The sequence below is a fragment of the Cupressus sempervirens genome, chromosome 11 (assembly GCF_028749045.1).
Source record: "Cupressus sempervirens isolate cs-2001-9-10 chromosome 11, ASM2874904v1, whole genome shotgun sequence".
NCBI classification, from domain to species: domain Eukaryota; kingdom Viridiplantae; phylum Streptophyta; class Pinopsida; order Cupressales; family Cupressaceae; genus Cupressus; species Cupressus sempervirens.
Window position 1 is genome coordinate 678,377,188 of NC_143128.1, and position 144,179 is coordinate 678,521,366.

At 35.8% G+C, this 144,179-nt stretch overlaps 1 protein-coding gene across 15 annotated transcripts; it reads left to right on the top strand.

Annotated features, from left to right (window-relative positions):
• Window positions 1-4,221: 4,221 nt before the first annotated feature.
• LOC149531540 (uncharacterized) lies at window positions 4,222-66,756 on the top strand. Of its 15 annotated transcripts, XR_016358963.1 has the most exons (7): window positions 4,222-4,374; window positions 34,660-34,889; window positions 35,045-35,195; window positions 35,842-35,910; window positions 36,017-36,123; window positions 38,482-38,526; window positions 66,272-66,662. XR_016358963.1 is itself a non-coding variant. In XM_089810818.1 (5 exons), the coding sequence occupies exons 2-5, from the start codon at window positions 35,855-35,857 to the stop codon at window positions 66,328-66,330; spliced, it is 243 nt and encodes an 80-aa protein (XP_089666944.1). In that variant the 5' UTR covers window positions 4,222-4,374; window positions 35,842-35,854; the 3' UTR covers window positions 66,331-66,756. The 15 variants fall into 15 exon arrangements, 7 of the variants coding, with proteins under 7 accessions (XP_089666944.1, XP_089666941.1, XP_089666943.1 ...); XR_016358965.1 differs by lacking the exons at window positions 35,842-35,910; window positions 36,017-36,123; XR_016358966.1 differs by lacking the exons at window positions 35,842-35,910; window positions 36,017-36,123 and having other exon boundaries at window positions 66,300-66,662.
• The last annotated feature ends 77,423 nt before the right edge of the window (window positions 66,757-144,179 follow it).

Below are 144,179 nucleotides of genomic sequence, written 5' to 3' on the forward strand. Positions count from 1 at the left end.
TAAGCTGATAATCCCGCCTTGACCTAAATCAATTCTCTAGAGGCAAGCTTCTTATTAACCCAAGTATGTACTTCCATCAATTACAAAAACTCACAATTTCCGCCCAATTCCATATTCAGCTTCAATTAAACTTGTCTAAAGGTTCAAATAGAATACTCAATTATTCCTCAAATTAATTTACAATTAATTATATGACAACTCAAAGAATGTCTCTCAATATCATTATTTAATATTTGCTTTAACTTATCATCTCATACCCTCTGAGATTGTCTAAATCAATTGTTATAACTTATTGCTATACTTCAATTATTACAAATCTCAATTTGAGTTGAATTACTTAATACTTGTACTAGCTTTACTTATCATTCATTAATAATTGCTAACCTTAACAATTATTAATAAATAATAATCCCATTAATAATCTCAATACTTAAATCAGATTCATCGTTTATTCAATGGATATCAAATAAATGTTAATATCTCTAGAAGAATAATATATAGTTTTCTCAAATTTCCATTCAATTCTCCTATATTTCTCATTTAAATTCTATTAAACCATTAAATTCATATCATGAAACTTAAAATATTATAAGATGATTAATTTGTTAATATTAAAATTTCATTTAAAATAAATATAATACATATATAATAATTGTTGAATATCATAACACATAAATTAAGGAATGTTTAAATTTAAAAACATCCATATTAAATTTGATTGTTTCAAACCCCTTTTAAACAAAGCGATGGCAATATTAATAAACTGTCGGCACATTCTCGTGCGAGACCTGCGGATCGCAGGTACATTGCGATCGCGCAGGTACTCTGCGATCTTCGCAGTCCTGCCATGTACTGCAGTCGGGGTTAATGGGGATGGGGGGTGCGGTCGGGGTAAAGCCCAGCCACCCCAATAAATATATATATTTAAAAAAAAAAAACTTTTCCAAACAACGTTTGCATTATATGCGAAATTCAGATTTTGTAAATAAAGTTTACTCATTTCGACTTACACGAATATATATACATATATATATATATATATATATATGTATATATATATATATATATATGTGTGTATATACGTACATGTATGTATATATGTGTGTGTGTGTGTGTGTGTGTGTGTGTGTGTGTGTATACATATATACGCAATTTGCTATCAATAATTACTGCATATATACATATAATTATTTATATGCAGATGTATAAAGGAAAAATATATACTCAAATCTAGAGGCTGAAACAAGAATTCTTCCCTTTAAATAATTGTTTTCTAAATATATCCATTAATCCATCCAATAGGTTTAACTATAGATTTGATATCATCTTTCTCAGTTTGATTCTAATTCGAACCCAAACCCGATTTAGATCTAGTTTTCTCTTTAATTGGATCTAGGGTTTTCTAATATTTTCTAATCAACCAACATAATATCTAGATACCAATTCAATTGTAGATTCTAACACAAGAGTATTCAGACACATAAAATAGACATGATAAGGACAGGAAGAGAAATAGTGCAAATAGAGTGTGAGATTATCACGAGTGCACTTGGACACTGATGCTAATCCACCATGCCTCAGAAGTCCATATAAAATCCTTTCCTTCTCCATCATTCACATTCCTTCCAAGATCCAAGCTAACCGAGAATTCCCCAAGTCACTAGAAGTGCTAGAAGAAGCATATAGAAAATATATGAGTATGAAGAAGAATATGAGCTTGTAGCTTGTAACTTCCATTCAGCTTCTCCTTCAGCTTTTCTTTAAGCTTGTGGCTTGTAGCTTCCATTCAACTTCCATTTAAGCTTTCATTTTTGCTTGTCCAAACACACTAGGAGAGCCTCAATTTAAAGGCCTCTAAGAAGCATCTAGAGTGTCTCTAGAAACAACTAGAAGATAAGCATGACAACCAAGCATGGGCCTTCTCCAACCTTCTAGATAAGTCTTAAGGTTGTAGACATCATGTGCTCAAATAAAATGCTAACTTCTAAGTGTAGACAACTTGTGCAAACTTAGAGTGCAAACTTCCGTGTTGTCTACATAACAACTCCCGAGAATTCACAAACTCCTATATGAGCAAATATTAAAATAATACACAATAATTAATATAATATTTAATTTACTCTTTCCAATTTAATTTATTTATTTATTAAATCTCATGCACTAACTCTAATAATTCCATTTTGCAATCTTAATATATTTATATTTTAATCACATGAGATTTAGAATCTTTTAATAATTTTAAATATATTTTCCACTTTTAAATTTCATTTTCCAAAACTTAATTGCTAAAATATTAATTAGCTTTAATAATAATATTATTTAGTCATTTATTAAAAATGAACTCCAAATATATTATTATTAAAATAAATATTGTCACATTCCAAATTTAAACTTTTAACTTCAAATTTAATTATTTTATTTAATTAATTTCTCAATTAATTAAATAAAATAAATATTAAAATACTATTAATTTTCCATTTAATTAAATTTTTTAATTAGGCTTAATTAATAGAAAATACATCAAAGACTCATAAGGTAGAAATACGAAAACTCATCATAGCCAAAATACATACAAAATCAAACCAAAGGTTAATATCACGAATTACGTTATACAACGTATTCAGAAGGTACTCAACTCAGATACTTGTCCTAATTTTCCAATTAGAACAAATGGCTTAAAGGGTTGGGATTTGGACTTGAGAATTTATCTCCCCTCTCTTATCATTGAGATAATGTGATAGGGTACGCTCATCTTGGCAATTCAGGGAAGTCGATACCCGGTACCTGCAACCTGCATAAAAACCATGCATGTACAAGCACAATATATACTTAACTAAACAGGCAATGGTAGGAAGTGGTGCATCGTGTAGATCCTGACTAGCAGGTGACTACGACTCCCTTCCTTACCACATCAGACACACCATACAAAAGAAAACACGCAAAGCAAACACGCACACCATACACATGCAAGTATGGGGTAAGTATTCATAATAAAACACATATGATAATAAATCATCTTACTAATCATCATTAATAACTGCAAACACTGAAAATAATCATCATGCATACATGAAATGTAAAGTCTAAGTGATCTCATCACATAATAAACTGAATCCATAGCACAATATCTAGTAATCTCAAAACAATGCTGTTAACCATCAACATAAAACTAGCTCTTAAAAGAGTTCAGCAATGTTAACAAAATGCCAACTAGGGGCAGGCACTACACCTAGCAATTTTGTCCACATCACATTCTTGATTTTTTTTATAACACCCACTTTTTTAATCTCCTACTTATTATTTAACACTCACAAAGATTTATGTTCCATTTTCCCCATCCACTTGCTATTTTGTTTCTTCTATGTTTTATTTCCTCTTCAATAACCATTTTTGGCTAGCAATGCTTACCATAAATGATTGGTGAAGTCTCAATTAAAAAAATATACCAACTTTGGCTAAGAGAATCTCACAAGAGATCGTTAGCTTGACCTTGAGGCTATCAAGAACCAGATGTTTTTAAATCCGTTCTATTTGTTGCCATTTCTTATTTGACATGAAACTCCCCAAAACCTCACACCCGTAAATAATAATTGTACCCTTAACATACCAAAGAGAGTCTTCTTAGTCTTCTAATATCACATCTTAGCCTCTCCACACCTATTTGGAGAAGGTATGGGGTTTTCCATCCCCACCCCCTTAATTTTTTTGATCTACATGTCACATTGAAAATCAAATCTCAGATATTTCTTCTCATCCACAATTTCCAAAGAGCAACTTTAAAAATTAAATGGAATCTATTATTCTCAAAGATGTTCACTTTCATCCCCTCTTATAACTAAAAAATTGGACACTCTCAAATATTGAACAAATTTGTCTACAACACAATGATAACTTGTAAGTCTCTCATATAAAAGGTCGATAAAAAATGAAAAGCAAAAATACATTAACCTTGTTCAATCACTTAAATTTAATTTATGAACGTAGAGACAGAAAGGAAGAAAATAAAAATATATTAACCTTGTTTAACCACTTAAATTTAATTTATGAATGTAGAAACCCAACAAAAAGGAAGAAATGACATGCTTATATAAGGAAGCTACCCAGCCAACAAGATAAATATTAACTTATTATTTAATATTTAATTAAAATTATATATTCACTGTTTTGTAAATTTCAAAGAATTAATAAATTCTAATATTCAGCCATAGTCAATTCGCTTATATAACTCCAACGTCACTCCCAATGCATTCAGACATTAAATATCAATGTTTTCCTGCAAGAGCAGTTTCGAGCTTTTGATTTGGGCCGATCATCACATTGTTTGAATCGAGTCTACAAACAAACCTTGCCGTGGGAAACGTTTGTGGAAGTTTGGTAAGCGTGACATATTTTTTCTTTTTTCTTTGGAAATGTGTTCTGTTTGCAAATTTTTTTGGTTCAAGGCATTGCAGTTTGATTCGCATATTTGTTCTTGCAGTTTATATCAAGAGGAAAGGAATAAATTTTTTCCGTAATAAATTTATATTTCAATTATTCTTGACCATCTTGAGCTATTCGATTTGAACCTGATTGCAAGCTTATTGTTTTGAACCCTATCCACCTAGTGGATAATTATAGACCAAATTCTTTGGTTTGAACCTGAGCATTCTATGTACATAATATTGTTCCATGTTCTCCATTTTTTCTGTTCCAAAACCTAGGCACATTTGGAGAATTATAGACCACGTTCTGTCTTTTCTTTAATTCAAATATCAGCGCTGAGATAATTCTCTGGTTCTTGTGTGTGATCTTTGCGTCTCATAGATCTCGGCTGATCAGTGAATACCATCATGGTTTGGAGAATTGTAGTGGATGCGATAAAACGATTTTTTTATAGGAAATAGATTTATTGCAAATGTCCGAATGAAAATCCTCGAGGATAGAAAAACAGGGTCGTATACAGTACTGGTTTAACAAAATAGAAATATACATTGTTGTCCAGATATTTGAAAACGTGATTGAAAATATGATGTAAACAGATAGAACGTTCTAATGATAGAGAGACTAACAGACTGTAAAAAGCCATCAACTTTCTTTAATGCCCCAAAGCTCCATAAGTATATTAACAGATCTCACATTATTTGAATTTGCAGCTGTATTGTACATCATATCTTATCATTGATTTGGACAAATAAAGTTTTCAGATCTCGTATACACAGCAATATAAATTTGGAAATTGTATTGTTCAGTGTTAAAATTTCAGATTATGTTTAGCAGATTCTGCACGTAGAAAATTAACCCTAAACACTAGGAAACTTAAAATAGATAGCTCGTGTCTTAACTGCTGATTCTAAGTACTAGGATCTACAATACATCACACGAAAAACAGATGTCACATTATTTGAATTCGCAGCTTTATTTACCAACATATCTTATCTTTGAGTTGGTCAAATAAACTTTTTAGATCTCGTATATTGAGTAATATAAATCTAGAAATTGTATTGTTCAATGTTAAATTTTTAGATTACGGTTTGCAGACTCTGCACATAGAAAATTAAACCCTAAACACTAGGAAACTTAATAACTCATGTCATAACTGCTGATTCTTAGTACTAGGATCTACAGACGCATCACATTGAAGAAAAAACTAGTGAATACATTATTGAATTCATAAACCTGCAACCATCTTCTCATTGAATATGAAAAGGAATACAGTGGAAAAGCTCAAATTAATATCACTCAGATCCCTGCCTTTCTTTTATAGAAGAAGCAGATTAAAAAATAGTAAAAATGAAGTTTAAACTTGGATTTGGTAGTCTGAAATAGAAGGGTAGAAAAAACAAAAAAGCAATGTTCTAAGTTTTGAGCTAGCGCTGTAATGTCCCTTGCATGGGATATTCCCTAATTTTAGTCCTGCAAACAAAATTAATCACTAAAAAATGATATTAGTAATATAAAGTTACATGAAATCATGGTAACATTCAAATCCATAAATAAAAGTGTCATAATATTTAGATCAACAAATCATAACACCATTAGCATTTGAATCAATACACCATGACATCATTAGTATTTAGATCATGACATATTCCTCATAGCCAATCACATTGTGAATTCATTGGAAATGGCAACCTCAAGGCTGGTCTCCTCCTTGATTAATCCCAAGAGCATGGAAGATTGGTTGTCCATTCCACCTCCTTGCCCATGAGCATGGAAGGTTGCCCGATCATTCCATCTTTGGGTGGCATATTTGATAAGAGCTTGAAGGCTGGTCACCCTTTCACCTCTTATGAACTTGGAATGCTTGTTGTCCTTCATATTAGCAGTCAGAGTTTTACTAAGTTTAACTGTAATGACCTGTACCAATAGGCCACTAAACAAAACCCTAAATTTAATACACGGCTAAAGTATATTGCTGAAATAAGGAAATAATAGTGCCAATGTATTCATTCAATGAAAACCAAATATTTTTACAAATGATATGTCAATTTTCAGCACTGAAACATTATGACCTGGCACATTACAGACAACCCTAACTGGCTGTATACAATTGAGAACTTATTACAACTACAAACTGAAATGAGAACCTGGATTGATCAGATACTGGAGACTGACTGCTGAAGATGATATGGTGAAAGTGCAGCTCCACTTGAAACTCCAAATCAGCAATTAAGCACAAGTGAAAGGACTGAAATATCCTTCCCACAACAGCAATAATTTAGGTGATCCCTCACACCCTCAAAATTGCGTACCAATTGAGAGTTTTCGTTTTCAATGGCCAATTGTGACTACTTGCAGAAACCCTAGGCTCCACAACGCACATAAGCAAAAAATCAATAATAAATCTCGATGATAGGCAATGAGCCCTCAATGCCTATTTATTCTTTTTTCCTCGATAGGTCGGCCTCTTTTTTAATTTTTTTCTCCGCTTCTTCCAGCGACCTGTAGAAGATTTTTTTATTTAATATATAAAGTTACCTTGTAATATATATTTTTTTAATTGATAACTTTATAATTAACTCCAAAAAAATGTGACATTACATTAACTACCTCTTTTTGAGAGAATCTTCAGCAATAAATTTACCTCGGTGCTGTTCAATACTTCTGTCAGGTGCATGCATGGGATCCATTGCTGATTCCACCATAGGTTTATAAACTGTTTCTGCAAAATTGGAAGGACTTGCTCCTGTCTTGGAATCCTGCCTTCCCACTAGTCTGGATAAGCAAGTAGCCTGTAAATGCGACTATGTTAACTCCTATAGCCAAAATTTGACCTTAAGGATATTTTTATTTCTGTTTTAAGTATATGGAAGGTTATGGCACATTGGCTCATGTTATATCTTATGCATGTGATTGATGGGATTTTGATATTTGGTTTTTATTATTTAATTATAAACGTATTTCTTAAAAACATGACAAAAGGGAAAGATTCCAAATTTAAATAATTAGAAATGCGTCTCTTTGCAACAACATAGAATAATTTCATGTTGTAACATGAATCAAATTAATCATAATTTTCCTATGCTCAAACCAACCCCCAAAAACTATAAACTAAAGAACAGTATAAATAACCGGGGGGAATAATTAGAATTCTACAAACTTAAATTCTAATAAATACCCTGCATAACTATTCAACCAATGGTTTTGTCACCTCAAAGTTTTCAAGTATTGATATTGAGAACTGGATGTTTGTTTTGGTAGATTCAATATTTCACAACTGGAGGGTATTATTGTGGAAGGGCATGTTTAATTTTTGGTGACTAAAACTAATATATCTACATAGTTCAAAAGAGTACCAGAATTGGAGAATTGATTTTAGGGGGGAAGGGGACAAAGGACCCTGACTTAGGGACAGGAACTGGTGGGGGCTTGGGAGTAGAGCCCCCAACCGGATTGAGGGGCAGCGCCCCTCATGGGGGTTTGAGTATAGTAGATGGGCTTTCATGGGGCAGGATACTTTCATAATTTTATCACTATGGTTTCTTCAACATCCAGTCCTTAATATTTCTAATCAATTTGTCATTCTTTAGAGAAATAGCAGTGAAGTTAAGGGCTAACTGGTCTAAATGACGAGGGCTACACAATTTAATAGCTTTCTTTTGAGTGTTTCAGGTGTAATATTAGACTCTTAAGGTCAGGGTCTAGAGGCCCAATTTTCAAAGGATTCTTATTTTCTAAAATTCGTTTTTGTAAAATGCTAGATTTGTCAAAGAGCTGCAGGTTTATGCAGTGTTCAAGGGAAGTGGTTGAGTTTCATGAGGGTCCTAGGGACATCCTAATGTCCCCTCAATTTCCCAATTATGGGTGACACCCTGAAAATGACATTATTCTTCGAAAGACATCTTGGGGATGTTTCTTTCTGGTGGTGGTTGTGGCATGATGGAGCAGTGTTCCCTGGTTCTTTGCCATCTCAGAGACATCCCTATCTTTGGAAGTGACAATTTCAGAGGGGTACATGTTCTTGTGAAACACTGCATATTTCATGCTTCTCCTAACAGTTCTATGTTTCTAGTTCTCTTTTTAAAGCACAGAACTCAGAAGAAACCTTGAACCATTGATGTTAGCCTCGAATCAAAATACCAGAAATCCCCAGGACTGCGATCTCTGATTTGAATTGTTTATTCTTAGTGTTTTCTCCAAGTTTTTGGGAGGGGAATATGTTTTGCAGACATTGGAAATTTCTTTGGTTTTAGTAATAGTAGGGGATGAGTATCAAAAGAATATATACCAGAATTAATATTTTAATATTAAAATATAAGTAATTAAAAATAAGTGAAAAAAGAAGAAGATGAATTTAATACCCAAGCAGATCAAATGAACAGCCAGTGAACTGTTTCTGAGAGTTGCACAATGAAAATACTAAATAGGGAAGAACAACAAAATTGTGGACAGATAGTGCCTATTATATGCAGAAGAATTACATGTCATGGGCCACTACAAAATTTATAGATCCCAACTTGTTATGCTATCCAATCTGTAATATTCAATGGTTTCAACCTATTTGCTAAAGCTCTCTGGGGTCTGCGCAACTTCCCCAAGACTTTAACAATGATTTCAACAATCTTTACGTATATATCTCCTTCACTTCTATGCTAATGCAGTTGTGGAGGCTCTCTTCCACACTTCTTGTCTCTACTTGAAGCTCCATGATCCCATTATGCTTCAGCTCTTCTGTATGTCTGCTAGTGCTCTGACAGCTTCTAGAATGCTTCTGGCAATTTGCACTTTCTGAACTATGTTGTTTGTTGCTATCAATTACTAGCTTCTGATCAGTTTCTTCATATATCCATTTGCAAGGCATGTACTGGATCCTACTTGGCTTACATGGCAGCATACACCACACATGCTCTACTCTGTGGTTTTGTAGGGTTCATAGTCTGTAATAGATTCATAGATTCTTCAAACTCCTAAACACACACACACAAAGCCACAAACCAGAATGCTCAATGTACACTTAACAAAGTAGATAAATTGTGGAATGCATTAAATAAATTACTGTGCATGCGTTCCTCAGTTACAATATATTAATTGTAGATTATTTCATTGAGGATTAGGTTGTTGAGTGAGGATTATGTGACGTCTAAAAAGAAATAATCAACGATCTTCATTTTCTGCTTCAATAAAATTGGCGTGGAATAGATTCTTTCCAGGGTTTTGTTCACTAATTTTGTTTCACTAGGAGGCACATGAAATATATTTACAATGCATGCCTCAATGAAAGCCTCCTTGGAATAAGGAGACTAAGCAACATGAAATGGGATACACTGAAGTTTCTTGGCCTGGTATTGGTTCAGGTTCAGGTTCAAGGATTCGGTTTGTTGTTTTGGCAAAACTGTTTTGGGGTTGGGTTCATTTTGATTTTGTGCATACACAAGCACATAAAAAAGAAAAAGATATATACCTATTTACAGTTGTAATTATGCTCAAAACGCACCATACACCATCTTATACTATATAATAAACAAGTACACAACATCTATTCAAATATTAGTCAAATTCAAATGCCATTTTATATATTAAATTAAAAAATAGTAATAACAATCAGCCATCACTGATGAATAATCACACTGGTCTTAAAAAATAATGCCATCACTATCCATATTAGATGATGTGGCTGCTGGTAAATTGGAAGAACCACAAAATGTGCCATTTGCGGTAGTACTCTCATGCTCACTAGGTTTGTCATTGTCAACATCAAGTACAACCAAGTGGGAAGTGGAAGCATCCAAGTCAATATGCCCTGACTCAATATCTCACTTGTGTCCTCTTCTTTATAGACATTTGTGTGCAAGGAGCCACAAATTTGAATGCATGTACACCATGTCCTTTGGCTTTTGAATTAGTTATTGCACTTTATTGAGTGTATGGAGTATGTTCTACAATTTTGCATAGATGCAGACGAACTAGCAACTTAAAAAGACAAGAGAGTTAGGAACAAAATTAATAATTTAAACTATAAAAATTGAGATATAAAAAGAACTTAAGAAGAACTTATATATAAAACTTGCAATTTTTTTTTTATCACAAGAGGATGTAGGTGTTGTTGTGACCTTTCCAAATATTGCCTGATAAAAAATGGGACCCCACTTTCTTTTTGGTTTGCTTGGCGTTTTGGGCTTTGTTTTCTTGGTTGCTTTGTTATCAATCTCCTATGCCTTCTTGTTAGTGATCTTCGTGAATGTGTAGCACCATAAGTATGAAATTTTAAAAAGAGATCAAATATGCCATATGTGCTTAGGGCCTGTTTGGTTGCTGGAATATGATTTAGGAATTTGAATTTGAAATCCTTGATTTGGGATTCTAGAACTTGAAATCCAGATTATGGTATCCGGAATTTATTGTGGGACTGTTCAGTTCAAACCCAAAAATATTTGATATTCAAAATTTGTTATTCCAAACCTTGTTTAGTTCAAAATACAGATATATGGTTCAAAAAATGAATATAAAAGTTACAGTGAGAGAGGCGGTTTGTATCTCCGATTTGTTCATGGTGATTCCGACTCCACACATGCCGAAAATGCTGACGATCATTGCAAAATAACAATTCAAGAAAAAGTTAACAAACATAGATATGAAATGAAAGAAATTAGATTCGTGCGGTAGTAGTTATTCTATTTAATCCAAACATATGAGCAGGTGCAACAATAGCAGAATTGTTTTCCCCAATTTTAAAAAATTGTATTCATATGAATTTCTTGAAAAGACTCACTCTCTCGGTTACAACTAGAGGTACCCGATGTAGATGCAGGTGTTGCTCTTCCTTGAAAAGCCTCATTCTGCAAGTCAATACAACTGGTGGTTATATCTAAATTAGAGGCCACATAACTGGATGAAAACTAATCAAGACAGCATGAAAACGATGTTGATGGAGAGGGGACGGATGAAGAGGGCACCATTCTTTGAGAAGTTGTTGTAGAAGTAGATGCCATGGGATTACATTTCAATTCAACCTGCACTCTCGTAACCCTCTCATGTTTACAGAAATTAATTTCTTAAATCATTCCTCGGGACCTGCTGAAAACCTTCCATGGAGTCACTGTCGTAACTCATCTACCATTTGGTAACTGACAATTTGGAAGCAAAATCGCAGTCACCAAATTGACAAATTAGAAGCAAAATTGCAGTAACCAAATTGACAAATTAGATGGATTGAATTGAGAGAGGTGGCTGGTATGTCTGTAGCTGGGCAAAAATGGGCATCCAGATGTCAAACCCAATTAAATTTCACTTTATTTGGTCCTCATTTTCAAAAAATGGGATTTAAAACGTGGATTCCAAATAGCAAGTATTTTGAGGGGAGATGGAATTCTCGTTTTGGGGTCAAATGGGGATACCGAATCGACATTTTCCTGAATTCCAATTCCCATTTGCAGACCCAAACAGTGGATTAGGAATTTCTGAGAATTCCAAATTCTAATTCCTACTCAAATCCACACTCCAAACAAACCCTTAAAGAAGAGAATGTTATTTGCCCTAAATTCTAGCATTGAAAAGAAATCACAAGGCATTGGAAAGATTTCAAAATAAATAGAAAATTACCTCCAAGAGCGTCAATGCTTCAAGATGACGGTCTACCCCCATGTGGATTGCGGTAAAGCTCAAAATTTTCTCTTCATGTGCCCTCACTGGTGTTGGTTTAGGTTGCCAAGGAGAATTTGAAAAAAACAAAATTCTCTACTTAGTTACTAGATTCGCATATTAGTCCCCAGATTTGGATTTGCACATGGATCCGTGAGGATTCGGGCAGGGTCCGCGATCCTGCCTGTGGATCTGTTAGGATCTGCGGCCCAAGGATCCTAATGGATCCACAGGTAGAATCAAGGATCGTGCTTGGATCCTCCAGGATCCAAGCATGAATCCTGAGGACCTAGCATGAATTTGTGGCAATACAAGGCACAAAAACATAAAATCATGAATGTGAATGTTCTGATTTTCTTTATAATCATGAAAATAGATCAATTATCAACTATACTAGATTCATAGATACATACTAGAATCATAGATTCATACTATGAAATGATTTCTCTTAGTTTTTAGTGTATATATATATATATACACACACACGAATCCTCCATGGATCATTATCAGAAAAAAGAAAAAATCCCGAATCCACTGGTCCGATCCATGTACACTAATCAGATTTGTTTCACGAATCGGCAACTAAGTTTCTCTACCCATATTACAATACACACATCAATAGGTCAAGACCTCCACTGTCGGATTTTCATGGGATTCCAACTCAAGGAATTCAAATTGGTTTTCAATATTATCAAAGTTATTATGGAAATTCATATAGGCCATAATTCAATCCTTTATTTTCTGGTATGGCTAATGAAGTGGGAAGCACATGAAGTCTGAGATCTGGCCCACAATCTCAAGGCCTTGCAGACCAAGCTAGACGTTCTGAATTGGGGAAAGAATGTGAAGATTGGCCTTTAAGACCTCAAATCACAGAGTCTCTAACTGGTCGGGTAATAAGCTCTTTGGCATGGTTGTTATTCAAAATATTAACTATATTACATTGAAGGAACATGATGAAATATTAGAAAAATCAGAGCCTTCAAGTGATAGTGATCTTGAAATTGTAATTGATCTTTGTGAGACTAAACAAAAGTAAGGAGGATTTTCAAGAAAAAAGGGGTCTCATAATAAATGTTTTCAAAGTAATATTTCTAATTTAAAATATGAACACAGACGATGGAAGACTTCTATATTAAAAAATAGTTTGGTTATGGATTAAAACATCCTTGACTGGTCATTCAATAGTTTGAAATCCAATGGATGTCACTATTTTAATGTGTGGATAATGGGCAACACTTGACAAGCTCATCCAAATGCTAATTGCCTAGATGACAGGAACTTGTTTGAAAATTCTGAAACTTATCACTCATATCTATATGTGTCGATCAATGCAAATTCTACATATGCAAGGAGAGTGCTTTGAATTCGAAAATCCATCAAAGGGGGTCTAAATGTGCCTAGAGCGCAAAGTTCATAAGGGAATGGTTTGAAAGGGCAATACAAAGATGCTGGTCAATATGCACTTTGAGTGCAAATTCATGTACCTGTGAAGAGATTGTAAGGTTCAAAATCCTCCATACACCCTCATAGTTGCTTGACACCATTTCAATAAAGTCAAGGAAATGTTTAAAGAAAGAAAATCTACTATTGAGGCCAAAACATGCTTACAGTGCGAATAAGGAATTGTGGCAGAGAGAGGGAATCTATTGGCAAGCTTCAAATGCACCTTGAGCCATATTACATGTGTAGAAGAGATTTTCTAAAGTTTTATAAACCCTCACACTTGCAGATATACACTCATAGTGCAAGTTATACATGAACATAGAAACATTTTGAAAAATAAAGTCCCTCACACTAGCAAATATGCGCTCACTAGTGCTAATATATGCATGTCTATTTTTTTAATGAAATTTGAAATCTGTCACTAAGGTTAATATGCGTTAGAGGAGCGTGCGGGCCATTGATGATGGAATTCCTAGATGTGCACTTGAGATAATGTGGCAAGGAGATAAAGTTGAAGATGAATGAATGGAAAATTGAAAGTCTTAATTCCAAGAAACATTAAATTCCATGCCCATGGGGAAAATGGAACAAGGTAGATATAAGTTGTTTGAAGGTGCAAACTTCCTACACTAAAAACATTGGAAATGTTAGACTTCGGTTACATCTTATAAAATTCCGTGCCAGTCAAAAATAAATTAAGGGCTTGTTTGGTTGCAAGAATTGCAAAATACTGGATCCTGCCATACTGGGATTAGCTTAATTCTAAAATTTGCAAATCCGAAAAATAGTTTTTGGAATCTGACATGGGCCCGTATGGTTCACCTAGAAGATGAGTGGGAAGATAGATTTTCTCTGTTTGGTTTCTAGAATTGGAATTGGAATAAGATAGTGAATTTGAGAAGTCCATCAATGGTGAATTAGAGTTTCTGGTGGAAAAGATCAGGAAATAGATATATGCAACAAAAATTATCATTTGGGTTTTGTTTGTTGGGGGAAAGATATTGTGCAATGAGGTGTCTGAGGGAAACACGAGCAACAATTATTTCATTGCAATTTCACAAGAATCCATACATATGCTTCTTGCCTTAGTAGACTTTCGTGGCAGGTACTAGCTGGGAGCCGAAATTGTGGGTGCTCGATCTCTACGAAACTCTCTGATCTCATGTTGGTCATCGAGGCCACATTTTGTGTAATAACCCTGTCTGGTTATAACTAAATCATGCATCTGTTTCTTTCACATTTTGATGGTTTCCACCATAACTGAAAATTCTGACATGTAAGGCCATTGTTTCTTGTTCCCATTATTTAAAACTTTTCGTCCCGGTTCCAATGAGCTATGATACTGAGGTGACCAACAAAGAACACCAACAAAAATAACAACCTTAGTGTATTTAGATGAATAATAATAATTCACCCATCTTGCAAAAACAACTAAAGAAGCATTAGAATCGAAATCTGATAACTTTAAAGTGATCCTGATGGGGTGACTGTAAATAGATGCTCCCTCTAAGATTCTTGGAGTCCAAACCGGAAGCCCAAAATAAAAATCGAGAGCATCACTCAACTCCTCTAACTCAACTGAGCTCATTGGAATGAATAGTTTGACTTATTATAAATAATAAGTCCCTCAAATGGAGCCAAAACACGCCATAGGCTGTTGGAAAGCCTATAACCACATAACTGAGACACTCAGACACTCAAATCCTATTGCTAGCTCACGAGGGTCGCAAAGGTGAACTGACCTAGCCAACTACAGGAACCTGCTAAAAAAAGGGACATTACAGTCCTCCCTCCCTAAGATTGCTTGTCCCCAAGCAATCCTAGAGCAAAATGGACATCACAATCTACCTGGATCCCAAAGGTAGAATTGCGTATTGTCCCTAATGTGTACAAGCAACTCCTGTAGCACCAACACCCAAATAACATACATCAACATCGAAATCATCTGAAAACTGACCTGAGGCGCTGATGTAGGCAACAAGTCATCGAAATTCAACCCAGTTGAAATACCAACCCTGTCCACACTTGAGTCCTCATCAAACTGATACTCACACCCAACTATATTGTGGCGATGGTAACAACCATAGGTACCTGAAACACTACCACTAGCTCCAAACTCTACCAAACTGTCCTGGGTGTGGAGATACTGCAAGGGGTCTAATTTGCAACTATCAATCCCATCTGCAAAAGATGGTGCTAACAACCCATCCCATAATGGATGGTATGAGACTGGAGCCAACCCACATTGACATGAAACCAAATCCTCTACTTGTGGGTCAAAATTAAAGTGATGAGCACTCCTCATAGTGTAATGTCGATAAAAACTCCCAATCTTTGTCAAGGGCTCATCAGTATCAGTCTGGGAATCAGAAGATGGCTCCAATCTCTGACTCTGAACTACTAGTCGGGTAGGATCTTGGGCAATCCTCTCAGCAAACCCAACCTCGAAATCCCTGTGGGAAAGCATAGTAGATAGTCTCTACAGTCTTTCCCACCAACCTTTGAATGATACAAGAGCCTCGGATGAGAGTACCCTCAAACACTTTGTATGAATCCTCCTGCACATCCGAACTCTCCAAAAGATACTCCATGAAAGACTATGTGCAGTAGAAATTATATGTGGAAGCATCAACCTGCTCCCCTCCGACCCATAGCTGATCCCACTGATGTGGCACTACCATCTGTCCAATGTTACTAGCTGTATGAAATGAAGATATAGATCAGCTTCCGGTAGAAGGAAGCAAATCACCATGAGAGCTTGTCTCCCCTGATGCTCTCACCTCCTCTGTACCTACTACACCCATACATTGGAGAGATGTGTTGGCCACATCATCACATCCCTCATTCCCAACCGTGGAAGCAAACTCACCACCAACCACAATATGTAACTGAATAGGGTTTGGGGCTGGTGTCGACTGTACCTGCTCCAACTCCACGATAACCTCATCCAACTGTGACTGTGACTCTTGAGCCAACTGTGTATACTGAAGAGAGTCCACAATCACCTCAAGCTCCTGGGTAAGCTCAGCTACCTCCTCCTCTTTCCCTAACAATGTCTCATAACAGGTGCTAGCCCACTCCAGAAGGTAATCCTTGTGAGCAACTAGCTGAGAGTAATTATGCTTCAAGATCCTGATAGCCTCTTGAAGCATATGAACCTTTGCTAGGGAAGGACTACTATCACCGTGCTCATTTAGCATAGGAGCATCTCAACCAAATGTAGCTAGCATCTGACGAATAGCATCATAATGCTCAAGAGTTGAAGAAATGTCACCATCACTCACCTTTAGCTGACAAGTCACATGATGCATCTATAACCCCTGCCTCCTATGCAAGCTCTCTGTCTCACTAATCGCACTATGATAGGAAACCGAATCAAAATTCCCCTCCACAAGATCACTCACTGCATCTGTGCTATTGACCTTGCACAAATTTGCATTCGAGATACAAGTACTATGTACCTCAATTAACTCCTCATTTGAAGAAATGAAAGCCCTTACAATATCAATATCCCTACATGTCTCAGCTTCCACCTCAAAGGATGGATCTTGTAAACATGGATCCTGGGACCCAACCAAAACCTCCTCGGATTTATCAACTGATACTTGGCAAGGGATATCATACCCAGTGCAACTCATCAGATGTATCATCAAATGTATCATCAGATGTCTCCATACTATCTGCATCCACATCTCCTAATAAAGCCTCGACTACTAACACCTGACTCTTCACACATGACTCAACGTCAACCTGTGAATCAATAATGTTAGAGTACGAACCCACATCTACTGACTCCGTTGTCATTTGAGTCACCAACATCAAAGCTGGGTGACTCCATACATGAATTGTCCCATTTGAGGAAGCAGCTGCCTCCTGCACTGGAGCAACACTATGACAACTCACATACAAATCTCCAATAATAATCCCCTCCTCGAAAGAGTGTGAAGTATCAGTAGTAACAACTGCATCAACTGTCTCTACACTAACTGCAACAACAACTCTAGGAGCCTCAACCTATTGAAGCTCAGTGCCGCTATTCTCTGCTACTGACACAACCACGTCCCTATGAAATAAGTCCATCATCAACACTGTGGATAGGACTAGCAGGTGTCGTACTAAATAGAGGTCCATCTGCATCATGGACACCTGTTGGGGAAAACTCACGCCTCCTTCCTGTCGACCTTCTAAAGGCGGAAACCATATATCTCACGGCTTTCTCAACCGTCTCAAGATTTGACAAGCTCTCTGCCAACCTCTGTTGATGAAGCTTAAGTTTCTCCATACGCTCTCTCAAGGCATTTAATTTTCTGCTATCTTCCTCACTACTCCGCCAACTCCTGGAACTAGTAGGCCTCATGTATCTATCCATAGTTGGAAATAACAAGAGTGCTGATCACTCCAATCACAACAACAGTCTGAAATAAATAATATTTTCCTCCCCCACAGGATGACAGGATACCGCTCTGATACCATTGTAATAACCCTGTCTGGTTATAGGTAAATCAAGCATCAGTTTCTTTCACATTTCGATGGTTTGACATTTTGTCAAACACTTGACAAATAGCCCAATTACCACTGAATCTATGATGTATTAAATTTTCAAACACAATATCAAGATGTACAGCAAACTGATCACAAATTTACTTAATTTTGGCCTTATAAGTTTTGCATAAATAAATATCAAACGCCAATAAACAATTCTGAAATGATTTACACCAGCCTCTGAATTCATTCATCAACAAACCATGTAGCAATATAATGAAAAGGGAATTTAATTGTTGGCTGATTGTAAATCAGAATTTGAAACCAGCCTGTTTACTTACAAACTATGTAATATAAATTAAATTTTACAAATTAAGAACTTGGTCTTTGCCATAGAATGTAATTGCAAAGTCAAACTGAAAGCCGCTTAGTCCATTTTCAATCTGGTGTTCACAATCTACCCTTGCAAATGCTGCCCAAAACAAACTCCAATCTGCAGTCTAAACCTTGGTCCGGCAACAGAGAAATTATAATATTCAATTGTATAAATGCTCCTCAGTTGCAGTTAATATAGAAAGAGCTGTGGATTCTTAGAATTAAATCTACAATACTTCAGCTGTAGATCCTAAACCCTTATACTTCAGCAAGGGCACAAACTTCATACTCAGAAATGTCACAAAGAAAACAAGAGCAGAATAAGATAATCAAATAATTGGATGCTTTACTCATCAAATGGGCTCATATTTATAATTTCCAAATGGCACAAAATTTCCCAAATGGCACAAAATTTCCCAAATGAACTTCACTTAAGAAGCGTCCCACACAAAACATTAAGATATAATAAAGTGCCATTATAATCTGATTTATTAATTGCTTTTGGCTTCGAAAATGACCTTTTCCACCATAACTTAAATTTCTGACACGTAAGGGCACTGTTTCTTGTTCCCACGATTTAAAACTTTTCGTCCCGGTTCCAACGAGCTATGATACTGAGGTGACCAACAAACAATACCAACAAAAATAGCAACCTTAGCATATTTAGATGAATAACAATAACAATTCACCCGTCTTGCAAAAACAACTAAAGAAGCATCAAAATCAAAATCGGACAACACCAAAGTGATCCTGGTGATGAAAGAAGAATGAACCTGATTGGGTGACTTACTATAAATAGACGCTCCCTCCAAGATTCTTGGAGCCCATACCGGAAGGCCGAAATAAAAATCGAGAGCATCACCCAACTCCTCTAACTCAACTAAGCTCATCAGAATGAACAATTTGACTTACTATAAATAGTAAGTCCCTCAAATGGAGCCAAAACACACCATAGGCTGTTGGAAAGCCTATAACTACATAATTGAGACCCCCAAATCCTACTGCTAGCTCACGAGGGTCTCAATGGTGAATTGACCTAGCCAACTGCAGGAACCTACTAAAAAAGGGGACATTACATTTTGTGGGGAGATTTGTGAACAAACTGAAAGGATTCTGCCCCAACTCAGTGAGGCGACCCATAAAATGTTGCTTTTTTGAAGATTGTTGTGAAGGACAAATCAAAGGCCCTCATTGCGGGGAACACCGTTTATCCTGTGACCAAATACATGATGAATTATCTAACTTTTTGTGCAATTACAGGGAATCTTTGGTAACATAATGGCAGACGTGCCTGACAAGTTGCCCGTTACTCTGCCAGAATGTGGCTCCAAGACATGGCTAATGTGGGCAATTGATTCCAATCGTGGATCAAATTTGGTTTAGGAAAAGGTGGAATTGGAAGTGGTTTTCCAATTCCATCTTTTGAGAGGGGAGATTGGTATGCCCATTTTGGGCTAACATTAGAATTTGCAAATCCTTGTTCTATTTTACAAACAAACAACAAATTTGGGAATTCAAGTATTTGCATTTCCGAATTCCACCTCAATGATTTCACAACGAGAGATATTCGATTTAAAAAAATTGTGAAAGTGACAAAATGGATTTAACTGGGTGTGTGAAAAGGTTCAAGTCAAGGTGAAGAACAAATTGATATTGGATTTTTACCTTTCGAATGATTTTGGAAAATAATAAAATATTGGAATTTTCGCTAATATTTAATTAAGATGTTGGAAATAATGTAATTGCTTAAATATTTAATTTCCAACCCATTCATAAAACTTGTTAATGAAGATAAATGCTCAGAATAACATTTTTTGAGAATTTTGGGAACATAAAGACAAATGACGATGTTTGTAAGAGAATCTTCTTCAGAATAGAAACTTGGAAGAAAATTAAATGCAACTGCCTAAAATTGACTCACAACTAGTTCAACAACTTCAGGGATTGAATCTCTATATAAGAGAGACATCCTCATTTTATTTTCACAAAGGAAGTTAGAGAGCCAAGAACAAGAAGTGAGGATTCTAAGGAATTTGTGAAGTTCTCAAAGAAACGTGAAAATTCCTAGAGGGAAAGAATCTTGGAGAGAAAATCTTTTTCTAGATAGAGGTGAAGTTGTATTGAACTACAAGTCAAGAAAAGAGGTTGTGAAGTTTAGGGGAAGGTATTTTTTGTACAATAAGTTTGAAAATTGAGGAAGAGGCATGGATTATGTGAGGAATGAGAAAATTTCTTTCTAGAGTAGAGATTCTATGGGAGTTTTTCAAAATTCTCTTTTCTAAAGTAGAATTTGCAAGTAAAGGGATTGAATGTTCTTTTTATTGCTTGCATGTTCTTATGTTTATTTGTTTTGTTTTGTAGGAAGGAGGAATGCCAAACTTAGAGGAGCAAGTTGATCTAGATCAGTCTCGATCAAGAGCGAGCAAAGGGGATTCTATCCGTAGTCAAACATTGTTTCGAAGTGGAAAAATGTTGGCAACACAAATCTTCGAGGTCTTGACATATGTGAATTCAATAGAAAAAAGAACACAATTGAACATACTTAGCTATTCAGATTGTCAAAAGTGGGATCATAGCTATAGCTGGATTCCTTCTAACCTTCCTGTATGTAGATTTGATTGTAGAGTGCTTGAGGCATTACTGTAAAGTTTATTTCCAGGTTTGATTGATTGCAGAATATTGTTGCAGGTACAAACAATAACACCAATGTTTTGAATCGCTTCTAGAATTTGCAAACGTTAGTGCAGTAATAATAGAAATGAAGTATTATCAAACTCAAAATTATCTTCAATCCTTTTGGAGTGCTTGCATTAATAGATTTCAATGCCAAGATTACATTGGGCAGATTGGATATATATCAACGGAAGGGGTGTGGGGATAAATGGCCATGTCTCCAATTGGAGACATGGACATTCGTTCTTACACTCATTCATTGTTAACTAATACTCATGATTAGTTACTACCATAAACATAGTGATTAAATGTATAACCAATCATTACATCTGTGGCCCAATATGATCAATCAAGATCTAAACATCAAAGGAACAAAAAATAATCTCGATCATGCTTTAATGATCTCGGAACATATATATATCTCATTGGTTTCAGACTGTGGAAGATACAACAGCATGTACATATATATACATACGTATGTGCTTATCACAGTAATGCCAAACCGAAGCTACATGCATTAACACTCCCTCTTAGCTAGGGAAGACAAAGTGCATATATATAAGTTATTCTTTATATGAAAAGTAATATCCTCAAGATATATATAAGAAAATCAAGACTCATGATATTCTTTCTAGTTATGGTGTATATACAAATATCAAGTCACATGATATCTACCATAAAAGATCATGGTACATCCATAGATATTAAGTCACATAATATCTACCATGAATTTGAACATATTGATCTTCAACAGACATCAAGTCACATGATATCCATCAACATGCTCTTTTAACTATCATGATTTTTCCTTGAATATTAAGTCACATGATATTCATCATGAGAGTATTGTAATAATTATAAAGTCATCACCTTATATTATTCGAATCAATATTTCATTGTAGAAGATTATTACCTTAAATAATGAACATAGGGTAGGCCCATGAGTCATAGAGTCACACATATGACAAAAGAGTTTACACTTTAAACATCTTTATTTAAATAATACAAATTTACAAAGTTGAGACTTAATCTCATAAACTTACATTTCAATCAAGCCAAGTTTCTTTCTAAAATGATCAACCTTCACTTTAGGGAGAGCCTTGGTGAGGATGTTAGCTGTTTGATCACTTGTATTAATATATTCTAATTGAATAGCTCTTCTTTCCACCATTTCTCTTATGTAGTGGTAAGGAATTTCTATATGCTTAGATCTATCATGAAATACCAAATTCATAGATAACTTGATGCAACTTTGGTTATCACAATGAATAGTGGTAGGTTTCATAGGTTCACCAAACAAGTTAGAAAACAACTTCCCAAGCCACACTGCTTCTCTAGCTTCCATAGCTGCTGCAATATACTCTGCCTCAGTAGAACTTTGAGCAACATAAGTTTTCTTTTTGTAGATCCAAGAAATCATGGCTGATCCTAACTGAAACAACATCTTGATGTGCTTTTCGGGTCTTTTACACTTTCGGCCCAATTGGAATCAATATATCCATGTAACTCCAAGTTGGTATTCTCATATTTAAGTTCATACCCAATAGTACCTTGGAGATACCTCAATATATGCTTCAAATCAACAAGATGAATCTCACGAAGTTCACACATGAATTGACTCAATGCATTCATTGCATAGCAGATATCAGGTCGAGTATTTACAAGATACATCATGGACCCAATTATCTGTTTGTATAAGGTGGGATCAACTAGTTTGGATCCAACACTTGCTTCCTTTAGCTTGTGAAGGTTGGTTTCCATAGGTATAGACATAGGTCGTCATTCCCACATTTCAGATCTTTTCAAAATATCAATAGTATACTTCTTTTGATGTAGAAAGATATTGCCAAACTTTTGACAGACTTCCAAACCAAGAAAGTAATGAAGAATTTCTAAATCCTTCATTTCGAATTCAGAAGCCAAATCTTTCTTACACTGATTAATGAGATCTTCCCCTATATTCAGAAGATCATCAATATAAAGAATTAGAATTAGCATATCACTTTTAGTTACCTTGAAGTAGAGATTTGGATCAGCCACGTTCTTGGTGAATCCAAGACTTAAAAGGTATTTGTCAATCCTTTCATACCAGGCCCGAGGAGCTTGTTTGAGTCCATATAGAGCCCTCTTCAATTAACAGACATAAGAGGCAGCATCATGAGTTACAAACCCTTTTGGTTGTTCCAGATATACTTCTTTCTCTATTTTTCCATTAAGAAAAGTGGTTTTTACATCCATTCGATGGATTTTTCCAACCTATGGTTGCTGCAGTGGTTATTATAGCTCTAACAGAAGTGCACCTGGCAACTAGTGCAAAGGTTTCTTCAAAGTCAATTTCTTCCTTTTGAGAAAAACCTCTAGCCACAAAATGAGCTTTATGTTTTTCAATGCTACCATCTGCAACATTCTTAACTTTGAAGAGCCATTTTGAAGACACCACAAATTCTTCCTTAGGTCTCGAAACTATGTCCCAAGCATCATTTTTTAGTATAGACTGGTATTCTTTCACCATGGCGTCTTTCCAAGATTGATGTTTAAATGCTTCAAAAGTACTAGGAGGTTCAAGATTTGAGCTCTTACACAAGAAAACATTATATGTCAATTTTCTAGGTCTCTTGCTTTCTCGGAAGGTTCTTGAAGGAGCTACGAATCCATCTCCTTCTTGTATTATTTTTCTTGCCCAAAGTGGCCTTTTAGAGTGATCAAGACTCTCTTCTTGAGTCTCTGGAAGGATGTCAGTTTTAGTTGAAGTCTCTTTAGGGAACTCCCTCTGAATCGCAGGAGCAAGAGTCTCTTCTGGAGATACAATTAATGTATCTAGTTCATTGGAGGTTTTGGCTCTTTTGAAAGCAATGTCCTCCTCAAAGATGACATCTCTGCTTGGTTCTATTTGTTTCTGTCCAGGTATGTAGACTCTGTATCCTTATACTATTTCACTAAGACCAATGAGAATACCCTATCTTCCAGAAGGTTCTAACTTAGTCCTCCTCTCCTTAGGTACATGAACATATATAGGACATCCAAATGTCCTTAGGTGATTGATGTCAGGTTTCTTTCTAGAAAATGCTTCTTCAGGAGTCTTATTGTCCAAATGTGAGCGAAGACATCTATTCTGAATATAGACTACTATGTTGGATGCTTCAACCCAGAAGGACATACTCAAATTTTGATCAAAAATCATAGCCCGAGCAACTTCTACAATAGTTTTGTTCTTCCTTTCAGCAACCCCATTTTGTTGAGGATTGTAAGGGATTGTGAACTGCCTCTTAATCCCAGTGAGTTTGTAGAACTCTTTAAATATTTTAGAAGTATACTCCTTCCCATTATCTGTTCTCAAAACTTTAATGTTCTTACTAGAGTTCTTAGTGATAGTTTTGAATTCTTTGCATTTAAGGAAGTATATTCATGTCTTCTTTGAAAAATCATCAACAAATATCAAATAGTACAAGAATCCTCTTATAGAAGGTATAGACATGAGCCCACATAGATCAGAATGTACTAGTTCCAACACTTATTTAGTTTTGCTCAAACTATGAGGAAATGACTTTTTAGTGTTTTTCCCTATGGCACAACCTTCACATGATTCATTGTGAATATGGTTTAACTTGGGCATTCCAGTTACTACCTTCTCCATTGATGTTAGGGCAGGAAAGTTGATATGACCTAGTCTTCTATGCCATATTTCATTTGAACCTGAGGTCTAATGTACAAGTGCAAGGTTTGTTTTAGCACATAGCTCATATAAAAGTCCTTGTCTTACTCCTATTGTTAGAGCCCTTTTAATGGTTGAATTTTTGGGCCATGCTAGTACTTTCCCTCCCATGAATGCAATTCTATAACCATCATCTTCAAGTGCGGATATAGATATTAAATTCCTCTTAATACTCGGTACATAAAGAACTCTAGAAAGTTGAATAGAATTTTCAGATTTCAATTTTATGGTGCAGGTCCCAATTCCCTTTACAGAATGTGCAAAATCATCACCAATTGTTAACTTTTTCATCTGTTTCTATTTGCATGCTTTCTAGGTTATCCTGATATCTAATGATGTGTCTAGAAGACCCATTGTCAATTATCCATGTATTCCTTTGGGTTGATATCTGGCTGGATAATGTTGAATAGAAGGAATATTTCTCATATTCGTTGGCCTCATTTGACTTCTCAGATTTTGCAAAAGATGCTTGAGGTTTAGATCTTTCTGGACAATTAATTGCATGATGTCCATATAGATCATATCTGAATCATTGGATTTTGGACAATTCTTTCTTCTGTTTGGATTGTTCTTTTCCATGAAAATTTCTTTTGCTCTTGTTGTTTTTCTTCTTTTCCTTCTTATGAGCATTTGTATTAAGAACTTGAACATCTTCATCTAGGGTTTTGTTTTCCCTTAATTATTAATCTCGATTCTTCTTGAAGACAATTTGATCTTAAATGATCTAGTTTAGGGATTTTAGACCTAGCACTTATAGCTTGTAAAAAGGATTCCAAGGAGTTTGGAAGTCCTAATGCTATTAAGGATAATTCTTGATTTTCAATCTCATAAACAAGTGCAGATAATTGATCTCTCAAATCTGTGATTCTCATAAAGAAAGCATTTATAGTTTCTCCTTTATTCATGCTTACATTATTCATCTTCCTTTAAAGAGCAAGTTTTCTGCATGTATTATTGATTATAAATGCATTTTCAAGAGCTCGAAACATAAGATATGTTGTGGTATGTTTTGCCACACTAGGTACCTACGTGGTCTTGGACAACATCCACAATTATCTTCATAAGCTTTTCATTTTTCTCGATCCATTCTGATTTCTTAGGATCATCTTTAGGTTCCTCTTTTTGTCCTCTTTTACAAATGATTACAATTTCTTTTCTTTTAACAACATCATTAATCGAAGTTTCCAGGATTCGAAGTTATCAACACTTCCAAGGTGATGTTCGAATCTAATTGGGTTTGTCATCTTTATAGAGAGAGGGAGGACTGTTATTTGAAGTAAAAATCTGATCCTTACAAACTTAGTGTGATCTTTCCTTAGCCAAGCTCTGATACCATGTAAAGTTTATTACCAGATTTGATTGATTGCAGAATTTTGTTGCAGGTACAAACAATAACACCAATGTTTTGAATCGCTTCCAGAATCTGCAAATGTTAGTGTAGTAATAACAGAAATGAAGTATTATCAAACTCAGAATTATCTTCGATCCTTTTGGAGTGCTTGCATTAATAGATTTTGATGCCAAGATTACATCGAGCAGATTGGATAAATATCAACCGAAGGGGTGTGGGGATGAATGGCCATGTCTTCAATTGGAGACATGGACATTCATTCTCACACCCGTTTATTGTTAACTAATACTCATGATTACTTACTGCCATAAATGCAGTGATTAAATGTATAACCAATCATTACATCTGCGGCCCAATTTAAAGGATAGAACGAGCAAGATCTAAACATCAAAGGAACCAAAAATAATCTCAATCATGCCTTAATGATCTCGGAACGTATATATATCTCATCGGTTTCAGATTGTGGAAGATACAACAGCACGTACAAATGCATATATGTATAACAGCGTGTGCATCATGCTGCTGTACATATATACATACATATGTGCTTGTCACAGTAATGTCAGATCGAAGCTACATGCATTAACAATTACAATTTGGAAGACAAAACTATTAGATCCAGATGGTAAAGCGCTGGAAAACCTTTCTCCATAATTGATTATGGAAGCTTTCAAAATTCCAATATAGAGAACAATGGCATTGAAGTCGAAGGAGCAAAGACTTAGAGTTTATATTGTTGGGGTTGACCATTGCAATGGCGTGATCAACCATAAGTGGTTGCGGAAGAGCATAGCTCACCACTCCAAGCTACCTTACAACTAGTTTGGCTTGACCATACCAATTTGATCATGACGTTGAGTAGAATATTTGGGATCCCACAATCCTATGGATTTGAACCATGAACATGGTATTTTGTTGAACAAGTAATTGAAGGATTCAACAATGTGGACTAGGATGGAATGATCAACGACAATATGAATGAACAACTTGGGAATCTTGAGCAGTTATGAGAATTATACATGAGCTCCTATGCCATTCATATGCTGGCTTGAGTGACGAGATATGATGGGTTTAAGATGTAGAGGGGCAATTGAAAGTGGTTTGCTCCACTTGAAAGTTCATTAGTGTTGTGCTTAATTACAACTATCTGCTAAGCATAAATTTGTGGGAGTCAATGGTGCTTTTTCCATGTACATTGTGTTAGGACTCAACAACGAAGATTGCACATAAGGCTTTCAGTCGAGGTTATGAAGTTGATAGAGAAGTTTGGAGCATGGTTCATCCAGTTCTTGACCTTGTCCTACATCAGGCTGGAGGGATTTTCTTTAGAGCCATTTAGACTCCCAAGGTATTCAGTTGACAAGATGGTCTTGCTAAAGGTTACTAGACAACTGACAATGTATGATAAGATTCAAAAGAGAAAGAGGAAGTTGGGACTTGAATTCCCAATCACAATAGGAGATGAAGTTGAAATGTGTCCATGTTTGTAAGTAGCCAAAAGATCAACAAAGGAGCTACACTTCTCCCATTTGACGCTTTTCTCGACAAGATTGGTTTATGATCCCCATAACATAGTCAAAGTAGTGGTGGGTGTGAAATATCAACACAAGGCACACCTCAAAGATTTATGGGCCAAGGCTGTAGATGAGCACAAAATCAAAAGGAGAATGTTTTCCAAACTGCCACTCAACATGATTAGCGCATGCAAAATCATCCAAGTACCTAATCAAGTGGAAGTGGATACAAATGTGATCTAGTCAAGATATGAAGTGGAAAGGGAAAAAACCACCCAGCCATATGATTGGTCCAAGAAAGAAGTATTTGACATTGGTTCAATAGTTCCATTAGTTATGAAATTTTGAAATGGTGGGTTAAACATTAAATCAGCAAATAGACGGTGTCTAAAGTTCTTATATATTTTGATGGGGCATCAACCATTGTGGGTTGATTCACCAAGGTAGTCATCAGGATTGAGAATCAAAGGAGAGGTCCCATAGGAGGGTACTAAATGAGGAAAAGGGAAGAGTATTTCCCGAGAAGTGCAACTAAGGAGGCCTAACCTTTACATTGAAAAAGCCCAACAAAAGAGGCAAAGGTCAACAACAAATTCGTCATCACTCAGTAGGACTCTGAGCTTGAAGACTGACCTTTCACCAATGAAGAAGCTAAATTAGTGGAAGAAGGATCCTATAGGAAGAATTGATGATTAGGCTGAGATGAGATAGAGAGCATTAACGCTTATCAAGAATCTACCCAAGGAAGTGATAGAGATCAAGAAGTTGCCACTGAGGAAAGCCTTAAGTCTATATTAGAACAAGAAATGATGGAGATAGAAGTTCTTATGGTAGAGACAAAAATTCCTAATGCAAAAGTGGAGGTTCTTGATGCAATTGCAGAGAGTCCTATTGTCGAGGAAGAAATTAATCAAAGAGTGGTACAAGGGCAAGACCAATTGTCAGTCTCTGATCAAGGTGCTTCTATTCTAGATTGGTTAAGGCAATGGTTGCTTAGAAGTCATGTGAACGAAACTGACCCGGATTTGAGTTACAAGAAACCTTGAACTGAGTCAACAGACCAAAAGAGAAAGGCAAGTCCAAAAAGTTTGCAATGATTGTTAGAGGATAATTCAGATTTAGGACTTTATAGTTTGAATACCTACAATTGACAAAACAAAGGATCATATTGTTGCAAATAAGTACAATGTGATGAATTGGATATGGGACATGTCTCTCAGAGCATGTTACTAAAGAATTTGAGGATTTTGCACAAGCAATAAAGGAAAAGATGAGGAGGCTGGAACGAAAATACCAAAAAATTGAAAAGTGAGAACAAGGTTTTTTGAGAATATTTAAGCAACTTATCCCATCCAGCGAGGGAAGAAAGTCAGACCTTAGTTGTACAATTCTTCCAGTTGAGTCAGTGGAAGGTATTCAGAGAATTAGACATATTTCTCAAAATGTAGAAGCTTGGATAGAAGACATCTTGAGGGAGGCACACAAATTTACTGAAGACACGAATGTATGAAAGGGTACTAACCATCCTCTTCAGAATGCAATTCATAGATGAGTCATGGGATGAGAGCTATCCAGATGAAGTAATCTCACTCCTGCAAGCTTTAATGGAGACTCCCAAATATATGTTGGTTGACAATAGAGTGGTCAGTGAAGAAGTGTACAACTTTTCTCGTTGGTACATCACAGTAATCATGGGAAAGGAAATGTTTGAGCATTTCAACGAGGAATCCACTCGATTGAGAAAGGTTGTATGAAATAGTCAGCAAGGAATCTCTTTTGTAGTTGCAACGTTGTTATCCTTGAGATTGATTGAGAATGATGTGTAGACAACAAAAAAGTAAACTAGAGGATTTTTTTTTTTTTGGTTGAATTTCTTCATGAAGGATGACTTTGAGAACTTTTCCATATTCTCAAATGTCATGCATATGACCCAAGACTCATTGCAAGATTAGGAGAGCAATTTAAGTAGGTGTGAGCAAGAGGTGATAGTTGTGGAGTTCAAGTGGGAATCAACACCAAGTGTTAGCATAGACGAGTTCAAGACAATGTCATCTAGATTCCATGCAATCAAAGAGCAAACTTAAGCATAGGTTATTTTGGACAAAGGAGCATTAATGCACAATGAGTGTTTTTAACAACCCACTAAGAAGTTGGTTTCCTCTTGATTGGTATGTATGGATCCGTGCATTTATTTTAGATTTTCTTTCTTTGGCCTAACCCTACTTAGGATTGAGTTGGCAAAATTTGGGTCATTGGTTTTGTTTCAAATCAGTTCACTCATTGTAATCTAAGACACATATAAAGGCCTCATTTCTCATTTATAAGGGACAAAATTTGAAGATTGTTGCTATGAGCTACCAAGTTAATAAAGTTGTCGTTGAAGTTTTGGTGATTTCTTGATGTATCTCAGTGCTTGCATGTTTTCTTTGTTCCTTCATTTGGTTTAGAATTTGCTTTCAACTGCTTAGATGAATCTGATTGCTTTCAAGCTCTTAGATGAATTTGATTGCTTTCAAGTACTTAGACGAGTATGACTGACAATCTTGTTGTGGTAAAGGTGCTTTGCTCATACATTTTGGTCTTAAGTGATTCTTAAGTGCAATGTAAGGTTGGTTCTGAGCCTTTTGTGGAAACTTTACTTCTATCTTTGATGCATATTGTTCCTTATGATGTTATTCACCGGGATATGAAAATTCATTGCCCACCCCTTGAAGATGGCACCAACTTTGTGTTGTTGAATTTGGCGAAACAAAGTTTGCTGAATTTTTCCTCACGTGGGATTTCATACTTAGCTTATCAAGAGAGGCATTGTGTTTTAACCTTCTTAGCCATTTGAGAGAGGCATCTTTTCTATATGTGTATGTAATGTGGCCATACATTTGCTAGGACCAATTCCATCCCACCCACTTAAGCTATGTTTATGAGGGGTTGTTGGTGTATATTTAAATTGTTGCATTTAGTTAATTAATTGTCTTAATCGTGTTATATGCACCTAAAGTTTGATAAGTTTGCTTAGGTAAGTACCTCCATGGGTAGGTTGTACTTGTATCATGTGAGTTGTACATGTGAAGATGTTCTACACATGCAACTAACTCCTTTTAAACCATATTGGTTTTATATTCACATCTTTTGGTGATGTATCCCTTATATATCCATCACTTGCTTTCATGATGACATCTCATTGTATTGAACTCTCTATTTTAGAATACTAATATTTTACATTTTTGCAATTTTTAATACTGCTTTTGCTATTGTTGCCTGATTCTGTTATCAGATTTTGGAAGGGTTTTCTTATTATCAACCCTCACATGGTATTAGAGCTCTTGCATATTTGAGAGTAATTTTTGGCGAGATTATAATATTTGGGAATTGTCATATATGTGGGAATAAAGGAAGCTCAACCATCTTTGGCAGTGATTGCACCTGAAAAAATCTTTTCTTGACTATTTAGATGCCTAGTGGTACTTTTATGTATTGAATACTGTGAAGAAAAAGTATTACAAGCTTGCAACCACTTCTTGACCATGTAAAAGACAGGTGAGTAGTAAATAATGTACACTGAAACAAAAAAATATAACTTTTGTGAAATGTTCTCTTTTGGTCTATGCCTTGGAATGAAGCCATTTCCATTTCATTGTAGCTTATGAGGAGAGTTTTCCAACACTTAAAATAGGGGAAAAAGTGATGTGAGGACACAATAGTTATGGCTAGAGTGCAATGGGTTAGCAAGGAGAAGGTACACATCTCAGAGAAAAGTGGAAGTGGGTGAGTTTGATTGGACAGTTTGAGGACGAAAATGGTGATTTCATCTAGAAAGCATGTACATAATAAAGTGATGTATCCAAACATCACTAGGGGAAAAGCCCCAGTAGCCGCCCAGGCTAACTTTGCACACCTAGAACTCCTAAGCCGTAAGTCGGGTTTTGCTGATTTTTTTGGTGTACCTCCGTAGGTGAGTGAAGAGCTTAAAGCTAAGGTTTTGGCTTTTGGGTATTCACAGATCTCTCTGTAAGGATCATGGAGCGTGAAGTGGTCCAAAAGTGTCGTTTCAATCACTGGCCCTATCTTTACCACATTAGTTGACATTGCCTTGAGGCAAATATTTTTGCTACAAAGTGAAGTGTAAGGACAAATGCAAGGTATTTTGATTGGGGTCACTTTTCTTTCCCATTACTGCAATCTTGATTCTACCAATAATCCTTGCAGAACATTCATGAGAATCCAAGTAATCATAAAAGAAGATTGCTATTTAAAACAAAGAATTAGAGATGCCTTTGAAATAGATAAGCATGCAAATAATCTCAATACAGAGGATAGTTTTGAAGATTGTTGTGTAAAAAAAAGAATCAGAGATGCCTTTTAAATAGATAATCTCAATGCAGAGGATGGTTTTGTATGCAGTAACTCATGGAGGCCTACAAAAAAGATGGTTCGCAAAAATTCTTTGTTGAGGTTTGACCTGCTATTGGATTAAAAAATGCATCAGAATAGAATGTTAAACTATTCCAGTTTCCGTAAAGTCTACTGTATATGGAGTATCTTTATTCATAATTGACCAACTTCTTGATCTCTTGAAAAGGGTTTGTGTAGGTCAAGACATCAAGAAATGAAGTTACACAGGAAATGTAGAAACGGGTTAACAAACAAGAACCCTTGACATCTTTAACTCCTTTTGTCTGTTGAGGACATATGATTGTTTATAAAGAGACCCACAATTGTTAACTACCTTCGTCTTACCTTTTTAGGTTCACCCTTGAAATGATTCACATGTACAGGAATAACCTTTCAGCAGAAGAAACTGGAGCTTCACAATATGGACGATATAGTTCTTTTAATCACTTTTTATTTGTTTGACGGAACAATTTGGTTTCTTTGCTTTCGATCCTCCCCTGAATTATCTCATGCATCATTTGAATTATAGTATTTACCATAGTTACACTGCCCTGGGGAACGGGGAGGAAGTTTCCGGGATGTGGGAACAAAGGGGCCTTTTAGGGATGTATGGTGGTGGGGGACATGGTGAGTTGTATATCCTATACATATGTTACTTAAAATTCTAGTTATGAAAAGATATATTGCAATATAAGATTTAAAGATGTAAAAGAGTAAATAACTGAACATTGTGTTGAATTGGAACATTGAACATTGAACATAAATAGTCGAATCAACAAATAGTCAACACCGGGACATCCCCCCCTTGTTGGCAGAGGTGGCGGAATCTAGTGGTGCCACTGGGGACAGGGGGACAGAGCTCCCAAGTCCCCGGTGCATCCTTGTCTCCAAGACGTGGGGCAAAAAAGGGGGGGAAGCATCTCCGTGTTACTATGGTATTTACTAATTTGCCATGTAATTGAGCAAACTCCCAATATATTGGAGAGCTAGTCATTTCTTATTAGAGTATGGGTAGGCACTAGCAATAAAATATTTGGATACATTAGTATTACCTCTGAAGATAGAATCTTGTAGAAGTGAAAATATAAAGCCTTTCTTTTGAAAGGTGTCATTTTCTTCTTTTTGGAAATTGAAAACATGAAGGTGACTGTAATGGCATTGCCTCAGCTTTGTCTGAGGCCACAAGCAGAGTTAATGTGGACCCTGATATGTTACAACCTAAATTACTGCATTGGCAGACATACATTGCATTTCTGGGTATATTTTGTCATGGAATTAGATTCAGAATCAAATTGATTGTGGTATTGAGCAGGGTTAAATGTTTTGAGGTCAGTATCATGTGGAGTTTTCAATGTGTGTACCAAAATGATTCAAGATTGGGCCTGGTGTTTAGAAAACATGTATACAATGATTCTTGTGGCAAGTGAAATTTTAGACATGTTTCATTTGATTTGTTGACCCTAAGAAACCCTAAAAGACTGTCCTGAAAACATTTGCTGTGTTCAATGAGTCACAAACAACAACAAAGGAGCCACAATTGAGTTACTGTTTCTGCTCTTATCTTTCTGTATTGAGTGGGTTCTTGGAAGCTGAAAGACAATTGATGACACCCAATAAAGAATGCCTGCCCAGGCCTCTACAATTTGGTGGGTGTACTTTACTTTTACCAATCCTGTGGGACAATAAATTTAGTTGTGGTTGGAATCGGCATCTGTCTCTCCTCTTGGATGTCAATTGACAAACTAGTAGACCATGCAGTGGATTTACTTTTCTTTCATCAAATTCAGGAGTAAATTGTAATTTTCATCCCTTATGAAAACAAGGAGAGTGAGGAGCAAAGAAAATGTACTCAACAAATGCCACAAGCTAACAAGTGGGATGCAGGCTTTGTTTTGTGTAGTTTTCAATCTTTTATCTTTGTTGGCTATAGGTCAGATTTATTATAAATTCCTAGTCCTATTATTGTACGATCAATTAGATATGGCAGTAATAACCTCTATGGAGTATGTTGTTTTATGATGATTTAATCTCAGTCTTGCTTTTGAGCGCTACTGCGTTACCTTTCTGTGAAATGTAAGCATCATGGATTAATTATTTGGGAGATCAGTGTTTCTCAAATTTTAGGAGATGGGGGTTGGGTTTTTAATGACTTTTGGGATGAGTGGAATAGTGATTAAATAATAGATAAAATTAAAACTTGAATTATGAAATTACAAATAAATAAAAAATAAACAAGCTAAAAGAAACTGAAATTCTAAGGAGTAAGTATCATGGATTAATTATTTGGGAGACCAGTGTTTCTCAAATTTTTGGAGATGGGGGTTGGGTTTTTAATGACTCTTGGGATGAGTGGAATGGTGACTAAATAATAGATAAAAGTAAAATTTGAAATTTGAAATTACAAATAAATAAAAAATAACATAAACAAGCTAAAAGAAACTGAAATTCTAAAAGCGAGTATAATAACAATTCATTCATTCCATTAATCATTTGGTAGGACGATGGTCATTAAACATAATATGAAAATGGTTTAATATTTAGAAACCCAAAAAATAAATATTGAATTATGCATGTGCATTGATTTTTTTTTTTTGGGTTGAGAGGGCATTGGGCACGGATTGCTTTTTTGATATAATAACACATTTATTATATTGCAGGAAACATTAGTCGTATAAGAAGGATTATTTATCATCCGTGCATACCATATTTGCAGTAAATGGGTCGGAAAGCAAAAAGTTTGTTTATAAATTCAAAAAAATTTGGCCAAAATCGCCCTCCTTGTACAGTGGAAATGGTTTCATTTCTGTCATGCTTGGCATCAAATTCAAATGATGATGATAAATGCATGAAAGAAAAGAACCTTTTGATGGCCTGTGTGGATGGACAGGTACTAGTTATATTTTGCTCTTAGTCATTATGTCTTGACTTATGTATTGATGATATGGGCTTCATTCAGAATTTATATGATTGGATGTCTTCATTGCTGGAAAAGTCCCATATTTTTCATTGTTTTCTTACTTTAAGTTCTTCAATGTGGAACAGTGTGGGAAGAAAAAGAAGCCCTGGGGTACCGTTAACTACCATCTACAGAGATTAAGCAAAGGAAGACGATTTGACTAATGCTAATTTTGGACTAGTTTAAGCAACTTATCTAACTTGCCAGGATGATGGTATTTTTGGCTAACATAACAAGGTGAGATATGGATTGAGAGCATTGTTTTCGTATTCAGAATTTAAGCCTAGTTTGGATCCAAGTGTCTAAGACTCTAAACTTTGAAGGTGGTTTACATACATTTTAAAAAATCAATTTATCTTTTCGGTATGCAAAAGTTGCTTGAAATCTGAGATTCCAATTGTGTTTCTATATGGTTATACATAAGTAGTTACAGTTGCATGGTATTTTTTGAGGGTTTCTATTGCTGTTTGCTGAAGCTGCATGCATTCTTTTTTGGTATTGAACTTGAATCTGTATCCTGCCCAGTTCATGCTAGATGAAACTCTTTAGTGTATAATGTTGTACCTTGTTTTGCGTGTTAATCATTTGATATTATTAATACTCGCTCTCTTGTATTCAATAGCAATTTCAGTTTTTGTATATAATCATTATTTACTGATGTTTTGGCAGTTAGAAATTTGCTTTGGAAGAGGTTCATTAATTAGAGAACAAACAAAATGATTTAAGTAAAATAATACACTTATTTATTCTACCTTAGAAATTTGCTTTGGAAGAGGTTCATTAATTAGAGAACAAGCAAAATGATTTAAGTGGAATAATACACTCATTTTATTCTACCTATAAGTGGGAGATGCCCCCAATATGACAATTTTCCCAATTGCAGTTATGGAAGGGATATGCAAGCCTTCATTTTGCAGGTCATTCAAGACTACAATGCACTAATAATTAGTAGGTTGGTAAGCAAAGGGCAATTTTGACTAGAGCTAATTGTGGGCCATTTTAAGAAACTTGTCTATCTTGTTACATCTCAATGATGGCATTTTGGCTTAACATTACAGGGCAAGCCATGGATGAAGTTAATTCAGAATTCAGACATAGTTTGGATCCAATTGGTTTGGACTTTCAAGGTGTTTGGTATGCATTTCAAGAAAATTATAACTTCATGGTATGCAAAAGTTGCCAAAGAGCACCCAAAATCTGAGATTCCACTTGTGTTGTTTTATGGTTATAACTCCTAATTGCAGTTGCATGTTACTTTCTTGAGATTTTCTATTGCTGTTTGCTGAAGCTTGACAGTCTTTTTTTGTTATTGATTTTGAACTTGTGTCCTGCTTACTTCACACTGCACAAGTCTCTGCGATGTACAATTTATCAGAGCACAAGAAAAATGGTTAAAATTCTATATCGCTTATTTATTCTATCTAAAAATGTGATGTCCCTGAGATGGCAATTTCAGCAATTGCAGTTACGGGGTATGCAAGTCTTCATTGTCATCAAGACTACAAAACACTAATAACTAGTAGGTTTGTAGAACTTTAACATATACAACAATATATGAATCTCATTATCTCTATAATTTATAATTATAAACATCCTGTTTTGCTTGCACATATGCATGCATAGTGTGCAAAAGTACTCAATAAACAACTATCAATTGAAGAGCAGACAAATTAAATACAGAAATTAGTTATACCTGAGTTGCAGAATAGTTAGAAAATGTTATCCCTATTGTTTTAGTTTATTTCATGTATGTTTATAAAAAATTTGGAATCATGCAATCATTTTTTAAAGACTAAAGTAGTTTCATATAGGCTCCCTGATGGTTGCTGGCAACAATAAAACCCCCTTTTCATCATTTTAACAAGCTAACAAAACATAAATTACAAACTAACAGAACATAAACATACTCTTTGTGACCACTCAAAATTACATCAAATTATATTAACAATATCACCTCCTCACCCCCTTCAAAAGGAACTTTTAGATGACAAAGTGAGTAACACTATTGGGGGTAGGGGAAGGAGATATATTTGGAGGTGCAACACAAGAAATAGAAGAAGAGGAGTCAAATGGTGACAAGTAGTTGGTTGCAATTCTACAAACTTTTTCTATTTGCCGCTTTAGGTGGTGAATTGCTAGTTCTTATTCCCTAGGTGCCCTAACCATTTGCATGACTTAGCATTAGCCGAGCCTTGGACTTTTATGTGTAGCTTAGATTGAAACTTTTTATAGCTTTTTCAGCAGACATTGTTTTCTAATTTTGTAAGTCTATAAAAACAAAACAAGGAATTTGCACCATCTTGTCTATGTTATAGTCAATAAAACTTAACAATGGATGATTTTTGGAATTCCTTGTGCAACATAATTAACATTTTACAGTAGTATATTTTCCAAATGAGTTTATACAATACTGGTGCCCTTGGTTTGTGATTTCTTTTTCTTCCTCTTTTCCCTTTGTTCGTGATTGTCCATGATTGTCTTTGTATTTTCCATTTGCACTTAGTTCACTATTTGAAGTTATCATTTTTCCTTTTTCAACCGTGATCAATATTGCTTGAGAAAAACTTGAATTGCCTCACAAAATTTGAAACCACTGCCTTTTTTATTTGGGAATTGAGTTTTTTAATAGCAGAAAGCCACTTGTTTTTAATAGCCCATAGCCACTTTATTGAATAAATGCAACACTCTTTATAATAACATGTATTTAAGTTGTTTGAACTTATACTCTTTATATTTGAACTAACTTCAAATTAATTTTTTCTATTTCATACTATTTAAGCTACTTGCAGAAGACATACTGAATTTTTTTGTCATCAGAGTTGTATAACAAGTAGATCTTACAAACCTTTCAATTATATGATGGGCAAGGATCAATTTTCTTTCATCACTTGATGGATGGCAGCATGGTTGTATGATGCAACACAAGTAGTTTGTATGTGGCTATAGAAAGAGATTGTTGTATGGCAAAAAAAAGAAAAGAAAAGAAAAGATTGGAGAATTACTTAGTTGTGAACTCTTATGACAATTTTTTTGGTTCGATAAATTGTTTATATCAATCAAATTTGTTAGCTTTACAAGAATAGAAATAATTCTCAAATGTACATTCTTAGAAAATAAGTTACTAGTACAACAAAACAAAAAACAAGAATAATAAGTAATATGATGATTGCATGTTACTCAAAACAAGTTTGTATGGTGGTAAGGACAAGGTTGAACAAAAACAAGATTAAGAAGTAATATGATGATTGGGTCATTCAAAACAAGTTTGTTTGGTTGAAAGGGCAAGGTTGAAAGGTTGTACAACGAGCTATAACAAGTTTGGTGCATTAATTAAATGTTTGCTATTGCATTTTTCTTTTATTGTCCTATGATGAAACATGTTTTCAAATTTTAATACTTCCCTAATTTGTTCTATAATATTTGATTTTTCTTAAAATGTAAATGTTTATTTTCCTTCTAGAGTGTTCCTTTTCCTTTTTCTATGTTTCCCTTTGTAATTGAGGCTCATCCGTTTTCTTGTCAGGTATCTTATTACCTTAATTCAATTTCATTCAAGCACATGCAACAAGTAAGCTCCTTAATAACATTTGTTAATACAATATTTGTAAATTATAATCCTTTTTCCTTTTTTTTTTTTTTTTCTAATAAATATAATTTACTTGCTTCATACCATTATGATTTATGAGACATTAGATTTTTTTTTTTTTTTTGTTTATAATAGTTTCTTAATTTATAGTTGTTTTTGAACCCTTTATAGTTGTTTTTGAACCCTTATGGATGAACTTATCAAGGAGTTCCTTCATTCAATATGACATTGTTAGCGTTATGTGTTAGAACCTTTTAAGTGATTTTCTTTCTTAGCATCTTGGAAAACTTGATCAAAATTTGAATTTCAGAGCATTTGGAGGCCAAAGAGACCTCATGGTTGGATTCCAAAGATATCAAAACCCCCATTTCATATAAAATTTGCTGATTTTGGACAATATTGTCTAGGGAGGCACTCTTTTTTTTTTTTTTTTGCATAATACTAGTGCTGTACAACCTCTGGCACGCACTCTGAGGCAAAGAAAATAAAAATTGCATTTAAAAAAATTGTGTGGTGGTTTAAATAACACCATATTGGTTACTTAAACTGTGCGATGCTTTTAAAAACACTGCAACGGTTTAAACAAACCACCACCAGTGGTTTACAAAATCGCGATCTTCACTCCCCCAGCATTGTCGCTCAACCTTGCATCGTCGGTCCACCTGGGCTGCCGCTTCACCGTGCTTTGCTCCAATGCTCTGCTCTGCCTAACAATGTCGCTATGCCTCCATCGATGGGTCACTCACATCCCTTTGCTAGCCTCTGATCGTATGGAAAGGCTCGTGGGGCTTAACTTTTAGCCCCTAGGTAATTTTTTGTCTCAAATTTATTTATTTTTGCAATTTTTTGGCTCAAATTTATTTTTTTTGCAATTTTTTGCAAATAAGGATACCAGTTTGTTTGTTCGCTCTAACTTGAGAATCTAGAGGCATTTTTTGGATTTGAAAGAAGTGTCGAAAAACTAATTCAAAGATAGACATGATGGCGAAAGTATTTTTTGGATTTTTTTTTTCTAGTTTAGTACCTATTTTTCGCTCCAAGTCAGATGATACTTTCTGTCTTCTAGGGCCATACCTTGCTCATTTTAGCTTCATTTTTCGATCCGAAATAAGTGTTGGAAAATACTTCTTAAGCACTTTCCAAATTCTTTGTCATTTCACTAGTATTTATTACAAGCTATTTGTGATACTCAATTGAAGTTTTTTTGCTATATTCTTGTATACACATTCCTTTTGCAAGCTGGGGTTAGGTTATTTGCATTGTATGGGGTGTTTTTTCATTATTTTCTGTTACAAAATCAGTGTATCAAAAAACTACAAAACACTTTCTTATAACAATGGCTGAGACCTCTTGTCTAGTATTTCTAAACCCACAAACTATCACACATGGAAATCTGCTATGCAACAACTTCTTCGTTCAAAGGGTTTGTGGTCTTGTTTAAATATAGTGCAAGAAGTATTTTAGAGTCAATATCAAACTTTGCAATACATGAATAAGATGGATGAAGCCATGTGTCTAATTTCTTTGAGTGTTTTAGACAACATATAGTTTCATCTTGATGAGTGTTCCACTCCTCAAGAAATGTGGGACAACTTCAAGGACTTATTTGGTACCATCAACGAGTTCAAAGCACTTCAAATTGAGGCGGAGCTTACTTCTCTTGTACCGGATGCTTTTCCCCCTATATTAGACTTTCTCATGAGGTTCAAACAATAGAACACTTTGTTACAGGAATGTGGGAAAGAGAAGACAGACAAGGAGTTCATCTATCTAATTCTATCAAAGCTTTGAGGAAACTTTCAAATTTTCTCTTCTACCTTCCATTCTGCTATGGATGCTATGCCCACTTTTGAGATTTTTTTTGATTGATTTACTAGAGAGCAGTCAAAGCTTGCATAGTTGGATACTGTCACATGTTCAAAGACACATGCATTGGTTGCTCAGACATCTACGGGGAAGCCAAAGCCCAAGACAAATTCAGTAGGGAGTGAGAGTTCCTCCAAGCATACTTCTAAATCAAATGTTGGGAAACCCACTCTGAAGGGTAAATCTTCTAAGTTTGGTGAGTCTTTCTCCAAGACTAAGAAGCATACATGTGATCCTTGCAGTTTTTGTGGCAAGGAAGGACATCTAGTTTCTAGGTGTTGGAAACATTTTGAGGCTTTAGAGGAGGCCATGCAACAACACAGTATTGCTTCTCTGAAGCCACCATCTCCTCCTTTAGGTAAAGGACATGCTCTTTCTACACGAGTATTGTCCTCTACATCTACTTGGATTCTTGATTTAGGTGCTTCCCATGATATGAACACTCACTTGATTTGGTTATGTCACTGGCTCAGAGTGTTACCACCCAGATTGCAGTTGGTGACTCTACACAACTTTCAGTTTTAGGTTCAGGAATTATCTCTTTAGAGGGTGGTTCACTACAAGATGTTCTTTTGGTTTAGGCCATTTCTACGAACCTGCTGTGTCTTTTAGATTTGTCATTCTGGCTCTGGGAAGACAGTTGAGTTCTCACCACATGATGTGGTTATTCGAGACCTCCATGATTCTGACTTGGTTGTTGTTACTAGTAGTGTTGATCTTCAGTCTCACTTATACTAGTTTGATGACTTTGAGAGCTCCGATTCTCCAGGAGTTTCTCTTATTGCTCATGTAGACATAGCTAGCAAGCTTTGGCATGAGCATTTTGGCCATGTCAACTACATATATCTACAACAGATGAGTACACAGGAGTTAGTGATTGGGCTACCTTAGCTCTCTTGTACTGAGGATGTTTGTGAAGATTGTGCACTTGGAAAACATCATAGAGATCCATTTTCGATAGGTAGATCCACATGTGCTAAGGCACCATTAGATTTGATACACAATGATCTTATGCCATTACCCACTCCATCTTTTTTAGGTGCTCGATATGTGCTTACCTTAATAGATGACTTCTCTAGATGCACATGGGTGTACTTTATGAAGTACAAGTCTGATGTCTTTGATTCATTTCGAATCTTTAAGACATTTGTGGAGAAGCAGTCTAATCTTTCTATCAGGTGTATACACATTGACAATGATGGGTAATATGTGAATAAGTCTTTCAGAAATTTTTGCACCAAGCATGGTTTACAACATTAGTTCATAGTTCTCTATACCCCTCAATAGAATGGAGTTGCAGAGAGAAATAATAGGACATTATTGGAGATGGCCAATTATATGATATAGTCTTGAGCTATGAGTTCTTCATTTTGGGTTGGGGCTATCAATTGTGCCAACTATATTCAAAATCGTTTGCTTCACAAGGTATTGTGACATTTGACTCCTGAGGAGGCTTGGACTTATGTCAAGCCCGATGTTTCCACATTCCACATTTTTTGTAGTGAGGATTGGGCATTTGTTCTAGATGCTCAGTAGAAAGCCACGAAGAGGAAGAGCCGACCACTCATCTTTGTTGGCTACTGTAATGATGTGAAGGCATACATGTTGTTTGATCCTGATTCTTGAGATGTCTTGTTTCAGTGAGATGTTCAGTTTGATGAGCGTTATTGTCAGATGGAGCCTCCATCACCAACTTCTCCCTGACTACCCAGCACTTCCTTTACTCCACAAGATTATGCTTCCTTTGAGGAAGATCTTGATATTGACCCCCCTTCACCACCTCCACTAGTTGTTTAGTGAGTGCCCAAGTGGGCTTATGCTATTGTTGATGCAGTAGGACTTATGGCAGGTGATTTTTTAGATTCTTGTCACACTCATGCTCAAACTTTTGGTATTAGACTATTGAGTCATGCCATTTCAGATGATCCACATATTTTTTCATAGGCGACATGACGCTTAGAGTGGGATATGGCTATAGATGAGGAGTACTCTTCTTTGATGAAGAACCACACATGTGATTTTTTTCCTCTTCCGAAAGGAAGAAAGTTGGTTCGGTGTCGGTGGGTGTATTGTACCAAGTATGCTGCAAATGGTTCTATTGACAAGTAGAGGGCACATCTTTTTGCAAAGGGCTTTTTACAGGGTGAGGGTATTGATTACTTCGAGACCTTTGCTCCTATTGCCAAGATGAACTCTATTTGCTTTTTACTCTTGCAACTTCATAGGGATGGACAATTTATCAAATGGACGTGAATAGAGTTTTTTTTGTATAGAGACCTACATGAGGAGATCTATATGGAGCATGTTAGAAACAAGAGTCCACCAAGATGACTAAGGGGGGGAGGGGGGTGTGAATTAGTTCTTTGATAATTAAAATATTTATCTTCTTTAAACAAATTTAACCATTCAACCAAAGTTAAAAACAACCATAAGAAAATGCACATAGATAATTACACCATATATGTTTACTAAGGAAACCCTTGATCAGAGGGAAAACCCTGGTGGAAATGATGCCTACAAGATGATGCACTAATATAAATATTCCTTGTTAGAGGATGGACCCTATTAGGAGTCTATTACAACATTTAGTACATAGAGTCCCTATTAGGAGACTTTGAATCATTGTTAGGAGATTCTAACCCTGTTAGGAGTTGTAGTACAATGTATGCAAGATGAGTCCACTGCCCAAACATGCAATTTCAACTACAAGAAGAGCTCACTGCTCAAACATGTAATTTATTGTTATGTTCTTCTTTCTTTTGTTCTGTCAACTGAACCAATCATTGTCAGACCTTGTAGACCAGGTCATGAACCTCGGATCCAAATATCAAACCTCGGATCACTTAGCAAAACCTCAACAATGAAGTTTCTTTCACTTTCGCACTGCTCTGCTCAACTTCACATTTTGCTCTCGCGCTCTGCTTACAATCTCTTCGCATCAATACAATTAAAGTCATACTTGATAAAGGAAAATGTCCTTCCTTTATATCGAGTCCTCAAAACAATTCCCTAAGTCGGTTGTTAGACTTTTTAATTAATTAACGTACGACCACATTAAGAACACATTACACTTAGTGATAACATAAATCTTTCTCCTTGCAACTTGAATAACTTTCTGTACACGCAATATTATGACAAGCAAACTTAGCCACGTCATTATCAACATGTCTTCTCCACATCTTTAACCTCGATCCTCAGAATATCAACTCTGCTAAGAGATATAACAAGTTTACCAGAACATGCCTCTGTAAACTCTATCTTAGAACATACATCACCAAAACTTACATAACTTCTTCCGACGTTAACTACATATACCAGATATTCAGAAGTATCTCCTATAACCTTAGATGGTTAGAATACTCGACTAGCTGTTTGTACCAACTTGATCTTTTTGCCGTTCTTCCATTAGATACCACTGAAAACTGTTATGTTGACATTAATGACAAACTCAGTCATGAATGTAACATATCATCATAATTACATATCTACAATACTCCCCCATAGGAATATCATCATCATTCATGCTTCCAACAATCTCCCCCTTTGGCATTGATGGCAACATAGATGAAAAATGTCTATTTCCAAGAATACCAACAAAAGACTGTTAATCTTCAAATCCTCTTCATCAATCATTCTCCCCCATTGATATACCTCAATGTGCTTTCTGACAAACTATCATTCCATGTTGTGCTTATGCCGATCATACTGTACTCATGCCAAACTTCTCCAACTGTCATGCATACTCCTTTACCATGATGTTTTTCATGCCAAACATCTCCCCCATTTGCATCAATGTCAAAGGTCTCAACAACCAACTTTACTGCATCAAACTCTACAACAACTGATTCTTACTTAGCTTGAGTGTCAAAAGAGACTGTTCAAAACAACATCTAACAAGAGTCCTAGATGACTCTGTTTATCAAAGATACTCCTGCATACAGGGAGCATCAAGATTCAGTCTACACAACAATGGTACACTATTACACTGGACTGATGCACTCTTGCATCTTATACTCTGATGTAGGTAGGGACATAATCCCAAGCATACCTCACAAATACTCAAAAGTCTCTTTGGGAAGAGGCTTAGTGAATATATTTGCAATCTTCTATTTAGTGCTCGCATACTCCAATCTTATTTCCTTTTCTACAACTTTCTCTCTCAAAATATGATATTTAATAGAAATGTGCTTGGTCTTAGAATGCATTACTGGATTCTTAGACATATTTACCGTATTTGTGTTGTCACAATGTATGACAACAGGTTCATTGATTTCTATCCTTATATCCTTCAACATCTGCTTCATTCAAATGACTTGATTGCAATTATTTGCTATTGCAACATAATTTGCTTCGGTTGTATTTTGTGATGAACAATCCTACTTCTTGCTTAACCAAGAAACCAATCTTCCTCCAAGAAAGAAGGATCCACCACTGGTTCTTTTTCTGTCATCCATACTGCTTGCCCAATTTGCATCAGTATAAACACTTAGAGTGAAATCATTATATCTATCATACCACAATCCGAACTCAGATGTTCCCTTCAGATATCTAAATATTCTTTTCACTGCTGCAAAATGTGCTTCTTTGGGATCATCTTGGAATCTTGCAACAATTCCAATAGCATTCGCTATATTTGACCTTGTGCGAGTCAGATATTGCAATCCTCCGATCATAGATCTATACTTTTTGTGCTCAATAGTAGGTGTCTCATCCTTAATGGATAACTTGTGTTTAGTTACCATAGGTGTTCCAACGGGTTTACAGGTTTCCAAACGAAACCTTTTCAGTAAATCCTTCAAGTGCTTAGTTTGAGAAATAAAGATTCCTTCTTTACTCTGTACAATTTGCAATCTTAGAAAATATTTCATCTCTCCTATCACACTCATTTCAAATTCTTTCTTCATCTCTTCTGCAAACTTCTCACTTTCTTCATCATTCCTTGAAATATGATGTCATCAAAAAATATTACCAAAATCATCAAACCATCATCAATTTCTTTTTAATACAGATTATTGTCTGTCATACCTTTGTTATATCCAAGTTTTGTCAAATGTTTGTCCAAACTTGCATACCAGGTTCTGGATGCTTGCTTCAATCCATACAATGCTTTCCTTAGTTTGCATACTATGTCCTTGTCATCTGTCAAAGTACATCCTTCAAGGTGCTCAATATATACTTCTTCTTCTTCAAGTTCTCCATTCAAAAATGCTGACTTGACATCCATCTGATATACTTTGAATTTCTTTTGTACTGCATAGGCTAAGAATAATCTTAATGCTTCTATTCTAGCCACTAGAGCATAAGTCTCCTCACAATTTATCCCTTCTTGCTGTGAGTAACCTTTACATACCAATCTTGCTTTGTTTCTTACAACTTTGCCTTGTTCATTCATTTTGTTTTTGAATACCCATTTAGTTCCTATCACATTCTTGTCTACTGGTCTGGGAACCAATATCCATGTCTCACTCTTTACTATCTGATCCAATTCCTCTTTCATGGCTTGTTTCCAATAATCATCTTTACATACTTCATCCCCATTCTTGCGCTCAACTTGAGATATCAAGCATAGTTCTTCATTGACTTTGCTTCTTGTCATCACACCTTTGTCTTTGCTTCCAATGATCTGCTCGGATGGATGATTCTTTATCATATTCTTTTATGAAGTAAGAGTTGCTATCTCAACTCTTAGCTCTATTGAAGGTTATGAGCATTGTTCTTGCCTGGGCTCTCCTTCATTCGGCAAATCATTGTTAGTCTCAAGAAATACCTTATCATTCATTGGCTTAGTAAGAACATCATCATTTGAATTGTAATCAACTATTTTCTCTTGTATTCTAAATTTATCATCAATTCTCACATTTGCACTTTTCATAATAGTCTTAGAGCTTTGATTATAACATCTATAAGCCTTGATTTTCAATGAATAACCAAGAAACATACCTTAATCACATTTAGCATCAAACCTTCCAATATCATCATCTCTTTTGATATAACACTTACTGCCAAAATTTTTGAAATACTTAACTGTAGGTGAGTGACCAAACCATAGTTCATAAGGGGTCTTGTTTGTGTCTTTCCTAACTTGCACTTTGCTCATAGTGTAGACTACTATATTCATAGCTTCTCTCTAAAGAATCTTGGATACATCATTTGAACGAAGTGTCGAAAAACTGATTCAAAGACAAACATAATGGTGAAGGTATTTTTTTGATTTTTTTCTAGTTTGGTACCTATTTTTCCTTCCAAGTCAAATGATGCTTTCTATCTTTTGGGTTAGTAAGTTGCTCGTTTTAGCTCCGTTTTTCGATTTGAAATAAGTGTTATAAAGCTCTTCTTGAGCACTTTCCAGATTCTCTGTCATTTCACCAGTATTTATTACCAAGTATTTGTAATACTCAACTGAATTTTTTTTGCTGTATTCTTGTATACACATTCCTTCTATGAGCTGGGGTTTGTTTATTTGCATTGTGTGGGGTGTTTTTAAATTATTTTCTGTTACAAAATTAGTGTATCAGAAACTTCAAAACACTATCTTATACCAATGACTGAGACCTCTTGTCTAGTACTTCTAAACCCACATAACTATCACACATGGAAATTTTCTATGCAACAACTTCTCCGTTCAAAGAGTTTGTGGTCTTTTAAAAATACTATGTAACAAGTATTTCAGAGTCAATATCAGACTTTGTAGTACATGAATAAGATGGATGAAGCCATGTGTTTGATTTCTTTGAGTGTTTCAGACAACATATAGTTTCATCTTGATGAGTGTTCCACTCCTCAAGAAATGTGAGACAAGTTCAAGGACTTGTTTGGTACCATCAACAAGTTCAAAGCACTTCAGATTGAGGTGGAGCTTACTTTTCTTGTACCATATGCTTTCCCCTCTATTGAGGACTTTCTCATGAGGTTCAAACAACAGAACACTTTGTTATAGTCATGCGGAAAAGAGAAGATAGATAAGGAGTTCATCTATCTAATTCTATCAAAGATTTGAGGAAATTTTTTAGATTTTCTCTTCTACCTTCCATTCTGCTATGGATGCTTTGAGTCTTAGATTTACCATGCCCACTTTTGAGATTTTTTGTGATCAATTGACTAGAGAGCAGTCCAAGCTTACATAGTTGGATACTGTCACAGGTTCAAAGACACATGCATTGGTTGCTCAAACATCTATGGAGAAGCCAAAGCCCAAGACAAATTCAGTAGGGAGTGAGAGTTCCTCCAAGCCTACTTCTAAATCAAATGCTTGGAAACCCACTCTGAAGGGTAAATCTTCTAAGTCTGGTGAGTCTTTCTCCAAGACTAAGAAGTATACAGGTGATCCTTGTAGTTTTTGTGGCAAGGAATGACATCTAGTTTCTAGGTGTTGGAAGCATTTTGAGGCTTTAGAGGAGGCCATGCAACAATATAGTATTGCTTCTCTAAAGCCACCACCTCCTTCAGGGAAAGGACATACTCTTTCTACATGAGTATTGTCTTCTACATCTACTTGGATTCTTCATTTAGGTGCTTCCCACCATATGAAACACTCACCTGATTTGGTTACGTCACTTGCTTAGAGTGTTACTATACAGATTGTAGTTGGTGACTCTACACAACTTCTGGTTTTAGGTTCGGGAACTATCTCTTTAGAGGGTGGTTCACTATATGATGTTCTTTTGGTTTAGGCCATTTCTATGAACCTACTGTGTGTGTTTTAGATTTGCTATATGATGTTCTGGCTCTGGTAAGATACTTGTGTTCTCACCACATGATGTGGTTATTCGAGACCTCCATGATCCTGACTTGGTTGTTGTTACTAGTAGTGTTGATCTTCAGTCTAACTTATACCAGTTTGATGACTTTGAGAGCTTTGATTCTACAGTTGTTTCTTTTATTGTTCATGCAGACATAGTGAGCGAGCTTTGGCATGAGCATTTTGGCCATGTCAACTTCATATATCTACAACAAATGAGTACACAAGAGCGAGTGATTAGGCTACCTCAACTCTCTTGTACTGACGATGTTTGTCAAGGTTGTGCACTTGGAAAATATCACAGAGATCTATTTTTGATAGGTAGATCCACATGTGCTAAGGCACCATTGGAGTTGATACACAATGATCTTATGTCATTACCCACTCCATATTTTTTAGGTGCTCGATATGTGCTTACCTTTATAGATGACTTCTCTAGATGCACATGGGTGTACTTTGTGAAGTACAAATCTGATGTCTTTGATTCATTTTTAATTTTTAAGACATTGGTAGAGAAATAGCATGGTCTTTCTATCAGGTGTATATGCATTGACAATGGTGGGGAATATGTGAATAAGTCTTTCAGAGATTTTTGCACTAAGCATGGTTTACAACTTAGTTCATAGTTCTCTATACCCTCAATAGAATGGGGTTGCAGGGAGAAAGAATGGGACATTATTGGAGATGGCCAATTGTATAATATAGTCTCGAGCTATGAGTTTTTCATTTTGTTTTGGGGCTAGCAATTGTGCCAACTATATTCAGAATCATTTTCTTCATAAGGTATTGCGACATTTGACTCTTGAGGAGGCTTGGACTTATGTCAAGCCCGATGTTTCTACAATCCAAATTTTTGGTAGTGAGGCTTGGGCATTTATTCCATATGCTCAGCAGAAAGCCATGGAGAGGAAGAGCTAACCACTCATCTTTGTTGGGTATTGTAAGGATGTGAAGGCATACATGTTGTTTGATCTTGATTCTAGGGATGTCTTGTTTTAGTGAGATGTTCAGTTTGATGAGCGTTATCCTCAGATGTAGCCTCCATCACCAACTTCTCTGTGACTACTTAGTACTTCCTCTACTCCTCTATAAGATTTTGCATCCTCTGAGGAAGATCTTGATATTGATCCCCCTTCACCACCTCCACTAGTTGTTCAACGAGTGCCCAAGTGGGCTCATGCTATTGTTGATGTAGCAGTACCTATGATAGGTGATTTTTTAGATTCCCGTCCCACTCATGCTCAAACTTTTGGCATTGACCTATTGAGTCATGCCATTTCATATGATCCACATATTCTTTCACTGGCGACATGACACTTAGAGTGGGATAGGGCTATGGATGAGGAGTACTCTTCTTTGATGAAGAATCACACATGTGATTTTTGTCCTCTTTCGAAAGGAAGAAAGTTGGTTAGGTGACAGTGGGTGTATCGTACCAAGTATGCTGCAAATGGTTCTATTGACAAGTAGAAGGCACATCTTGTTGCAAAAGACTTTTTACAGGGTGAGGGTATTAATTACTTTGAGACCTTTGCTCCTATTGCCAAGATGAACTCTATTTGCCTTGTACTCTCTCTTGTAGCTTCACAGGGATGGGTAGTTTATTAGATGGACCTAAAGAGTGCTTTTTTTGCATAGAGACCTACATGAGGAGATGTATATGGATCATTTTAGAAACAATAGTCCACCAAGATAATTGAGGGGTGGCAGGGCGGGGGGGGAGGGGGAGGGGGTGGTTTGAATAAGTTATTTGATAATTAAAACATTTATCTCCTTAAAAAAAAAAAACCATTCAACCAAAGTAAAAAAAAACCATAATAAAATGCACATAGACATTTACACTAGATATATTGACTAGGGAAACCCTTGATCAAAGTGAAAACTCTGTTGGAAATGATGCCCACTATTGGGATTAAAGATAGAGTAACTGAGAGGCGAGGGGGGGGGGGGGGGGGGGGGGGGTTTGAATCGGTTACTCACAAAAATTAATCCACAGATTCCTTATATGTCTTAAAGATCTAGTTACTGCTAATACTCAGTAAACATAACAAAAATGCTGTAACTCAATAATTTCAACTGTTACTTATCTTCAAGCAAACATGCATGCAATTGAAAACAAAATGAACACAAGAGACAATAGATTTAATGTGGAAACCCAATATGGGAAAAACCACCAAGTAACTAGTCACCAATTTTTTCACTCTTCTGAAGTGAGCCCTTTTAGGAGCCAACCTTGTTAAAGGTTACAATACACACTATTAGGTGTGACCCTGTTAGAGGATTTAATCACCCGTTAGGAGTGGCCTTGCTAGAGGTCTTTAGAACAATTCAACTGAACTGTCACCTTGTTAGAGGATTTACAAAATGGTTGTTAAACCAACTATGTTAAGAGATTTGAAATCACTGCTACAATTATTAGAAAGCAACAATGAATTGACTTGAACAAGATGCAACTGAATTTGCTGGCTACAGGTCTCTATTTAGCATCATTAGATCCTCCTTGATCAGATATGGCTTTGTTGCTCCTCAATGATTTCTGATCATCTTTCAAATTCGCTTCCACAATAATTAGTCTTCATATTAATTCCACACACTTCCACACACTTAGAATTCGCAACTTGACCTCTTACTTATACCATTCAGATTATCAAGTTGGCCCATTTATATGTTACATTTACCAATAAATCATACATCAGTCGGCTACATATATTACTCTAAACAAATAAACGTTATTTCATAAAACAATGAAATCCTTTACTGGCCGACCTTGCTCGGTAAATACTGCATCCAAAAATTTCCTAAGTTAACCTTCTTGACTCAGTTAATATTGTAATATCCTTAAAGTCTTTTGGCTGTCGAGTTTACTCGGTAAGAACTAAATTCCTTCATGAGAGCTTGGCAAGAACTACTTTTGCCACCTTCCCTTTGATGATCAAGTGAGCTCGATAAGAACTACTTCTGCCACATTTCCTTTGATGACCGAGTGAGCTCGGTAAGAACTGTTTCTGCTACATTTCCTTTGATAATCGAGTGAGCTTGGTAAGAATTGTTTTTGCCACATTTTCTTTGATGACCGAGTGAGCTCGATAGATTCTATCCTTTTGCCTCGCTGACCATCTGAGCTCGGTAAACACTGTCTTTTGCCGTACTGACCTTTTGAGCTCGGTAGACACTATCCGATGACTGATATGACATTTGTGTGACATCAAAGACAACACACAATTAAATAATTGTATCCAACAATCTCCCTCTTTGACATTGATGGCAACACAACATGTCATAGCAAAATAAAATTTGAAAACAAGTCTTTTACTGACAGAATACTTCACTTTTTTTTTCAAATACAACAAACTCCCTCTTTCATAATAATCTCTTCCTCTTGTACAAACTCTTATTATTTTGCAAATTTCAGAAAGATATGACAATATATTCTCCCCCTTTGACGACATATGCCAAAGAGAACTCAAAACAACCGAATAGCATTGTACCTGATGTACTGATTCATATGCAATGTCTTTATTGGTTTGCTGCATCAACTGATAGATCTTCAATTCTGTTCCTATTGATGCATTACTAAAACTGTATTATAGTGAGCTTCTGATAAGGGAATGACCCCTAACTTATCTCTTAGATACAATAATGAATCTTTAGGTAAAGGCTTTGTGAATATGTCAGTAATTTGTTCCTTTGTATGCACATATTCCAATCTTATTTCTTTTTCTTGTACCAATTCTCTAACAAAGTGATACTTTATGGCAATATGCTTGGTTTTTGAATGCATCACTGGATTCTTGGAGATGTTAATTGCACTTGTGTTATCACAAAACATAACAACAGGTTCTTTGATTTCTTGCTTCATACCTTTCGATAATTGTTTAAACCACACAATGTTTGAGCAATTTACTGCTGCTACAACATATTCAACCTTTGCTGTGGATTGAGATGTACAATTCTGCTTTTTGCTTGTCCAAGAGACCAACTTTTATCCAAGAAAGAAAACTCTTCCACTTGTGCTCTTTCTGTCATCAATATTTTCTGCCCAATCTGCATCAGCGAACACCTTTAAATCTAGTTTTCCTCCAAGTTTATACCATAATTCATATTCTTCAGTTCCTTTTAACTATCTCATGATCATTTTGATTGCCATCATGTGATTTTCTTTTGGTTTTGCTGAGAATCTTGCTACAATTCCTATAGCAAGGCAATGTCTGGTCTTGTGTGCACTACATATTGCAACTTTCCTATCATAGATCTATACAATGTCTAATCCACTTCCTTTGATTCATCATCCTTGGTGAGTTTTAATCCAGTATACATAGGAGTCCCAACTGGTTTGCAATTTTCCATACCAAACTTTTTCAGTATCTCCTTGATGTATTTAGATTGAGTGATGTAGATGCCATTCTTATTCTGTTGAATTTGAAGACCAACAAAAAATTTTATTTCACCAAACATTGACATTTCAAATTCCTTGTTCATTTGTTTTGAAAATTCTTTGCAAAGATCATCATTTCCTGTGAACAAGGTATCATCTACAAATATTTCTGCAAAAACAATCTTATTATCTGGTCCTTCTTTTATGTACAAATTGCTATTGTCATTAGTTCTTTGAAAACCAATCTGAATAAGATAGTTATGCAATCTTTCATACCATGCTCTAGGGGCTTGTTTCAGACCATATAATGCTTTATGCAATTTGCAGACCATGTCCTTCTTATCTGGATCAACAAAACCTTCAGGCTGTTCAATGTAAACCTCTTCATCCAATATGCTATTGAGAAATGTTGACTTGACATCCATTTGATAAATTTTGAATCCTTTGAATGCAACATATGCAAGTAAGGTTATGACACCTTCCAATCTTGCAACAGGAGCAAAAGTTTCTCCATAGTCTACACCTTCTTCTTGAGAGTATCCTTTGCATACTAGTCTAGCTTTGTTTCTTGATACCTTACCATCTTCATTTAGTTTGTTTCTGAATACCCACTTTGTTCCAATCACATTTTTGTCTTTGGGTCTTGGTACAAGAGTCCATGTTTTGTTTTTCTCTATTTGTTCTATCTATTCATTCATAGCTTCAATCCAACTTTCATTGTCTAGTGCATTTTTGACATTTCTAAGTTCAAAACCAGCAAGTAAACAAGTGCCTTTCAACTTACTTCTTGTCATTGTTCCTTCTGATTTATCTCCAATGATTTGATCTGGTGCATGATGCTTTCTGACATACTTGGCTAACATGGGCTCGTTGCCTTGTGAATGACTTGCACTATTATCCTTGTGTTTCAACTTCTGGTTCTGATTCTGGTTGCTCGGGCTCGGTAGATGCTAACTCGGTAGCTTCTGTTTGCAACTTGGGTTCTTGCAGCTCGGTAGGTATTGACTCGATTTGAACTTCTTGTAAGTCGGTTAATGAAGACTCTGGAGTTGAGAATTTCTGATTAATATGTATACTTGGCATTGTATTAGGTTCAATGTAAACAAATCTTCTGTAGTCTTCAAGTTCCTTTCTGCTTTCTTCTTCTGTTCTTTCTGCAAACTCATCAACTTTCACATGTGCACTTTCTATGACTTTGTGAGTAGATAAGTTCAAACATCTATATGCTTTGCTTTTGCAAGAGTATCCCAAAAATATTCCTTCATCACTTTTTACATCAAATTTACCTTTTCTAGATTATTTCAAAATGTAACATTTGCTTCCAAATACTTTTAGATAACTTACATTGGGTTTGTAGCCATACCACAACTCATAGGGTGTTTTGAATGAGTCCTTTTTCAACTGTACTCAGTTCAAGGTATGAACTGCAGTGTTGATAGCTTCTTTCCAGTATTTGATAGCAATGCCTTTCTCAATGATTAAAGTTCTTGCACAATCCATGATAAATCTATTCCTTCTTTCTACTATTCCATTTTGTTTTGGAGTTTCAGGTGCTGAAACCTTACTTTTGATTTCCCTTTCAATGCAAAAGTTATTGAACTCATGTGAAATGAATTCACCACCTCTGTCAGATCTTAAGCATCTCAGTCTTTTGCTTGTCTCCTTTTCTACTCTGACCAAATAGCATTTGAACTTTTCAAATGCTTCTGATTTCTTTCTTAAGTACATGACAATCATCATTCTTGAATAATCATCAACAAATTGAATGAAGATTTTTTCACCCGTATAACTTTCAATGCCAATAGGTCCACACAAATCAGTATGCACAATTTCTAGAACTTCTTCAGTCTAATAGTTCTTGCTTTTAAAATTGGTCTTTCCCATTTTACCAATTTGACAATTCTTGCATAGAACAACCTCAGGTTTCTTTATGTTAGGAATACCTCTTACTTTCTTGAATTTACTTTTATTTGAGTGCCTGATCCAATCAACTTTCCTTTGCCATCCAACAATCTTTCTTTTTCATGCATAAATTCTACTTTGAATCCATTATTGAGTAGCTATGCCACACTCAACAAATAATGCTTCAATCCTTCTACTCAGTATGCATTATCACATACAAGTTCCTTTGTTAGTGAGATTCTCCCTTTTCCTCTTATACAACAAGGTTCATTGTTACCAAATCTTACACTACCACCATCATAGTCTTCAAAGTATTCAAACTTAGTTTTATCACCAGTCATGTGATGAGAACAACCACTGGCTATGATTCATGTATCATTTTTGCTCATATGAGAAATGAGTGCCATTTCCTCATCGTTATTAGACTCATCTTTCACAGCAATGTAGACAATTTCATCTTCTTCTTCATCATCAAAATTATTAGAATCTTTAGCCATAAAACATGTTTTCTTACCTTTATCCTTGAATGATTTGAAGTCTTTCTTGCCATTGTACTTGTGACCTTTCTTCTCATCTTTGTTTTGCTTATTTTGGCACTTAGCAGCAATATGTCCAATTTCTTCATAAGAAAAGCAGATTAGAGGAACCTTACCTTTGTGTTTCCCATTGCCTCTTGAATATTTTCTTGCTAGTAGAGCTCCAACCACTTCAAGATCACTGTCTGAACTTTGTTCAGATTCTTCATCACTGTCTGATTGTGGATCCTTCATCTTTTTCCCTTTTTCTTTGAGTGAAAACTTGGCTTCAAATGCTGATTCAACATTCTTGGCAGCTAGAACATAATTGTCATAGTTGTCTAGCTCAAATGCAGTCAATCTTCCAACTATGGCCTCTAAATTTATTTTATGATTTGCCTCACATCTCCTTTCTTGAATTGCAGAGACTCTAATTGCATAAATGGGAAGTAGAGTTCTAAGAACTTTACTTATAACTATCTCCTCACTGATATCCCCTCCAGATGCTTTGATTGCAGTAACACATGCTTTAACTCTTTCAACATACTTTGCAATGTTTTCATCCTCGCTCATCCTCATTTGATCAAATTGTCCTCTCAAACTTTCTGCTTTGTCTCTTCTCACATTATCATCTCCTCCATAGATTTCTTTTAGCTTGTTCCACATTTCAAAGACAGTTTTGCAATCTTTGATGTCATCAAATTCTTCATAACTCAGAGTAGATGCTATATCTATCATTATGTTATTGTAAGTCTTCTTTTTAGCAATATCATTGACAAATAATGTACCAGAAGTTTTTTCATATTTTTCATCAAGGTACTTTAGCCCTGTATCACCAATAGAAGCCAGATGAAGCCTCGTCAATCCTTGCCATGCTGAGAAGTTGTCCCTTTTGAGTCTTGGAATTTCCTTTTTGTAAGACATCCTGATCTTTAGCTTAGATCTTTGACTTTTTTTTTGTAAGCACCAAAAGCTCTGATACCAATTGTTGGGATTAAATATAGAGTAACTGAGAGGAGAGGGAGGGGGGCGGGGGGGTGGCGGAGGGTGAATCAGTTACTCACAAAAATTAATCCACAGATCCCTTAGATGTCTTAAAGATCTAGTTATTACTGATACTCGGTAAACATAACAAAAATGCTGTAACTCAGTAATTTAAACTGTTACTTATCTTCAAGCAAACATGCATGCAATTGAAAACAAAATGAACACAAGAGACACTAGATTTAACGTGGAAACCCAATATGGAAAAAACCACTAAGTAACTAGTCACCAATTTTTCACTATTCTAAAGTGAGCCTTGTTAGGAGCTAACCCTGTTAAAGCTTACAATACACACTATTAGGTGTGACCTTGTTAGAAGATTTAATCACCCTGTTAGGAGTGGCCTTGCTAGAGGTTTCTAGAACAATTCAACTGAAATGTCACCTTGTGACAGGATTTACAAAATGGCTGTTAAACCAACTTTGTTAAGAGATTTGAAATCACTGCTACAATGATTAGAAAGCAACAACGAATTGACCTGAACAAGATGCAACTGAATTTGCTGGCTACAAGTCTCTATTCAGCATCATTAGATCCTTCTTGATCAAATATGGCTCTGCTGCTCCTGAACGATCTCTGATCATCCTTCAAATTTGCTTCCACAATAATTAGTCTTCATATTAATTCCACACACTTCCACACACTTAGAATTCACAACTTGACCTCTTACTTATACCATTCAGATTGTCAAGTCGGCCCATTTACATGTTACATTTACCAATAAACCATACATCAGTCGGCTACAGATATTACTCTAAACAGATAAACGTTATTTCATAAAATAGTGAAATCCTTTACTGGCCAACCCTACTCAATAAATACTGCATCTAGAAATTTTCTAAGTTAACCTTCTTGACTTGGTTAATATTGCAATATCCTTAAAGTCATTTGGCTGCCGAGTTTACTCAGTAAGAACTGAATTCCTTCATGAGAGCTTGGCAAGAACTGCTTCTGCCACTTTCCCTTTGATGACCGAGTGAACTCAGTAATAATTGTTTCTACCACATTTCCTTCGATGACCGAGTGAGCTCGATAAGAACTGTTTTTGCCACATTTCCTTTGATAACCGAGTGAGCTCGGTAAGAACTGTTTCTGCCACATTTCTTTTAATGACCGAGTGAGCTCGGTAGATTCTGTCCTTTTGCCTCGCTGACCATTTGAGCTCGGTAAACACTGTCTTTTGCCTTGCTGACCTTCTGAGCTTGGTAAACACTATCTGATGATTGATATGACATTTGTGTGACATCAAAGACAACACACAATTAAACAATTGTATCCAACAACCCACAAGATGATGCACTGATATACATATTCCTTGTTAGACGATGGACCCTGTTAGGAGTCTATTACAACATTTAGTACATAGAGTCCCTATTAGGATACTTTGAATACTCGTTAGGAGATTCTAACCATGTTAGGAGTTGTAATACAATGTATACAAGATGAGTTCACTGCCCAAACATGCAATTTCAACTACAAAAAGAGCTCACTACTCAAACATGTAATTTATTGTTATGTTCTTCTTTTTTTTTTTTAGACAACCAAACCAATCACTATTAGACCTTGTAGACTAGGTCACGAACCTTAGATGATAATATTAAACCTTAGATTACTCAACAAAACCTCAACAATGAAGTTTCCTTCACTTTCACACTGCTTTGCTCAACTTCACATTTTGCTCTCTCTCTCTCTCTCTCTCTCTCTCTCTCTCTCTCTCTCTCTCTCTCTCTCTCTCTCTCTCTCTCTCCTGTTACAATCTCTTCACATTAATACAATTCATGTCATATTTGATGAAGGAAAATGTCCTTCCTTTATACCGAGTCGTCAAAACAATTCCCTGTGTTGGCTGTTAGACCTTCTTAATTAATTATTGTAGGACCACATTAAGAACACGTTACACTTAGCGATAACATAAATGTTTCACGTTGCAACTTAAATAACTTTGTGTACATGCAATATTATAACGAGAAAACTGAGCCACATCATCATCATGTCTTGTCCACATCTTTAACCTCAATCCTCAGAATATGAACTCTATTGAGAGATATAACAAGTTTACTAGAACATGCCTCTGTAAACTCTATCTCAGAATAGACATCATCAAAACTTACATAACTTTTTCTAGACTTATCATTTCTTTTTTCAACGTTAACTACATATACTAGATACTCATAATTATCTCCCATAACCTTAGATGGTTAGAATATTGAACTAGCTGTTCGTAGCAACTTGATCTTTCCGCTGTTCTTCTGTCGGATACCATAGAAAATTGCTATGTTGACATCAATGAAAAACTCAATCATAAATGTAACATATCATCGTAGTAACATATCTACAACTCTCTCCCATAGGAATATCATCAACATTCATGCTTCCAACAATGTCACCCTTTGGAGTTGATGACAACATAGATGAAAAACATCTAGTTCCAAGAATACTAACAAAAGACTGTTAATCTTCACATCCTCTTCATCAATCATTCTCCCCCATTGATATACCTCAATGTGCTTTCCGAAAAACTGTCATTCCATGCTGTGCTTATGCTGATCATACTATACTCATGCCGAACTTCTCCAACTATCATGCATACTACTTTACCATGATGTTTTCAATGCCAAACTTCTCCCCCATTGGCATCAATGTCAAAGGTTTCAACAACCAACTTTACTGCATCAAACTCTGCAACAATTGATTCTTACTTAGCTTGAGTGTCAAAAGACATTGTTCAAAACAACATCTAACAATAGTCCTAGATGACTCTGGTTGTCACAAATACTCCTCCATACAAGTAGCATCAACATTTAGTCCACACAACAATGGTACTCCATTACATTGACTGATGCACTCTTGCATCTTCTACTTCGATGTAGGTAGGGTCATAATCCCAAGCATACCTCGCAAATACTCAAAAGTCTCTTTGGGAAGAGGCTTAGTGAATATATTTGCAATCTACTCTTTAGTGCTCACATACTTGAATCTTATTTCCTTTTCTGCAACTTTTTCTCTCAAAATATGATACTTAATAGAAATGTACTTGGTCTTAGAATGCAACACTGGATTCTTAGACATATTTACCATGCTTGTGTTGTCACAATGAATGACAATAGGTTCATTGATTTCTATCCTTATATCCTTCAACATCTGCGTCCTCCAAATGACTTGATTGCAATTATTTGCTGCTACAACATACTTTTCTTACACTGTACTTTGTGATGCACAATCCTACTTCTTGCTTAACCAAGAAACCAATCTTCCTCCAAGAAAGAAGGCTCCAACACTAGATCTTTTTCTGTCATCCATATTGCCTTCCCAATTCGCATTAGTATAAGCACTTAGAGTGAATTCATTATAGCTGTCATACCACAATCCGAACTCAGATGTTCCCTTTAGATATCTAAATATTCTTTTGATTGCTGCAAAATGTGCTTCTCTAGGATCAACTTGGAATCTTGCAACAATTCCAACTGCATTTGCTATATCTGACCTTGTGTGAGTCAGATATTTGCAATCCTCCGATCATAGATCTATACTTTTTGTGCTCAACAATAGGTGTGTCATCTTTAGTGGATAACTTGTGTCAAGTTGACATTGGTGTTCTAACGAGTTTGCATGTTTCCAAAACAAACCTTTTTAATAAATCCTTCAAGTACTTACACTGAGAAATAAAGATTCCTTCTTTATTCTATACAATCTGCAATCCTAAGAAATATTTCATCTCTCCTATCACACTCATTTAAAATTCTTTCTTCATCTCTTCTACAAACTTCTCACTTTCTTCATCATTTCCTCCAAATATGATGTCATCAAAAAATATTACCAAAATCATCAAACCATCATCAATTTCTTTCCAATACAGATTACTGTCTACCATACTTTTACTATATCCATGTTTTGTCAAATGTTTGTCCAACCTTGCATACTAGGTTCTGGGTGCTTGCTTCAGTCCATTAAATGCTTTCCTTAGTTTGCATACTATGTCCTTTTCATTTGTCAAAGAACATCCTTTAGGCTACTCAATATATACTTCTTCAAGTTCTCCATTCAGAAATGCTAACTTGACATCCATCTGATATACTTTAAATTTCTTTTGTGCTACATAGGCTAAGAATAGTCTTATTGCTTCTATTCTAGCCATTGGAGCATAAGTCTCTTTATAATTTATCCCTTCTTGCTGCAAGTAACCTTTATGCACCAATCCCGCTTTGTTTCTTACAACTTCGCCTTGTTCATTCATTTGGTTTCTGAATACCCATTTAGTTCCTATCACATTCTTGTCTACTGGTCTGGAAACCAATTCCCATGTCTCATTGTTTACTATCTGATCTAGTTTGTATTTCATGGCTTGTTTCCATTAATCATCTTTACATGCTTCATCTGCATTCTTGGGCTCAACTTGAGATATCAAGCATTGTTCTTCATTGACTCTGCTTCTTGTCATCAAACCTTTGTCTTTGCTTCCAATGATCTGCTCAGATGGATGATTCTTTATCATATTCTTTTCTAAAGTAAGAGTTGCTATCTCAACTCTTGGCTCGACTGAAGGTTCTGAGTTTTGTTCTTGCCTTGGCTCTCCTTCATTCTAAAAATCATTTTTAGTCTCAAGAAATACATTATCATTCATTGGCTTAGTAAGAACATCATCATTTGAATTGTAATCAACTATTTTCTCTTGTATTCTAAATTTTTCATCAATTCTCACATTTGCACTTTCCATAATAGTCTTAGAGCTCTGATTATAACATCTATAAGCCTTGATTTTCAATGAATAATCAAGAAACATACCTTAATCACATTTAGCATCAAACCTTCCAATATCATCATCTCTTTTGATATAACACTTACTGCCAAAATTTCTAAAATACTTAACTGTAGGTGAGTGACCAAACCATAGTTCATAAGGGGTCTTGTTGTGTCTTTCCTGACTTGCACTCTAGTCATAGTGTACACTGCTATATTCATAGCTTCTCTCCAAAACATCTTGGATACATAATCTTTCGTAAACATAGCTCTTGTAGCTTCTGTAACTGACTTGTTCATTCTCTCTACAATGACATTCTGTTTAGGGGTTCTCAGAGTTGATAATTGTCTTTTAATTCCATTTTCTTCACAAAACATGTTAAATTCATTTGAAGTAAATTCTTGTCCTGTATTTAATCTTAAACATTTAATGTTCATACCAAATTCATTCTCAAACCTATTCTTGAATATCTTGAACTTATCAAATGCCTCAGATTTCTTTTTAAGAAATGCAACCCACATCATTCTAGAAAAATCATTAACTAGAATCATAAAATACCTTTCACCATAGAATCCTTTAGTCTTTGTCGGACCGCTGAAATTTGTGTACAATCTCCAACTTTGCTATAGTGGTAAATTGCTTGCTGGGAAAAGAAGTTCTGTTATGGTTTTCCAAAACACACTCCTTATAAATTGTTTTAGTAGGCTTTACAATCTTCGACAAATATCTAATTGCAAACATTCTATTAATCTTCACAACAATGCCAAAGCTTATATGACAAAATATCTTATGCTATAACCAACTGTCATCTACCTTTGCAACCAAACATGTCATTTCAGTAGGATTTAATTGAAATACATTACCCCTAGATCTAGTTCCTGTTCCAATTACCTTTCCATATTTGTCTTTGATCATGCATGTCTTTTTTATGAACTGCAACTGATAACATTTATCTACTAATTGTCCAACACTCAAAAGATTATGCTTTAAACCATCGAAAAAGTATACATCCTCAGTGTTAGTTTTACCATCAAGAGTTATTGATCTAATACCTATAACTTGGCATGCTGCATTGTTTCCAACTTTGACAATTCCTCCATCCTGACTTTTGAAGTCAACAAACTTGTTCATGTCACCAGTCATATAATGTGGACAACCACTGTCAATTATCCAATTAGATTTCTTCTCAACCTATGACACTAAAGCTACCTTTTCTGGACTTTCTTCTTTAGTTGCCACAAATGCAATTTCATTATCACTAACACTTAATGTTTGTTCATCAGAATCATTATCTTCATTTGCATACAAACTCTCTCTATCTTTTCCAGGCTTGCAATTTCCCTTATACTTTTTCTCTTTTAGGACACTTAGATGTATAATGACCATATTCATCACAAGTCCAAGATTTAGTGATTTTCTTACCTCCTTTTTCTCTTTTTACCAGAAGGGCTACTTCTTCAATCTTTCTGTCCTCCTTAGATCTACTACTGCTAGCAAAATCTCCTCTAGCACTTGTTCTCCTTGATAGACTGGATCAACTATTTAGGTCACTGAAAGCTGTCTCTGTTCTGGTCAATTCTCTAGACTATCTAAGCTCATTCTCAACTACTTCAAGTCTTCCAAGCAATGACTCCTTTGTTAAATCTTTGGTACAAGATATCAACAACTATATCATCTGGACTATTGACTTAAATGGTGGTGCCAGAGTCTTCAATATCTTCCCTATAACCTCGTCATGTTCTTTGGTTCCTCCTTGAGCTTTGATACCTGCAATAATTTTTGATATCCTGCATATATATGTTCTTAAGATTCATCTTCCATCATTTTATCATCTTGAAATGCACAAATCCAACTTTGTAGTCTCAACTTCTTGAAGTGTGCATCTCTTTCAAAACTATTTTCCAAATCTTTTCAAATCAAATGCGAAGTGGCAAGTGATTTCACTTGATTGTACTCAATTTCAGGAAGTGCAGTCAATAGTGCTTCTCTAGTTCTCATTTCACACATAAAAAGATCTCTTTCTGCCTTGGTGCAAATTTCCAAGTCCTTTTCAACAATTATTGTTTTTGCTGATTTTGTGAAGATCCAATATCTCAGACCCATACACAATAGATGTGTCTTCATCTTTTCTTTCTAGCTATCATAATTTGTTTCATTGTACTTCAAACTATCTTTTCTGAACATGTTTTCCATGGATCTCCCAAAGTTGTTAAACTTTATCTTCAAGGACCTAATGCTCCGATACCAATTGTTAGAAACAATAGTCCACCAAGATAACTAGGTGGGGGGGGGGGGTGGTGTGAATCAGTTATTTGATAATTAAAAAATTTATCTTCTTTTAAACAAACTTAACCATTCAACCAAATAACAAAACAACCATAATAAAATGCACATAGACAATTAAACCAGAAATGTTGACTAGGGAAACCCTTGATCAGAGGGAAAACCTCGGTGGGAATGATGCCCACAAGATGATGAACTAAAATAAATATTCCTTGTTAGAGGATGGACCTTGTTAGGATTTTATTACAACATTTAGTACATAGAGTCCTTGTTAGGAGATTTTGAATCCCTGTTAGGAGTTTAATACAATGTATGCAAAATGAGCCCACTACCCAAACATGCAATTTCAACTACAAGAAGAGCTTAGTGCTCAAACATGTAATTTACTATTATGTTTTTGTTTCTTTTGTTATGTCAACCGAACCAATTACTGTGAAAACTTGTAGATCAGGTCATGAACCTCAGATTCAAATATCAAACTTTGGATCACTCAACAAAACCTTGGCAATGAAGTTTCCTTCACTTCTGCACTACTCTTCTCAACTTTGCATTATGCTCTCTCTCTCTCTCTCTATTACAATCTCTTTGCATCAATAAAATTCATGTCATACTTGATAAAAGAAAATGTCCTTCCTCTATACCTAGTCCTCAAAACAATTCCCTGAGTCGCTTGTTAGACCTTCTCAATTAATTATTATAGGACCACATTGAGAACATGTTACACTTAGCGATAACATAAATATTTTGCCTTGCAAAATGAATAACTTTATGTACGCACAATATTATGACAAGTGTACTTAGCCATGTCATCATGAACATGTCTTCTCCATATTTTTAACCTCGATCCTTAGAATATCAACTCTGCTAAGAGATATAAAAAGTTTATTAGAACACGCCTCTGTAAACTCTATCTCAGAACAAATGACACCAAAAATTACATAACTTCTTCTAGACTTATCATTTCTTTTTTTGACGTTAACTACATATACTAGATACTCAGAAGTATCTCCCATAACCTCAGATGGTTAGAATACTCAACTAGCTGTCTGTACCAACTTGATCTTTCCATTGTTCTTCTGTCAGATACCATAGAAAATTGCTATGTGGACATCATTGAAAAACTTAGTCATAAATGTAACATATCTACAATACTCCCCCATAGGAATATCATCAATATTCATGCTTCCAACAAAGCAACCTCATGGTTTTGTACAGGACTCTTCTTTGGTATGTAGGCTTCACAAGTCTTTATATGGTCTCAAATAAGCCCCTTGAGCCTTGTATGAGAAGATGGATTCCTTTTTGCTTGCTTCATAGTTTACTCGATGTCTTTAGGATCCTACACTTTACATTCAACGTCATGGGTCTGACTTATTGATACTTGTGCTTTATGTAGATGATCTCCACATTACAAGTAGCTTATCGTCCATGATACAAAGTGTTCAACGAGCTTTGAGAGAACATTTTGAGATGGCATACCTTGGACTTTTGCACTATTTTTTGGGCATATAGGTTGTTCAATCTTCAGATGGGATTGCCATACTCAAACATAAGTACACTCTTATATGCTTTAGAGATTCAACATGCTTGATTACAAGCTCGCTCCCACACCTTTTTAATCTAGTGTAGTTTTATCTACCACTTGCACTACTACTATAGTGGATTCCACTTTATACAAAAAACTTGTGGGTAGTTTTTTCTACCTGACACACATGTCCTGATATTTCCTTTGTGGTTGGCTTTGTCTCTAGATTCTCACATGAACCAGATGAGAGTCACTGAAAAGCTTCCAAATGTATCTTGAGGTACATTCGACATATTGCATGTTATGGCATTCACTATACATCAGGGGATCCTCACATTGTTGGTCACATATACTTAGATTGGGCTAGTGATATTGATGATCACAAGCCTATTTCTGGATTTGTTTTCTGGTCTTGGTTTTGGTCCTATCACATGGTCTTGCAAGAAGCAACATGCTCACACATTATCAGGAGGTTTTGTGGCTTTGATAGTTGATGATAGAGTTTGGATTTTCTCTTGATAGTCCCACATTTCTTTGGTGTGACAATCAGAGTTCTATACACATTTCTCACAACCTAATTGAGCATCAATGAACCAAGCACGTTGAGATTCATATTGACTTCATTAGGCATCTAATTCAGGATAACTCTCTGAGTTTGTAGTCCATTCCTATTGTTGAGCAGGTTGCAGACATCTTCACTAAACCTTTTGTATCCTTGTAGTATCTTTAGCTGTGTTCTATGCTTGGGGTGAAGGAAGTTGTCCTTGGGGTGTCTCATGATGAGTCCTTCATTCTTATCTTGCTATCTCTTTTTGGAGTAGGGTTTTCCCACATGGTTTTCCCTATTTCTTAGTTTCATAAAGATTTGGTTGTGATTGGGTACCTCATTAGGCCTTGTTGCCGGTACCTAAGTTTTCTTTCAACATTATAGTTTCCTTGCTTTTTCATGCATTGTCTATGGCTACATTGTTGCTCATCTTAAGGGGGGTGTTAGTGTAAAGTGTTAATTTAATTTAATTTATTAAGTTACCTTTTCTCCCTTCCTAAGATTTCCCTTTATGCACTTGCATTTCCATTTAATAATTAATTAGTAATTATTAAATATCATTTACCTCTTAGAGTTTCCCTTATAGTTTTTCGATTTCCTCCTATAAGGATTGTTTATTTGTAAATATCTCTCATTCTTTTTCAATATGATAATATAATTTGCATATTCTCAAAGCCAAACCCTTGCCTCTTCCTTGTCTTTTCTTCTCTACGATATGTTCTTTTCTTCGAGTTTTGTGGATTTGTATTGCTCAAATCCTTCAGTTTATACTATCATGCTATTGACATCATTCATTGCTTGGTGTGACATTAATGTTTAAATGGAAGATTGGGATGATGATTGATAAAGAAGATTTGAAATTGTTCAACTGTGTAGGTTGTCGACCTGATACAACTACCTTTTAGTATTTGTAGAATATTTTTTGGTTTATTTCTACTATTTGGGGTAACACCTGTATTGCACTTGTGAACAAGTTTAATACTTTGGTATTGGTAATGTTGTTTGGCAAGAAATTTGATCTGTTTGACTAATTTAAAGTATCATTAGTGCCCTAGTATGATTGATAATAATATTGATGAACGATGATCATACTTGGTCATAAATTTTGTAGTGATATTGGTGGTTACAAGTGAGTAGTATTCTATACCCAAGATGTTAAACTATGTTATGTTTCCATGTATTTGAATGTGCTAGGTGATCTTGGATCATTCTTTTGGTTCAGGTATACTTCACAATTAAGGCTAGAATGTTAATTTGGGCATCACTTTGGAGCACAAAAATCCACACTCTTCAAAAGTGGTTTGGAAGATGTTTCTTGGTCGATTGATTCTATAAGATTTAATTTCCTATTCACACATTACATTTCAAAGATGTCCTTGGATTTTGTGTGAACCATTGGATTTATCGAAGAGTTGTTGAGTTATATTTGAGTCCTCTCTTTCTCTTAGGGTGGACTTCTTCATGTATCTTGGATATTAATGACTTATTTTATGTAATATTGTTTATCTTGGTTGAGGCTGACTTGTAGTAACACATTTAATGGTATCTTTTATATCTAAGGAATGCAATTCTAGGGTTGAAGGCATCAGTGGCGTTGCAAAATGAATGTGTCAGAGAACATTCTATGTTGATCAGTATTCAAAGCTTGAAAGAAATATATTAAGAGAGTGAGTTGCTTATTGGAAGTCAGAGCCCAAAGAAATAAATTCAAAAACATTTTGTTGCTAATTAGAAGTTTGAGTTTGAAAAATATATTCATAATACTTATGTTGCTGATTCGTGTTCATGAGTTTTCTTTTCTATATCCATTTTGAGATTCATGATGCTAGATGATAGTGAGTTTTAGGTAAATCTTTTTGTATCTTGTTCAAAGACAATGATAAAAGTCTCTTGTATCTTGCGTTAAGGCATTGAACCCTCGTACAATTAGAAGCAATGTGTCTAATTATTGTAATACAAATTAGTCATATAGTGAGTTAGATTCTTATAGTGGTTTTTTCGAACCTTGGGTTTCTACATAAATATGGTGATCTTGCTTTGTTCTACTTTTCTGCTTTATTGACATATGTGATAATTACTTAGGTGATTTAAAGTTTATCAAGATTTGAAGTGAAGTTATTTTTGTAGGTTGAATTGATTCACCCTCCATCATAGTCTTGACTTATGTTCCTTAGTCTTGTTGGAGCATGTGCTCAACTCTAGAGATGCATCTAGGGGTTGGTTGGTAGATCAAATTGGTATTGTGCTTACTTCTAATCCATGAGTATACATTTCAATTCTTCATTCTCAGTATATTAGTTTAATATGTTTATTACTTATGTTTTTTTGTTTGATAATTTTTTAATTTGGAAGCATTCTCTCTCTCTCTCTCTCTCTCTCTCTCTCTCTCTCTCTCTCTCTCTCTCTCTCTCTCCCCCTAATATTAAATGTTCTTAATTACATTATTGAATTTATTGAGTTTTACTTATGTACAATTATTATACTAAGTACAATTATTATACTAAGTACTAGTGGGCCAAGCTTGAACTTTATCCATTTTTATTGTTGGGCATTCTATTTTTTTGGTCAGTAATAATATATATTTTATTGATATTAGATAAACAAGGATTACATACAAAAAAGCCCCAGTTACATCTATTATAGGCCTATCATTCAAACTTAAATACTAATTAAACTAACATAAAAGCCTTATAAACGGACTATACAAAGAAACACTTAAATTTACATTATATAAAGACATTTCCTTTTACTGTCCTTTGCCTTTGATCATGCTAACATCAACTTGTCAAACCTCCCACTTTGCCATTTGCAGAAACACAAAAAATCATGTCTGATCCTCTCCTTGAAGAGCCACCTTCCACTAGGTTGTTTCCTAGATTTTTCATTTGTGACACTCTAAGTCCATCCATCCTATTGAGTGAAAAACTACCCATCAACTGCTTTGGTCTATCAACTTCATCCATATTACCATTTTTCAATCATTAAAATAGGTTCCAAAAACCCCAAAAACACTCATGTTCGCCAACTTCCTGGACACCTTACCATATTCAAAATTCACAAAAAATTAGCATAAACCTCACATCATAGTGGGGAAATTTACTCTTACAATCATTCTTTGTTGATGAAGTCTTGCAGACCGATGAGGAGGAGGATGTGCTACCACAAACCCCCACACTCTTTTCCCTTGCCTTTCTTGGAAAGATCGAATCCCATCAACCAACTTTTTCCATTCCACCATTATCTTTTCTTTGTAAGCTTCCCTATCCAAACCCAATGGCCACTAGAGAAAACCAAACTTTCTGACCTCTTCTCCTTTTGCCTCATCTTCATAACATTCACTATAATCAAAACAATGCCTTAGCCATGCCCATTGCAAAATTGAGTCCACACCTATTATCAAATCCTTAGGAAATAGAGATTCTATCACCCACTTCACCTCTTCTTTTGTTGATTACAACTCTAACCTCAGCCCCATGCCATTATCATCGCTGCAATTACCACATTAATCTTCCAGTGGTGAGGAATTTTTTCGAACAATTCCCCCATAGTTCCCTTTACAACATTAATCACTTCCTATGATGGACAAAGAAGAAACATTTTGAGGCATTGATCCTGCACCAGGCCAAATAGGGCTTTTTGTTGTTTCTTCGTTTTGAAAGTGAAGGTAGCCTCCATCCTCGCCCTTTTATTTTTGCTTTTCTTTATAATATTCATAGCTTACTACTTACATAAATTTGCATTTCTAAGAAAAAATTTCCTCTATAAAACATTAGTTTCCACCTCATTCCATCAAATCTGCATGCTTGAGCAATTAAGACACATTAAATTTCCCTTACAAAAGCATGCCACCCTGTAATCGAGACAAATCTTCACTCAACCTAAAATTTTCCTTTATTACCAAGCTGCTCCAAACAATGATTACCACTGTCATCCTTTCCTCATCATAAAGTGCCACCAAAACTCAAACACCTCTAAGAAGCATTTATTTCGAAATCGTTGAAAAAATCTTCTTGCTAATGGCTACATAATTCAAACTAAGAATCACCTTCCTCTTTAAAGTTTGTAGCCCATTTACATAACATGTCTGCCTCACCATTTACTTCTTTAAAAACATGGCTTACTTTAAAGTCAGTCAACCTATCTAACTCCTTTCTAATGGTAACCATATAATTTCAATATGCCATGATGAAATCTTATTCCTTCTAATTGCCTCGATCACTACTAATGAATCACCCTCTAGATGCACCTTTTATCCTCCAACCTTCTTTGCACATTGAACTGCCAAAAAATTTGCTTGAAACTCAACACAATTATTTGTTCTTTCTAATAATCTTTTACCCCTAAAGGCCAAAGTTTCCCCTGTTGGAAATATAGATGGAGTAACTGAGAGGGAGGGGGAGGGGGGAAAGGGACGGGGAGGGGGGGTGAATCAGTTACCACAAAAACAAATCCATAGATCCCTTAGATGTCTTATAAAACTGGTCACTGCTATCACTCGATAGCCACACAAAAAATGCTGTAACTCGTTAGATGTACAGTAACTTATTATTGATCTTTAAGCATTCACAAAGATTTAACATGCATGCATAAAAAAAAAAAAAAACATAAACACAAGAGACACTAGATTTAACGTGGAAACTCAATATGGGAAAAACCACCAAGTAACTAACTACTGATTTTCACTCTTCTGAAGTGAGCCCTGTTAGGAGCCAACCCTATTAAAGGGTACAAAACACACTATTAGGTGTGACCTTGTTAAAGGATTTAATCACCTTGCTAGGAGTGGCTTTGCTAGAGGACTTAAGAACAATTCAATAGAACTGTCCACCTTGTTAAAGAATTTACAAAAATGATTGTTAAACCAACTCTGTTAAGAGATTTAGGAATCACTACTACAATGATGAAAAAGTTACAATGAAGTGACCTGAATGAGATGCAACTAAACTTTGTTGTTACAAATCTCTATTCTGCTTCACTAGATCCTCTCTGATCAAATACACTTTTGCTGCTCCTCAAGGATATCTGGTCCTTCTTCAAAATTCACTCACACTTTCCTCTTCACACAATTAACTCACTTGCATGCTCACTCATTCATTCATCCATTCATACTTTTGAATCCACATCTTGACCTTTTATTTATACCTTACAAATTGTCAAGTTGGCTCATTTACAAGTTAGAATTACCAATAATTATTACATCAGTTAGCTACAGTTATTGCATGAAACAATTAAACTTTAGTTCCCAAAATAATGAAATCCTTCATTTGCTGACCCTGCTCAGTAAACACTGCTCCAGAAATGATTTTCAATGTTAACCAACTGAATCTCGGTGAACACTGCAAATTCTACAAAATCCTTTGGAGACCGAGTGAACTCGGTAAACACTGACTTTCCTTCATTGACTTTGTGAGCTCGGTATAAGCTAACTTCTATCATAGAAACCTTCAACGCCCAAGTAAGCTCGGTAAAAACTATTTCCACAGAGCATTTTTCAGGAATGCTCGGTAGACTCTGTAATTTGCTTTGCTAACCAACTAAGCTTGGTAGACTCTATAGTTTGCTTTGCTGACCAAACGAGCTCGGTAGACTTTGTCTAATAATTGATATGACATTTCAATTATTACCAATAATTATTACATTAGTTAGCTATAGTTATTGCATGAAACAATTAAACTTTATTTTCCAAAACAATGAAATCCTTCATTTGCTGACCCTGCTCGGTAAACACTGCTCCAGAAATGATTTCCAATGTTAACCAACTGAATCTCGGTGAACACTGCAAATTCTACAAAATCCTTTGGAGACCGAGTGAACTCAGCAAACACTAACTTTCCTTCACTGACTTTGTGAGCTCGGTAGAAACTAACTTCTGTCACAGAAACCTTCGACGCCCAAGTAAGCTCCTTCAGTTGTCTCATTTACAAGTTACAATTACCAATAATTATTACATCAATTAGCTATAGTTATTGCATGAAACAATTAAACTTTATTTCCCAAAACAATGAAATCCTTCATTTTCTGACCCTGCTCGGTAAACATTGCTCCAGAAATGATTTCCAATGTTAACCAATTGAACCTCGGTGAACACTGCAAATTCTACAAAATCCTTTGGAGACCTAGTGAACTCGGTAAACACTGACTTTCCTTCATTGACTTTGTGAGTTGGTAGAAACTAACTTCTGTCACAGAAACCTTCGACGCCCAAGTAAGCTTCATAGAAATTGTTTCCACAAAGTATTTTTCAGGAATGCTTGGTAGACTCTGTAATCTGCTTTGCTGACCAACTAAGCTTGGTAGACTTTGTAGTTTGCTTTGCTGACCAACTGAACTCGGTAGACTTTGTCTAATAATTGATATGACATTTGTGTAACATCAAAGAAAACACACAATTAAACAATTGTATCCAACATCCCCATCCCCATTTCTTACAATGAAGCCTGCCCCAGACAACCCTGGATTTCCTTTTTTCGCCCCACCAAAATTTTTCCCTCACCCAAACGTCCCCTTGGGCTTGCCATTGGGTTCGCCTGCTTGCTTGTGCCTTTGCTTTATCTTTATCCCCACATCATAGCTTTCTGATTTTAATCCTTGACCACAACCTCTAAATAACAATGTATTTTTTCAAAAAACCACACCGCTTTAACTCCTTCCTGAAGACCACAACATTCATAACTTCCTCTATAACATGATCAATGTGCCACATTAACCTTTCTAAAGATTCCCCTTTTTCTTGGAGAAATTTCCTTTTCCTCTCCTTCCAAATCCCCCAAATTACAATTGAAGGGAAAATCATCCACACATTGGCCAACATACAATCTTGTCTCACCAGAGGCTAAGAAATAAAGAAATCCAATAAAGTGGGCATCCACAACCCCTATCATCACAACTTATTTTGCACCATTTTCTAGTAGGCTAAAGCCATTTCATAATTCAACAACAAATGATCCATAGATTCTTCCTTCTTATTACACATATCACACATGGATGATCCATGAAAGCATAACCTTTTTCATCTTTCCCCTGTTAGTATTTGGCCTTGCACTACCAACCACACAAAGGACCTAACCATTGCTAAACAATCATTATGCCAACACAAATCTCCTGCCTTAAATGGAATCATCACTCTTCGAGCTAATAAATCACAACCCAACTTTACCATGTACTCTCCTGAAGTAGAAGCACAAAAATTCACTTTATCCTCTTACTCAACTAAACACACCTTCCTTGAAGGAAAAAAAGTCTTTAAAGAAGCTTGCTACTGATTAGCCAGTCCCTCCAACCTCTAGTCCTTCCATTTCCATTCCTTCCCTAGGAGACCTTGTGATTCTTGCATATAATGTCTAACCTTCTTTCCCCTTTTATCACACAAAAACCCTTTCAACTCGACATCCTGTCATTCTTCATTTTGGCACCCTATAACCATTCCATGAATCATCCCAAAAGTTTTCTTTCCTTCCATCACCAATCTTCCAAGACACATGATAAAAACTTACATTCCTATATGAGACAATAAAATTCCAAATAATTGACCCATTTATTGGACTTTGAATTGTAAGGATCCTTTCCTCATAATTTGTGCCTAAATATTTATCCCTTAAAATATTTATCCACAATTGCTCTGGATTCCTATAGATTTTCCAAACTAATTTTGCACCCAAAGCAAGATTCATGAGATTCCAATCTCGCAAACCAACACCCTAAATTTTTTTAGGCTAAGAGATTTTATCCCAACTAAGCAAAGGAATCTTGTCATTTCCCCAGCCCATTCCAAAGGAACTTTATCATCTACGACTCAATAACTTTAACAACCTTCTTTGGGATATTCAAATAGATCATCAAAAAGATAGGGATCGTAGACACAGCATATTTTAACATCAAAATTCATCCTACTGATGTTAACCATCTTCCTTTCCACCCTTCCATCATTTTCACACATTTCTCCACCAAAGCTTTCCAAAATTCATACTTGTACCTACCTTGAAACAATGAGATCCCAAGAAAATGACTTGAAAAAAACCATGTTTAATATTTAAGATCCTACATATAGCTCTTTATTTACTAAGAGGGGTGTTAAAAAAGAAAACTTTAGATTTATTCTAATTTTTCCGTGATGCTTTTCCATATAAATCTAGGATTTATTTCATTACTCTAGCTTCCCTATCCGTTCCTTCCCTAACCAGAAAGATGTCATCTACAAATTGTAAATGAGAAAAAACCTCAACCCCCTCAGCAACCTTCTCACCTTTCCATTGTCCATCCCTTCTTTTCCTAGCAACTAGTCTTTCCAACACCTCTACAAGAATAATAAAGAGAAAAAGAGAGAGGGGGTCCCCTTGTCTTAAACCCTTTCCTAATTCAAAAAAACCTAAGGACTTCCATTGACTAACACTTAAAAACATGTAGAAGATATGCAACTATTCACCGACTTAATCCATTTATGTTCGAAACCAAATTTGTCCAAAACATTCAACAAAAAATCTCTATCAACTTTATCATAGGCTCAGTTAATATCAAGTTTCACCATCATTTTACCTAACTTCTGTAGCCTAATGGAGGGAATCATTTCATGATTTATGATTACTCCTTCATAAATAGATCTTCCTGGAGAAAAACCACTCTGCTCCATGGAGATCACCACAGTTAGAACAAGTTTTAAATTATTTTCCATAAGAAATAATCTTATACACTATGTTACATAACATAATAGGCCTAAAATCTTCAAATTCTTTACAAGCATCCTTTTTAGGCACTAAGGAAATAAATGTGTTATTGAAGTCTTTTAACACAAAACTGCATTTCCTTGATTCCTCTACCACCTCCCAAATATATTTTGCAAAAAAGTCCTAAAAAGTTCTAAATAACCTAGTGGGAAACCCATCTGGACTTGGGATTTTGTCCCTACCAAGCCCCTTAACTTCTTGAATCACTTCCTCCTTAGAAACTTATGCAAACGCCCTCTGATTGTGTTCAACATTGATACTCTTTGGGATGTGAACTAAAAAAATGTCCGAGTCCACAACATCACCTTGCTCTTTCAATCATTTCCTTTGAAAAAAGGAAACCACCTCTGCATTTACTTGCCTCACCTCCCTCAATAAAACTCTCTCACTATTCTCAATAGAGAGGATCTTATTATTAGCCCATCTCACTTTGACAGTGTTATGAAAGAATTTTTTATTTCTATCCCCCTCATTGAGCCAGGTTCCCCTAGATTTTTGGCAACAAAAATCCTTCTCCCTTGCCAAAACCTCTTCATATTCTTTACTCAAACATTTCTCTTCCTAAAATTTCCCATCCATTATACCTTGTCTAATGGCTTCATCATTTAAATTCTTTAACAAATCTTCCAATTCCAATTTCTTCTTAAAGATATTCAGAAAGGATTCCCTATTCCATATTTTCATCTACTCTTTCAATAATTGAAACATTATAAAGAAGAGAAAGGATTTATTTCCTTCATAGGGTAGTGTGTTATCCCACTAGTGCTCCACCAACTCCTTGAAACCTTTTGCCTTTAGCCACATTGCCTCAAATTGTAAAGGACATCTATTAGAGTAGGAGTTCTCCTAAAACCAGAGACCTATAGGGAAGTGACCAGAACCATGAATTGGAAGGGTCTCAACTTCTACCATCTAGTTAACACTACTCAAATCACCAACAACTAGGAATCTATCTAGTTTTTTCATAATATTGACAAACCCTAATCTCTTGTTTGTCTAGGTGAACTCACCTTTTTTGAATGGAATATCCACTAGCCCATTCCTAGTGAAAAATGTGAAAAAATCCTCTTGACTTGTAGACCTGCATCCCTTCACCCATTTTTCTCTTCTAGATAAAGAATAGCATTTAAAATATCCTTCAAGCACAACCATTTCATCTTGAAAAATCTCTAAAACTCCCATCATAGTTTGCCATAACAATTTCTTTTCCCTATTTTGTGTTAGTCCATAAAGATTGATCACATTGAACTCTGTGCCTAATTGGTTTTAATTTACATTGATCCATTGCCAATTAAAATATTGTTGCATTACCAATATTGAAACCAACTTAGCCTTCCATAGCACCCCTAATCCCCTAGAAGCACCCAGAGCCCCTACCTACTCACTATTCCATGTACAAAACTTTCTTCTAACCCCATCAAAATATTCCACTTTAATCTTTGTTTCTTGAAACAACACCACATTTGATCTCACTTGATCAAGGCCCCTCTTGCTCAAAAAATTTTTTTAGGAGCATTGTAGCACTTGGCATTCCACAAAAGGTGTCATCTCCTCTCGAAAGAGGCAAACCCTTTTCCCTATTTTAACTTACTTTGACCTTTCAAACTACGTATGATATGAATTTGAGCATTTATAGTCCTCCACCCCCTCTTTTGACTCTCCCCAACCTTAACTTTTTTATTTTCCCCGTTAGTCTAAGATAGAGTTCTCTTCTCACACATTACAATATTATCAAAGAGCTCCAAAAAATCATCCTCTTGCCCCAACAACCCTTTCCCATCTCTTTCATCATCATTAGAACCACCCCCACCCCCGCCCCCCCAAAAAAAAAGAAAAAAAAAAGAAAAATAATTTTTTTTCTTCATTAAAGGAGCCTTCCAAATTGCTAATGGGAGAGATCTCAATATCCTTTATCCAAGCTTCTTCCATCCCATTATCATTCTCTTCTTGCAGTAGATTAAGGATCGGTTCTTTAAAAAAATTCCATGCCTCCTTATTTGATTTCTCCATCTTTTTCTTCAAACTTGCCTCCCATTCCTATGAGGATTCATTCTCTTGTTCTACATGAAGAGAGATAGAAACCAAAGAAATCCCACTCCCTTTCTCTCCATCAAAACTAGTATTAACTCTCTAGGTATCCACATCCCTTTCCATCCCATGACTAAGAAGGGTGAGTCCCCAAACCACCCTACTCCCTAAACTTCTCATTTAAAGAAACACTATCAACAGATCCCTTAGGCACACCCCTATCTCTTTCTAAATCCAAAGCATCAAATTCCAGTCCCCCATTTTGCATATTGTTCATCCTTACGCCCAAGATCATTTCTCTTTCCCTTTCAATTGATATTTCTAGTTTCTCCAAGCCTGTGTTCTCTTGTTCATTTGAAGAGAGGCCAAATAATAATATTGCCCTATTTAGAAGCATATCTATTATTCGTGCATCCATTGAACAATCCCTTGAATCATGGTCCTCATTGAGACAAAACTCACACACCTGCAACTCCTCTTCTATGGATAGAGCCCATCTCTATACTCCTTCATCAAAGTGCAACCCCACCATCTCTAGTAAAGGGTGAAAATCATTTTATACTATGCATATACGAGGAAACATCAAAAAAGTTATCTTATTCACCATTTCCACCACCTTTACAAAAGTCCCTAACTTATCACCTATAAGTTGGTAACATTCATCAGTCTAATATTCATGGGGAAGATTTCTTAGTCTGATCCATATTGGAAAGGATTTGATAAATTCCTTTGTAGAGTCAAAATTAGGAACCCATGGTTTCATATAGAAGCCAACCCCATCCAAAAAATATGGCCCTCCATTCAAAATCCAATCCCTATCATGAGCACTATCCAGTATCATCATACACAACCCATTCTCTAACATTTTATAGTCTTTCACCCAACCCCATTTCTTATCACACCAATCTTTAAGCTTGCCGATGGATGGCCATTTTTCATCCCATTTAAAAAAGAACACATTACTCTTCAAAAAAATTACCAACTCCTGCCAAGAACAAAGATCCACCTTCACATTGTCCACTATGTATCTCTCTTTTGCTAGGTCCATAATGCTCTACTGTTGTTGATTTTGCACCACTTGAGGTCTCCACATATTTTGAGCAATTGAACTAAAACTCACTATGCCACTCGATTTGTAGAAATGAAGCATTGCACTGGATGAGGAGACCTAGTCCTCCCATTCCCAAATTGGACTCTATATCTCTCCATTGGTTTTGAACCACTACCACAACCCCTGAGATCTTTTTATTGAGCATTACGCTACCCATTCCTACTTGAAATAGCCCATCAGTTTCTCCATTGATAGGTGTAGGAGAAACCATCATGTCTTTGAAAAGGCTCATTCCTGCCCTACTGCAAACCCCTACACCCAAAGCCAACAACATGATTTCCATTTCTTCTTTAAAACCCTTAACCCTTGCACTCCGCTACCAATTCTATGGAGTTTTGTATTTCATTATTTTTTAACCTTATTTTAGTTGGCTATTATGTTATGATTACTTTGCTTATCCAAATTATACAAAATGGGCTTTTCTTTAAGGCTCTAATATAGATATTTCTTTATTGCTTCCACAATTAAATAAAATTATTGTTTATAAAAATATCACTTCTCAACATCATTCAATTTTTTTGAGTCTGATCATATATTCTTCTTGACCTTAAGAAAGTATAATTAGAATTCCACTTACATCTTTGTCAACTTGAAATAACTTGTAAAAAACTAGGTGAGACTAATAGAAGTTATCCGATAACTTTATTTGTTCAATTATTCAAGACCCTTATTAGTTATTTGGTAAGATTTCTCATTCATTCTTAGCTTTCCCTATTATATCTATAATTGGTGAACATACTACATTAACTTTTTAAATAACATTTCTATAAAAAACTCTCATGACTATGAAAAACTTAACTTTTAAATACTTAGGCTATTTAACTTTTTTCTTCTTCTTAAGGTCCATCTTTTACCCATAAAAAAAGATAACAAATCTCAATCATTCAAGTTCTCCCTTCATGGTAATCATCCACTTTTTGAATCTATTTTTCCAATGTACTCCACACTATTGAAATAGTGCCATTGCTAATGAGAATTTATACTTGAATATAATCTTTCATTTTTCACTAGAATTTTGACACGTTCTACTTTCTCTATTATTATGTCCCAATATTGTAGTATTGTACATGTAAAGTTTTCCCCTATCAATAGTTTTATTTGTAATCTACTACTTGTCCATTCTAATTTTACACTTTTAGTTGGTGTTAATCTATGAGTTAATTTATTAGATACAATTTTGCTAGGAATCAAATCCATATGATGACTAATGTTTCTCATTGGTGATAATCCTTTAGGTAACTTATTGGAAATGATATTGGTAGGGTTTTCCATAAACGTAATAATATCAAGTTGTGGTTCCTCATCTACTTTTGTGGTGCTTTATACTTGCATGCAAGTATGAAAACAACAAAACAAACTTTCTCTTTTTTGAGAGATTTCAAAAATACATACCATATTTTTGAAAAATATCATTGCAAGATCATGTGTCACCTTCTTTTAAAAGAACACTTATATGTTCAATCCCAACGTTCATTAATTAATGTTTTCTCTATATCATTATTTATACCCTTTCTACCAAATTATCATGATCTAGCTAACAAAGTATGGCAAACATCAGTAGCATTGTTGATACATGAAACTTTGTCATAATCTCTAATCATACAATTTATATGACATTATTCTCTACTCAAAATTCTATGATTATTTACATCCAAGATATTCTACAACAATTAATATATTTCAAAATTTTAAATTTATTTCTTAATCATTTCTATTGAAGTTAAATAATGGGTATTACTACTATAAATGATTACCTTGCAATATTTACTTGTATCCTTGCCTATGGGTTTAAGAAAAAATAATATATTTATGTTCTTTCTCTAAATATCTTGACATTTTAGTGAATTCATTATCATCAATGATAACTCACAATTATTTGATACATTTACTCTTGTAGGTGGTACATTTTTGCATCAACTATTTATGTTTTCTAGTGCTTCCTCTTGAATCTTGAGTATATGCACAAGCTATGTGACTTTTTGCTCCACATTTAGAACATGTTATTCTTTAGAGAAGTTTTTTTTATTTGAACAATCAAGATAATTTGAATCTCTTTGAAGATGATAATATCTTACTTCAAAGTAAATACCCTATCTGTTTTTCTTCTAATTTTGCAACTTTACTTTTTCCTTGATATCTTCTTTTTAAGAATCCACCACTCTTCCTTACTTTCATTGATAACTCTAGATTTAGTATTCAATTTTTACTTAGCTATTAGAAATAATTATATGTTTCCTAAAATATATTGTGTACCCAATATATCAAACCATTCTTAAATAGGTCTCGATATTTGATAAAATGTTTGGTTAGACATAGTCCAAGAGAATCTACTATGTCTTGCCACATCAAACTCACAAAGCATGAGATGAAGAAGAACTATAAATAGGTCATTCCTTTCCCTTATAGATAAGGATATTTTAAGATGCAATTGTTGTAGATACAAGTGATAAAGGAGAGATAGAGAGAGACATAATTAGATAAAAGATATAGATGAATGTATAAAAGGATATGAGCCAATATAAGGATGTATATGTTGTACTAAATTAAAAATTAAAAATATTATGCTTTTTTGTTTCACGTATGATATGTCAGTGTATGTTCTTTATAAACATAGAGTAGCTAATATCCTATTTGGATTCAATTTCCTATTCCTTTAATAGGATTGAGTTTGAGTATAAACCAGAATAATAATAAGTCATTGGGGCTTAAAATTTTGGTCCATGTCCTCTAGGTTTCTTGTTGACATTTGTAATACCTACTCCTTTTTCCATCACTATAGATTACGTTGTAAAAGTACCAAACCCTTCTTGTGAGCATGTTCTAGTTCTTTCGTTATATTTTCAATGATGCATTTGTTTTGATTAATAATGGGTCAAAGCCTTGATTATATATTATTATTATTATGTATTGAGATTAATTATTATTATGTGTTATGCTTGAGTAGATTCAAACCCAAGACGTCCTAAATAAGAGACTCAAAATTTATCGTTATATTGTAGGCTTTAGCCTCAATGATGCAGTATTTTGACACATAAAATATTTGATTTTATTATGTTAATAGATAGTGATATTACATTCTCATGATGATGGTGCCAAAATATGTTCTTTTAGTTGATGATATCTACGATTACAATTATCTTCATGATGATAAAACTTACATGTTAGAATATGATGCTATTTATATTCATAGTTTATTAGTTGTACTCACCCCATACTTGCATGTGTATGATGCACATGTCTATTTTATCAATTTGATGTGCCTGATGTAGTTGAAGGAGAGTCATAGTCATGTGTGCATTAGGATCTACATGATGTACCATTCCCTACCATTGTTTGTTTATATATTTGTACGTATTTGTCTTTTATGAAGGATTGCAGGTACTAGAAATCAACTAAGTTAGATTTTTACAATCAGCGTGCCCTATCACAATATCTCAATGGTACAAGAGGGGAGATAACGTTCAAGCTTGAATCCCAAACCAGGCCTACTATTGTCATAAGGAGGACAAGTATCTATTTGACTACCCATACTAAGCTCGTCAAGGTGATGTGAATTTATGAACTTAGCCCTTGAGTATGTTTTGGCTTTTTAGAATTTTATTAGTTTTTTCTTGTTGGTTGTGTCATGTCTTTTGGTGTGGAATGTGGCATTAAATCAAATTAGAAAATTAAATAAGATAAATTAATTGGTAAGATTTTTATACTTATGGAAATATATGATATGTATATAATTAATTTAGTATAATTAAATATATTTATTCAATTTGGAGACTTAATCGAAAAGTCAAATTAGGAAAATGTGAAATTAATTAAATAATAAAAATAAGTTGTTACTTTATGCATAGTTAATTTATATAATAATTAATTATGACTTACAAATAACTAACATGCTATAAATATTAATTATGAATTAAAATGATAAGTGTGCATATTGCAAATGTATAGATAAATAAATTGAAAAATAAGAAAATTAAATAAAAGGTAAATTATGTGCATGAGGGAGTAATTAGTTAAAAAAATATATTTATTTTATAATTTTAAGTTGAATTTCTTTATTTTAGAACTAAAAAATTAGAAAATGCTAGGAGAGATAGGTTCTTCTAGTCATTTGGGGGATATACAGGTCTTGGAGAGAAAATTATAAGTTTTTGGTAAATTAAAAATTGTATCAAAGAGTATTTCAAAGTTCAAGAGTATTTTCAATCATGTGAGTTAGCCTGTTTGATTTAGATTTTCTTGGTTCAACATTCTTCCATAGAATTGTAGGGCCTATCAAGAGTCATATACGTTGCAATCAAAGCTAGAGTCCTACTATTCTAATGGGGCAATGCTCAAAGAATTACAATCAAGCTAGCTATAATTAGAATCTTGAGTTCGTATTGAAAGCCCAAAAGGAAGTATAATAGTTAAATTCTTTTCCGCTCCTCCTGGTGCACCAAAAGGATTGTACCCATCACATCTATTGTTTTATATGCTGTCCTGCCTCCCGTCCCATTGATTGTGCCCTCACCTCCCAATAGTTTAGTTAACCAATCTATCTCTAGTGCACCATAAGGATTTTTTAGAGGGAAGGAAGGACCACCCATGTGATGTAGTAAACACCTAATTATATACAACCAACCATGATAGCCTAACTATAGATGGACCCTAACATATAATAATACAAAATAATATACTTATTTTGTATACAAGAGTAATATACAAAATAAGTATATTATTCTTGTATTTATTGCATGTTTTAGATGTACATAGGTACGTGAACACACACACACACACACACACACACACACACACAATTAGTATAAGTGCAATTTCTAAATAAAGATAGACATTTTCCCCTATATTTCGAATATATTTAGTTGTAAAAATTTATTAGAAAATAAATTAAAAAATGTGTCTGTTGAAATTAAGTTTTCAATGTCTCTGTGTTGGAAGAAATATAAAATACATATATAAATACATTCATTTAGAAAATAAGTATATTATTCTTGTATGTCTTGCATGTTTTAAAAGTATGTAGGTATGTGAATTATATACATACATTCATGCTAGAAAATAAGTATATTATTCTTGTATGTTTTAAAAGTATTTAGGTATGTGATATATATATATATATATATATATATATATATATATATATATATATATATATATATATATATATATATATATATATATATATATATATATATATATATATTGTTGAATAATGTTGTCCTTGATGTCACACAAATGTCATATCAGTCATTAGTCTCAAGTTCACCGAGCTCAAACAGTCTACAATACAATTTACAGTGCCAACTGAGCTCACTCGGTCATCGAAGGAAATGTGGAAGACAGTGTTAACTGAGCTAACTCGATCATCGAAGGAAATGTGGAAAATAGTGTTAACCGAGCTAACTCGATCAACGAAGGAAATGTGAAAAGTTAGCGTTAACCGAACTTCACTCGGTCTCCAAAGGTTAGTTTTCATCGAGCTCACTCGGTCATCAAATGAATCATGGAAAAGTCAGTGTTAACCGAGCTTCACTTAGTCTCCAAAGGTTAGTTTCCAACCGAGCTCACTCGATTATCTGAGGAAACTCAGTACTTATTGAGTTCTCTCGACGATTGAAGGATTGTCACGAAGTTCGCTGTATCAACCGAGCTTAGTCGGTTAACACAAGAATTATTTTTTGAACAAAGTTCACCGTGCAGGGTCAGCCAGTATAGGGATTTGCTAATTAATTACTTTTAGCCGACTGTTGTAATTGTTTGTTTTAGTCAGTGATTTGAGCCGACTAAGATAATCTGAAAGGTATATATGATCATTCAAGTTATGAATTAAAGTGTGTGATTATAAAAAAAAAAAAGGAAGTTATGAATGTGAATTATAGTATGAAGAGGCGAATGTTGAGAAAAGTCTGATGAAGGATCATATGTGTTGAAGGAGCTGCAAAGTTGTATTTGATCAGTAAGGATTCAGTCAAGCATAACAGAGATCTGCAATCAACAAAGATAAGTTGTACCTTATGTCAGGTCACTTCATTGTTTCTTTCTAACCATTGTAACAGTGTATTCAAAATCTCTTAACTGAGTTGGTTTAACAGTCATTCAATAAATCCTCTAACAAGGTGACAATTCAGTTGAATTGTTCTAAAGACCTCTAGTAAGGCCACTCCTAATAGGGTGATTAAATCTTTTAACAGGGTCACACCTAACAGTGTGTTTTTTGTAACCTTTAACAGGGTTGGCTCCTAACAGGGCTCACTTCAGAAGAGTGAAAAACAATACCTAGTTACATTGGTGGTTTTTCTCATATTGGGTTTCCAAGTTAAATCTGGTGTCTCCTGCGTTCTTAATTGCTAAATTGCTTTATGCATGATAACATACCAGTTCTTAATATTTGTCATTTTCTGCATTATCAAGTTTCAGCATTTTATTAATCAGATCAAGGGTATATTCAGACATCTTAGGGACTGTGGAAAGTTTTTGGAATAACTGATTCACCCCCTCCCCCTCTCAGTTACTCTATTATCATTTCCAACAATTGGTATCAGAGCTTTTGGTGCTTGCAAGAAAAGATTTCAAGGATCTAAGTCAAAGATCAAGATGTCTTACAAAAGAGAAATTCCAAAACTCAACAGAGATAACTTCTCCGCATGGCAAGGATTGATGAGACTTCATCTGGATACTGTTGGTGATACTGGACTAAAATACCTTGAAGAAAAATATGAAGAACCTCCTGGCACATTGTTTGTCAATGACATTGCTGAAAAGAAGACTCACAACAATATGATGATAGACATAGCATCTGCTCTCAGTTATGAAGAATTTGATGACATTAAGGACTGCACAACTGCCTTTGAGATGTGGAACAAGCTAAAAGAGATCTATGGAGGAGATGATAATGTAAGAAGAGAAAAAGTAGAAAGTCTAAGCGGACAATTTGATCAAATGAGGATGAAAGAGGATGAAAACATTGCAAAGTATAGTTGGAAGACTAACTGCATTTGAACTAGATAACTTTGATAACTATCTTCCAGCCTCCAAAAACATTGAATCAGCATTTCAAGCCAAGCTCTCACTCAAAGTGAAAAACAAAAAGGAGAAGGAATCTCAGTCAGAAAGTGAAGATGAATCAAGCCAAAGTTCAGACAGTGACCTTGAAGTGATTGAAGCTCTACTAGCAAGGAAATACTCTAGAGGTAGAGGAAAATACAAAGGTAAAGTTCCTCTAATCTGTTTTTCTTGTGAAGAAATTGGTCATATTGTAGCAAGGTGTCCAAACAAGAAAAACAATGATGAAAAGAAAGATTAAAAATGGAATGGCAAGAAAGACTTCAAATCATCCAAGAACAAAGGTAAGAAATCATGCTTCATGGCTGAAAATTCTAAAGATTCTGATAATAGTGAGGATGAAATTATTTATATTGCTGTTAAAGATGATTCTGACAGTGATGAGGAAGATAAAATGGCACTTGTCTCTCATATAAGTAAGAATGATACATGGATTATAGACAGTGGTTGCTCTCATCATATGACTGGTGATAAAACTAAGTTTGATCAATTTGAAGACTATGATGGTGGCAGTGTAAGGTTTGGTAATAATGAACTTTGTTTCATAAAAGGAAGAGGAAGAATCTGTATAACCAAAGAACTTGTATGTAATAATGCCTATTGGGTTGTGAGGCCTCGCCCCGACCCATCGTAGCATAGTGATACATTACTACTATTTTTTTTTTGTTATCCGTGACTCGAGATGTCAAGACATTATCTGATGCTTAGAACATATTTTATTATTTCATGTTGTGTGATGTTATTTCCAGATATATTTGATGATTGTCATTTAATGATCATGTATATGTATGTTGACAAAATCAGTAAAATTGAGATTTGATTCAAGATATTTCAATGGTTAAGAATTATGTAGGATGAAGAAACTCTTATTTGATGCATGTTTTAATTTATGAAATTTTTTGATACATATACGTTTATATACATGTGATTTTCAGGACTACTGATGTGTGCAATGAGTGTGCAGATATTTAGCCGAGAAACCCTACGGAGGAACAAAACTGATCTCCATATGCTAAAATTTGGAAACCCTATTGTTCGTAATTATGTTCTTTCAGTGTCGCTTGACACTTGTAAAATGTTATGTGCTTCGGTATACTGGTTAGGGTTAATTGTTTAACCTTTGGTTTTAAGTTAGTGTCAATTTTTTTTCTATTAGATTCTTATTGAGGGTTAGTCATCCCTAATTCGATTTAGGGCTAGATTGCAAGTTAGAGTTGTTAGATAGACCTATTTTATCTCTTGATTTTTATTTGACTCTAACCTCTTCCCTAAGGCTTTAAAACATGTTTTTATTCTAACCTAAGGGTATGGGTATGGGTTAGGGGTCTTTTCCAACCCCTAAGACCCTAGCTTTGACTTTTGAGGGCACTCAAAAAGTCCATTTTTTGCCTTTGTGCGAAAATTGCAATGGTTGTCATGAGTTGTCTTACCCCACCTCCTTTTTGAGTTTAACCAAGGTGTAGGTTGAGTTAGGAGTTTCTAGTGTGGCTAGTGGGTGGAAATAGTTATTTCTCCTTTTGGGTGGTTGAGTTGGAGTTTTATTTAGAGGCCTTCCTTGGTCTAGTGGGGGGGACCCAATCTCTACATTTAGAGAAGATTTCTTGAAGCTTGAAGGAAGGAGGGATACTCTACTCAAATTTGTTCATTGCCATCACCTCTTTGAGAAGGTAGGAAACTCCCATCTTCATTATTCAGTTTTTGGTGTTTTGTTTCATGTTTTTGTTACCTTGTTGTTTTTATACTGTTGTATGGTTGTGGGTATGTTGGGAAGATTTGCAAACTTTGTTTCTTTTGGTTGTTTTCCTTTCTTATTTATGTTTGCAATTTTGAGTTTCCTTGCACGGGTGTTTTGGTATTACTCACCCTAGGAGAGGGCAGAAGTGACCAATTTTGGGAGAGGTCTGCTTAGTTGGACTCCAACCTGTGTAGAGTCTCTTCTCAGGATGAGAAGAGGGATAAAGCGTAGGGTGTTATGGGCCCCTACCCGTTAGCACAAACCTGGTATGAGTATGGCAAGTTTAAATGGAAGAACGGAAGTTCTTGGTTATTGGCCCCGATTGGGCATCTGAATTGGTGTTGTGCCTGACTTTTCCAGTTGGAAGAATCCACCTCTCCCTAGCCTTGATTCACTGTGAATCTTATTGTGTAAACCATGTATGACTATGCATGCTTGATGTTCTTTTGGTTCTGCTTGGTTGTCACCCGATCAGTTATTAGTTTCCTCCACGGTTCTTGAAATGAGTTTTAGAAGACATTACAAACTCCTTGATTTGGATCATGAAGAAAATTTGATAAAATTATTGGAAATTTGGATTGAGATCCTTTTGTAAATTGTATTTTTTTTTAACCTTATTATTTATGGCAACGAAGCTGGGTTTTCTTCCTGATTCTTTCCCGGCTGAGCCTTGAATCAGGTTGATAATAAGATAAGTGATTGAGTAAATTTACTTCTCTTAAAATTTTCGTATTCTATGTTGTCATATGAATGTGTATCAAAGATAGGATGCAACAATGATGTTCAAATTATGTATGATTAAATTTGTGATGTGTGGTGATGCCTCTATTCATATGGACAGTAGTGAGAGATATTACTAATCCATGTAAATGTATGATGTCTTTATCAAGTGTGAAATGATTTAGTTCATGGTTGATCGTGTTGAAAATAAATTTGCAAGAGCATGTAGGAAGAATTATGTCCAGATATCCAAGCTACAATTGAAAACATGATAGAGAAATAACTTTGTGTATTTGGATACTCCTTTCAAAAGGAATGGAGCATTATCATTTTGATCTCTCTTATTGTCTCAAATGCCTTAAGACTAGTTTAGTCATTATGTTGATCCATCAGCTTATTAGATAGTTAAATGAATACGTAGATGGTTATTTCATGTAATATGGTATTATTGAAATGCTTGGCCATTTGAGGTTCATGGAAATAATGAATTAGAAATTCATAGGAGAATGCATACACCTATTGTGGTAATATAATTGCAAAAGAAAAATATACATTGAGTTTCAAGAGAGAGTAGAGAAGTTATCAAATAACCCACCTACAAGATTCTGGAATTTGTATGGCAAACACATATTTAGTTGATTCTATTACAGGCTAATAAAATAATAGATTCCTCAATGAAATAATAATTTAAAAAAAAAAAAAAAAATGCTTAAAAATATATATATATATATATATATATATATATATTTATATCTAAGCTACTAAAGTCTTTTCTCACCATATAATCTTTATGCATTAAGTCCTCCACCCGCTTGAAGCCAGCTCGTAGGAGGGTCATGATGACCCTTTTTTATTGGTGAGGACGTCAATCTCAGGTGATGTCACCCTGTACTTGTGCAGGGGTCGACTTCCTTTTTGGAAAGCGCAGGGATTTTAAAACAACCATAGCATTTATGCTGAAGATATCCTTAGGGTCGATTGGTGGGAGTACCTATGTTCTAGGTGTTGTTGGAGTAGTGTCATCCTATGTGATGACATCACCTACCATGCTTTCCTTTTATGGGTGTCAGTTTTGGGTTGCGTGAAGGTGTGTTTAAAGATTAGACTATGTGTTTCATCCACCTTCCTCACCAATCACTTTCTTAGGGAGCTTTTGGTTGGTGGACTTGCTGTCCCATGTACTTGGGTCAGGTCCACTTGGGTCTGCGTGTTGCAGACCCTCGGGTTGCATGGGTACACTTGGGATTCGCCCAAGCCCTTCTTGGGTGAGAGGTGTGTAGGGTGGAGAGTAGGGTTTAGGGAAAAATAAAAGGGTAGTATAGAAAGTTAGCAATAAGTGTTAGGGGTTAGTAGGTTAGGGTTAACTTGTTAGGTGTAGGTTAGTAGGTTTTTATTTATTTATTTATTTTAGTTTGAGTTTTATTCAATGTTGTAAACTTTTGTTAGAATGTTAAGGGGTTAGGATAGTTCTAATTAGATTAGGTTAGATTTGTGTTAGTTTATGAGATGTTAATCTAATTTGCTAAAGTTCTAAGTTAGTCATAAATTGATAGAAGGATTAGATAGTTTTTTCATTATGTTAAGTTAGTTGTATTGCTTAAAGTTGTAATTTTTAGATGTATATATTTCAGTTTAGCTTTTAAATTAGTTTAGTTAGTTGTTATATAATTAAATATAGATTAAATTGGATTTAGTTAATATTATCTAGTAGTTCTAGTTAGTAAGTAGTTATTTCCAATGAGTAAGGTTTCACTACCTAATTATAAGTAATCATGTTAGTTTAATCGAGACTTGGTTAGCAATTGTTAAAATTTGTTTTTTAATTAAAACATTTTAAATTAAGTAAAATGGATATTTATTTTGGAAAGTTTCCAATTTCGTAATGTAATTAGTAAACTTAATTTCGGTTAGAAAGTTTTAAATAGTGGAAGATAGTGTCATTTTAAATAATTGTTTCTTATTATTAAAAGTTAATGTAATAACATAAGTTTATTGATATAAATCTGATAACTAAAGTTTCAAATCTTAAATTTTAATAACCATCCCTTTGTTTATAATCTTCAGACGTAATGTAGAGAACCTGTACTAAAACTTCTACCTCAATCATATCAAACTTAGAGCATGTTTAATTATTAGTTATTATTAATTCAAAAAAATTTTTGTGTGTGTTTTTGCCCTCTTAGTTGGGCATGACATTTTGGTATCAGAGCTAGGTTGTTTCAACACTAGGAACCTTAAACCATTATGCTTCCTAAACTTAACTCAAACTTTTATTTGTGTAGATGCCACCTGTTACTCGCAACCGGCGAGGCAGAGGTCATAAGACTGAGGGTGGTAGAGCGGGACAGGGGGGTGGACCACCACCACCTCCACCACCACCTCCACCACCACCGAACCCAAACCAGGACATAATTGATGCACTCCAGACTTTGATCGGTGTAGTTCAACAGAGAATGGTACCTATAGTTCAGCCAGTCTAACAGATTCCAGTAGTGGAAGCAGAGGGACCCGGAGGAGGTGGGCCCAGAGTTAGAGAGAGGACTAGGAGTCCCCCACCGAGGCAGATAGAGGGTCAGGGTGATCACGAGGAAGAGTCCATACACCAGAGGGAACCCCCTTTTGACAGACCTCCTAGGCATGTTGGGGATGACATCAGGGAATTGATTCGACTCGGGCCACCCTTGTTTACCGGTACCACTGAGGGTTCAGTAGCAGAGGCATGGTTGCAGAGCTTACAGCGGTGCTTTGGGTTACGCCCTTATGGGAGTAATCTAAAAGCACGACTTGCAGTTCATCAGTTGAGAGGGGATGCCTCCAACTGGTGGCATCAGGAGGAGATCATTGGAGGAGTGAGGATGGACACCCTCACATGGGAATCTTTCCTAGAAAGATTTTGAGAGAGATACTTGTCAGAGCATTTCTGACAGAAGCAGATAGAGGAGTTCCATTCTCTTTATCAGAGAGGCCTTACAGTGGCTCAGTACGAGAGTAGGTTTCTCAAGCTCCTTCCGTATGTGGAATACATGAAGGACGAGAAACTACGGGTGCATCGCTTTATCATGGGTCTGAATTTCTCTCTTGAGGGCCCAGTTAGGATGGCCTTCCCTACCACTTTCAGACAGGCAGTGGAGATAGCACTAGTTGCTAAGGATACTCGAGGGAGGCAGGAGTCACGGGATCAGCCTCAGAACCGAAACTCCTTCCAGCAGAAACCCCCTTGGAAAGGGAATCAGAACTATATAGCAGGGTCCTCTAGGGGCCAACAGTCTTAGCAGCCAAAACCCCAGCAGCAGTAGTAGAAACCTTCTTATGGTTATCAGGGCTCTAAGCCCAAGCAGTGGCAGTCACAGGGTCCTAGGCAGGAGCAGAAAGTACAGGTTCCACAGTCTCAGTCAGTGAAGACTCAGCAGTCTTCTAGGGGAGGGTTCAATGGCTCTAACAGATCAGGAGGCCCACAACAGCCTGGGTCACAGGGCGCACGATCTTATTCTCGTGGACCATGCTACACTTGTGGTGGCATGGGTCACATAGCTAGGGAGTGTCCGCAGGGACAGGCATCCAGTGGTTAGAGCAGGGTTTTTTCAGAGCTGACAGTTGGTGACATGGGTAGATCCCATAGAGTTTTTGCAGCGGTTGACAACCGCTAGGCTGAGCATTAGGCCATAGTTATCGAGGTTACAGGTATTATACAGGGCCATATGGTTGCCATTTTATTTGATTCCAGAGCTACTAAATCTTTTATATCTCCATTTGTGGTGGAGCGTTGCGGGCTAGTGGCAGTTAGACAGGATGTTAGTTGAGAGGTAGAGTTAGCCTCAGGAGCTAGAGTGTCAGTTAGTTCCATGGTGTGGAGTTGTCAGATGCAGATTGGAGACATGTCCACTAGGACTGACCTACGCATTACCGCTCTAGATTCTTATGATGTTGTCCTTGGCATGGATTGGCTTTGTGCCCACAGCGCCAAGGTGGATTGTCAACAGAAGAGGGTGGAATGTGTGGATAATGATGGTATCTCTAGGGAGATCCTCGGAGTGAAGAGGCCAGTGTCCCTTCGTATGATTTCCGCTATGCAGCTTAGACGGTGCATACAAAAGGGTTGTCAGTTATTTGCTATCAATATCAGTGACCAAGAGGAAGAATAAAAAAGGGAGCCATCCCTTGATGATTTTCCAATCCTTCAGGAGTTTGCAGATGTGTTTCCCTCAGAGCTTCCTAGTATGCCTCCACCACGGGCAGTGGATTTCCACATAGACCTAGTACTAGGAGCTGAGCCAGTTTCGAGAGCACCCTATAGGATGACTACTCATGAGCTTAGTGAGCTAAAGGCTCAGTTGGAAGAACTATTGGAGAAGGGGCATATACGACCTAGCATGTCACCTTGGGGTGCACCGGTGATTTTCGTCAAGAAGAAGGATGGATCACTAAGGTTATGTATCGATTATCGACAATTGAACAAGGTGACCATCAAGAACCGATATCCCCTTCCCAAAATCGATGATCTCTTTGACCAGTTGCAGGGTGCCCAAGTATTTTTAAAGATTGACCTAAAGTCGAGTTACCATCAATTGAGAATTGTGGATAGTGATATCCCCAAGACAGCTTTTCGTACTAGGTATGGCCACTACGAGTTCACCGTGGTACCCTTCGGCCTTACGAATGCTCCAGCTGTATTCATGAGCCTCATGAATGGAGTATTTCGTACCTTTTAGGATAAGTTTATGGTTTTGTTTCTTGATGACATTCTGATTTATTCTCATGATGAGAGAGAGCATGAAGAGCACCTGAGACAGGTATTGCAGAGGCTGAGAGAGAATCAGTTGTTTGGCAGCTTGTCGAAGTGTGCATTCTTCAGACCCGAGATATACTATTTGGGTCATGTCATATCGGATGATGGTGTCTCAGTAGACCCACCAAAGATTAGGGCTATCATGGATTGGCCAGCACCCACCAGTGTTACCAAAGTGAGGAGCTTTATGGGGCTAGCAGGTTACTACCGACACTTCATTTCAGGATTCTCTAGGTTGGCACACCCCATCACTTCTCTTCAGAGGAAGGGGAAGAAGTACGAGTGGACGGAGAAGTGTGGTAGAGCTTTTGAAGAGCTCAAGAGAGCCCTCACAAGTGCACCAATTCTTGCAGTACTAGATCCTGTTGCAGATTTTGTGGTGTGCACCGATGCATCTTTAGATGGTTTAGGAGCAGTCCTTATGCAGGAAGGATGGCCTATTTCCTTTGAGTCTAGGAAGTTGAAGACTCATGAACTCAATTATCCTACTCATGACCTAGAACTAGCGGCAGTGGTTCATGCCTTGGTGAGATGGTGACATTTCCTTCTGGGTCATAAGTTCGAGCTTCATTCCAATCACCAGAGCTTGCAATACATATTTTCTCAGCCGAACCTTAATGCTAGAAAAAGAAGGTGGATGGAGTTCCTCTGTGAGTATGATTTTGATGTTCATTACATCAAGGGAAAGGAGAATGTGGTTGCAGATGCCCTAAGTAGAAGGCACCATGAATTTTCATCTGTGACTACTTGCACTGACTTGAGAGAGCGAATTTTGCAGCACTTATCAGCTGATGAGCTTTATGCAGAAGTAAGTCAGTTAGTACATTCTCAGAGACCCTTGGAAGGGAAGTTTGCAGAGTTTTCCTTGGATTTTGATGGACTTTTGCGGCATAGGGGACGTATGTATGTACCTTACATTGGAGGTTTGCGCGAGCTCATTGTACTTGAGGCTCACAGAGCACCTTATGCAGCACACCCTGGTGTTAAGAAGTTACATGCAGATTTGAGGCAGTTGTATCATTGGCCAGGCATGAGAGTGCATATTGCTAGCATAATTGCAAGATGCCTCGAGTGCCAGAGGGTGAAGGCAGAGCACCGTCATCCTGGCGAGCTTCTCCAGCCGCATGAGATTCCAGTGTGGAAATGGGACACTATATCTATGGATTTTATTGTTGGTCTTCCTATGTCATCTTGTCGCCATGATGCCATTTTGGTGATAGTTGACACATTGACCAAGGTTGCCCATTTCTCAGCCGTGCGTACTACATTTATAGCACGAGACATAGCTCAGGTGTTCTTGCGGGACATTTTTAGACTTTGTGGTGTTCCCCGTAAGATCATATCTGACAGAGACTCTTTGTTCATGTCTTCATTTTGGAGAGAGTTGCAGTCGGCTTTGGGCACCAGGCTCAATTTTATTACAGCGTACCATCCTCAGACCGATGGCCAGACCGAGCGAGTGAATAGTGTTTTGGAGGACATGCTACGTATGTACGTGATGGACCATCAGGTCAAATGGGAGGAATACCTTCATCTTGTCGAGTTTGGCTATAACAATGGGCATCATTCTTCCATAGGTATGCCGCCGTATGAGGCTTTGTATGGGAGACCGTGCAGGACACCCTTGAGTTGGGATAGGATCGAGGATCGAGTATCCATTGGTCCCCAGTTAGTAAAGGAGATGGAGCAGCAGGTGACCCTGATTAGACAGCGCCTGAAAGAGGCACAGGATAGGCAGAAGAAGTATGCAGATGCGAAGAGGACAGATCAAGAGTATCAGGTTGGTGATCAAGTGTTCTTGAGGGTACGACCACACAAGAGTCCGATTCGTTTCGAAAAGGGCTCTAAGTTGGCACCCCGGTTTGTTGGGCCGTTTGAGATCCTTGAGAGGATAGGACCTATTGCATACCGTTTAGCTTTGCCACCTAGCCTGTCACGCATCCACGATGTGTTTCATATTTCAGTACTTAGAGGATACATTTATGATGAGTCTCATATTATTGATTGGGATGCTTTACAGGTGGAGTCAAACGAGCAGCTAGCACTGGAGCCTATCCGCATTATTGCCCGACGGACCTTAGCACTTCGAGGCCGAGAGCTGGACCAAGTTAGGGTCCAATGGGATTGTTACGATGAGGTCACAGCTTCATGGGAGGATGCAGTGCAGATGAAATCTCAGTACCCGTACCTTTTTGATGAACTCCAGGAGGAAGTTCATGCCTAGTGGGGGAGGATGTGAGGCCTCACCCCGACCCATCGTAGCATAGTGATACATTACTACTATTTTTTTTTGTTATCCGTGACTCGAGATGTCGAGACATTATCTGATGCTTAGAACATATTTTATTATTTCATGTTGTGTGATGTTATTTCCAGATATATTTGATGATTGTCATTTAATGATCATGTATATGTATGTTGACGAAATCAGTAAAATTGAGATTTGATTCAAGATATTTCAATGGTTAAGAATTATGTAGGATGAAGAAACTCTTATTTGATGCATGTTTTAATTTATGAAAATTTTTGATACATATACGTTTATATACATGTGATTTTTAGGACTACTGATGTGTGCAATGAGTGTGCATATATTTAGCCGAAAAACCCTACAGAGGAACAAAACTGATCTCCATGTGCTAAAATTTGGAAACCCTATTGTTCGTAATTATGTTCTTTCAGTGTCGCTTGACACTCGTAAAATGTTATGTGCTTCGGTATGCTGGTTAGGGTTAATTGTTTAACCTTTGGTTTCAAGTTAGTGTCAATTTTTTTTCTATTAGATTCTTATTGAGGGTTAGTCATCCCTAATTCGATTTAGGGCTAGATTGCAAGTTAGAGTTGTTAGATAGACCTATTTTATCTCTTGATTTTTATTTGACTCTAACCTCTTCCCTAAGGCTTTAAAACATGTTTTTATTCTAACCTAAGGGTATGGGTATGGGTTAGGGGTCTTTTCCAACCCCTAAGACCCTAGCTTTGACTTTTGAGGGCACTCAAAAAGTCCCTTTTTTTCCTTTGTGCGAAAATTGCAATGGTTGTCATGAGTTTTCTTACCTCACCTCCTTTTTGAGTTTAACCAAGGTGTAGGTTGAGTTAGGAGTTTCTAGTGTGGCTAGTGGGTGGAAATAGTTATTGCTCCTTTTGGGTGGTTGAGTTGGAGTTTTATTTAGAGGCCCTCCTTGGTCTAGTGGGGGGGATCCAATCTCTACATTTAGAGAAGATTTCTTGAAGCTTGAAGGAAGGAGGGATACTCTACTCAAATTTGTTCATTGGCATCACCTCTTTGAGAAGGTAGGAAACTCCCATCTTCATTATTCAGTTTTTGGTGTTTTGTTTCATGTTCTTGTTACCTTGTTGTTGTTTTACTGTTGTATGGTTGTGGGTATGTTGGGAAGATTTGCAAACTTTGTTTCTTTTGGTTGTTTTCCTTTCTTGTTTATGTTTGCAATTTTGAGTTTCCTTGCATGGGTGTTTTGGTATTACTCACCCTAGGAGAGGGCAAAAGTGACCAATTTTGGGAGAGGTCTACTTAGTTGGACTCCAACCTATGTAGAGTCTCTTCTCAGGATGAGAAGAGGGATAAAGGGTAGGGTGTTATGGGCCCCTACCCGTCAGTACAAACCTGGTATGAGTATGGAAAGTTTAAATGGAAGAATGGAAGTTCTTGGTTATTGGCCCCGATTGGGCATCTGAATTGGTGTTGTGCCTGACTTCTCCAGTTGGAAGAATCCACCTCTCCCTAGCCTTGATTCACTGTGAATCTTATTGTGTAAACCATGTATGACTATGCATGCTTGATGTTCTTTTGGTTCTGCTTGGTTGTCACCCGATCAGTTATTGGTTTCCTCCACGGTTCTTGAAATGAGTTTTAGAAGACATTACAAACTCCTTGATTTGGATCATGAAGAAAATTTGATAAAATTATTGGAAATTTGGATTGAGATCCTTTTGTAAATTGTATTTTTTTTAAACCTTATTATTTATGGCAACGAAGCCGAGTTTTCTTCCTGATTCTTTCCCGGCTGAGCCTTGAATCAGGTTGATAATAAGATAAGTGATTGAGTAAATTTACTTCTCTTAAAATTTTCGTATTCTATGTTGTCATATGAATGTGTATCAAAGATAGGATGCAACAATGATGTTCAAATTATGTATGATTAAATTTGTGATGTATGGTGATGCCTCTATTCATATGGACAGTAGTGAGAGATATTACTAATCCATGTAAATGTATGATGTCTTTATCAAGTGTGAAATGATTTAGTTCATGGTTGATCGTGTTGAAAATAAATTTGCAAGAGCATGTAGGAAGAATTATGTCCAGATATCCAAGCTACAATTGAAAACATGATAGAGAAATAACTTTGTTTATTTGGATACTCCTTTCAAAAGGAATGGAGCATTATCATTTTGATCTCTCTTATTGTCTCAAATGCCTTAAGACTAGTTTAGTCATTATGTTGATCCATCAGCTTATTAGATAGTTAAATGAATACGTAGATGGTTATTTCATGTAATATGGTATTATTGAAATGCTTGGCCATTTGAGGTTCATGGAAATAACGAATTAGAAATTCATAGGAGAATGCATACACCTATTGTGGTAATATAATTGCAAAAGAAAAATATACATTGAGTTTCAAGAGAGAGTAGAGAAATTATCAAATAACCCACCTACAGGATTCTGGAATTTGTATGGCAAACACATATTTAGTTGATTCTATTACAGGCTAATGAAATAATAGATTCCTCAATGAAATAATAATTAAAAAAAAAAATAACAATGCTTAAAAATATATATATATATATATATATATTTATATCTAAGCTACTAAAGTCTTTTCTCACCATATAATCTTTATGCATTAAGTCCTCCACCCGCTTGAAGCCAGCTCGTAGGAGGGTCATGATGACCCTTTTTTATTGGTGAGGATGTCAATCTCAGGTGATGTCACCCTGTACTTGTGCAGGGGTCGACTTCCTTTTTGGAAAGCGCAAGGATTTTAAAACAACCATAGCATTTATGCTGGAGATATCCTTAGGGTTGATTGGTGGGAGTAGCTATGTTCTAGGTATTGTTGGAGTAGTGTCATCCTATGTGATGATGTCACCTGCCATGCTTCCCTTTTATGGGCACCGGTTTTGGGTTGCGTGAAGGTGTGTTTAAAGATTAGACTATGTGTTTCATCCACCTTCCTCACCAATCACTTTCTTAGGGAGCTTTTTGTTGGTGGACTTGCTGTCCCATGTACTTGGGTCAGGTCCACTTGGGTCTGCGTGTTGCAAACCCTCGGGTTGCATGGGTACGCTTGGGATTCGCCCAAGCCCTTCTTGGGTGAGAGGTGTGTAGGGTGGAGAGTAGGGTTTAGGGAAAAATAAAAGGGTACTATAGAAAGTTAGCAATAAGTGTTAGGGGTTAATAGGTTAGGGTTAACTTGTTAGGTGTAGGTTAGTAGGTTTTTATTTATTTATTTATTTTAGTTTGAGTTTTATTCAATGTTGTAAACTTTTGTTAGAATGTTAAGGGGTTAGGATAGTTCTAATTAGATTAGGTTAGATTTGTGTTAGTTTATGAGATGTTAATCTAATTTGCTAAAGTTCTAAGTTAGTCATAAATTGATAGAAGGATTAGATAGTTTTTTCATTATGTTAAGTTAGTTGTATTGCTTAAAGTTGTAATTTTTAGATGTATATATTTCAGTTTAGCTTTTAAATTAGTTTAGTTAGTTGTTATATAATTAAATATAGATTAAATTGGATTTAGTTAATATTATCTAGTAGTTCTAGTTAGTAAGTAGTTATTTCCGATGAGTAAGGTTTCACTACCTAATTATAAGTAATCATGTTAGTTTAATCGAGACTTGGTTAGCAATTGTTAAAATTTGTTTTTTAATTAAAACATTTTAAATTAAGTAAAATGGATATTTATTTTGGAAAGTTTCCAATTTCGTAATGTAATTAGTAAACTTAATTTCGGTTAGAAAGTTTTAAATAGTGGAAGATAGTGTCATTTTAAATAATTGTTTCTTATTATTAAAAGTTAATGTAATAACATACGTTTATTGATATAAATTTGATAACTAAAGTTTCAAATCTTAAATTTTAATAACCATCCCTTTGTTTATAATCTTTAGATGTAATGTAGAGACCCTGTACTAAAACTTCTACCTCAATCATATCAAACTTAGAGCATGTTTAATTATTAGTTATTATTAATTCAAAAAAAAATTTGTGTGTGTTTTTGCCCTCTTAGTTGGGCATGACATTTTGGTATCAGAGCTAGGTTGTTTCAACACTAGGAACCTTAAACCATTATGCTTCCTAAACTTAACTCAAACTTTTATTTGTGTAGATGCCACCTGTTACTCGCAACCGGCGAGGCAGAGGTCATAAGACTGGGGGTGGTAGAGCGGGACAGGGGGGTGGACCACCACCACCTCCACCACCACCGAACCCAAACCAGGACATAATTGATGCACTCCAGACTTTGATCGGTGTAGTTCAACAGAGAATGGTACCTATAGTTCAGCCAGTCTAACAGATTCCAGTAGTGGAAGCAGAGGGACCCGGAGGAGGTGGGCCCAGAGTTAGAGAGAGGACTAGGAGTCCCCCACCGAGGCAGATAGAGGGTCAGGGTGATCACGAGGAAGAGTCCATACACCAGAGGGAACCCCCTTTTGACAGACCTCCTAGGCATGTTGGGGATGACATCAGGGAATTGATTCGACTCGGGCCACCCTTGTTTACCGGTACCACTGAGGGTTCAGTAGCAGAGGCATGGTTGCAGAGCTTACAGCGGTGCTTTGGGTTACGCCCTTATGGGAGTAATCTAAAAGCACGACTTGCAGTTCATCAGTTGAGAGGGGATGCCTCCAACTGGTGGCATCAGGAGGAGATCATTGGAGGAGTGAGGATGGACACCCTCACATGGGAATCTTTTCTAGAAAGATTTTGAGAGAGATACTTGTCAGAGCATTTTCGACAGAAGCAGATAGAGGAGTTCCATTCTCTTTATCAGAGAGGCCTTACAGTGGCTCAGTATGAGAGTAGGTTTCTCGAGCTCCTTCCCTATGTGGAATACATGAAGGATGAGAAACTATGGTGCATCGATTTATCATGGGTCTGAATTTCTCTCTTCAGGGCCCAATTAGGATGGCCTTCCCTACCACTTCAAACAGGCAGTGGAGATAGCACTAGTTGCTGAGGATACTTGAGGGAGGCAAGAGTCACGGGATCGGCCTCAGAACCGAAACTCCTTCCAGCAGAAACCCCCCTGGAAAGGGAATCAAAACTATATAGCAGGGTCCTCTAGGGGCCAACAGTCTCAGCAGCCAAAACCCCAACAGCAGTAGCAGAAACCTTCTCATGGTTATCAAGGCTCTAAGCCCAAGTAGTGGCAGTCATAGGGTCCTAGGCAGGAGCAGAAAGTACAGGTTCCACAGTCTCAGTCAGTGAAGACTCAACAGTCTTCTAGGGGAGGGTTCAGCGGCTCTAGCAGATCAGGAGGCCCACAGCAGCCTGGGTCACAGGGCGCACGATTGTGGTGGCATGGGTTACATAGCTAGGGAGTGTCCGCAGGGACAGGCATCCAGTGGTCAGAGCAGGGTTTTTTCAGAGCCGACAGTTGGTGACATGGGTAGATCCCATAGAGTTTTTGTAGTGGTTGACAACCGCCAGGCTGAGCATCAGGCCACAGTTATCGAGGCTACAGGTATTATACAGGGCCATATGGTTCCAGTTTTACTTGATTCCGGAGCTACTGACTCTTTTATATCTCCATTTGTGGTGGAGCGTTGTGGGCTAGTGGTAGTTATACAGGATGTTAGTTGGGAGGTAGAGTTAGCCTCAGGAGCTAGAGTGTCAGTTAGTTCCATGGTGCGGAGTTGTCAGATGCAGATTGGAGACATGTCCACTAGGACTGACCTACGCATTACCCCTCTAGGTTCTTATGATGTTGTCCTTGGTATGGATTGGCTTTGTGCCCACAGCGCCAAGGTGGATATTTGAGAGAAGAGGGTGGAATGTGTGGATAATGATGGTATCTCTAGGGAGATCCTTGGAGTGAAGAGGCCAGTGTCCCTTCGTATGATTTCCGCTATGCAGCTTAGACGGTGCATGCGAAAGGGTTGTCAGTTATTTGCTATCACTATCAGTGACCAAGAGGAAGAATTAGAAAGGGAGCCATCCCTTGATGATTTTCCAATCCTTCAGGAGTTTGCAGATGTGTTTCCCTCAGAGCTTCCTGGTATGCCTCCACCGCGGGTAGTGGATTTCCACATAGACCTAGTACCAGGAGCTGAGCCAGTTTCGAGAGCACCCTATAGGATGACTACTCATGAGCTTAGTGGGCTAAAGGCTCAGTTGGAAGAACTCCTGGAGAAGGGGCATATATGACCTAGCGTGTCACGTTGGGGTGCACCGGTGATTTTCGTCAAGAAGAAGGATGGATCACTAAGGTTGTGTATCGATTATCGTCAATTGAACAAGATGACCATCAAGAACCGATATCCCCTTCCCAGAATCGATGATCTCTTTGACCAGTTGTAGGGTGCCCGAGTATTTTCAAAGATTGACCTAAAGTCGGGTTACCATCAATTGAGAATTGTGGATAGTGATATCCCCAAGACAGCTTTTCGTACTAGGTATGGCCACTATGAGTTCACCGTGGTACCCTTCGGCCTTACGAATGCTCCAGCTGTATTCATGAGCCTCATGAATGGAGTATTTCGTACCTTTTTGGATAAGTTTGTGGTTGGGTTTCTTGATGACATTCTAATTTAATCTCATGATTAGAGAGAGCATGAAGAGCACCCGAGACAGGTATTGTAGAGGCTGAGAGAGAATTAGTTGTTTGGTAGCTTGTCGAAGTGTGCATTCTTCAGACCCGAGATATACTATTTGGGTCATGTCATATCGGGTGATAGTTGGATTGAGGCAATGAATGAGGAAATAGAACATATAGAGAAGAACAAGACATGGACTCTTGTACCTAAGCCTAAAAATAAGAATGTAATTGGAACCAAGTGGGTATTCAGAAACAAGTTGACTGAAGATGGTAAGGTATCCAGAAACAAAGCCAGATTAGTATGCAAAGGATACTCTCAAGAAGAAGGCATAGATTATGGAGAAACCTTTCCTCCTGTTGCAAGATTGGAAGGAGTCAGAACCTTAATTGCATATGCTGCTCACAAAGGATTCAAAGTTTATCAGATGGATGTCAAGTCAGCATTCCTCAATGGAATACTGGATGTAGAGGTTTACATTGAACAACCCAAAGGCTTTGTTGATCCAGATAAAAGGAACATGGTCTGAAAATTACACAAGGCACTGTATGGTCTGAAATAAGCCCCTAGAGCATGGTATGAAAGATTGCATAACTATCTTATTCAGATTGATTTTCAAAGAACTAATGATAACAGTAGCTTGTATATAAAGGAAGGACCAGATAATAAGATTGTCTTGGCAGAAATATTTGTAGATGATACTGTTTTCACAGGACATGATGATCTTTGCAAAGAATTTTTAGAAAAAATGAACAAGGAATTTGAAATGTCTATGTTTGGTGAAATAAAATTCTTTGTTGGTCTTCAAATTCAACAAAATAAGAATGGCATCTACATCACTGAATCAAAATACATCAAGGAGATATTGAAAAAGTTTGGTATGGAGGACTGTAAACCTATTGGAACTCCAATGTGTACTGGATTGAAACTTACCAAAGATGATGAATCCAAAGAGGTAGATCAAACATTGTATAGATCTATGATTGGAAAATTGCAATACATAGTTCACACCAGGCCAGATATTGCCCTTGCAGTTGGTATTGTTGCAAGATTTTCAGCAAAGCCAAGAGAAACTCACTTGATGGCAATCAAAAGAATAATGAGATATTTGAAAGGAACTGAAGATTATGGCTTATGGTAAAAATTTGGAAGTAATTTGGATTTGAAAGTGTTTACTAATGCTGATTGGGTAGGAAACCTTGATGACAGAAAAAGCACAAGTGGAGGAGCATTCTTTCTTGGAAAAGATTGGTTTCTTGGACAAGCAAAAAGCAAAATTGTACATCCCAATCTACAACAGAGGCAGAGTATGTTGCTGCATCAGTAAACTATTCAAATATTGTTTGGTTTAAGCAGTTATTGCAAGGAATGAAGATGGAAATCAAAGAACCAATCGTCATGTTCTATGACAATACTAGTGCAATCAACATATCTAAGAATCTAGTGATGCATTCCAAGACCAAGCATATTGCAATAAAATATCATTTTGTCAGAGAGTTGGTACAAGACAAGGAGATCAGATTGGAATATGTCCATACAAAAGAACAAATTGCTGACGTATTCACAAAGCCTTTACCTAAGGATGCATTTTTGTATCTTAGAGGTAAGTTAGGGGTCATTCCCCTACCTGAAGTCCACTAGAAATAAGTTCTAGTAATGCATCAATGCATATAGGATTGAAGATCTATCTGTTGATGCAGTTTCATCAGAAATCATTGCATATGAATTAGTACTAAAGGTACATTATGAATCACTTAACTTCTATTGTCTTTGGCATGTGTTGTCAAAGAGGGAGAGATTTTATTGTCATATCCTTCTGAAATTTTGTGAAGTTTTGAAAAGTTTTTCATGAAGTCCCTTAACAGAGGGAGTCTATTGAAAGAGGGAGAAGTCTGTTATCTTGTTGAACATGTTTTCAAAATTTCATTTGTGTTATGACATGTTGTGTTGCTATCAATGCCAAAGAGGGAGATTGTTTAATAATGTTGTCCTTGATGTCACACAAATGCCATATCAGTCATTAGTCTCAAGTTCACTAAGCTCAGACAGTCTGCAATACAATTTATAGTTTCAACCGAGCTCACTCGATCATCGAAGGAAATGTGGAAGACAGTGTTAACTGAACTAACTCGGTCATCGAAGGAAATGTGGAAAAGTGTTAACTGAGCTAACTCGATCAATGAAGGAAATGTGAAAAGTCAGTGTTAACCGAACTTCACTCGATCTCGAAAGGTTAGTTTTCACCGAGCTCACTCGGTCATCAAATGAATCATGGAAAAGTCAGTGTTAACCGAGCTTCACTCGGTCTCCAAAGGTTAGTTTCCAACCGAGCTCACTCGATTATCTCAGGAAACTCAATACTTACCGAGTTCTCCCAGTGATTGAAGGATTGTCATGAAGTTCGCTATATCAACCGAGCTCAGTCGGTTAACACAGGAATTATTTTTTGAACAAAGTTCACCGTGTAGGGTCGGCCAGTATAGGGATTTGCTAATTAATTAGTTTTAGCCGACTGTTGTAATTGTTTGTTTTAGTCAGTGATTTGAGCCGACAAAGATAATCTGAAAGGTATATATGGTCATTCAAGTTATGAATTAAAGTGTGTGATTATTAAAAAAAAAAGGAAAGTTATGAATGCGAATAATAGTATGAAGAGGCGAATGTTGAGAAAAGTCTGATGAAGGATCAGATGTGTTGAAGGAGTTGCAAAGTTGTATTTGACTAGTAAGGATTCAGTCAAGCATAATAGAGATCTGCAATCAACAAAGATAAGTTGTACCTTATGTCAGGTCACTTCATTGTTGCTTTCTAACCATTGTAACAGTCTATTCAAAATCTCTTAACTGAGTTGGTTTAACAACCATTCAGTAAATCCTCTAACAAGGTGAAAATTCAGTTGAATTGTTCTAAAGACCTCTAGGAAGGCCACTCCTAACAAGGTGATTAAACCCTTTAACAGGGTCACACCTAATAGTGTGTTTTTTGTAACCTTTAACAGGGTTGGCTCTTAACAAGGCTCACTTCAGAAGAGTGAAAAATAGTACCTAGTTACATTGGTGGTTTTTCCCATATTGGGTTTCCACGTTAAATCTGGTGTCTCCTGCATTCTTAATTGCTAAATTGCTTTATGCATGATAACATATCAGTTCTTAATAATTGTCATTTGCTGCATTATCAAGTTTCATCATTTTATTAATCAGATCAAGGGTATATTCAGACATCTTAGGGACTGTGCAAAGTTTTTGGAATAACTGATTCACCCCCTCCCCCTCTCAGTTACTCTATTCTCATTTCTAATATATATATATATATATATATATATATATATATATATATATATATATATATATATATATATATATATTTTGAGAATAAAAAGTAATTTTTATTTATTTATTTTAAAAATTAAATAAATAAATATTGCTTATTTTTCTTATAAGCAAGTTTTGATATTAATCCTTTTATTTATACAAGTCTACTTAAATTGTTGGTTGGATCTAATTTTATTATATGTTTATTAGTATAAGTGTAATTTATTGGATCTAATTTTATTATACTAATAAACTTATAATAAAATTAGATCCAACCAACAATTTAACTAGACTTGTATAAATAAAAGGATTAATATCAAAACTCGCTTATAAGAAAAATAAGTGAGTTTTGATATTAATCCTTTTATTTATACAAGTCTAGTTAAATTGTTGGTTGGATCTAATTTTATTATATGTTTATTAGTATAAGTGTAATATATATATATATATATATATATATATATATATATACGTATACATATATATATATATATACGTATACATATATATATATATATATACGTATACATATATATATATATATACGTATACATATATATATATACGTATACGTATACATATATATATATACGTATACATATATATATATATACGTATATATATATATATACGTATACATATTATACGTATATATATATATATGTATATATATATATATACGTATATATATATACATGTATATATATATATATACATGTATATATATATATATACATGTATATATATATATATATATAATTTAGTTATATTTTAGGACTTATTGCGGATTTTAGTATATAATCATCTAGTAATGATTATTTGATATAATGAGCAGAATTATAGGAAATTTATTAAAATTATAATTTAAAAAGAGTTATTTATAAATGCACTATGAATTAAGGAAAATTAAATATTAAATATATAATTTATTATTAAAAAATAAGAGAGTACGTGATTCAAGATAGTGTTATAATCTAAATTATATATTTTATTTTTGAGTGTGATTCAAGACTTGTGATTTTTGTATTAACATTTTACAATCAAACTGAACTTTAGTAAATACTTGTATTATACATCTAAGATTGATCTTGCAATTTGTCTATCAGTTGTATTTAATGCCTTATTGTGGTGTTGTTTATATGGGAATAACCTTGTCCACTTAGGAATGTGAAGCAGAGGCTTGAGGTTTTACTATCTATGTGACATATGTACTTTTGATATTTTATGGTGTTGACTTGGTCATGATTATTCATCCCAACTAGATTTCTTAAGCTGATCTTTTTGTGAACTCTTAGAGAGTGTATTTTATGATGTTGTGGTTTGAGGATCAACATGTACTTGTAATATTTTGGTTTGAGGACCAATTTGAGTTTTAACTATCATTTTATGGAACTAAATTTCATTATTATTCTTTATGTGAACTTTTGAGATCTATTGAGATTTATGAGCATATGAGCATAAGGGAGGTTGTCTTGGTACATTCAAAGGGAGTGGATTACAATAGGGGTCTAGGGTCTAAAGTAGGTAGTTCCAGGATAACGTATCATAAGTTTAGTAATAAGTGATTACATAGTAATTATAATTTGGGATAAATCATCAAAAAAGACAAGTAGTGATTTTCCTAGCCCATGCCTTGAGTACTTTTTTAGTATAAGGATGTTATTGTTGTCGAGTCTGATTAGTCTCCAAGTGGGAGATTGTTGTGATGTGCAACCTAATAAAACTCAAAGATTAAAATTTGCCCACTTTATTCTATATAGTTTCTCCCCAATTTTTACGACGAGGGTTTGGGGGCAACACCCCATGCTCTAGGGGTCAAGGGGCAACACCACTTGTGGGTTCCTAGGGTAGTGCCCTAGATAGGGTCAAGGGGTAGCACTCCTTATAGGGTCCTAGGGTTAGCGACCTTAGGTGCACCACCAAAGCCAAAAATGAATTTACTATTGTAAAAGGCATCCTAAGTTATATATTTCTATTGGTCAGCTTATTTTATCTCTAATTTGTAAGTGAAAAAAAACTTGTATAAAATGGCTCAAGGTTAGGGATTTCATGATGTATGATGAGATTGTAGTTTCTTGTGGCAATATTAAGCTGCAAGAAATCACAAATTTTAATAACGTTGTAATAAGGATATTGGACTCACTATTTGATGGACGTAGCCTAGGGGTTGGTTGAACCACATTAAATCTTTATGTATTTTGTTCTCTTCTGTGTGATTTATTAATTTTTGGTATTGGTTATATTTGCATGTAATTATTATTTATATCTCATTAATTTCAACAATTGGTATCAGAGAAATGTTGTTTTTAGTTATCATCTGCAGTAGAGTCTCATGGTTGAGTGGGAGTGATGATAGAAGAGGATAAGTTGAAGGTTGAGAATTTTAATGGGTAGAACTTTCAACTATAGAAAATAAAAATAGAGGATTGCCTTTATCAAAAGGATTTACGGTGACCATTACAAGGAAAGTCCAAGATACCAACTGCTATGACAAATAAGGAGTAGGATATTTTGGATAAAGAGACACTTGGAAGTATTTGTTTATGCCTAGTGTAATTAGTGGAATTTAATATTATGAAAGCTAAGATGGTGAAAGAGTTGACATAAATCCTAGCAAATTTTTATGAAAAGCACTCCACTTTCAACAAGGTAATTCTCATGAAGCGTTTATTTAATATGAAGATGGAAGAAGGTGGATTTGTTGCAAAGAATTTAAATGAGTTTAATGTAGTTACCAATCAATTATATTATATAAATGTTAACTTTGATGAAGAGATTAAGGCTCTCTTAATTTTGTGTTCTTTGTCTAAAAGATGAAATGGCTTAGTAATTACTGTGAGTAATTCTATTTCTAGATCTAATACCCTAAAATTGGATGATGTGATTGGTGTTATTCTAAGTGAAAAAAATTGTAGGAAAAACTCAAAAGTATCTACATCAGGAAGTGTTTTGAATGCACAAATCCGAGGCAAAACAAATGAGAGAGGAAATAATTCTAGAAATCATGAAAAATCAAGAGGAAAATCAAAGGGAAAGAGGTCTCAATCTAGATGGCCACATGATTGCTAGTACTATGGGAAACCAAGACATGAGAAGGGATTGTAGATTGTAATCATGTTGTAGTCACTAGATAATAAGGATATTGGACTCACTATTTGGTGGACGTAGCCTAGGGATTCGGTGAATGACGTTAAATCTTTGTATCTTGTTTTCTCTTTTGTGTGATTTTATTATTTTTTGATATTATTTATATTTGCATGTAATTATTATTTCTATCTCATTAATTCTAATAAGCACTATCAAATAATTATTGTTTTTAGTTATCCTCTGTAGTAGAGTCTCAAGGTTGAGTGGGAGTGATGAAAAATGGTGATAAGTTGAAGGTTGAGAAGTTTAATAGGTAGAACTTTTGGTTATAGAAAATGCAAATGGAGGACTATCTTTATTAGAAGGATTTATAGCGACCATTACAAGGAAAATCTAAGAAACCAACTACTATGATAGATGAGGATTAAATATTATGGATTGAAAGGCACTTGGAAGTATTCATTTATGCCTAGCAAAATCTATGGCATTTAATATAATGAAAGCTAATATGGTGAAAGAGTTGATGTAAACCCTAAAAGAGTTGTATGAAAAGCACTCCGCTTCAAACAAGGTTTTTCTCATAAGTGTTTATTAAATATGAATATGATAGAAGGTGGATCTATTGTAGATCATTTAAATGAGTTTAATGCAGTTACCACTCAATTATCTTCTGTAAATGTTAATTTTGATGAATAAATTAGGGCTCTCTTGATTTTTGTGGTTTTTGTCCAAAAGATGAAATAGCTTAGTAATTACTGTGAGTAATTATGTTTCTAGATCTAATATCTTAAAATTTGATAATGTGATTGGTGTTATTCTGAGTGAGGAAACTCATAGGAAAAGATCAAGTGGATCTACATTAGGGAGTATTTTGAATGCATAAAAATGAGGAAAAACAAATGAGAGGAAATAATTATGGGAATCATGAAAAATCAAGAGAAAAATCAAAGGGAAAGAGGTCTCAATCTAGATGGCCACGAGATTGCTAGTATTGTGGGAAATCAAGACACAAGAAGAAATATTTTTGGACTTGAAAGAATAATGAAGGAGACAAAAAAGTATGAAATAAGCAGGCACATATGGTAAGTAATAAATCCAAAGAGGATGCTTTGCTTCTTTCCTTATAAAGTGTTCATGATTTATGGGTTTTAGATTCAGGGGCTTCATTTCATGTTACTGCCCATAGAGGTTATTTTCTTGATTATATGAAAGGGGATTTTGGGCTTTCTTATTTGGGGGGATAATGAACCCTATCAGATCATTGGAAAGGAAAAAATTAAGATTAAGTTGTAGAATGTGAATCATTGGCTACTACAAGAGGTAAGACATGTTCCAAGGTTGAGTAGGAATTTAATTTCAATATGGAAACTAGGTGATGAGGGTTGCATAGTTACCTTTAATGATAAAAAATGGAAGGTTTCAAAAAGTTCTATGGTAATAGAAAAAGGTGTTAAAGTAGGAACCTTATATCTTTGTATAGGTCATACTGTTCCTTCCACTTTAATTGTTTAAAAAAACAAATGTTTAGGAATAATTGCAACAGTTGAGCAGGGAGAACACACAATTGATGTAAATTTTGAAACAACACTATGACACAATAGACCTGGGCACATGATTGATAAAGGTATGAAATTAATTTATTCAAATAAAGTTTTACCAAGTCTAAAATGTGTTAAAATTGATCTCTGTGAAAGTTGTGTATGGAAAACAAAGATAGTTTTGTTAACAGTGGGAAGGAAAAAAAAATTGAGAAATTAGAGCTTATGCATATAGATGTATGAGACCAAGTCGAGTATCTTCCCTTGGTGGATCTCATTATTATGTTATATTCATTGATGATGCAACTAGACAAGTACAAATTTATTTTCTTAGATAGAAATATGATGTATTTCAAACTTTTAGGAAATAGAAATGTTTGGTTGAGAATGAGACCAATGAAAGAGAAAAATGTCTAATATTTGATAATGGTGGTGAGTATTGCACCAATTAATTTGAAGATTATTATTTTATTAATGGTATTCATAGGAAAAAAAACTATTCCAAGGACTCCACAAGAAAATTGTGTGGTTGAACACATGGACAAGACAACAATGGAACGTGCAAGGAGAATGAGGTTACATACTAGGCTATCCTTAAACATGTGAGCTGAGACTATCAATACTGCTATATATTTTACCAATATAGGCCGCTCTAATATTTTGGGCTATGGTATTCTAGAGGAAGCATGGACTGGTAAGAAGGCAAACTATTATTTTCTTAGAACCTTTGGCTGTGAAGCTTTTGCACATGTAGAGATTATGAAAATAGAACCAAGTAGGAAGCTAAGTTAAAAAAATGTGTATTTGTTGAATATATGATTGATGATTTTGGTTATAGGCTTTAGAATTTTGAAAATCATAAAATTTTAAAAAGCAAGGATGTCATATCAATGAGAAAGTGTTGTACAAAGATTTGTTACAACAACATGAGAAGAAAGAAAATAATTATGCAGTATTGGATGGTACGTTAAAATATGATGTTCTAGTAGCTCCTTATGCTCCACAACAAAAAATATTACCAAAAACCCCAATGAATGTTAAATGACCAACATGACTAAGTAGATCCCCATAAAGATTTTCTCCTTTGTATTCTATGTTATTAACATACGCTGGTGAAACTGAATGTTATGATGAAGCTATGTATGTGGATACAAAGATTTAGTGGGAGTTTGCAATGATAGAAGAAATTGACTCCTTATTGAAAAACCAAACTGGGGATTTATGTAAGTTACTTTTAGGTAAAAGGGCTTTACAAAATAAATGGGTTTAAAATTTGAAAGAAGAGGATGAAGTTAATAAAAGATTTAAAGCTAGGTTAGTTGCAAAATGAATTGTACAAAAAAAAACTTTGGTTTTGATGAGATATTTTCTCTTGTTGTTAAAATTACTTCTATTCACACTATTTTAAGTATTGTTGCTACTAAAGATTTGCATTTAGAGAAATTTGATGTTCAAACAACTTTTCTTCATGGTGATTTGGATGAGGAGATATATATGACACAACCACAGGGATTTGAGGTCAAAGGTAAAGAGAATTTAGTGTGTATATTGAAGAAAAGTTTACATGGCTTGAAGCAAGTACCTCGACAATGGTATATTAAATTTGATAGTTTTATTCATGAGAATGGATACACTAGGTGTCATTCAAATAATTGTGTTTATTTTAAGAGGTTGGATGATGACATCTACATTATTTTATGTTTATATGTTGATGATATGCTTGTAGTTGGGTCTAACATGGATCACATTAAGGGGTTAAAACAATAGTTAACACATCATATGAAAGATTTGGGGGCAAAAAAAAAAAAATTTAGTATGAACATTTGTAGAGATAAAGGAATGAAGAAGAGAAAAGACAGATTGAGGATACTATTATGAATAAATTGGGCAAATGGAAGTATTCACCAGATGAGCTTGCATAGAAAATTCATGATGAACTTATGAAGGAAATACAACTTAGATGGGAAAATGCAAAGAAGATTGTCAAGGATATCTTTGAACAGATTTTGAGGCAACTCATGCCAAGTCTTAGTGAGAAGGAAGTGAAAGAATCCTTGAAGCAATATGACAAGAAGTTCACTCTCAAGTTAAACACTTGCAAGATATTGCTTAAGATATTGAATATGTGATGAAGACAACTAAAAATACATGGAAGAACATCTATCAGTTGCATCAACCCAGTGACTTTGTTATACATGTTGATGACAAGGAAGATGAAGAGGAGGAAGAAGCTGTAGAAATAAAAGATGATGAGTTAGATGATGTCAATCTAGGTGATGAGGAGGAAGAAGATGTAGAAATAAAAGATGATGAGTTAGATGATGTCAATTTGGATGATGAGGAGGAAGAACATGAAGCTACTAGAGGGAGCCTTCTAGAGATATAAAGCATTGAGGAAATTGATATAGAGAAAATTGCAACAATAGTCATGGCCTTATTTCCTCATTCTCTGAGCAAAGCCTTAGTGCAATCAGGCTCAAAGAAAGCTTCTAAAGGGTTGGTTGTGGATACCACTACTATACAAAGCACCCAACCAAAATTTGGATCTATTCTACTAAGTGGTACATTGACTGAAGTGCTTATCATTTCATCTACCAAGTAACAAGTTCCTCCATCATCAGGCTTGACCAAGTAGCAACAAGGTATTCTTGTTGTTAGTGCCATTTCTACATTTGTTGTTAGTCCATCAATTTTTTTTTTTTTTCTATTCCAAGTATATCCATAGCTAGTACAAGAAAAGTTGAGAACTAGTCTCAATTGAGTACTAAAGTCTTAGAGAAGGGTAAACAAATTGTTTCTACCATTTTAAAGGAAAAGGGTAAAGAAGAAGTAGAAGTAATTAATCTAGATAAGGATATAGTTATTCCAAATTGGGATATCTCTATCCTCACCTCTGATCAAATGGATACCTTTGGTGAACTATCGAGGAAAAGAGCTAAGCAACAAAAAGTTAGAGAAGAAAAGAAGAAAGACAATTAAGTTCCTGAAGACATTGCAATGAAATAACTTGCTTTGCCAATAGTGGCATGTTGTGATGGTTACGTTGTTGAGTTTTTATCCTTTCCATCAAGGTTCAAATCTCATGGGGATGAGGTCCCCCGTTTGTGGTCTCACTGGTTCATAGCTCCAGGTCAAAGCATTTACCCCTCTTTAAAAAAAAATAAAATGAAATAACTTGTACAATAGAAGAAATAATATGAAATATTATATAAATACTTGATAATAATTTAGAGTAATAGGCCACTTTGAGGGGACAACCTCCAAGTATCTCCAATGAAAACACACTTCACAATATGATGTTGAAATAAGACACACAACCTCCTATATATACCTAATTATGCTTAGGTTGAATAGACACAACCCTAAATTACACCTAGGCTAACCTACCTACCTAAATAATAATATAATAATGATAACATGACCTAATTAAGGATTAAGATAGCCATAGGTTGACTATTCATAACCTTATATACACCAATATTAAGGGCATAACATGCCCCCTATCTTGAAAGAAGCATTGTCCTCAATGCTAACCAAGTGTGGATTCTTTTGAATGAAGTTCACATCCTCCCATGTGGCCTCTTCAACTAGTAAGTTCTTCCATTGGATAAGATATTGAGTCAGGGTTTTTTTACTCAGCTTCTTCATGCATGTTTGAAGAATGCACTTTAGTTCCAAAATTATTCTTCCTTCTTCATCAAGTCCTGGTAGTACTATTTGAGTAGGAATATTCTGCCCAATTACCTTCTTCAAACAAGAAACATGAAAAAATGGAAGTATCTTTGTTGTTGCTGGCAACTCAAGCTTGTAGGAAACACGACCAATATTTTGCATGATTTGGTATGGTCTATAATATCTTGGAGACAACTAATTTTTCTTTTTATTGTTTCTTCATTGAGATTTGTTTATAAGGCTACAATCTCAAGAAGACCCAGTCCTCAACTTCAAAATTTCTTTCACTATGATGTTGGTTTGCTTGTTGTTTCATTTAATTTTGTGTCATAGCTAAATTCTCCTTGAGTATTGAAAGTACCTATTGTTGATGAAGCAAGTGGTCCTCCACTTCTCAAACTCTTGGTGACACCTTTAATGATGATGTGATGGAAGGAGGATGATATCCATAAAGTGTAAAAAATGGAGACATTTTTGATGAGCTACAAAAAGAGGTATTGTACCACCATTCTGCAAGAGGTAGCCAATCTATCCATTGAGATTATTTTTTTGAAGTGAGACAATGTAGATATCCTTCCAAAAATTTATTAACAACCTCAATTTTCCCATCTGATTGAGGATAGTATGAAGAACTATGAGCCAACTGAGTACCCAAACATGAGAATAAATATTTTCAAAAGTGACTAGTAAAGATAGGATCACAATCACTAACAATAACCTCAAGTGCACCATGTGGATTTTAGATATTCTCCAAGAAATTTTTTTCCACTATAATTGCTATAAAAGGATGTGATAATGCAATGAAATGTGCATATTTAGTGAGGCAATCAACTACTACCATGATGACATTATGACCTTTAGATTTGTGAAGCCCTATGATGAAGTCCATGGATACCTCTTCCCAATGTTGGCTAGGAATAGATAAAGGCTGCAAGAGACCCAGTGTCTTAATTGTTTCCCCCTTATTTCTTTGATAAACCAAACATTCAACCACAAATTTTTGAATGTCACTTTTTAGCCCTTCCCAAAAAATATCTTTCTTGACCCAATGATATGTCTTCAAAAATCCTGAATGACCACCAATTGGGGACTCATGTAGTTCTTTGAGAATCTTGTATTTAAGAGTGAAATTCTTGTAGAGATACACACACTCTTTATACCAAAGAACATCCCCTTTTAAACAAAACTCATCTGAACTACTAGGGTCAATTTTTATTTGCTGGATTAGATTACTTGTTGCAACATCATTTTGCCACTCTTCTTTGGCTTCTACCACCCAATTTTATTGTAATATTGAAAGGGAACACAATAAGGCTTCACATTTTTCATCCTTCTTAGAAAGTGCATTGACCATAATATTTTCCTTCCCTTTCTTATATACAATTTCAAAGTCATATCCCAACATCTTAGTGACCCATTTTTGCTGCTCTTTTGATGATAGTCTTTGTTACAAAAAATATTTTAGGCTATCATGATCTGTCTTAACCTTGAAGTGTCAACCCATTAAATAAGACCTCCATTTTTTAACTGCATGAAGGATTGCTAGCATTTCCTTTTGTTAAATAGGTTTGAGTTGATTTTTACCTTTTAATTGATGACTCTTAGAAGAAATTGGTAAACCTTCTTGCATGAGAACTACTCCTATCCCATTTTTAGAAGCATCACATTCCATAATGAATTCGTTGGTGAAGTCTAGAGTGGCAAGCACTGGAGTTGTACACATAGCCTTCTTCAATTACTTAAATCATACATTAGTAGATTCATTTGAATAAAAAAATCCTTCTTCAATAGAGTGGTAAGGGGTGCTATTATACAACCATAATTCTTCACAGATCTTCTATAGTATCTTGTCAATCCCAAGAAACCCCTCAACTTCTTAATAGTTTTTGGAATAGGCCATCCCATGATAGCTTTAAATTTGTTAAGGTCCACCTTTACTCCTTCATGTGAAACTATGTGTTCCAAATACTCTACCTCCTTAAGACCAAAAGAACACTTGGATGGCTTAGCATAGAGTTGATGACCTTTGAGTAATTGTAATGCTTGATCTACATGCTGCAAATGTTCTTCCCAAGTCTTTCTATAAATTAATATATCATCAAAAACCACTAACACAAACTTTCTCAAGAACTTCTTAAAAATGGAATTCATCAAGCTTTGGAATGTAGATGGTGTATCGGTAAGACCGAATGGCATCACCAAAAAAGTCATAATGACCCTCATGAGTTCGAAATGCTATCTTACAAATATCTTCCTCCTTAATCAAAATTTGGTGATAACTTGATCTAAGATCTAAATTGGTGACTTGATCTAAGATCTAAATTTGTGAAATACATAGCTTCATTTAATTCATCTAGAAGATCATCGATGAGTGGAATAGGAAACTTATCTTTAATGGCGTACTTGTTGAGCACTCTATAATCTAGACACATGTGCCAAGTTTCATCCTTCTTATGCACCATCACAATAGGTGAGGAGTAAGCACTTTGGCTATGCTTGATAAGTCCTGCCTCTAGCATTTCCTCAAATTTTTTTTGTATCTCACTTTTTTGTATCTATGGGTACCTATAAGGCTTGATTTTTGGTGGTTGGTTCCCTAGAACTAGTTGTATGGCATGGCCATGATCCCTCTTAGGAGGAAGTCCTTTAGGCATATCTCCAAGAATCATTGAGTGATGATCAATTATTACTTGTAAATTTGGATCAGTAAGAAAATTAGATTGAGAGAATTCTAATGAACATACCCGGGCCACAAATCCATTTGCACCTTTCTTAGGAAGCTTTTGCATTTGATGAGATCTTACCATTTGTGGTGATTTTTCCTTCAATCCCCTTAGCTCCACTACCTTTCCTTTTGATTGAAATTACATGAATAGTTCTTGGAAGTTCATCTCAATTGTTCCCAATGTAGTAAGCCATTGCACTCCCAAAACAATATTCGTTGCACCCATGTATATCATATACATTGGAGTATCAAGTTGATAATCACCCATGGATAGTTTGATGCTATGACACTTCTATGAACAACTAACTGTGCCACCATCTGTAATCAAAACCTAAAACTCTAGGGTTAGATATATAAAAAAATTTAGAAGAGTTTCCAACTTTTTTTTGATGAAATTATGAGTACTACCTGAGTCGATCAACACTATTACTTTCTACTTCTTTAAGAAACCCACTACCTTGAGAGTTTGTGGTGCACTAAAACCTGAAAGTGCATGACAAGAAATGATTGGTTAAGAATCATGGGATTTCTCACTTGACTCCTTATCCTCCTCTAAAATGGGTTCATCCTCTTCTTCCTCACTTGGACCTTCAATATAGAACAATTTCTTTTCACTATATTTATGTGCCAATATAAAAGACTCATTTACTGAGCTGGGACAAAATATGCATACCTCATGTTGCATGTGATCCTTGATACCACCCAAGAATAAATCATTCAAGTTCTCCTTTGTAATTGTATCCACTCTTAAGGATAGATTTTGGAATTTTGGAATATAATCCTTAACTTATCCTATTTGTTGAAGCTTAGCAAGTTGGCTAAATAAGTTTTTTGTCACACTATTGCTACATTGTGCTTGGAATTCTTCTGTGAAAATTGACCATGATATAGTGAGTCCCTTTTTCCTCCTATGAGTACAAAGCCGATGGTGCCAAATGAATTCATATGGTTCTAGATACAAGGAAGCCATCGTGACCTTTTGTCCATATGGGATTTGATGTACTTCAAACAAATTCTCCATTTCATTTATCCATGTTAGAGGATCCTTGCCATCAAATTTGTGCATATCCACCTTTGGAAAAAAAAATATAGATCTTGTAGGATTAATAAAATTTGTGTCATTATTAGTCAACTTGAAGGTTTCACCTTGATTGCTTGAGAGATTCTTCCCTTTTTCAATCATATAGGTGCTTAATATGCTTCATATATCTGATATGTCTCCTTGTAGGTCACACATATCCCTCTTAACCTCTTCGTTGAACTTACTAAGTTCATCATTGGGATTACTATCCTCTATTGCTTCCCAATCTTGATCAGTGGATTTCCTTGGTGTGGTAGCATTATTTTTACCTCTTGTTGAAGCCTCATCATGATGGAAACCAATGTTTTTAAAAATAAATCACACAAATGAAATATAAATTCTTTGATTTTTTTTTTTAAAATTTTTTTTTAATTTTTTTACGCTATAACTTACTAGGGCCAAGATACCCTTACTCAGAAAAATCCCAATTTTTATTTAGCAAATTTGTTCCCTTGAGAGAGCATTTTTCTGATTTTTCAATATCTTGCTTATTTTTGTTTTTCAATTTCTCCAAGTTTTGAATTTAGGCTACTCTACTATGTATTCAAAAACCTAATACAAGCTATACTCCAATTTAAAAAGATGTGAGAGATATGAAGATCTTAATAAATTGTGTAGAAATAGTAATTTTGCAATAGCTTTCTCAAATTTTCTTTGATTCCTCTACAATTTGGACTATATCTTCTTTAATATGGTCTTCAAAAACCCTTTTAAAATATTTGAAAAATTCACTAAAACCTAAAAGTTATGCTCTTCCCAAAATCGCCTCTGAGTTGAAAAAAATCTTGCCTCTATGGTGCCAAGATCATGCTTTGATACCACTTGTAATGAAATGACTTGCACAATAGAAGAAATAATATGAAATATTATGTAAACACTTGATAATAACTAAGAGTAATAGGTCAATTCAAGAGAGCAACCTCCAAGTATCTCCAATGAGACCACACTTCAAAATATGATGTTGAAATAAGACTCACAACCTCCAATATATACCTAATTATGCTTAGGTTGAATAGAAACAACCCTACATAACATCTAGGCTGACCTACCTACCTAAATAATAATATAATAGTGATAACATGACTTAATTAAGGATTAAGATAGCCACAAGTTGACTATTCATAACCCTATATACACCAATATTAAGGGCATAACAAACATAAAGAGCATATTTATTGATGCTCTAAGTATTGGGGTTGATGGAAAATGACCTATTCTAGACTAGTTAGCAGAAATTATCCATAAATACAATGAAGACTTGAATGGATAGGATAAATTTCTACAAAGGGCTAAAAGAAAATTTGAGAATATAGTGTTGGAACAAGTTGCATAGAAAATTACAATAGATCAAGTAGAGTTATCTACTATTCTTGGTTCATTGGAAACATCTATTAGTAATGGTTTTTCATTATTTTTCAAACTGAGTGACACTTCTATCTTCACAAAGGAGATCAAGGATAAACTATCCAAGATAGATGAACATATGAAGGCAAGTGCACACCAATTGTCACTTGACCCAAGTCATAGTTTTGCATATTATTCAAAGATTAGATATATGAAAAATTTGTAGGTAGAATTATTGAAGGAAGAAGCCATAATTAGGGCCACACTTGCAAAAATTTAGGGCATGATTCTTCCAAACATGGATGCATTGCAGAAACACACTACAAATGCAAAGAAACTAATCCATGATAACAAATTCTCCATAGTTGATCATATGATGGAATTATTAGCAGAAGTTCAGATTGCATTGCATGCAAGTAAGGTATTACAAGAGATTTTAGATAAGACTATGGTATTAAGATATAGTTGTAGTACCATTTTATTTGGTCAATTTTGAACAATAAATAGTTAAAGATGGAAAAGATACATTTAAATGATAATCCAATAGATATTTTTACAAAGGCAATGATAAGAGAGAAGCTAAACTCATCTTTAGCTTCAGTTGGTCATCTAGACTAAACATAATAAAAGAATAATAGCATATGGGGTGGTTTTACATTTTGGTGTGAGCTACAATTTTAGTGGTGCTATGATCAGTCTTTAAGTGGGAGGTTTATTTTGTGGAGTCTATTCAATCTCTAGGTGAGAGATTGTTTTGATGTCCAACCTAATTAGACTTGGAGGTTAATTTTCCCTACTTTATTTGGCACAATTTCCCCCTATTTTTTACCATGAGGTTTTGGGGGCTAGCGTGCCCATGCTCTAGGGATGAAGGGGAAACACCCCTTGTACGTTCCTAGGACAGTGCCCTAGGCGAAGTCAGGGGCAACACCCCTTACAAGATTGTGGGGTCAATGGTCTCAGGTGTGCCCCCAAAGCCACAAATAAATTTAATATTGTAAAATGCGTTAGAAGTTATATTTCTCTATTGGTTAGATTATTCTAGCCCTAATTTGTAAGTGGCAAAAAGATTGTATGAAATGGCTTAGGGTTAGAAATTTCATGATGTATGATGAGATTGTAGCTTCTTGATGTGGTATTGAACTGTAAGGGATTAGGCATTGTAATTAGGTTGTAATCACTGATAATAAGAATATTGGGATCACTGTTTGGTGGACGTAGCCTAGGGGTTAGGCAACCCATGCTAAATCTTTGTCTTATGTTCTCTTCTGTGTGATTTATTATCTTATGATATTGGTTATATTTGCATGCAATGGTTATTTATGTCTTGTTAATCCTAACAAAGGATGGCAATGGTATGATACCTAGTGAGAGGTATGACCAATACTCTTCATTTTAATGAGATTGTATTCTAGTTTTGCATAGGTGACATTATAGGTTTGAGGTCTAAAGTGACCTGTCCAACAAGGCAAGTCTTCTTCCAAAAATAATAAGGGGAACAACTTCAAGAAAAGGGAGAAGAAAACTTGTTCCTATTGTAAGAAGAATTGTCATGATGAACATGTTGGAAATATTCAGGATAAGATAGGTTACTGAGAGGGGAGGGGTGAATCAATAACTTTTAAACAATTCAACATTTTAACCATTCACCATTCATTCATCTAATCTACTGCATAATTGAAAGAACAAACATTTATTGCACATGTACGTAGAGATTTGGTGACCCAGAAACCTTCCAAATAGAAAGTAAAACTGGGGTGGGGATGATGCCCACAAAACTTCAATATTGCAGTATAAATTTGGCCTATTAAGGCTTACAATGATCACTTCTAGTGATCTGCCCTGTTAGGAGCAAGTAGGAATGCTAGATCCTCCTTGTTAGAGGATTTTCAAACATACAGTGAAGTATGCAATCTGTTAGGAGATTTACAAAAAGACTATTAAGTCTACCTTGTTAAAGGATTTATAAATTGATTCACCTATTAGAATGAAGCAGTGGATCTGCTTACAACAGTTTGCTGATAAGATCCATTTTGCATTGATCACTTGATGTGATAGATATAACTTCTTTGGTCCTATGTCGACCATGCTATATCCCTTTTACTTTGCTGCTGATTTTCAATACCTTCTTTACATGCGAACATCAATCTCTTCAATTTCCATATTCATACCAAATGATATCATACATTACATATATACCATTCCTATATTTACAATTGCAAGGTCGGCCAAAACAAAAATGAACAAAACATTATAGAGTCGACTAGATAGTAGAAAACTTGGGTTCCTCAAGCTGACTTGGTGACCTTCTGATACTCGGCATCCACTATGTTACTCGGCATCATCATGCACTCGATAGAAGTAGAGGCTCGATTCATACTAGCCACACAACATTGCTTGGAACTCAGTAACCATTGGTGACTCGGTAGATATAGTATCACTTGGTAGAAACTAACTTCTTCGTTTACCTTGCTTTGCTCAATGAACATTGAGTCCTTCATTTACCTTTTTCACTCGATAAACACTGAGTCCTTTGTTTACCTTTTTCACTCGATAAACACTGCTGAACTTCTCATTCACTCGGTATCCTCTGGAATTCTCGATGAGAATTTTTTACCTACTCAACTTATAAGGTAACCACTGAATGCTTGGTATACACTGTAGACTAAGTGATGAGCTAGATAAGCATTCATAATTGAATACATATTTGCACTAATGACAAATATACCAAAATTCCAACAGAACATGAGTGTAAGGATAAGAAAATTGATGAGTTGTTAAACATAATGAGGAAATAGAAAATTGATGTGTCAAATTCCTATAAGGATAAGGGATCTTCATCCACTTCAAAAGGTAAGCGACAAGCTTTAGTAGCAAGTACAAACAATTTTGAGGAATGGGTTCTTGATTCAGGAACTACACATCATATGGGTGCTTCAAGGGAGCAGTTTTCCTCTTTGAAACCATCACATGTACCTTACATCTATGTGGGAAATGACACAGAAGTGGAATTTGAAGGAAAAGGGAATGTTGAGTTGGATAATGGAGTTTTAAAGGATGTTCTTCATGTTGCCAATCTTAGCACCAACCTCCTTTCAATCTACCAAATAACTTACTATGGATGTGGCAACAAAGTGGAGTTCCTTCCTGATTTAGTTGTGGTGAAAAATCTAAATGATGATTCTATGGTGGCAATTGGAAAGGCTAATCATGATAAGAGACTTTATTCTTTTTCTCATTTTGTGCCTAAGTCCACTTCCCTTGCCTTTTTAATCCACTCAAATTCAAAAACTAAACTATGGCATGAGAGGTATGGACATCTCAATTACTAATACCTTCAACAACCTAGAAATAAGAATATGGTCATAGGTCTACCTCAAGTTAAGTATTCAGAAGGTGTATCTACAGGTCGTGAAGTAGGCAAGCATCTTGAAGAGAAGTTTGACAAAGGGAAGTCTTGAAGAGCTACTGTTGTTTTGCAATTGGTTCATAGTGATTTAGATGGCCCATTTCTAGTACCATCATTTGGAAGGGCTTGCTATGTTCTCACCTTCATTGATGACTTTTCATACTACACTTGGGTCTTCTTTTTTTGTTCATAAGAGTGAAGTGTTTGATAAGTTTATCACCTTCAAAGCTCAAGTTGAGAAGCAATTAGGGAAAGCCATCAAGATTCTATGAATAGATAATAAAAGGGAATATGTGAACTCAAGGCTTATTGAATTTTGTACTCATGAGAGTATTGATCTTCAACATTCAATTGCATACACTCCACAACAAAATGGTGTTGCTGAAAGGAAGAATAGAACTCATAAGGAGATGACGACTCATATGCTTCAACATAAGTCTTTAGATCAAGTTTTTTAGGCAAAACCCATGTGTTGTGCCAATTACATCTAAAACAAAAGTTCCCATAAGGCCTTAGATGGAATTACACCTTTTGAGGCTTGGTGTGGTAGAAAACCAAGTGTAAAACACCTTAAAGTTTTTGGTTGTCTTGCATGGGCAAGGATACCTCCACAAAAATTGAAGGCATTGGAACCTGAAAGTAAACCTTGTATATTTGTTGGATATCCTGACCAAATTAAGGCATACAAACTCATGGATCCAGAGACACATGAAATCTATTTGAGAGGGGTGTTCACTTTGAAGAGATTTATCCAAGTTTGGCTCTTCAAATCCTTCTTCCTCCTTTATGAAAAGTGATGATAGTGATGATAGTGACTTGGAAGATGATATTCCTTCAACTTTGACTTGTAGGACACCACCTTTATAGGGTCCACAAAAAATTGAGAATATTCCTTCTTCTTCTTCCACTAGACCTCATTGGGCACAAAAAACACTTGATTTAGCAAGTTCATTGGTGGGGAATCCTTTAGATACTAGGAGGACAAGGTCACAACACAAATCATTTCCACATGCATATATTGCCATCGTTTATGATCCACAATCATTTAAGAAAGCATCAGGGGTTCTGTAATGGGACAAGGCCATGGAGGAAGAATATAACTCTTTAATGAAAAATAACACTTGGGACTTAGTTCCTCTTCCTAAGGGAAGGAAGTTGGTTTGCTATAAGTGGTCTATCAGACCAAGTTTTTAGTGGATGGAAGTGTGGATAAGTATAAGGCTATACTTGTTGCCAAAGGTTTCTCACAGGTTCTTGGTATTGATTATACTAAAACTTTTGCACCGATAGCTAAGATGAACTCCATTCGTTTCACACTAGCTATTGTTGTAGCTCATGGTTGGGTTGTACATCAAATGGATGTGAAGGGTGTATTCATACAAGATTGTACTTTGGTTTACAAGTTGAAATAGTCTATCTATGGCCTTAAGCAGGCTGCTAGGGCTTGGTATGCCAAGATGGATTCCTTCCTACTCTAGGAAGGATTCACTAGGTGTCATTTAGATTCTAATGTCTACATTCTTTAGAGGGATGAATAACACTTGATACTCGTCCTTTATGTAGATGACTTGATCATTAGAGAAAGTACTTCGTCCATCATTGTCAGTGTCAAGACTTTTCTACAGGAAAAATTTTCTATGATAGATTGGGTTTACTTCATTATTTCCTTGGTATTGAGATCACATAGTTTTTAGCTGGGATTGCACTTTTTCAACCCAATGATGCTCTTGAATTACTTTCTCACTTTCACATGAGTGATTGTAAGCCTGAACATACTCCCTTTCTTTCAGGTGTTAAGTTAGAGGCCAAGTGTTCCACTCCACTTATTGATGCTATATTGTATAGATAGTTGGTTGGGAGTCTTATTTACTTGACACATACACACCCTGACATAGATTTTGTAGTTGGCATGCAAGAGCCACATGCATTTCATTGGAAGGCTGCCAAACACATCTTACACTACATACAAGGTACACATACACATGGGATAGACTATGCAATAGGTACTAGACTTTAGTTGGTTGGTTATATAGACTCAAACAATGTAGGAGATCTTGATTATAGCAAGTCTACTTTAGGTTACATGTTTCATCTTGGTTTGGGCCCCATTTTTTGGCAGAGTAAGAAGCAAAATACTACTACTATTTCTTTGACTAGGGTTGAGTATTGAGAGATTGTCACTATAGCTATAGAGGCTATATGACTACAACATATCCTGAAGGAGTTTGGGTTTTACTTTCCACAGTCTATAGTCATTTATTGTTATAGTCAGAGTGCTAATGAGATCTCAAAATATCTAGTTCAACATTAGCATACCAAACATATTGAGGTTCATATGCACTAAATCAGAGAGCTAATACATGAGTAGGTCATTGCATTATAGTATTGTCCTATAGCAGAGTAGGTTGTAGATATCTTCACTATACCCTTCACTGAGGTCAAGTATCTTCATTTGCAAGATCTCTTGGGGGTGCATGATGTCTTAGAAAGGGGATTCCCTTGATTTCTCTCTTCTTTCTTATGGGAGGCATCTTTTCCTTACATAGGGTCTTCTTCTTTCTCATCTTCTTTATTGTACTTATCTCTCTTTTGGAGGAGGGTTTTTCCCATGAATTTTTCCTTCTTTCTTCATTTTCAGAGAGATTTCATTGTATTACATCACATTATATGTAGATCATTTCATTTGTACATGGGTACCTAACATGGCCTAGTAGTCGGGACCCATCATGCATTTTCATCATAGCTTTTGTGAGCTTAAGTGCAGTCTCGTAAGTTGCACTTAAGGGGGGGTGTTAGTGTGAATAATTAATTATTATTACACTTTATTTAAATTTACTTAGGTTAAATGTATCATCGTAAAGACACCTAGGAGTATTTGTAGTCATTTGAGTTGTCTTGTTGACAACACATATATCTGATGCAATGGTGAGGTTTGCTTTGGCTCTAGATGCTCCCAATAAGTGCAGATACTCTAGATTTGAATCATAGCCCTCCAAGAGGTGAAGTAAAAATGGTCTCCAATGGCTATGTGAAGAGATCTCCTATCGCTTTGATACCATGTAAGAATTTTCTTTAGGGCAAAATGACACCAAGATCAAGAAGCTCAAGCACTTAGCACAATATGGACCAATAATATATGATCAAATAAAAATAATAAGAATTAGTATCATGTGAATACACACTAGAAGTGCATGTATATAAAAGAATCTAGAATGACTATGAGTCACCAAAGTGATAAGCCTTACAACTAAGCACAAGTCCACCAAGAGTGGATTATCCTCCATTGAGCACAAGAGTTTGTGTGATGATGAAAGGATAAGATTGCATAAGAGTATCTCGTAAAGAGATGTTATAGGCACCATGTGCTTAATTGAAGTGCGAGCAACTATGTTTTCTACATGACAACTCATATGAATATACAAACTCCTGTGTCATCAACAAGACAACTCATATAACTACACATACTCCTAAGTGTCTATATGAGAATGCATTTAACCTAAGTAAACTTAAGTAAAGTGTAATAATAATTAATTATTTATACTAACACCCCCCCTTAAGTGAAAATTAGGGGAATACACTTAAGCTCACAAAAGCTATGATGGGTCCTGACTACTAGGCCATGTTAGGTACCCATGTACAAATGCAATGTTCTACAAACAATGCTATGCAATGCAATCTCTTTGAAAATAGAGAAAGAGGGAAAAACTCATGGAAAAAATTCTCCCCCTAAAAAAGAGATAAGTACAATAAAGAAGATGAGAGAGAAGAAGACTTTATGTAAGGAAAAGATCCCTCTCATAAAAAAGAACAGAGAAGTCAAATGACTCCCCTTTATAAAACATCATGCACCCCTATGAGATCTCACAAATGAAGATACTTGACCTCAGTGGAGGGTTTAGTGAAGATATATACAACCTACTCTACTATAGGACAATATTGCAATGCAATGACCTTCTCATGTATTAGCTCTCCGATGTAGTGCATATGAACCTCAATATGTTTGGTCTGCTGGTGTTGAATTGGATGTTTTGAGATCTCAATAGCACTCTAATTATTACAATGAATAACTATAGATTGTGGAAAGTTGAAACCAAACTCCTTCAGGATATGTCATAGCCATATAGCCTCTGTAGCTACAGTGACAATCCCTCAATACTCAACCTCAGTCGAAGAAAGAGTAGTAGTATTTTTCTTCTTACTCTGCCAACAAATGAGGTTGGAACCAAGATGAAACATGTAACCTGAAGTAGAGTTGTGAGAATCAAGATCTCTTGCATTTTTTGCATCTATATAACCAACCAATTAAAGTCTAATAATTGTTGCATAGTGTATCCCATGTGTATGTGTACCCTGTATGTAGTGCAAGATGTGTTTGGTAGCCTTCCAATGAAGCTCATGTAGCTCTTGCATGAATCGAGAAACCATGCCAACTGAAAAAGCTATGTTAGGCATGTATGTGTTAACTAGATGAGACTGTCAACTAATTATCTATATAATGTAGAATCAAAAAGTGGAGTGGAACACTTGGCCTCTAACTTAACACCTGAAAGAAAGGGAGTAGGTGGAGGCTTGTAGTCACTCATGCAAAATTGAGAAAGTAGATCAAGAGCATACTTGGGTTGACAAAGGGTGATCCCAACTGAAGACTACGTGATCTCAATACCAAGGAAATAATGAAGTAAACTTAAGTTTTTCATAGCAAATATTTCCTACAAAGAAGCCTTGACACTAGCAATGATGGATGAAGTACTTCCTATAATGATCAAGTCATCTACATAAAGAATGAGTATCAAGTGCGAGTCATCCCTCTGAAGAATGTAGACATTCAAATCTGAATGAAACTTGGTAAATCCTACTAAGATTAGGAAGAAATCCATCTTGGCATACCAAGCACTAGGAGCTTTCTTAAGGCCATAGATAGGATTTTTCAACTTGCAAACCAAAGTAGAATCTTGTATGAATCCTTGAGGGTGATCCATATAAATCTCTTTAGGAAGATCACCATTCTAGGATGCACACTTCACATCCATTTGATGAACAACCCAACCATGAGCTACAACAATAGTTGGTGTCAAATGAATGGAGTTCATCTTAGCTACTGGTGCAAAGGTCTTAGTATAGTCAATACTAGGAACCTATGAGAAACCTTTGGCAAGAAGTCTAGCCTTATACTTATCTACACTTCCATCTACTACAAACTTGGTCTAATAGATCCACTTACACTGAACCAATTTTCTTCCCTTAGAAAGAGGAACTAAGTCCCAAGTGTTGTTTTTCATTAAAGATTTATATTATTCCTCCATGGTCTTGTCCCATTTAAGAACCCCTAATGCTTCCTTAGATGATTGTGGATCAAAAACAATGGCAATATATGCATGTGGAAATGATTTGTGTTGTGACCTTGTCCTCCTCGTATTTGAAGGATTCCCCATCAATGAACCTGCTAAATCAAGTATTTGTTGTGTACAACGAGGTCTAGTGGAAGAAGAACGAGTATCCTCAACTATTTGTGGACCCTGTGAAGGTGGTGTCCTGTGAGTCAAGGTTGAAGGAATATCATGTTCCAAGTCTCTATCATCACTATCATCACTTTCCATAAAGGAGGAAGGAGGAGTTGAAGGAGCCAAACTTGGAAAAATCTCTTCAAAGTGAACACTCCTCTCAAAGAAAATTTCACGTGTCTCTGGATCCATGAGTTTGTATGCCTTAAGATGGTCAGAATATCCAACAAATATACAAGGTTTACTTTGAGGTTCCAATACCTTCTATTTTTGGGGAGATATCCTTGCCCATTTAGGACAACCAAAAAATTTAATGTTTTTTACACTTGGGTTTTCTACCACACCAAGCCTCAAAAGGTGTAATTCCATCTAAGGCCTTATGGGGACTTATGTTTTGGATATAATTGGCATAGTACATGGCTTCTCCCAAAAAAAACTTGATCTAAAAACTTATTTTGAAGCATACAAGTGTTCATCTCCTTAAGGATTCTATTATTCCTTTCAACAATGCCATTTTTTGTGTGGAGTGTATGCAACTAAATGTTGAAGATCAATACCCTCATGAGTACAAAAGTCTATATGCCTTGAGTTCACATATTCCCTTCCATTATCTATTCGTAGAATCTTGATGACTTTCCTTGATTTCTTCTCAACTTGATATTTGAAGGTGATAAACTTATCAAACACTTCACTCTTTTGAGAAACAAAGAAGACCCAAGTGTAGCATGAAAAGTCATTAATGAAGGTAAGAACATAGTGATCCTTTCCAAATAATGGTACTATAAATGGGCTAGCTACATCACTATGAACCAATTCAAGAGCAAAAATAGCTCTCCAAGACTTCCTCTTGTCAAACTTCTCTTTGGGATGCTTGCCTACTTCACAACCTATACATACACCCTTTGAATACTTGACTTGAGGTAGACCAATGACCATATCCTTGTTGCTAAGTTGTTGAAGGTAGTAGTAATTGAGATGTCCAAATCTCTCATGCCATAGTTTACTTTGTGAATTTGAGTGGGTCAACAAGGGAAGGGAAGTGGACTTAGGCACAAAATGAGAAAAAGAATAATGTCTTGTATCATGATTAGCCTTTCCAATTGCCACCATAGAATCATTGTTTAGATTTTTTACCATAATTGAGTCAGGAAAGAACTCCACTTTGTTGCCATATCCATAGTGAGTTATTTGGTACATTGAAAGAAGGTTGGTGCTAATTTTGGGAACATGAAGAACATCCTTGAAGATTCCATTATCAAAATCAACATTCCTTTTCCTTCAACTTCCACTTGTGTGTTATTTCCCACATAGATGTAAGGTACATGTGATTTTTTGAAAGAGGAAAAATGCTCCCTTGAAGAACCTATATGATGTGTAGCTCCTAAATCAAGAACCAATAACTCAAAATTGTTTGTACTTGTTACTAAAGCTAGTCCCTTACCTTTTGAAGTGGATGAAGATCCCTTATCATTATAGGCATTTGGCATATCAATTTTATGTTTCCTCAATATGTTTGACAAATGATCAATTTTCTTCTCCTTACGCTCATGTTCATCATGACCATTCTTCTTACAATAGGCACAAGTTTTCTTCTCCCTTTTGTTGAAGTTGTTACCCTTCTTATTATTTTTTGAAAAAGACATGCCTTGTTTGAGGAAGATTGTTCTATGGAGGAAGATTAATGTATAGAGGAAGATTGATGTGAGGAGGTAGATTGATGTGTAGATGAAGATTGTTGTATGCCATCTTGTGGCTTAACCTTCCACTACTTTTTCTTCTTGTTGGAATTTTTACCACCTTGATTCCCTTGATTAGCTACCAAGGCTTTGGTCTTAGAAGACTGAAAAATTCCCATACTCACTAACTTTTCATGTTTTAACACCAACATTCTTGAAAATGACTCGAATGAAGGCTTAGTGAAGGCACTGCCCATTATTAACTTGTGAGTAGTATAACTTGAAAAAAAAGTAGGATATTCAAAAGGAAGATTTGTCATCACATGTTTGATCAACTTTCCATCCTTAATGGGTTCACTAAAATCCTTAAGTTGTGCCCTATACATGTCTACTTGGGTAAGACAATCTTTGACAATTTCAAAATTCCTAGTATCCAATTTGAGAAGATTGTCCTCAATGGTGTAGGCCATATCTTCATCTACTATCTCATACAATGCTTCAAGTTTATCCCAGAATTCTATCGAATTGTTAATGTTCCTAATGTGATATTTGATAGGATCTAAGATATTCTTTAACAAGGTTCCTAGGGCCATTTCTTGTTTTGATTCCCAGTCTTCTTTACAAGACTCATCATTATCATCATTAGGTTTCTTTGCTACACTAGTTACATAATGTAGTAAACCTTTTTCAACTAATGGTTCCTTTATCTTTTCTTTCAAAGTAGTATAATTATGTGATGTTAACTTAGAAAAACAAACAATAATGCAAAAGAAAGAGCACAATAGCAAGGAGACAAAAAATACAAGACATCCCTCCCCCCACCCCCTTCACTCAATCAAAGAATCCCCATAAATGAATGCTTTAGGGACTTTATATGTAGTGTGTTTACAATAGGCCACTTGCCAAAATGGAAAATGAGTGAATTTTTAATTTTACTATTTAAAACCTCCTCTTGGAGTTCAAATTTGATAGTTAGGAATGTAGCTTAGATATGCAACAATTTTGAAGTTTGATCAAAGGAATACAATGAAAAAAAGGAACTATTTTTGAAAGTGCTATTTCTATCCAATCAAGCTTATAATCTAATTGTAGATATGGAAAGTAGAGAAAAAATTATGCACTTCCAAAAAAAATAGAACCTAAATGTGTCCAGATGATCCTGTATGAAGTATTTGAAGTTGTAAAAAGTAGGATTGGAGACATATAGTTGGCAAAAACTAATTTTTTTGACAAATATATGCACCAAAACCAAAAAATAATAGCACCACTAAAAAGTTCAAGAAATTCTAGCCAAAATAAAAAAATTGCACTTGATTTGGAGTTTGGATGACTGAGATATGACCTCCCAAAGTTGGAGTGTCAAATCAAAAGTGCATATGGTGAGGGGTCTACTTTGATGATGTAAAAAAACTACTAGATTAAATTTGATGTCCAAATGACCATCATAGTAGAGCAATATGGCTTGCTTGTGATGATCAAATCGCTGTCAAAGTAAGGATCATAAAATGATGACATAGCAAAAAAATAGCCTGCCTAGCTTACCTAGCAGTCCATATTGTATGGTACTGACATGTCTTGTACGATGAGATGATAGGGTAACTAACATGTCTTGTATGATGGGAGCTGATGTGGCCATATGAGCAGCTAACATGTCACTATGTTGGAGGGTGACGTGGGCTTGATGGTTGATGACGTGGTAGCAAATGTGGTGGCTGTGTGGATGCACGAACATCAATGTTCTATGTTTTCATCATTTGATACTTGTCATACATTACCTATTTTGATGGAAAATCATACTTACATGAATGTTATTGGGAAAGGAACTATTGATAAGGGGGAGGGATACTTCAAAGATGTGTTGTGTGTACCTCACCTAACTCATAATCTTCTTTCCATCTATCAGCTCACTCATGGAGATAGAAGGACTATGGAATTCACACCTAATTCAGTTTTTATCAAAGACTTGGAGACTAGACAAATCATTTCTATAGGGGTGGTTGATCATGCATCTAGGCTATACTACTTCTTAGCTTTTTATCAAGATGATGATAGTGATTTCTTAGCAAAATCTTCAGCAGATTTTGATCACACTTCTACTATTGATTCAAATTTTGAGGAGAACTTTGGCTACTTGAACTCGAGTGTTCTCACATGTGATCAAGTTCTTGAGCCATCCGTTGCTTCTCCTACTCATTCCATCTATTGTTGTTCTTGATGATAGTTGTATTCACATAACCATGGATTCAAGTGATTCAGTGCAACAAAATATTCATTGTTTTCTAGACTCAGTTCCTTGGAATGACTACTTGACAGACATTACAGGTTTGTTTGTGGAATCCTACATTGAGGATATGGGGAGACACTCTTGAGGACATTCATCTTCTCTTTGGTGAAGATGATCCTTCTTCAATTGTTGCGAGGGAGCATGCTGACCCTCATAATATGTAGTCTAAGCCTCCTCTATGTATTTGCCTCTTGTGCTTGTCATTCATTTATTGGTTTTTATTCAATTGGTGATTGGTGTTTATTTGGTGGATATTATTTATTGGTATTGGTAATTGTTTTGGAAGTTGAATTTTATTTTTTAATTTTGGTAGTTGGCATTAGCATTGGTTATTTTTGGTATTTTCCTTTTTAATCTTTAGTTTATAGCACTCTTGAGGTAGAGAGCTTTTAGGATTCCTTTCCTAGGAATTATTTTTGTGGTTTGATATTAGTGTCAGATCATATGTTATCTCTCCAACATAGTGGCAGAGGGCCTAGATAGTTTATCATGAGGTTGGGTGATAATGATTCTTTTACCATGGAGGTCTAATAGACTTGTACCAATATTGGATATTCCATCGTTGTAAGTTTTACTATTCTTACTCTTATCTCTTGGAGACTTTCTATTATATTGATGTACCTATGTATCTAAGTATCATGTACTTCATATTTTGAGGTCTCTATGAGATGATGTACTAAATTATGTTGTACTTTTATATATGTGAAATAAATGTTGTGCTTGGATGTACTTTATTGTATTAGTTATACTTTATGTATTTGTTTGAGATCATATTTCTGATATTTCATTATGGTTGTGGATATTATATTGAAGGTTAAATCTAATTAATAAATATACACAAATCTGATTCAATGTTAAGGAACCCTTGAGAAATATAAATGTAACTACATTTCTTTTACATTTATGTGATGCATATCCATAAATTGATTTTTCATTTATATTCATTAATATTGTATACAACTTAAAAAAACAATTGTCTAGTCAACTTTTTTATTTATTTAGGTTAATTTATCTTGAGTTCCTTAGTGGGGCATAACATTGGTTACAGTTAAGGGCCTTGGTGAGTTCTTAATAGGGACAACATCTATTAAAATTAAAATCCAAAGTCATAAACTGAGTAAAGGAAAAATGAAGGAGATGATAGGACATAAAAATATGTAACATTGTCTTATTGATGCCTATCCAATTATAGGGGATTAGGTGTTAAGGAGATGAGAATGGAAATGTGGAGGAAATTACAAGGGAAACCATGAAGAGATGTAACCAATAAAATAGTTACAATTTTAATAAATACCATGAGAAAGAATAAATGATTGATGTAATAAAAAACCCATAAATATCCATGAAAAAAATCACATAACAGGAATATAAGAGAAATCAAGGAGAAAATTGTATTAGTAAGACAAGTGACTATAGTTTGTATAAAAAATAGGAAGTAAATAAATGCAAATTGTTAAAAGAGAATAGGGAAGTAAAAAATAATGGAAAATATGGAGAAAAGTAGAATTGAGTGCAACAAAAGGGTGCTACTAAGAAAAATAAGGTGGGTATTCCTAATAACAAAGAGGAAATGAATATAAAAATTGAGTGGAAGATATCAAAGAAATATAGTTCATGTTAAAATAGGATAATGATGATTATGAAATTTTCAAAGGTTGTCCTTATGGAAATGTAGTAGCAAGGATGTTCCAATCTTACAAATTTTTTCTAGAACACTTAATATTTATTATAGTCCCTTCCTTATATTAAAAAAAATATAATAAAGTTACATATTCATTAAAAAAGGGGGTGGGAGATGCAAGATCACCCCATGAGTTCATACAACCACTAGTCGAAAATCAACTATTCATCAAAAAATTGAAGAAAACAATAGAAAACAAGGAAATCCTCAAGCTGCTAGCGCAGTGCTAGCCAAGGAAGGAGGATCCTTATCATCAGAGCCCCACCAAAAATTTGGGAGAGAAGATTGCTTAGGGGGAGTCCAACCATCATCCACAATAGCAACATTATCTTCTTCTTTCACTCCCTCAGGCTTGGGAGGAGAAATGGCTAAATCTAGTTGGGGAAACATCCACTTGGGGTCTAAGTGAGTAGAAGGCCAACCAGTAGTAGGAGTAGTAGGAGGTGCCATTGGGGACCACCCCAAACTAGATCTTCGGGGAGGCGAGGTCGAGCGGTGACAATCACCTCTAGAAATGTAGCACCAAACAAAAATACCACCACTAGGAGAGCAATGCTGTTGAGAGTGAGTCATGTGAGAGTGGTGAGCAAAATTGCTATGTCCTCGATGATGACTGCAAGGAGGAGTACAGTTGCTAGAGGCCAAATCTAGTGGAACACGAGCAACTGTAGAGGGGGCATTAACCCAATGAGCTAAAAGCTCCTATAAGTGCACCACCTCGAGAGCCACTTTATCCATTTGTACTTGAATCTACAACATGACATTGTTATAAATACATGCTTTAGAGTACATAGCCATATTAATGTCAAGTGTGTTGTGAGTATAAATAATTGCATTGTGATCTTTCCAAATGGTAAATAAGATCTCCAATATAAAAACATGCCATATCCGAGGGTATTTGAAGGGAATCAAGGTATTATCACCTAGAAGAACCATGTTCCAAGAAAAAGGTTCTGGGTGGAAGAGGCAAAAGAGATCATGGATCCATCACCAGTAACACTTAGCCCATCTACAAAACCAAAAAAATGCAAAAAGGACTCTGGTTGACCACAAAAAAGCACAACAGGGGTCAGGAACTCCCAGATGCCATAGTTGGGAGCCCAAAGACAAGCCTTGGAAAAAATACACTAGGCGAAGTGCACAATTTTGGGTTTTGTAATGGCATGCCATACAATGGAAAACCTCTGACTCTAAGTGCGATGCAAAGATTGCAAATGCCAACATTGGTTGAGAACATCAACCATGTGCAGGTGAGGAACCAACCATCAGTAACCCAACCTAGGTTTATAGCTAGTTACTGGAGTGTCTAGATACCACTTCCAATCTTTCCACCAAGGGTGAGAAGACTAAATGCCCACTTTGTGTAACAAATGTGAAGGCACCATAGAAACTAGAAGATCAAAAGTCTGCCAATTTGGACGAGTGAGCCAGAATTGCACTTGTATGTCTTCCCATGATCGCAAGCTCATAGTAACTCTGGAGAAAAGATATTTAAGGGTCCTTATGCCATGTTTAAAAAAATGTATATCTCTAGCCTCATGCACCTTAGCCAAGGGAACACCTTGTATAGCAAATAAAGGTTACCACTAGAGATTATGCTGGTTCAAGGAAAGCCCATCTTTGAATCCATTGCCAACCTAGTGAAGCCAGGGCTTAATTGCTACCTAGGCTTTCCAAATACTCTTGGCAACAAAAGTACCCTGAATTTGAATAGGTTCAGGGGTAATCAGAAGGGTTTGAAACCCAATCCCCTTCTAGGTTGATCAATGAACCAAAAATCCTGAAGAAATACAATGCCTTAACAAAATCTTCCAAGTTTCATTAATGGAAAGAGCTCAAATCACCCATTTGGTACATAAAGTAGTACCTTGCTTCTGGGTGGACAACAAGCCAAGGCCACTAGACTCCTTGGAAAGACAATAGAAATCCCAAGCAACTCTATGAAATCCTTGGTGAGAAGCATCTGATGCCCAAAGGAAGTCACATAAAAGGCGTTCAAGTTTGAGGTACGAGGCCTTTGATAGAGCCCAATAGGAAGAATAATAAACATGGGTGGTGACTAGAACTTTGGAACAAATCTAAAATTTTCCTGCAAGTGAGAGAGGTTTGGTTATCCAATACTCCAGTTTCTTGTCTATTCTGGCAAGAACTGCATTCCAGAGCTCAACAACTAAGGCTTGGAATGCAAAGGGGATACCCAAAAAATGAAAAACGTCCCCATGTTGAACCCATTTCCATTGGTATTTCTCAAGCCAAGCAGGACAAGGAAGGTAAGACTATCTGTAACAAAGGGTTTTGTGCCAGTGAATGGCATACCCTAAAGAGAGATAGAATGTGTCAAGATATTGCAAAGTAGAGGCAACATTCTCTTCATCCTCAATGAGAGTGAGGAAAGATTCATCTGCAAAATGACCATTCACAAGCTGGTTAGGGGAATCCAAAAGGGAAATACCTCGGACCCTTCTTTGGGAGATAGCATTAGTGAGCAAATATCAAAAACCTTTTGCTGCCAAGACATGTAATAAGGGCGCCAATGGTCAGCCTTGGAAAATTGAATGATAAAGCCCGAATGCTTGAGACTGATGACCATTAATGGAGATGCAAGCAGAGGCATCTCCAAAGAGCATTTGGACTGATTGTAGAAAGGTAGGGCCAAACCAAAGAGCATGAAGCATGGCCATAATGAAAGGCCACTTAATCTTGTCGTAAGCTTTAGCGAAATCAATTTTAAGAAAGATGGCTTGTTGCTTGGAATGACAAGCCCATTCCATCCCTTCCCACACAATAATTATATTATCCAAGATATAACGAGACTTGATAAAACCTATTTGTTCAAGGTGAATGATTTGAGGAAGAAGATGACATATTTTGAGAGAGTGAGCCTTGGCAATGATCTTATAGGAAACATTAAATAATGTGATGGGCCTCTAATTGTAGATGTCTTTAGGGTCACTCACCTTAGGTATGAACTTAATATTCCCTTTGTTAATAAGATTACCCAAAAAATGAGAATTGTATGCCTCGATATAAACCTTATGTAGGTCTGGACCAATCTCATCCCAAAATGCTTTGTAAAATTTCTAAGGGAAGCTGTCACAACTAGAGGCTTTATCATCTGCCATGGAGAAGATAGTTTCCTTGAGGTCCTCCAGAGTGAGCTATTTCTCATAGAACAAAGATTGTTCTGGAGTGAGTATTTTAGGCGTGACAGCCAAATAAGCTTGCAAGGCTTCATCCCTGGCCGCTGAGGGAACTTGAGCTGTGAAATTTTTTTCATAGTGGCAAACAAAGACTTGAAGAATATTAGGAAGCTCACAGAGGGTATGCTAACCCTCCTGAATGTGCTTGATCCCCACCACAGAGTGGCATGCCCTCAACACATTAAAAAATTCCTTGGAAGCTTGATCACCAACCTCCAGCCAGTGAAGGAAAGCTTTGAGTTGAGCTCCCCAGGCAACATAATTGTCTGTAACTTGTTTAAGATGGTGAAGGTTGGCAAGTTGAATCTGGAGATTTGTATCAAATAGATTCATGGCAAGAGATTCAGTGGCCATATGGAGATCTTTGATAGTGGCCTCATAGGATCTCTTGTGGTACATAGCCAATTGCCTCCCATAAATGCAAAGAAACCTTGTAGTACGGGTGATGGTGCCATTCCACCATTGGATCCACCCAGAGGATGAGTGGGGCCTAGGTTCAAGGTTCCAAGTTTGTAGAATATGGGTGGCAGTGGGCAGATGGGACAACACAAAAGTATTAAGGTAAAATTGAGTTTTACAATTACGAGGAGGGGCAGAATGCCAGGTAATGGAGAAGTAGATGGGAAAATGGTCCGAAAGAGTCATGTTAGGGAGTAGAGTGATAGGTAGCAGACTTGTGTGAGAGAAATAAAAAAAGGACTAAATAGAAATCATAGCACAGTCCAACCATTTAAGGACCCTATCAGCTCCCTCTTGAAAGTTGGACCATGTGTACTAGACACCATTAGTTCGATGGCGATGAATATTGGGATCAAAAGGACCCAACTTGCTCCACATGTAGAACCAGGCTTCTCACTCACCAACTGACCATTGAAAAGGTAGAAGGCCCACTTTATAAAAAACTAGCTCAACCATATTAAAATCCCCGTCGAATAACTAGGTGGTATGTGGCAAAGAATCAACTAGCCACCTCCATAAGTGTAAGTGCTCAATCACATCATTAGAAGCATAGATATTGACAATGCCAAAAGAATGATTTGAAAAGAAAAAAATCCAAAAAAATCTTTGCATGGGGTCAGAACCATGAGAAATAACAAAAGGAGAAAGCTGAGGAGAGAGGAGAGTGACTACACCATCTCAACTAGCTTCATGGTAGGAAGTAAAACTAACACCATCTGGCCATATCACATGGCAAGTTAGGTTGAGAAGGAACCTGGAGACTTTAACTTATTCCAAATATAGAACATCAATATTGCTAAGCCTATGCTTGGTATTATGAACAAAATAATTTCTAGGGAGGTCTGTTAGCCCTTGCACATTCTATGAGAAAAAATTCATGATAAACCAGCTTGCATATTCTCCTTGTCCTCAAGCAAGGAAAAACTATTATGCAAGAAAGCAGAGGGTTCAAATGAAGAGTCACCCAAAGTGATGTCTCTTCAGTTATTGCCTTTAGGGTTGTGTGAGTGATGGGGAGATGAAGAAGAAATCATAGAAGCTACTTGAGGCACCTAAACCAAGCAGCTTGTACCTTTAGCTTAGCTATCCCTTGCTATGTAGGGTTTGAAATGGGTGGTGGTGGTACACCCAGAGGAGCCTTTGGTGCTGAAGGCACAAGAGGAGCCACACTAGAATTAGGTTGGCTAGGTTCTTGAAAAATAGGGTTTGGCTTAGTAGCACCCTTGCCTTTCTTAACAACCATTGTCCACTCATCTTTTTTAACAGTTGGAGCCAGCTTGGCTTCCTACACTAGAGAGAGCGATTGTGCTCAAGAAGAGGACAATCCTTGATCTTGTGACTTGCAGATTGACAATGAAAATAAGTATTTGGGAGATTCAAGTAAAGAACCTTTTGACAAAAGGTGGTAGCACCAATTTGAATTTTCATAGACTCCTTAAGGTCCCTAGAAAGGTTGACCTCAACATAGACCCTCCGCTGAGGATGGGCATTAAAAAATTTGTCTGGTTTCATACAAATGACTTTGCCCACAGTTTGGGCAATTTCAACGAGAAACAACCAGCAAGGAATGGGTAACCTAGGGAACTCTAACCAAACTGGAACCATAAGTTTGATGTCATCTGAGACACAAAAGTCTCGAGACATCTCTGGAAAATGAGCAGAGACGAACGAACTGTCCACGACTCATAGCTAAAAATACTCTCAGCTTGGGAGGGGTTACCAAAATGAAATTAAAAAAAACCCTTGGTGAGGTTTTGAATCCCTTCAAGATGAATCCCCTAGGGAGACTAGGCTTTGGATACCTATTCACGCAATGAGCTTTCAGATGGAGTGCAACCCACAAAATACCCAATAAGGGTTTTGGTTTCTAGCCATTGGCAAACAAATTCAAAAGCAAAAATATTTAGAACCAAGTCAGGAGAGGAATTACCTTGTGAAATACCTTCGGTATGAATTTGTGTAGGCGTTTGCTCGGCAGGGCCATTATTGCATGCAATAGCAACTCCAACACCAGCATTAACTATTGGGCCAGAGAGGGTCAAGGCCATTATAAGCTAAAATAAAATCCTGCACTAAATGCAAAATGATAGGTAGTAATGCAGAAAGGGCTCAGACGTAGACTGTAAAAACTCTAGCAGAGCTCATATTCTCCCACATACCAGGCTCCCAAATTGAAAAGTTTTCTTGTGGATTTTTGATTTAGATCCTTTGATCTTAATATTTCTTATAGATCTATCAAAATAACAATAAAAGTGAATGATCCCACAATACAAAGTTGCTCTTTTATACACATCTTATTTTTGCTAAATCACACATTTTAAAGACAATATAATGATATAAGCGTTGAGAGGTCCCATTTAGATGAACTAATCAGAGAAGGTTAGATCAAGGACTCTTATATCATACTTTATTTGATCAAGCCTCTTTGCTCTTAAATTATACTTGCAATGGGCTGTCCTTCACACCAATCAAAATGTTGACAAAAATCCACTTTTACATTAGCTAATGGGGAATTAAATGAATTCATTTAGAAGTTATTTTGAGTAAGAATTAGTCCTTGTTATTGTATATTAAAAAATCTATAAGTTTGAATGTGCAATCTCATTCATATGTATATACTGATCCAGAAAAAAACATACTTGTGGAATTGCACCCATTATATTTTAGAGTCTATTTGGTTGTAGCAATAGGAATTGAAAATGGTAATGAGAGTGAGAATGGAGAATGGAAATTGAAAATGGTAATTCCAGTCCTATTTGGTACACCTGAAACTTGATTGAGAATATGTTAATTCCATGTTTGGTTATACAAGACTGGAATTGGAATAAAGAATAAGAATTTAATTTATTCAATAGCACGAAGATTGAGGGAGAAAGAAGATAAAATTCTCTCAAATATTTTGTGAAAAATTGCATTTTTTATTAACGATATTGACTATTCCAAACAATTTTTATGCTACTGATACTTTACAGAGAATCTTCTCTGATTAATTTTTGAGGAAGCTATTTTGATGTGTCAAATAAATAAGATGCAGGAGGGTGTGAGAAGTCCTGTAGGGAGACACTATGGATTTTTCATCATTATGGGCATTCCTGAGGACAAGCCCCAACACCTATAGATACTAAGTTGTTGCTATGAGTTATTGATGTTATTCATTGAAAGTCCCAACATTTAGCCAAAACCACACTATAATTGCTATAAATCTCCCTGCAATGTTACATTTGATATATATTTCTCTGAATTGTTTTGAAAAGAAATGTTTGCATTGGTATTTTTATCCCATATACATACATACGTTGATATATGCATCTAAATTTGAGAAATGTAGGCTCAACAAAGTGTTGTATGAAATGGAATTAAATTCTCTAAAGTTTGGATTTCTGTGTACAATTCTGCTAGTGATGATTTCCAATTCTGCTAGTGATGATTTCTATTGTCATTGCGCAATGATATTAAAGACCAAATTATGATTCAGGCATAAACTGAAGCATTGTATGAAGCATATTAGACTACTCTATAAGTGATACAAATATATATTTATGTCTTAACTAGAACCTTTTAAAATTCAATGAATGATTTGAGAAATTTTAAATAGTTTAATTTAGGAAACAATTTTAATTCTGAGAGGTGATTGAATGCGACAGACTAGTGTAGGGAAGGTGAGAATGAAAAATCCGTAGAGAACCTTGTTGGGACATGACGTTGGAGATCTCCACTAGGCCATTACATTCGATTTATAAGGTGTGTATGTGAGAAATGCAAATTAAAATTTAAACTCATAACCCTAAACCTAAAAACTTTACACGGCTCTTGCAAAAGTGCTCGACACATAAAGGTGTCGAGTGCCAGTTTTACTTGGCACTTGATGGTACCGAGTGGCAGGTTGCTCGGCACTTGAAGAAAAGTGCTCGGCACAGGAAGGTGCCAAGTGCTAGATATACTCGGCACTAGCTCAGCACTTGATGGTGCCGAGTGACAGGTAACAGGTGCCGAGTGAACTCGGCACAAAGAAGAGCTTGGTAGCAATAGATGCCGAGTATGCTTGGCTCCAAAAGAAATGCTTGGAAACAATAGATGTCGAGTGAGCTAGGCTCCAACTGAGAAGTTATAACTTAATAATTTCAACGTGAATGCTTTCACCATTAAAACTAGAGAGCCAAAACTTTAAGCTTTCAAACAAATTTCTCAAATGCAACATACAAGGGAAGATCAATAGATTCAAGTATGCTTTCTTGCTTTCTATTCAATCTTTCACTAAACTATTACAAAATTTGGGAGCATTCGGCTTCAACCAGAAAACCCTAAAAAAGCCTAAATTGATAAAACTTCAAACTTTAGTAAACCTTTAAACCTACAACTCTAATGGATGCATACAATGGTGCCTAGAGTAATCATTGCTTCAACAGGACAAATCCAAACAACAAACTTACAGAGTGAACAAGGAACCGCGTGCAACTGCAGGCACAAACTTCCTTCTTTCTTCCTTCTTTGCTCAGCTTTGCAACTTCTCTGTGATCTGCTTATCTGCAAAAACTCTGCTGAATGAATGAATAAAATTCCTTTTGTCACATTCTAGTTTCCCTCTCAACATTCAAATTTCAAAAACTTACCTACAAAAAGTAAATGCTTGCCAACCATGGATGCCTGCGGTGCTGATAGGGTAGATGGGTGTGGGGCTCGAGGACAAACAGGTGGCTCTTGATGTTAATTTCCAACACTCCCCCTTTGTCCCAAGCCTAACAAACAAGGATCACAACTAATTCAAATCAACTACACCAAGATTCTGTCTTAGGTGCACAAAAGTTCCAATGCTTAATGGCTTGGTAAAGATGTCTGCTAGCTGCTGATCAGACCTACAAAATTCCATTTTGATATCCCCATTCTCCACCAACTCTCTGATGAAGTGATATCTGATCTCTATATGCTTGCTTCTCCCATGGAAGACTGGATTCTTGGACAATGCAATTGATGAGATGTTGTCACAATAAATTGTGGTTCCATCCTCTTGCCTTTCATTCAAATCTATCAAGATCCTCCTTAGCTAAATTGCTTGACATGCTGCTGCATTTGTTACAATGTATTCAGCCTTTGCTATAGATTGAGCAACAATAGGTTGCTTCTTGGATGCCCATGAAATTGCACTCAATCCCATATGAAACATGTATCTGGAAGTGCTCTTCCTATCATCTAAACTTCCAACCCAATCACTATCAGTGTAACCCACCAACTTAAAATCATCATTTGCAGTATACAAAATTCCAAATCCCTTGTTACCTTTCACATACCTTAGGATCCTCTTTCCTGCTTGCTAATGGGAATCCTTTGGTGTTTCCATAAATCTAGAAATTAGACTTACTGCATGCATTAGGTCTGGCCGAGTTGCAGTCAAATACATTAAACTTCCAACCATACTCTTGTATACTATTGGATCCACTCTTTTGCTAGAGTCTTCCTTGCTCAACTTCAAACCTACTGGTGTTGGTGTGGGGGCTACCTTACTATTTTGCATTTTAAATCTCTCCAAGATCTGTCCTGCATACTTTTCTTGAGAGATGAAGATGCCATCATGCATTTGTTTTACTTCTATGCTTAGAAAGTATTTCAAGAGACCTAGGTCTATCATTTCAAATTCACTTTTCATGACCTCTTTGAACTCACCAATTAGAGCCTTGTCATTTCTAGTAAAAATTAAGTCATCTACATACAAGACAACAATCAATACATTACCATCTACTGCCTTGATGTAAAGAGTGGGCTCACCATTTCTTTTGCTAAAGCCATTTCTCATCAAATATAAGTCAATCCTAATGTACCATGCCCTTGGAGCTTGTTTGAACCCATAAAAATCTCTCTTCAATCTATATACTTTGTTCTCTTCACCTACAACTTCATAACTAGGTGGCTGCTCCACATACACTTCTTCTTTCAATACACCATTAAGGAAGGCGGATTTCACATCCATTTGAAATGCCTTCCACTTGTGCTGGGCTACAATTGCTATGACAACATGCATGATTTCCATTCTTGCAACTAGGGTGTAGGTCTCATATAGTCTCTTCCATACTATTGTTTGTAGCCCTTGACTACCAACCTTGCCTTATGCCTATCAATCTTGCCTTCAGCATTGCATTTGGTCTTATAGACCCATTTCACTCCAATCACTTGCTTCTTTGGAGGCAATTTAGTTAGCTCCCATGTCTCATTCCTTTCTATGGCATCTATTTCGTCATCCATGGCATTACACCATTTCTTCTCCTTAATAGCTTCCTCAAAATATATTGGATCACTATGAGAAAATAATGCAAAATTAACACTCTCATCATAATCTTCATACCTTTCATCTTGGTATATCTCCCTAAGACTCTTGGTCTTTCTTGGTAATAGGGAGGAGAGTGTAGGATTAGAATCTTCATTGCCGCTGCATTGCCAACTAGCTCAATCTTCACTGGTACTCGACACTGACACTCGATCATGCCTAGAGGAGCTTGGCAGTGAATGAACCTACTTGCCTTTTCTTCTATTTGCTCCTTCTTCTTGCTATTCATCAGCATCTTCTTCATTCATAATTTTCACTTTACTTGAAGTGCTCGGTGACTCATCAATTGAACCATACCAAGATTGATTTTCAAGAAATTTCACATCTCTTGAAAGCATCATCTTGTTGTTCAATGGGTCATACAATTTGTATGCCTTTGATTCTAGGCTGTACCCTGTGAAGATGCACTTCACACTTTTTTCATCCAATTTTTTCCTTTGCTCTTTAGGCACATGTGCATATGCTACACATCCAAACACTCTTAAGTGTTCAACTGTCCATCTTATTCATGACCAAGCTTCCATTGGAATTTTGTCATGGATTGCCTTTGTAGGACACCTATTAATTAGGTAAACTATTGTTGCCAAAGCCTCTCCCCAAAGTTCAATAGGGAGACCTTTCTCTTTCATCATGCTCCTTGCCATTTCAACAATGGTCCTGTTCTTTCTTTCAGCCACTCCATTTTGCTATGGTGTATAGTTGGCTTTGAGCTCTTTCTTAATGCCATGTTTCCTGCAAAAGCTTACAAAAGAATTGGAGGTATACTCCCCTCCTCTATCTGATCTTAGGACCTTGATATAGTGTCCACATTCTCTTTCAGCTTGGGCTTTAAATTCTAAAAATTTATCAAATGCTTCAGATTTATTCTTTAAGAAATACACCCATGTCTTACAACTGAAATCATCAATGAATGTCATGAAATAAGTACTCCCCCCAATGGAAGTAACTTGCATAGGACCGACTAGGTTGGTATGCACTAACTCTAATGGATATCTAGCCCTCCTAGAATTTTTAGAATTAAAGGGAAGCCTATGTTGCTTACCCAAAATACAAGCCTCACACTTGTCACAAGAATTTCCTACACGTGGTAAACCTTCTACCATTCTTTTATTTGACAATAAATTTAAACCAGCATAGCCAAGATGACCATACCTGAGGTACCATGGTCGTGAGGGGTCTTCAATCACACTCCTTAGAGCTGATTGTGTGGGAGGTGCAACACTAACTTGAGATGAGAAACATGTCTCAATCCTCAAGGGAAACATTGTTTTCTTTGTCATTTGAACTACTGCAAGTAAATTCTTGCTCCCATGCTTTTCTTGAATGACACACATGTCATTCTCCATTAGCGCTTTGTATCCATTTTGAATAAGTTGACCAATGCTCATCAAATTGTTCTTCATACCAGGGGCAAAATACACATTTTGTATTTCCCTTTTCTCACCTTTCTTGGTGTGGACCATAATAGATCCTTTGCCCACAACTGGTAGGGTTCCATTGTTACCCATCTTAATTTCTGATTTGAAAGTCTTGTCAATGAATGAAAACAAGGTTTCATTGCCACTCATGTGGTTGCTACATCCACTGTCGAGGTACCAAACCTTAGGGCTTCCTTCTTTACCAACATTACACATGATGAAGGCAGCAGCATTGGGTCCACTTCCCATGTTCACATCAGCTACATTTGCTTGTCCTGACTGATCATTCTGCTTCTTCCAGCATTCATTTGCATAATGCCCATATTTATGATAGTAGTAGCATTCTACATTACTCTTATTTGAGTTGTAGTTTTTCTTACCTCCTCTTGAAGTATTTTGTGAGCTACTTGCTCCATCTGCTCTTCTTGAGCTTTCTGCTGCAGCATTTCTTTGTCCTCCATTTCCTCGGCTTTTGCCTTTGGAGTTCCTGCCTGAGCCATTTCTTCCTCTCCCCCTTCCTCTTGGATTTTTCTGAGCCTTGAATGCTTTCTCTTTGGAAGTAGAAGAAGTAGATCTATTGATCCTATGCTCATGGGTTTGAAGAGAACCCATCAACTCATCCATTGTAAAAATAGTGAGGTCTTTTGCCTCTTCTATGGTCATGACCAAATGGTCATATTTATGAGGTAAACTCCTCAATATCTTCTCCACTATCCTCTACTCTTGATAGTCTTCTCCATTTGACTTCAATTGGTTAATCACATTTGAGGTCCTTGAACTGAAGTCTGCAACTTATTCATTTTCCTTCATTTGAAGGTTCTCAAACTCCCTCCTTATGTTCTGTAGCTTTACTGCACGGACTTTATCAGTCCCCTTGAATTTTGTCTCAAAGATATCCCATGCTTCCTTTGCATAATTTTCTGCTGCAATCTTTGGGAATACTATCTCTGTCATTGCTGCTTCAATAAGGCTTAATGCCTTAGCATCCTTCCTCCTTGACTCTTTCAAATGAGTCTTCTATACATTTGTGAGAGTAGCATACTGAGTTGGATCAGTCATATCATTGAATCCACTGACCACAAACTTCCACAAATCATTTGCTACCATAATGGTCTTCATTTTTTTTGCAAATGTATCATAATTCTGTCCATTAAATGATGGTGGCTGCTGCCATATCTTTCTTGCATCTCCTGCCATGTCAAATATCCCAAGAAAACAAATGCCCTAACTCATTGTGGATGTGGAGCCTCAAAGCTCTGATACCATGTGAGAAATACAAATTAAAATTTAAACTCACAACCCTAAACCTAAAAACTTTACATGGCTCTTGCAAAAGTGCTCGGCACATAAAGGTGCCGAGTGCCAATTTTACTTGGCACTTGATGGTGTCAGTGGCAGGTTGCTCGGCACTTGAAGAAAAGTGCTTGGCACAGGAAGGTGTCGAGTGCTAGATAT

Coding starts and splice junctions, on each gene's coding strand:
- LOC149531540 (XM_089810812.1), top strand. CDS start 35,167: ATGATGGTATTTTTGGCTAACATAACAAG. Junction 35,915..36,016: donor CACTAATAATTAGTAGGTTG/GTAAGCAAAGGG, acceptor TTAACATTACAG/GGCAAGCCATGGATGAAGTT. Junction 38,527..66,299: donor CATTCAAGCACATGCAACAA/GTAAGCTCCTTA, acceptor CTTTTGGTTCAG/GTATACTTCACAATTAAGGC.